This window comes from Meles meles, chromosome 2 (assembly GCF_922984935.1).
Source record: "Meles meles chromosome 2, mMelMel3.1 paternal haplotype, whole genome shotgun sequence".
Taxonomy (NCBI): domain Eukaryota; kingdom Metazoa; phylum Chordata; class Mammalia; order Carnivora; family Mustelidae; genus Meles; species Meles meles.
Window position 1 is genome coordinate 193,158,141 of NC_060067.1, and position 144,179 is coordinate 193,302,319.

Genomic DNA, 144,179 nt, shown 5'->3' on the forward strand with positions numbered 1-144,179 from the left:
CTACAACCTGTAGGAGCTTACCCAGATGAGCCCTACCCCATCTCCCACCTCACTCTTTGATCCCATCCTCGAAACGCTGAGCTCAGCACCACCCCTGCACCTATATACCCTGTCCCTTCAGCCTACAGTGCACTTCCCTCCTGTGCCACATGACACACTTCTTCCTAATAGGCAGACATCACCTCAGTGTCACCACCCCATAGACGCCCACCATGACTACTCTGAGTAGCAGCCCTCCTGCCTTGTCCCTCTCCCCCTTACCCTGCTTTGTTTTCTTGGTATCAGTACCACTCTTGGATATGTGATTTTCTTGTGTATTTATTTACAATTTTGTCCCCCCTCCCCTCAGTAAAATATAAATTCTGGACCTAACCAGTGTGTCCAAACACCCAGAAGGTTGTTGGCAGACTGGTTGCTCAAGAAACATTTGTTGAATGAGTATGAAATGAATACGCATAGATTGGCAAGGGAACACACTTGATGCCTTCTAGATTTGCACTGTCCAATCCAGCAGCCACTGGCCTCAAGTGGCTGTTTGGCACTTAAAATGGTGCTAGTCCACACTGTGCTATATAAATAGAAGATATGGACCAGATTTAGGGGCGCCTGGGTGGCTCAGTCGGTTAAGCATCCAACTCTTGATTTCAGCTGAGGTCATGATCTCAGGGTCATGGGATCGATCCCCACATTAGGCTTCGAGTTCAGCGTGGAGCCTGCTTGTCCCGCTCACCCCCTCCACTTGCACTTTCTAAAATAAACAAATGAAGTCTTTTTTAAGAAAGCTATATACCAGATGTAGAAAACTTACTAAAAAAAAGGAATAAGGAAATAGCTCATAAATAATTTTTGTATTGATTACAAGTTCAAATGACAATATTTTAGGTATGTCAATTAAATGAAATATATGATTAAAATAAATTGTACTTGCTTCTTTTTCCTCTACTTACTGTGACTACTAGAAAAATTTTAAATATATGCTTGTCTTAAACTGGGGGCTTACATAATATTTCTACTGGGCAGTGCTGCTTCAGACCACAGGCTGCTGGGTCCATGGGGTGAGGGTGCAGAGATGGGGATGAATGAGGGTCACAAAGGGTGAAGAAGGTCAAAAGGTACAGGCATCCAGTTATAAAATCAGTAAGTCTTGGCGATGTAATGCATGGTATGATGACTATAGTTAATAACACTGTATTGCATATCTGAAAGTTGCTACAAGAGTAAATCTTAAAAGTTCTTGGGGTAACTGGGTAGGTGACTCAGTCATGTAAGCATCTGCCTTTGATTCAGGTCATGATCCCGGGGTCCTGGGATCGAGCCCCGCATCAGGTTCCCTGCAGGGAGCCTGCTTCTCCCTCTGCCACTCCTCTGCTCATGCTCTCTCTCTCTCCCTCCCTCTCAAATAAATAAATAAAATCTTTTTTAAAAAACTAGTTCTTACCACAAAAAAATTTTTTGTATCATCTATGGTAAAGAATGTGAATAAGACTTACTGTAGGAATCATCTTGTAACACACACAAATATCACATCATTAAGTATATACCTAAAACTAATATAATACCATGTAGGCAATTATACTTCAATTTAAAAACGAGAGATTTAGTCCAGGAATAAATGTGGTTATGGAGGCTGAGAAGTCCTCCAATGCACGGTCTTCAAGCTGGGAAGCCATGAAAGCCAGAGAGAACCCTTAGTCCAGGCCCCAGGCCTGAGAACCAGGAGAACCAATGAGCCAACATCCTCACAGACACACCCAGAATTCCAGTTTTGACAGCTATCTAGGCACCCTTAGCCCAGTGAAATCGACACATAAAACTGACCAGGAATGACGCTGCCCTCCATAATAATGAAGACATGTAAGTCGGTACAATGCCTGCTTCATAGGAAGCAGTGTTAGCTAGCCCCATTGTGGGTTTGTTTGGGGGGTTTTCGCTACTATTATTTATCTTTGGCCAATCATCCAGAATATTATAAACTATTCAAGGGAGAGTATCGTGTTTCCATCTCCATTTATGACTTGCCAGGTCTAGAGGCCCCTACACATCCTTCACCAACTTTAAAAGGAAATGACTCTCATCCAGCAGCCCCGCTCTCCATCACAGTAGCTCCAGGACAAAGCCCAAGAGAATTGACTCAACCTTAAAATGTCAAATGAATCATGATGCCAAGATGATTTATATCCACCTCAGAATGCAGTTAATGTTGCCTACCTTGACCGGCTTGCCTCTGCCCCCCTCGGAGTCTGAAATTACACTTATTTAACCTGGGAAGGCAGAAGGATCTAGAAAGTGCTCAGTAACCTGTTGGGATGGAAGGGGCTTTGGGACTCTGTGTGAGGCTGCAGCCTCTCCCTGACAATGAGGCCCAGCCAAGAAACTTCCACAAATAGGTTTTTGGATATACACACCACCACTGGGGGATGGGGACAGGCTGAGGAGAGAATGACCTAAAGAACAGGAAGGTATATAAAACAGGCGATACTCATCCCAGCTCCTTAGACAGAGGTCCACATCCGGCTGGCAAGTTCAGTTAAAAAGGAGACTGGATCCTGCAGACCTGCCTTCATACGTCAGATTCACTCATATATTTTGTGCGTTAGCTTCCCCTGCCCATATACTTCTTTAATCCCTGACTTCTCATCCTTCCTTCTGCCTCGAGGGAGTGATGAGTCCTTGCTGGCTCACAGCCATTCCAACAAGGCTGCAATCTTCAGTGCATTTTCTAGAAGCAACTTTTAGATTCATCTTAGAGGACGAGGCATTTCTCACCGTCATTTATTTATCAATGTTGACATCTAAACTGGCTAAACCAGCTGAACTTGTTCCCTACAGCAAAGAGAAAATAAATCTCAGGGCTAGCAGTCCTCAAAATGTCCTGCTCTCTTGCCCCCAAAACTATGCTCACCCCACAGAGAGGTTTCTTGCCATAGTATTACGAAGTTAACCCTCTGGGATCTCAAAAGTTTTTGAATTCCTTAAACGATTTAAACGTTTTATTCTTTCAATTTTAAAAGGGCAGGTAGCAGGCCTGAGGCTGTCACAATTACAAGTGGCCATCTGGAAGTGAACATTCCAGATTCTTCCTTAGCAACAGGTCTGAAGTGCTCATTTTATTCCAGAAGGATGCGGAACTTCCTGGACTGATCATTTGGCTTAGAAGAATGGTTGCTTCAGCCAATATCTTTTTTTTTTTTTAATATACTAATAATATTTATTTTTTTTTCAGCGTAACAGTATTCATTCTTTTTGCACAACACCCAGTGCTCCATGCAAAACGTGCCCTCCCCATAACCCACCACCTGTTCCCCCAACCTCCCACCCCTGACCCTTCAAAACCCTCAGGTTGTTTTTCAGAGTCCATAGTCTCTTATGCTTCAGCCAATATCTTATATTTCATGTCTCTGCTCTTCACAAAGCAGGAGTTTCAAAAGGCAGAGTGTATGAGGTCCAACAGAGAAAATTTCCTTACCAATCAGGCTAAACTAAACCAGGTTTGCAATAAGGCTGCACTTCTATGCACCTTTCTTTCCCTAACTCCCTAACCTAAGAGAGAAGTCAACATATAAAACTCAACTAATTGGATTTGATTGGTCTGAAACTCTCATTAAAACGATAATTCCAATTGCATAATTTGTTGTGAAGAAACAAGCAAAAACTACATTCCAACAAATAACTGAAAAGAGAAAGGAAAAAAAACACAAATGAAAAAATGTTAATCCTCAATAGTAATCAAAGAACGCATATATGATATGTTTTTCCAAATTAGGAGGGTTTGAGAATACTCTGTTATAAAATATTTGCACTATCCTTGAAGCAGCAGTGTTATCCGAAAGAGGATGAGGATAAGTTGCAGATATTACAAACTCAGAGTCAACCACTTAAAGAAGCGTAACTGAAGTGCTGAGAGGAGAGAAAGCATGAAATGCTTAATAAAAAGGTGGCAGATTAAAAAAAAGAAGAAGCATAAGTAGAAAGGAAGGGAAGGGAAGGGAAGAAAGGAAGTAGCAAGCAGTAACAAATATGGTAGATATTAATCGAACTATAGCAATCATACTTTAAATATCAATTGTCCAAATATACTAGTTAAAAGACAGAAGCTGTCAGAATAAAAAAAAAGGCACAAATACATGAAATCTACATTAAATATAAATACACAAACAGATGAAAACTTAAGAGATGAAGAAAAGCATACTATATTAACAGTAATAAAAAGAGAAGTAGATGGGCCACCTGGGTGGCTCAGTGGGTTAAGCCTCTGCCTTCAGCTCAGGTCATGATCTCAGGGTCCTGGGATCCATCCCCACATCAGGCTCCCTGCTCAGCGGGGAGCCTGCTTCCTCCTCTCTCTCTGCCTGCCTCTCTGCCTACTTGTGATCTCTGTCTGTCAAATAAATAAATAAATAATCTTTTTAAAGAAAGAGAGAGATAAGTAGAAATAGCTAACAAAACAAAGTTCAGAGCAACAAAAATTAGAGATAAAGAGGAGCATTACATCATGATAAAGAGGTCAATTCTCCAATTAGACATCACAACCCTTAATGTAAGCACCTAACAATAAAGCCTCCCAATATGTAAGGTAAAACTAATAGAACTGCAAGGAGAAACAGATGAATCCCCTTTATATTTGGAGATTTCAACACCCCGCTATCAGTAATTGACAGATCCAGGAAGCAGAAAATGAGTAAGGATGTAACTGAAATGCACAATACCGTCAATCAGCTGGAGATAACTGACATCTACAGAACATTTCACCCAACAACAGCAGAACACGCATTCTCAGCTTCTCACAGACATTCACCAAGATAGGCTGCAGGACAGACCATAAAACAAACATGAATAAATTTAAAAGAATAAAAATCATACAAAGCATGCTTAGACCACAACAGAATTAAACTAAATCCCCCTGGCAATTAAACAACACACCTCTAAATAACACAGAGACAAAAAAAGAGTCTCAAGAGAAATTTACAGTATTTGAACTTAAAACTAAAAATACAACTTCTCAAAAATAAGGATGATGCAGCAAAAGCAAGGCTTAAGGGGAAATTCATAGCACTGAACTCATAAATTTAAAAGAAAAAAAGATCTAAAATCAATAACCTAAGCTTGTACCTTAAAACACCAGAAGAAGATGAGGAAATTAAATCCAAAGTAAATAGAAGGAAAGAAATTATAAAAATTAGAGTAGAAATTTAAAAAATTGAAAAACAATCAATAGAGAATATCAATGAAACCAGAATTTTTTTAAGTGATCAAGAGAATTAATGTCTCTAGCCAGGTTAACTAACTAAAAGAGAGAGAGAGAGAGAGAGAGAGAGAGAGAGAGAGAAGGCCCAAAATTGAAAGAGGACTCATGGCTACTGATCTCATCAACGTTAAAAAGATAATAAAGGACCACTTTTAACAATCCTATGCTGATATACTTGATGACCAAGATGAAATGAGCTAGTTTCTTACAAGATGTAATCTACAAAAACTCACATGAGGGTAAGTAGATAATTTGAATGGCTTATATCTATTGAAAATTGAATCAATAATTAATAACCTTCCAAAACAAAAACACAAGCCTGAGATGAGTTCACTGGCAAGTTCTACCAAATATATAAGAAAGAAATTATATTAATTCTCTGCCATCACTTCCAAAACATATAAAAGCAGAAGCAGTGTTTTCTAATTCAATCTACAAGGGCAACATTGCCCTAATACCAAAACCAAAGATATTATAAGAAAGGAAATCTATAGACCAATAAACATGATGTGAAAATTCTCAATAAAATATTAGCAAATCAAATTCAAATATACATAAAAATAGGCATACACCATTCCCAAATGGCATTTATCTTAGGTATCCAAAACTGGCTCACCATTCAAAAATCAATTAATGTAAAATAGAATATTATTAAGCCATAAAAAAGGAAATCCTGCCATTTGCAACTTTAGGGATGAACACTGACAGCATTCTGCTGAATGAAATAAGTCAGAGAAAAATACTATATGATCTCATGAATATGCAGAATTTGGAAAAAAACAAACAAACTGTAGAAACAGAACAGATTGGCGATTGCTGGGACAGTGGGTATGGAATAAGGAAAATGGGTCAAGGCAGTCAAAGAATACAAATTTCCAGTCATAAGATGAGTAAGTTCTAGGGATACAATATACAGCATGGTGACTATGTTAATACTGATTGTGTACTTGGTTGTTGCTAACAGAGTAACTTTTAAAAGTTCTCACCACAAAAAAAAACAAAACAAAACTGTAACTAGATGAGGTAATGGTTGTGTTAACTAACCTTACTGTGGTAATTATTCTGCATCATACACATATGTAAAATTACTATGTTGTAGGGGCACCTCAGTGGCTCAGTTGGTTAAGCAACTGCCTCTGGCTCAGGTTATGATCTCTGGGTCCTAAGATCGAGCCCCACATTGGGCTCCTTGCTCAGCAGGGAGTCTGCTTCTCTCTCTCTCTCCCTCTGCTTCTCCCCCCACTCATTCTCTCTCTCTGTATCTCTCTCTCAAATAAATACAATCTTTTTAAAAATAAAAATAAATAAATAAAATCGCTACTTTGTATACCTTAAACTTACACAATGTTACATGTCAATTATAAATCAATAAAGGAGGAAAAAGTCAACTTCTATAATCCATCACATCGGTTGGCTAAAGGAAAAAAATCGTATGATCAAATCAATATATGCTGAAAAATTATTTGACAAAACCCAACACCCATTCATGATAAGAACTCTCAGCCAACTAGGAACAGAGGAGGAACCTCCTTAACCTGATAAAAAACATCTATAAAAATCTGTAACTAAGAGCATACTACATGCTTTCCCAATAAGATCAGGAACAAGACAGGATGCCCACTGTTACTTGTTCAACATCATACTGGGGGTCTTAGCTAATGCAATAAGACTAGAAAAAAAAATAGAAGATACACAGATTTGGACGTAAGTAATAAAACTGCCTTTTTTTCCTGCAGATGACATGATTGTTTATGTGGAAAATCAAACAAAACAACAATAAGAAAACTCATGGAACTAATAATTGGTTAGAGAAAAGTTGCAAGATATAAGGTTAACATATAACAGTTAATGGCACTCTTATATACAACAATGAGCAAATGGAATTTAAAATATATAATTTAAAATTATAAAAAATAATATCATATTAGCACCAAAAAATGAAATACTTAGATACAAAGCTAACAAAATATGTACTATATGATCTTTGTGAGGAATACTACAAAACTGATGAACAAATTCAAAGAACAAATGGTGAAATAGTCCAGGTACATGGATGGGAAGACTCAATATTGCCAAGATGTCAGCTCTTTCCAAATTGATCTGTAGATTTGACACAATTTAAATCAAAATGGCAACAAGTTATTTTGTGGAGATTGACAAACTGATTCTAAAGTTTCTATGGAAAGGCAAGTAAGTCATAATAGCCAACACAGTATTGAAAGAGAAGAACAAAGTTGGAGGACTAATACTCTCCAACTTCAACAGTTACTATTAAAAGCTACAGTAATTAAGACAATGTGGAGTTGATGAAGGAATGTAAATTGATCTATAGAACAGAAAAGAGAGCCCAAGAATAGTCCTACACAAATAACAGTCAACCTCCAAAAGGAAGCAAAGATAGTCTTTTCAACAAATGATGATGGAAAAACTGGACATTCCCACAAAAAAATAGATAAGTCTAGACATGAACCTTATACCCATCACAAAACTTAACTTAAAATTGATCAGACCTAAATGCCAAGTGCAAAACTATCAAAATCCTAGAAGACAGCATAAAAGAAATCTAGATGGCTTTGGATTTGCTGATAGATTTTTACTCTTCACCACGAGCATGTTCCATGAAAGACACAAATCGGTGAGTTGATTTCATCAAAATTGAAAACTTCTGCTTTGCAAAAGACACTATTAAGAGAATAAATAGACAAGCGACAAACTTGGAGAAAATTGCTGCAAAACATATATCTGATAAAGAGCTCATCCAAAACACACAAAGAATTCTTAAAACTCAATCATAAGAAACAAGTGAGCCAATTTTAAAATAAGCAAAAGACCTAAACAGATGTGTTATCAGAGAAGACATATAGATAGCAAATAAACATATGAAAAGATGTTCAACATCATATTATCACTAGGGAAATTAAACTTCCAGATTAAAGCAATGATATATCTGTTAGATAAGCAACTATTAGGATGGTTAGAATCCAAAATACTGACCTCACCAAGTGCTGGCAGGGACGTGGAACAGAAACTCTCAGTCATTGTTGGTGAGAATGCAACATATTACAGCCACTTTGGAAAAGAACTTGGCAGTTCCTTCAAAATTAAACACACTTTTATCATATGACCCAGCAGTTGTGTTCCATGGTATTTACCCAAAGCAGCTGAAAACTTATCTCCATACAGAAATCTATACAAATATTTATAGTAGCTTTATTCATAATTGCCACAACTTGGAAGAAGCCAAGGTATCCTTCAGTAGGCGAATGGATATACATATTGTGGAACATCCCTATACTAATAATGGACTCCTATTCGGTGATAAAAAGAAATGAGCTATCAAGCTACAAAGAGACATGCAAAAAATTTAAACCTATTATTAGTAAGTGAGAGAAGCCAATGTAAGGAAAGGCTACATACTAAGTTAAGTCCATCTTTACGGCATTCTGGAAAAGGCAAAACTATGACAACAGGAAAATATCGGTGGTTGCGAAGGGTTTGGAGGAGAGAAAGAAGGATGATTGGTGTAGCACAGGGAATTTTTAGGGGAGTTAAATTATTGAAATTATTCTGCATGATACTTATAATGGTAGACGGTGTCATTATGCATTTGTCAAAACTCATAGAATAGATAACCAAGAGTGACTCCTAATGAAAATGGTCCCATAATACAATATATCAATACTGACTCATTAATTGTAACAAATGCCACACCAGTACAAACATTAAAAACAGAGAAGAGAGGGTAGTATAAGAAAACTGTCAGAATGGATTTATAAAGCAAAACCTGACTGTATACTATGTACAAGAGACACACTTTAAATATTAAAAATAGAAGGAAGTGGAAAATAAAAGTCTGAATGGGTGAAAACATGAGCAAACAGATGTGGCTATATTAATATCACACGAAGTAGACTTCAAGACCGGAAACATTATCGGAGGTAAAGATGGTTGTTTCTGAATGATAAAGAGTCAATTCATCAAGAAGACATAACTAACCCTAAATTATACACTCCCGATGACAGAGTTTCAAAATACATGACGTAAAACTGGCAGAACTGAAGAGAGAAATAACAGATTCACAGTCCTGGTTGGAGATTTTGACACTCCTGTGTCAGTAAATTGATAGAACTAGGTAAAATGCAACAAGAATTTAGATCAGGACAACTAGATCAAACCAAATGGCTTACTGACATTTATAGAACGCTCTACCAGACAAATGCAGAATACATATTCTTGCAAGCACACGGAACATTCACCCAGCTAGCCCATATCCTTGATCATAAAAAAATCTTAATCTAAAATACACAGAATATGTGCTTTAACCATACCCTGATCACTTTAAATTAGAAAATCATAACAAAACATAGCTAGAAAATCCCCTAACTATTTGTAGATTAAGCAGCACAATCCTTAAAATAAAAAAAAAAAAAAATTAAAATAAAAAAAAAAGCAGCACAATCCTAAATAATCCATGAGTCAAAGAAGAGGTCACGAATAATACTAGAAAAATATTCCAAACTAAATGATAATAATAAATCAGAGGGGTGGAGCTAAAGCAAGGCTTAGAGGGAAATTATAGTTTTAAAATGTTTCTATTAGAAAATAAAGAGTCTAAAAATCAGTTATCTAGATTTCCACTTCAAGAAGGTAAAAGGATAAAAATACACTCAAAAAAAGCTTAAAAAGGGAGAAATAACAAACTAAGAGCAGAAATCAATAAAATACATTACAAACAATAGCTGAGGGGAACATCTGAGAAACCGTCACGGTCTAGAAGAGCTGAAATAGGCATGACCACTAAATGTTATGTAGTATTCTGGATGGGATCCTGAAACAGAAAACAGGCAGTGGTTAAAAACTAAGGAAATGTGAACAAAGAATGAACAGTAGTTAACCCTAGTAATGTACCTATATTGGTTCATTAATTATGACAAATGTATCATAGTTATGTAAGTTGGTAACACTAGGGGAAACTGGGCGCAGAGTATATGGCGATTCTCTGTTATAACCTTGCAACTTTTTTATAAGTCTGAAACTATCCTTCCCAATTCATTTTATGAAGCCAGCAGAAGCCTGATCCCAAAACTAGAAAAGAACATTACTAGAAAAGAACATTACAGACTAATACAATTTATGATATATATAAAAAGGATAATAGAGATTGACAAAGTACAATTTATCCCAGAAATACAGGACTGGTTCAACAATTGAAAATCAATCTATTTAATTCACCACATTAACAGAATAAAGGGAAAAAATCATATTATCATCTCAATTGGTCCAGAAAAAGCATCTGACAAAATCTAACATTCATTCCTAATAAAAACTCTAAGCAAAACAGGAATAGATTTTCTTTCTTTTTTTTTTTTTAGATTTTATTTATTTATTACAGAGAGAAATAGTGAGAGAGGGAACACAGCACAGGAAAGTGGGAGAGAGAGAAGCAGTCTCCCTGCTGAGCAGGGAGCCCAATACGGGGCTCGATCCCAGGATGCTGGGATCATGACCTGAACCAAAAACAGACACTTAATGACTGAGCCACCCAGGTGCCCCAGAAATTTTCTTATTCTGATAAAAGTCATCTATGAAAAACCCACAGCTAACATAATTCTTACTGGTGAAATATTGAATTTCCTCCTAAGATTGGTAATATTTTCAGGATAAATTTTTAAAATCCATAAGCTATTTGTATTTTTTTTAAATATCTGAATATCCCAAATAAACTCTGAATTTAACTTAACATTTATTGAGTACTTCCTAGGTACAAAAAAGCTGCTGAGTGTTAGGGATTTTTTTTTTAAATGGTAAGAAGCAGACCATCTGTCAAGAAATTTCTAAATATATTAAAAAGTAAGACAGCTACTCATTAAAAGTAACTAAAGTCAAATTAATAGATGCTAGAGGACCAAATGAGGCAACAGAAGATAAACAGCTCAGGCTTTCAGAGTCCAGATTTTATAGGGCATGGACTGATATAGTAAATCATTTAAATTTTATTCTGTAGGCTATGGGACTTTCCTAGTGCCTGTCATAGGCCTTTGAGCAGAGGAAGGTATAATACAGTTTCTATCATCAGCATCTTTGAAAGTATATTTTGAAAATATGTCTGGGATCTGTGCCCTTCCTATCACTTTATTGCAAAACAACTAATGATCAGAGAGGTTAATTGATTTTCTCAAAGCTATAAAATGAGAAAAGGAGCATGGGAAATAGTGTGAAAATACAACAGAATCCTGATTTCCTTCCATTGTAGGACTTCTATTGTCCCAGCTAGTGGTTAGATATTTTAAAGAAGAATGGAAACAGAAGTCACTTTTTCTTTTTGACAGCTCAGTAAGCCAGAAACATCTAATATTGGAAGTCTGTCTCCAGACAATGGTAACCAGGAAAAGTATGCAAAGCCTGGAGGAAGGGGGGAAAGAGTTAAAATTGGCGACAAGGAACAGATGGTCTTCTCGACTGAATTCCCACCTTCCTTTCTCTCTTTCCTACACCCACTCATCCACTCATCCAAGTGCACACACGCACTCCATGAGCTCCCTGCTGCCTGTCAGTACTAACAACTAACCCACTGATAGAGAAATCTGTCTCCTTCCCATATTCAGTGGCTAATTGGAAGGCCGTCCCTTGGCATGAGTGTGAGCAGACGCAGAAATTAATAATTATTTGAGTAAAAACAGATGAGATGCTGATAGCACGCTGGTGATAACGAGCAACGATACAGGGAGCGCCTTCAAGGCTCCCAGGGGACAAGCTCTAGACCATGACACTCACCCTGAAACGTGAATCCTACGGCCATCAGGAGAAGGAAGTCAGACTAATTGAGGAAACAAAGCATCTGATTCTTAACAAGCACTCGGTACATGAATGGTTGTCCCTACCACATTAAAGGGACGGCAGAGAGAAGGCATGACAGACTGGAGAAACACAGAGGCAGAATCTTAGTCCCAGTGAAAAACACAGGGTCTTGCATGGTAACCCATAGTCTCAGTTTGCCTTGGTCTATACCATTTTTAGCAATGAAAGTCCCACCTCCTGGGAAACTTCTCAGTCCCAGGCAAACCAGAACACCTGGTCATCCTAGCTTAGGAAGCCTTTTAATACCAAACACTGGAAGTCAGTGGGTCCCACCTCAATAGTTACACACTGTAGAGTCCCAGAGCCCCAGTAATTGTCTACCTACACAAATAGGGAAATAGGAGACTCTACACCCTTCCTCCAGAGCCCACTGAATGGGAGAGCTCTGGAAGAATGCTGTTACTCGCCTACTCAGTGATGGATTGTTTCCTTCTAGGAGTCCAATAGTTCCCAGAGACTTACGGGTATTTGTCTCCCTTCCCCTCCTCTCCTGGCTCTTCTGTTTCATTTACCCTGGGACAGGATAGGACAGAGTGGAACAGGAGGAAGGAAGGTTACCTTCTTGGTTTGAGTTTCCAAAAGCTGCTACCCTGGAGGGAAAGGAGAGCAAGGCCCTATACTCTGCCTCTTGGTGAGTCTTGGGGAGGCTGCACGATACCAGAGAGAACATGACTATGTAAGTTATCGAGACTAACGAGAGCAGAGAAAGCCTGCTAGAGCCCCGTGCCCTCGCCTGGCACACATGTAGAGCCACCAAAGCTGAAGTGGCCACAGTTCCAGGGACCATCACGATAAACAGAAGACAAAGGACCAGACAGGAAGACAGACACCCCACTGGGCATCTATACAGACAAAAGACTCTAAGGGCCACAGCCCTACCTACTTAGATGTGTGCATCTAAGATACACAAGACTAAGATGCATATCTTGTGTGCTCTACCTTCTTAGCTGGTTCCCAAGCACTGGAAGTGGGTATAAGCCCCAAGATGAGAGCAACTCTTAAGTGGACTCAAATTAAGTTTCTGTCACTCTGTCACAAGGGGGATCTGAAAAGGTTGAGCATTCCTTACAAGTGTGAGTCTACAAGCTGAGACTCATCCCTGCCAGCACCCCACAATGGAAAGAACACAGGATTTAGAGTATGGGACCTGGCTCTGGGTCCTAACTCCACCACTGCAGAGTTGTGCTCGTTATACGGAAACTCCTCCTTACATCTCGCAAGACCTGTCTGCCCCGTTTGCTCCTTGAAGAGGAAGGACTGCTTATATCGTCCCACCTCCCACTCTCCCATAGCTAAGTCCTCCCCAACCTCCCGAAGACGAACAACGCTGCTCTTTAAAAACCATGCTTCCCAAGCCCAGCTTGCATTTGGCCACCGTTTTCAAGCCTGGCAGACTGACTGGGTGCTGGCATCCTGACCTACCCCTGACCAAGAGCCCCTTTCATAGCAGGGAAAGTGATTCTCATTCTAGAGAGCAGCCACCCTGGGCACAACCAACTACTGTATGCGACCTGGCCCCTGTGCCCTTGAATCACAAACATCTTTAAGCTCCGCTCCCTACACCATGCCGAGCCCTGCCTGGTGACCAGATGAAGGGATCATTTTCCTCTAGGTTTTCCCTCTAGGTGAGTACGTGCCTACTTGTGATGATGTAGCCTCGGTCTGGATTTCCTAAGTGATATTCACAAGCACGGTTCTGCTGGGATAGTACCTGTTACGTACAAATGAGCTGGGGCCTCCTGCAGTCCAGTAGGTTTGGAAAATTCTGGGATAAGGAAGGTGAAAAAGGTCTCTTTACTACAGGTCTTCCCAGAGCCTTGAAAATGCCCGGTGTGCACTAGGACTCCTCAAAGGAGGGACAGTGGAATGCAGAGTTTCCCAAGCTTTTATAACCCTAAGGGACACGGAGTCCGTGGCCTTCCAGACTGTCCCAAGCATGCAGAGCAGTGCCAACGGAATGTTCTGTGTTCCCCTCCCAGTAGTCAAATCTACTGTTTCTCCTTGATGTGCCACGCTAGCCCTTCCTCAGAGAATGAGGTTGCACAGGAAGGACTTTTTCCCTCAAACAACACCAATTCCCCAGGATGCCTTTCTGAGGACCGGCGGACTCTTGAGCATGGCTAAAGCTAACTGCTTCAAGATGCTGGCAAGAGCTGATACGGAGGACTTACTATGGGGCACGATCTAGAGCTATGAGCTATTAGCTATGAGTGACTCAGCATTGGCTGAGTGTTACAACAACACATACTTATTTCCCAAGGCTGTGATAACAAAGTATCCACAAACCGGATGGCTAAAAACAGAAACGTGTTGTCTCCCAATCTGGAGAACGGTGAGTCCAACATCACAGTGTCCTTCTGGAGGGCTGTGAGGGAAGGTCTGTTCCATGCTGTCCCCCTAGCTTCCGGCGGTTGTTGGCCATCCTTGGCATTTCTTGGCTTGTAGATGCGCCACGCCAACTCTCCTGTGTGATGTGCCATTTTCACTGTGTCTCTTCACATTGTTCTGTCTCTGCACACATCTGTCTCTGTGCCTCTTCTCTTCGTAGAAAGAAACCGGTCCCATCGGATGAAGTGCTCACCTTATGCCAATATAACCTCATCTTAACTAATCACTTCTGCAGAGACATTATTTACAACTAAGATCACAGCCTGAGGTTCCAGGAATGGCACCAATTTGGAAGGGGACAGAGTTCAACCCAGTACACCACCTAAGGACTTTATTATAATTCACACTAATGGCCAACTGTAATGATCCCAATCTCTGGAAATGGGACCCAAGCACCAATATTTTTTTATTATTATTATGATCATCGTTATTATTATGATGTTAAGTTTGTCACCATACAGTACATCATTAGTTTTCGATGCAGTGTTCCAAGATTCATTGTCTGCATATAACACTCAGTGTTCTGTGTAATGTGTGCCCTCCTTAATACCCATCACCAGTCTAACCCATTGCCCCAACCCCTTCTCCTCTAAAACCCACCAATATTCTTTAAACATGTCCAGGTAATTCCAATGTGCCACCAAGTTTGAGATCACTATTTTAAGGACTTTACATATTTTGTCTCTCTTTGTCTTCCTAATAAACCTGAGAGGTTCCATTATATGCCCATGTCACAGAGGAGATTCCTGAGACTTGGAGGGGTTAGAATAAGCTTGGCTAAGGTTACACAGTTAGTGAGGGATCAAGCTGAGACCAGATTCAGCCCCAGGCTTAAGCATCTAAGCCTAACAGACCCATAGCTGAGCTTTATAACACCAGCTAAGCCGGGCTAGAAGGCACCCCCCCCCCCCCCACCCCAGCGACTGAAGGGTTCTACTGACTTGCACGGGGCTTCTTGGGGAAACGTCCTCCTTCCTGGCTTTGATCTGAGCCCCCCTCTTCCCTCTCCACACCGACATAACTCCTCCATCTGGCTCCACTCGGGGAAGGGGAACGTGAATGTTTCTCTGAATCACCAGGTCCAGCCTGCCATGTGACTACAGCTTTTAATAGTAACTACAATGCTCAAACAGAAAAAAAGAGACTCTGGTTTTCACAATGGGAAGAGTGGCCCAAATCCCAGATACCACCATGGCCCTGAGTAATGGATGTGAAAGAGCCACGAGAGAGAGCCTCTCTTACAGCTCTCCCGCCAACGGGCTTGGTGGTGAGTTCTGGCCAGTGCCTGGAACCACAGCACCAGATGCCAGCCAGACCCACTCGCAGCCCTGCAGAGCCGGCAGCCTTGGCAGGGTGCCACATGTCACACTTGCTATTGACCCAGACCGGTGGCGTCTCCTAGAAGATGCCATCAAAATGCAACTTTATTTTTATCTCCCACCATCTCTTTAAAACACGATCTACAAGGATGCCTGGGTGGCTCAGTCAGTTCATATCTGGCTTCAGCTCCGGTCATGATCCTGGGATCCTTGGATCAAGCCCCGCATCAGGCTCCTTGTGCAGCAGGGAGCCTGCTTCTTCCTCTCCCTCTGCCTGCTGCTCCCCCTGCTTATGTGCTCACTCTCCCTCTCTGTGTGCCAAATAAATCAATAAAATCTTTTTAAAAAACATATTTACAGAGAAACTGGATCTTTCATCCACATACACAGATGGAAATGGGAAATAGTCAGCCACTCTGGAAAAGGTTTAGCAGTTTCTTAAAAAACTAAACATGCCACTACCATATGACCTAGGAATTACATTCCTGGGCATTTAACCCAGAGAAATGTAGAAAGGTTCACACAAAGGTTCACACAAAGGTTCATACCTTATCTGTAATAGCCCCCAAACAGACAACAGCTCAGACGTCCTTCAACGGGTGAGCAGTTTAAGCAAACTGTGGTATAGCCATACCATGGAACATATTCTCAGCAGTAAAAAGAAAGAACTTCTTATCTGTGCTAAGAAAAGGAGAACAGGGGGTGCCTGGGTGGCTCCACCATTAGGCATCTGCCTTCTGCTCAGGTCATGATCCCAGGGTTCTGGGATCAAGCCCCGCATCAGTCTTCCAGCTCCATGGGAAGCCTGCTTCTCCCTCTCCCACTCCCTCTGCTTATGTTCCCTCTCTCGCTGTCTCTCTCTGTCAAATAAGTAAATAAAATCTTTTTTTAAGATTTTATTTATTTATTTGACAGAGATCACAAGTGGGCAGAGAAGCAGGCAGAGAGAGAGGAGGAAGCAGGCTGACCCTGGGATCATGACCTGAACCAAAGGCAGAGGCTTTAACCCACTGAGCCACCCAGGCGCCCCAGTAAATAAAATCTTTAAAAGAAAAAGAAAAGGGGCACCTGGGTGGCTCAGTGGGTTAAGCCTCTGCCTTCAGCTCAGGTCATGATCTCAGGGTCCTGGGATCGAGCCCCGGAATCGGGCTCTCTGCTTGGCAGGGAGCCTGCTTCCTCCCCTCTCTGGCTGCTGCTCTGCCTACTTGTAATCTCTCTCTCTCTCTCTCTCTCTCTGTAAAAAAGAAAAAAAAATTAAAAAAAAAAAAAAGAAAAAGGAAAGGAGGACAGGAGGAATCCTTGTGCTGTTGCAAATGGTCTGCTTCGATGTCACAACCCTGTCCAATACTGTACTATCGTTCTACAAGATGCTATCTTTGGAAGGAACTAGGCAAAAAAGGTATAAAGAATCTCTCTGTATAATTTTTTTTTATTTCTTACAACTACATGTGAATCTACAATTACCTCAGAAAGTAAATTTTTTAAAAAATATTTTATTTATTTGACAGACAGAGATCACAGGTAGGCAGAGAGGCAGGCAGAGAGAGAGAGAGGGAGGCAGGCTCCCTGCTGAGCAGAGAGCCCGATGCGGGGCTTGATCTCAGGACCCTGGGACCATGACCTGAGCCGAAGGCAGAGGCTTTAATCCACTGAGCCACCCAGGCACCCCCAAAAGTAAATTTTTTAAGTTTTAAAACTCCTTTTAGGGAGGAAAGTGTCCCTCAACCGGATGAAAGCCCCAGTAGGCCCCAAGAATTTCCTGCTGACCTTCAGTCCTAAAGACATTATGTCAAGAAAACACAGTCTCCATTTCATAATCAGAATGCCCAACCCGATGTAATAGTCAAATCTCCCTCATTACTTTTAGGGGTAAATAGTCCCTCTTCCTCAGGTAGTGCCAGTTGAAAAAGGCCCCTGCCACGTGGCGGGGGCGGAGGAGGCGTGATCTGCTTCCCCTCTGACACTCACCTCTTCCTCACAGCTGGGAAGGAGGAAGAGGGAAGGGAGAGCAGAAGGTTCATATCTGAAAGCATGGTTTTGAGATGGTTCTTCTCTCTCAAGGGTACTTTCACTGGTTCTTTGTAGACGGCAACTCCCATAACATGGGCTTGTATGCATTCCTCCGTCAGCCCTGGTTGGCCATGGTGCCTTTCACAGATGGTAGTTTTCTGTCCTGTCAGACTCTGAGAGAGCAGGCCCATCTCAACCAGAAATAAGTCTCTCCCATTAAAGCTGTGAGCCTGTTTCTCAGCCTCTAGATGTCCCCAGGAGAGCCACCCACACAGGCCCACTCAGCCTTCACTGAAGGGGACCCCTAGGGAGCCCTCACTCTAAGCCCGAGTGACATGCCCTCACAGGCTTGAGATGAGAGTCAACACCCCTGGGCAGGAGTCAGCACAACCTTCCCTGAAGAAAACCTCTTCACAACATGCTCACACCATTCCCACATTCAACTTTCTGTCCCTTTTATGGATTTCAGAGTCAGCTGCCCAGCGACCAGTCACTTCCTTTGAGAGTCTACTATGGTGACTTGATTCAAACTTCCAAGATGGCATCCTGTCACCTCAGCCATACCGGAAGGGACAAGGACACAGACAGAGGAGAGGTTAGAAGAAAAGGAAATCCCTAAGAGTCAAAAGAGAAGATCGATAAATAAAGTCTAAATTTGATAAAAGAAAGAAGAGCAGTAGGTGACAATAAGTACCAGAAACAAAACAAAAACCTGACCGTAGATCTGAAAGTAACTGCAATGGGATTGGAGGTTGGGAGGGTGTGGTCGCGTCTGAGGTTTTGTTCATCCTAAGCCTTCTAGCTCTACAACTGTTTGCCTCCATGTGTGTCTGTGACTATGAGGTAAATAAAACTTTGCTTACTTCTAAAATTGGAGACAAAATTATATAACCCCAGGATGATGAAATGAGATCACATGTGTAAGAAGCATAGAACACTCCCAGTCAAAAATAGACACTCTTGTGAACCCATCACCCTCATGGCTCACAACGTTGCAGTCATTTTCCATTACTATCTTTCCTTTTCACAGACCCTCCATGAGGAGGTATCAGAGAAAAGAGCCAATATCTCCTAAACCCTTTCTTTTCTATTTCCCCTCTAATCCATACATATTAGCTTCTTGTGGCTACTGTAACAAATTACCACAAAGTAGGAGGCTTAAAACAATAGAAATGTAATATTGTCTTGCAGTTCCAGAACCTTGAAATCCAAAGTCTAGATGTCAGCGGGACCATGGTCCCTCCAGAGTCTCCCTCAGAGGATCTTTCCTTGCTCCTTCCAGCTACGGATAACTCCATGAAGGCCTGAGCTTGTGGCCAACATCATTCTGATCTCTCGGGGCCACGCTGTCTCCTCTTCTGTGTCAAAACTTTCTATACATCTCTTTAAGGGGAGTCTCTGTGACTACATATAGGGCTCACCCAGTTGTTCTAGAATAATCTCCCCATCTCATGATCCCACTTAATCCCATTTATAAAGTCCTATTTTGCCAGCTAAGGAAACAGTCACAGATTCCAGGGATGAAGACCTACGTATTCGTTTTGGGAGGCCACCATTCAGTCCATTACACTATGTCTACCTCACTGCACACCTGGCTCTCTGCTCCCCTGGGCTCCAATGGAGTCCACGACAGTGGCGGGAAGGACATGCCAACAACTTTGTCATTGCATTTCCCCACAGCTCGAATCCGAGATCAGGCTCCCTCTGTCACGGAGTGAGAGCTGGCTCCACTGGAAGGGACCTGAGAAACCCTCTGGTCCATCGTGCACCTGCCGCAGAACCCAGGCTGAAGGGGTTTGGGAGCTCACCCAAGGTCACGCAGCTCATCAGTACTGGTTTGGGGGAGGGGCGGAGTCTCCTCATTCCTCCACTTATCTTGTTCTCACAAACACCATTCCCTTCCCTGATCTCCCAGCCGCATCTAACTGGGAACTTCAGCACCCTTCACCGAATCCTTGTTTAGAGCCCTGCTTTTTTCTCTATATGTAAATAACTTTGCCTTCTAGTCTGAGCCCAAATTCACATCTCTTAGGAGTCTTTCTCTGGTGAAAAATGTCTAAATCTAATTACCTTTTTGTCCCCATTCCCTCTGAACTCCTAATTTGGGGCTGCATTAATCTCTCTCACCTATTTGTGGACTCATAAATATTTTAATTTTTATGTTCTGTTTGCAAGTTTAATCCTGGATTTTTTTTTTTATCTTTGATGTCCTTTCCCATACTACTCAATCCACAACTGCCCAATGTCTTCTCCCTCACCCTCCCTCCCTCACTCTCTCTCCCTCTGTTTCCCTCCTTCCCTCTCTATCCCTCCCTGTTCCTCTCACCCCTTCCCTTCCTGTCCCTCTACCTCCCCCTCCCTCCCTCTCTCACACACACACGCACACACACACGTGCTGCCATGTACAGATCGCTGCTGATGCTTCTACAATGCTATTGACTAGGGCTCCCCATTCTACGAACTAGAGTCAGATGAGCACGAAACCTCACCCAGTACTGCTGTAATGAAGGTGGAATTTTGTTTAAAATCATGCAGTTTTTTCTTCTGGATTTCTGAATATGTTGCCATCACTCTAGAATTATCAAAGGCACCCAGAGACTCCCGTCTACCTGTAAAGGCAGAATTTTTACAGAAAGAACACAAACAGAATGGCAAGAGTAATTATCAATTTATGGCATTCAGAAGCCAGGTTAAAGAGCAAAATACTAGCTTTAAGTCCAGGCTGTTGTCTTTAAAAGATTTTTCCCAATTCTCCCCCTATTCTCTTAACCCCTTTTTACCTCCTCCCTCCCCCCCCACCCCCACTTAAAATTATCAAGGACTCAGCCCTGGAGACACTAATGCTTAAAAATCCAGTGGTCGCTTAGGCTGTAGGCCTCCTCCCCATGACAGGAAGGCCAGAATGCCTGCCACCTCAGGGAAGAAGGAGACAATCATACAGGAGAGAAAAGGAGGGATCCATCCCTTTTCCAGGCTGGAGGTTGTTGGAAGAGAATGTGAGGAGAGCAAAGCCACGGGACCAGTGTCCCCCATTCCCCACTTTGAGCTTTGGCATTGAATAAGCAAACCTAACATAGTAGGCCTGGCCCCTGGCCCCATAGAGATTTCTGGTTAAAGAACAACTCCCAGGGGGTGCCTGGGTGGCTCAGTTGGTTGGGCGAATGCCTTCAGCGCAGGTCATGATCTCAGAATTACGGGATCGAGTCCCGCATCGGGCTCCCAGGTCCATGGGGAGTCTGCTTCTCCCTCTGACCTTCTCCCCTCTCATGCTCTCTCTCACTCTCTCTCTCAAATAAATAAATAAAATCTTAAAAAAAAAAAAAAGAACAACTCCCAGGCTGCCTGTGCCAACCTAAGGTCCCGCAACAGCAATGTGGCCATGAAACAAGGAGAAAACAAGGACAGCCCTCGGGGTTTCACTTTTCCAGACCATCTTCCCTCCAGCCTGGTGCAGATATAGAGGTGATGGCCAGGGGCCTGTCAGGGACCTATGTCTGATGACTACAGCAGTGGGGGGTCAGAAGTCAGCCAGAGGAGGGGCCCTTACCGGCCCAGGTAACACCAAGCACATTAGCTGCAGAATGCCCTAAGCAGGCAGAAACAGTACAAAGGGAAAGCAACCAGAGGCCACAGCCCCATAACTGAGAACCCCAGCTCCTCCCCTCTCTGCTGAGGTTAGAACCGCAGCCCCTCCCCCACCCACCGGATGCCTCCCGTACACCAGATGCCATTTTAGGAAGAGAAGCAGTAGGAGAATGGAGGCAATCTGAGATCCAAAGCATTTTTTCCTAGAAAGACTGAGCCTTCCTTGAAGGCTCTGTTTAAATACTCAAATCAGACATTCGCTCAAACCAAATTAGACATTTAGTTATTTTTTTCCACTGTGGGGTGGGGAAAGGGGGAATCATGAATTAAACTAAAACAGCTATAAACAAAATATAGAAATTACATTTCCTCATCATAGCCAAGCTGCAGTGAGTTAAATTTTTCAAAGCCATTACACCAGCCTGCCCTTCTTGGGAGGCTGACAGCTCTGGATAAATTTCTGAGTTCGCAAAATACCCCGGTAACAATGAGGACAGAAATTCTCCCCCTAACTATGGAGAAGTGAGCTACCTAGCACTGGGTCACTGATTTATCATACCAGCTGTATGTAAATTAAATTTTAAAACTCAAATTGATTTCATTTCCAGTCACTAAATGTCCAGGTGGCTTGCTGCATTAATTAGAATTGACATGGAGGTTAATAATCTCACCCTCTGACCTCCACCTCTTCAAACTCGGATGCCTTGCTTTTCCTGCTAATAACATTGAGGGGTGTGGGGTGGGGGGTAGGGGAAGGCGGGAGTGGATCGGGAAACAGGGGCTGATGAATCAGCCAGGAGATGAATTGTTCACACCATCCTTCCCTGGCACCCGAGCAGGCTATGTTATCACGCTGGCAGCTGGCAGCAGGTGCACTGGAGTGATACAGCTGGGCAAGGTGGAAATCAATAAAGCTCCATCACCTGCACGGAGCCTTCTCTCTCCTCAGCACCCAGTGACCTCCCAATGCAGGCTTTACCTTGGAAAAGAGCTAACAGCCGCCCATCCCCCAGAAGCCCAGGCAGAACGAAGCTCTAGGCACAGGCCAAAAGCTATCCAAGTCTGGGTTCGTAGCATTGCCATGGGGCAGGGGACAAAGGCAAGACTGGGTACCAATGACGTGAGGCCCTGCTGACTTCAGATGCTTGGGAGACAGATGCTGTCCCCCGGATGCTCTTCTGTAGAGAACATATGTGGTTGGAGCTTTTTTTTTTAGTTTCCCTGCAGGCAGACTGTGTTTGGCAAAGGGTTTGAAGGTGAGGTTGTGGAAACCATTTGTGGAAATTAGGTGATAAAGGATCTCCTTCCTTCATCAGCTGCTGGGTGCCGCTGAATCCTCTTCCAAATGGTCTTTTAACGGACTAAGTAGCGAACATTTGACTAAAGTCTCCTAATTCCAAAGACCGTAACTACTTTGCAGATACCTGCTTGGATATGGTTTCAAATGCTGCCAATGACGGGCGTCGCAATATGGTAGCTCCCTGAGATGCATGTCGGTTTCACGGTCCCCACGTAGCCTGACGTTCACTAAATGGTCTAAAAAAGTAATAATTACCCCAGGATTTATTTTTCCCTTGAAAGAATACCCTCTCTGGTGGTGAGTATCCCACATTATTCCGAGCGCCCATTGTGTTGAGGTGGCAACTGTGACTCGGCAGAAATTTCACTTTAGTGGGTGGACACCTGTGCTCCTTTCTGCTCAACCAGTTTCTAACTACACTACCCTGGATAAGTCACAGCGCTGAGCCTTAAAATAAGAATCATGTTAGTACCCGACAGGCCCACGTCAGTCCAAAGAGCCACGTGTCAAGAGCTACATGAGAAGTTCAGGGTTCAGAATGTGAGGTGTACCGATCACCAAGCTTTGGAACCCCACTGGCCTGGCTCTCCCACTCTACAGCTGGGCACCCTCAGCCACGTTTCTCCACCTTAAAGTCAGGAACCCAGCAGGCCGGACTCAGACTAATTTGGATAAATCCCAACTGTGCCACTTACTAGCTGTCGCCTTGCATAAGTTATTGGCCTTTCCTTATTGGTAAAACAAGGGAATCCTGGAGTGCCTGGGTGGCTCAGTCAGTTAAGAGTCTGCCTTCGGGTCGGGTTGCAATCTCAGGGTCCTGGGATCAAGCCCCGCATCGGGCTCTCTGTTCAACGGGGAGCCTGTTTCCCCCCTCTCTCTGCCTGCTTCTCTACCTTCTTGTGCTCTCTGTCTCTCTCTGTGTGTCAAATAAATAAATAAAATCTTAAAAAAAAAAAAAAGAGTCTGCCTTCGGCTCAGGTCATGATTCCAGGGTCTTGGAATCAAGCCCTACATTGGGCTCCCTGCCCAGCCACAAGTCTGCTTCTCTCTTTCCCACTGCCCCCGCCCCCCACCTTGTGCTCTCTCTCTTTCTCTCACATAAATAAAATCTTTAAAAAATAACAACAACAACAACAAAACACAAGGGAATCCTAATGGCAGTTTCATAAGTTTGCTGTGCATATGCAATGATAACAGGGAGCGTATCCCTTGGCATGCTGCCCAGAATGGAGGCTCAATTCAGGTAGTTCTGTTGGTGGTGGTGGTTGAAAAGCAGCTTATGGGGCCACCTGGGTGGCTCAGAGGGTTAAGCCTCTGCCTTCAGCTCAGGTCATGATCTCAGGGTCCTGGGATCAAGTCCTGAGTCGGCCTCTCTGCTCAGCGGGGAGCCTGCTTCCCCCTCTCTCTCTGCTTGCCTCTCTGCCTACTTGTGATCTCTGTCTGTGAAATAAATAAAATCTTTTCCAAAAAAAAAAAAAGCAGCTTATGGGGAGAATGGTTAGCTGGCATCAGGACCAATATTTAGTAGATGCTAAGTAATTACCTGTTTTCTTTCAACAGCAGGCAACTTCAAGGAGCAAAGGATACAACTCTTAAAGAGACATTAAAATCTGGTTAAGTATAAGGATAGGCTCAGGAAGTGCTCTGGGGCACAGAGAAAGGGTGACTCCATCTGGAAGAGACAATGAAGCTTTGAGAATGAGGTAACATTGGCCTGAGGAGTCTGACCAGGACCACAGAGAGTCTGAGAGGAAAAATTCTCCTCCACCTTCTATTTTCAGTAGGCTGTGAATTAAACTAATAAGACAGCTTAATAAGAAAAAGGTTTGTTTCCTATGCACATGGGGGGAGCCTCATGAAAAGCAGTGAGGCCCCTACAGGTGGTTAGGCCTGTAAGCTTATATACTGTTTTAACAAAGGACAATAAATTCTGGAGAAATGACAAGACGAGAAAAAGGGGGTCACGCTTCTAAGGGCAGTAAATTATGGGAAGGTAACTACATGAGAAAATCTAATGGAACATAAGGGTCATTTAGCAAGGTTTGTAAATAAGACTTAAGTCTGCCATAACAAACCTTACTAAATCTTAAATTAAATCTTAAAAATTAAATTTAAATGAAATATTACTAAATCTTATCTCCAGTGATATGAGTCTGGTCGTCTCTGGTGATTGAGTCATTCCCTTCTCCCTGACATGGGAAAGAGGAGGGAGGAACCTCTTCACAAGGGGGAAATTTCTGCTCTGCTTTTAGGCAGAGAGGGGGAAGGCAGAGAATTCCTTCCGTATCTGCTGTTTCTTCATAGCCTTCAGCCAAAATAATCTTTATGCCAAAGTGGCCTATTTTCAGGTGGCATATTCTGATCCCCTTCAAGAGCAAGGTCATTTCAGGCCAAGGCAGTTTGAACAAAGGCTCTGAGCTTGAGTTGTGTACAGCATGCATGGGGGGAAAAATGAAGAATCTGATATGGTTAGAACCCCAGGCATATGGGGGTGGCAGGTCTGAGCTAGGGTCATTAAGAGAAATGAAGTTTAAAAGGCAGAAATCAACTGATATCAAATTGTCGTGGGGTTTGGATGCCTTGCTAAGAATTTATGCTTCCTCTCTGGGCTGGTGTTTCTCCAGATGGGATTCTTCGATTGTCTACACCAGAATAACCTAGAGTGTTTGTTAGAAAACCAGGTCCTTGGCTCTACCCTGGGCTTTTATACACCCTGGACTCACCCTGGATCATCACTTCTGGGAGGGGTGCCCAGGGATCGCATATTTCACCGGCGATGCAAATGCACACTGATGTCTGAGGACATTGCTAGGGCCAAGGTGGCCCTTTGAAGGGAGATGGTAAAGACTCTGGTTTAGAAAGAGAGAGCTGTGTGGAGAATGTCTTGGAGAGGGCGGGGCCTGGAGGCAGGAAAGCAAGGTGAGGAGACCCGAAGGACAGCACTGTGCTGAGGACCTTGGGCCAATGCAAGAGGCACCTGTGTGGGGAGGAAGTGGTGGTTCTGGAGATTTTTAGACCTTTCTGAGAAACTAAAAGAGTGAATGAATACAGTTCGATATCAAACAGAGGTGTGTAATCAGTGGGCAGATTTGCAAGGGCAGTGAAGAAATCTTGTTAGAACTATTGCTTTCTGGGGAATTCAATGTGGGCAGGTGACAGATATGATCTTCTCTTGAGAGGTGGAAGCTGCCAGTGGCTGTAACTAACAAAGCCCCACTTCCTTCATTTGACCTACAGAGAATCCATAGAAATCCCACCAGCAGACCCATCAGGCTAAACAACAGAAGAAAATCAATGTGCCCCTCACTTTCTGAACCAGAAAAAAAAATGAGAGAAGAACCTGGCCCTAAGGCAGGAAAAGCCCATGTTAACCAGTAATACTTATTCCTGGGCCCTGGAACAGGCACCCATTAAAAATGGGTGGGTGAGGGGTGCCTGGGTGGCTCAGTGGGTTAAAGCCTCTGCCTTCAGCCCAGGTCATGATCTCAGGGTCCTGGGATTGAGCCCCACATCGGGCTCTCTGCTCAGCAGGGAGCCTGCTTCCTCCTCTCTCCCTGCCTGCCTCTCTGCCTACTTGTGATCTCTGTCTGTCAAATAAATAAATAAAATCTTTAAAAAAAAAAAAAAAGGGTGGGTGACGGGGAGAGAATCAGGGGAAAAAAAACAGAAATTAGAGAAAAGCATAAAGAAAATTAAAGATATGATTCCTAGGGTAAGGCAGTCTGAAGCTGAAGCCAGGGAGCAGAGGGTTTCAAAACAAAGCAGACTTTTCCTCTTTTCTCTTCCATTCTTCTTGCATTCTCCTGACCGCTTTTTCCAGCCACCCAGCTCTGTGCCTGTATTTCATTAGAATATGAATGAGAAGCCCTTTGGGAGAATTTTATGCTGTCATGGCAACAGTCGCTATGGCAACTGTTAATTAATTGGATGCTGATGAAGTGGAGGAAGAAAAAAAGCCAACCAGAACGGATACAACTCCAGAGGAAGTCATGGTGTGTAGTAATTATATGAATTTCATTCAGCAAAGGCATGCAGCAGGTCAGAAATGCAAATATCTCCCCCGCAGCCACCACCTACCTACTCGGAGAGGCCTGCTTTCAGATCAGGCGCCTGTGAAGGAGGGGCTCAGGCCTTGACAATTCAAAAAACCAAAAAACAAAACAAAAAAGAACACATATGGCTCCCCCAACATGGGCCGATTCTCCAGGGAGGGAAACTCGTTCTGATATGGGGAGTTGGTTGATTCTACGAAGAGTGGCCACGATGAGCAGCTGAAATGCGCAATAATGGTGGCCTTCGTGCAAAATGGAAAGTGACTTGTGAGCCTGCAGCGCTGTTCAACGATGAAGCGTCTTCTGGTTGAGGGGAGAGGAAGTTTGGTGTGCCACCACGGTCTCGAGATGGCCCTGGAGCGCCTACGCACACAGACGGTTCACGGTTCGAAAAGAACATTGGTCCGGGGGTGGGAGAGGAGGACCAAAGGAGGAGGGTCCTGAAAGAAACCCTCACAAGCCAGCTTTCTATTAAGAAAGCGAGGTGGACAGGGGAGGGGAGGCAAATGCTTGGGGATTTTCTTAGTCTTGTCCTCCTACTACCGTCCCACCTCGATAATTCAAATTACATTCAGACTCCAAGGAATGGACATTTTCTTAAAATTTCCATTTCGCCTGACTGTTGAGGTTAAACCAGTGCACGCAGGGAGGAACACGGAGTACTGAGCAGGGGTAGGAAGCCCTCCACCACGCCCTTCCCTCCCAGCTCAAAGCAAGCAACCTCGGCAAAGGGCACCCTAAGCCCGTGACCGGTCCACCTGCCGGCAAGCTCGGCTCCCCAACTCCCGACTCTGCTGAGCTTTCTACAACCTCTCCCTAATGACCAGGTTTTGTGAGTTTTGTGAGTAAACGTATTTGGAGTATTTGAGAATAGGACTCTGAGAGCGACTCCTAAAGCTACAAATTCGGCTGCACTTCACAGCTGGACACGGAATCCTACCTCATACAGCAACGTCATTGCCTCGCCTTGACAATCATCTGAAAGCCCCATGTCCTCTCCCACTCATGTGGTGCTGCGAAAGGGTGACCTATAACTGTTTTGATTCACAGTGTGTAGTTATTATCCAAAAGCGTTTCATCACACAGAGCACTAGACCGAGCCTATGTCCCTTACTTTTGCCTTCCGAAATTGCACAAAGACGAAAATGACCTGGTTAACAAATCCTTCCTATTCATAAAGATATTTTCAAGAGGAAAAAAAAAAAAAAGACACCTAACCTATCCGAGCCTGAGAGGCTTAACACAGAAATTCTAACCCACAAAAGTACATTCAAATCCTCTTCTCAGCTTAGCTTAGAACAAAGCACACACATGGTCATCTAAGGAAGGAGGGGCACGTTTTCATGTACTCAGGCAGCCATTCCAAGAAAGTCAATTTCCCTTTTTTTCCAGATAGCCAATTACTGTTTTTGCTGATAGAACTGAAGACAGAGTGGAGGAAGGGGAAAAGGAGAAAGGCATGCATGAATCAATGATCTGCTTCCAATAATAATCCATGCCATCTGGTCTGACTTTCCTGCCTTCCTGACTGATACCCAAAGCACCTAGAAGGAACACCAAAACCAGATTCCTATGTGATAATATATATAATGTATGCAATTTGTTGCTTAAATGATTAACTGAAAAAGTCAATTCAGTCTGTGATTAAGGAAACCATAAATGCCCCCTTGACCTCTACAGTATTTTAAATGGCTGTGAAGATTACCTCATTCGTGTTTCAGAAATCGTTAAGGGTTCACCGTACAATTTGCAGAATGTCAGGGTTTCTGAGTGGCAATAAAATCTCCAATAGATTCAGGGAGAGGATTGAATTGGAATTTGAGTGAACGCAGTAGCAAGTATCCTGCTCTATCAGCTTGTGAACCACTACACAAAATATTCAGAACCCCAAGGCAATGCGCTCTGGGGTCCTTGGAGGAAAAGATGTCATTGCCCTGAAAATCAAAGCCATGTATATAGGATGTGCTCAAAAGGGGGCACCTTACAGAATTTTTCTTTTTATTAATATCATAGTGATTAATTCAAATCGAGCCACTTTTGTATGTCAGAAAGTGGCAAAGTGGCCCTATTACTTTGTAATGACTGGACTATGGTTTAAGTGTTCCCATCAATTTACAGCAGCCTCGGGTCAGTAAATTTATGGTAGGTGAGGGGGAAACTGATTTCTCTCCCTTCCTCACAGTACAAATATCCATAGAGCTACCAAGAAGAGAAAAAAAATATGGGGTGATAAGGTTTAAGGTTTAATTGTGGGGTTTTCCCCCCCAACTTTCAAGCTACTTCAAAATACCTTGTAGTATAGTCTAAAAATTAACAAGGTCCTATCCCACGTAAAATAGAACCCACTAAAGCAATATATTTCTTCTGAATGTATGTAAGTCAACCTTTTATAGTGCTTTCATCCTGGTTGAATGAGAAGACCCAGGTTCAAATCCTAGTCCTACCACTCCCTCCAAACTCATCCATGATACTTAACCTAGCTAAGTCTCAGTTTCTGTACCACTAAAGAGGGGGTACAATACTCAGACAATTTATGTGAAGTTCAGAAATTTGAATGAGATGTGTATGATATGTGTATAATTGTGTACAAACATACATACATGCAGTCACATATGTGTATATACATATATAAGCGTGCACACACACACACACACACACACACACACACACACACACTGGCATTCATATGTGCACCCCAAGACCTGCCACGGACAAAGGGAGATAAAGCACGGTCCCTGCCTTCATGGAGCTTACAGCCTACTGTGACCTTCCTTGGGGTGCTGTTTTTCTTGCTCAATCTTCTGTGAACTGCCCCCAGCAGTTCTAGGACTTCTATTCTTAGAAGTCCAATGCCTTCTTCTGACGCCGGTGCCAGCATGATTACAGGAATTCTGGAGAATTCTCGGGGACAGGAATCATCTCAAGTGCAGCCTCTTCTTTCTTCCCGAATCTCTTCACACACGTGGTTAGCAATAGATTCTGCTTTATTCCTTCTCCCTACACCGCTTCAAGACTTTCCTCTTCTATCCACATGTAAAAAATACTCCCTCCTCCGGAACCCGTGCTTCCCGCTTCCAGCAGCCCCGAGCCTCTCTTGCACCCTCCTCCCCAGCCACCTGGTCACTAGCCCTAATTCCACCGGGAACATCAGCCTCCTTCACCTGGTCTTCCTCTCCTGTCCTGCTGCCGCCATCGACCTACTGGTCTTGGTGCCCAAGAGAACAGCCCTTACGATCAGTCACCCGTTATCACAGCCATACAGGACCTCATCATCGTGGGAAAAAAAAGGCCAAAATGTCCCTGTGTGAGCAAAATTCTTTTAGCCGCTCATCCCCTCGGGTCTGGCTCTCACCTCATTATTACAACCCATCGTGACCTTTGGTTTTTCCACTGCTCTCTTTTCTAGCAGTTCACCACCCATCTCACTACTTCTCATCCCTTCTTCTTACCCCATCTTGTTTCCAGAAATCACATCTTCAACTCCTTCTGCCAACATGGACAGCTTACTTGAACACCTCTCTGTGGGACCTTCAGCCACTGAGCTGTCCTTAAGGAGGGTATGGAGGATTGCCAGCTGATACCTTGGCAAGTGTACACTCTCACACCACAGGCTGTGGTGGAAGCCATGTACCAGTCTTACCCTCTCTCACCACCTTTCTCCCCCATTCCCATGGTGCGGTTCCAAAAGCTCAGTCCCCCACTTAACCCCTTGTCCATCCTACTTTGCAAATCAACTAGCATCTTACCTACTTCACCAAGAAAGCAGAAGCTGTCCATAGAAAACTCCCTCCACGCAGCAATACATAGAAAGCACATCTACATTAATTCTTATATTTTTTCCTAAATTAGGGTGGGAGGGGGTAACTTAAAAATCTTCCTATGGAGGGCATGTATTGTATGGAGCACTGGGTGTGGTGCATAAACAAGGAATTTTGGAACACTGGAAAGAAAAAAAAAATCTTCTCTTGTGGGGATGTCTGGGTGGCTCAGTTGGTCAAGCAGCTGCCTTCAGCTCAGGTCATGATCCCAGAGTCCTGGGACTGAGTCCTGCATTGGGTTCCCTGCTCAGCGGAGAGTCTGTTTCTCCCTTCCCTCTGCCCTTCTGCCTCATTGGTTCTTTCTCTCTCTCTTTCCCTCCCTCAAATAAACAAATAAAATCTTTTTTAAAATCTCTTCTTACTTGGGGATTGAATTCCTAAATTAATCCTCATCTCTCCTATATTTTTAACCGCTATTCTTGATTCTCTCTCTTACAAAAGCTCCCCCTTAACCTTGAGTTGCCCTCTTGCTCTGCCCTCTCTCCCACCTGAAAAGCCAAAAGAATAGTCTGCACTTTCCATCTGCATTTCCTTTTCTCCCTAGTTACTCCTCATTCAATCCTTACAATGGATCATCTGTTGGGGGTGTGAGTTCAATCTACCTAGGATTGAAGTTTCTGGATTAGAGTTCAATGTTCTTTTCAGTGAATAGTACTAAGCAGTTTTCCAAAACAATTTCCAAAATTACACTCTCAGGAACAGCGTATGAGAGCGCTAGCTGTTCTACCTCCTTAACAATTTTAAATATCTTTGTCTGTTTCATTTTAGCCATTTTGGTGTATTATTTCTAATGTACTAATATTTCATTGCGATTTTAATTGACTTTTCCCGATGACTGACATTGAGCAAATTTTCCCACATTTATTGGCCTTTTAGATATCTTCGATTGTGAATTCCCTATACAAGTACTCTGCAGATTTTCCTATTGCATTTCTGTCTTTTTTTTTCTTATTGGTTTATAAGACCTCTTTATAAATTCTGAATATGAGTCCTTAGGGGGATATATGTATGGCCAGTACCTTTTTCACCTACCTTTCACTCTCTACATGGTGTCTTTTGGTGAACAGAATTTCTTAATAGAATCCTTTTTTATCACTTTATCTATTCTTTTTCCTCTTTGTGTCCTGTTTTCAAAATCTTTGCATGGCAACCTGCATGGCACAGTTGGTTAAGCCTCCAACTCTCGGTTTCAGCTCAGGTTATGATCTCAAGGTCCTGGGATCAAGCCCCACATCAGGCTCCCCACTCAGTGTGGAGTCGGCTTGAGATTCTCTTTCCCACCCCCTCTGCCTCTCCTGCTCATGCTGTCAAACTCTCTTTCCGAAATAAATAGTTTTTTAAATATCTTTGCCTACTCTAGACAGTCTCTTCAACAAATCGTGTTGGGAAATTGGACAGCAACGTGCAGAAGAATGAAACTAGACCACTTTCTCACACCACACACAAAAATAAATTCAAAATGGATGAAAGACCTCACTGTGAGAGAGGAAACCGTCAAAATCCTAGAGGAGAACACAGGCAGCAATTTCTTTGACCTTGGCCATAGCAACTTCTTCCTAGACATGTCACCACAGGCAGCAGAGAAAAAGCAAAAATGAACTATTGGGACTTCATCAAGATAAAAACTTCTGGACAACAAACGAAACAATCGACAAAACTAAAAGGCAAACTACAGCATGGGAGAAGATATTTGCAAATGACCTATCAAATAAAGGGCCGGTATCCAAAATCTATAAAGATCTTATCAAACTCAACACCCAAAAGATAAATAATCTAGTTAAGAAACGGGCAGGAGACACGAACAGATATTTCTCCCAAGAAAACATACAAATGGCCAACAGACACATGAAAAAATGCTCAACATCACTCATCATCAGGAAAATACAAATCAAAACGACAAAGAGATACCAACTCACACCTGTCAGAATGACTAAAATGAACGACTCAGGAAACAACAGATGTTGGCAAGGATGTGGAGAAAGGGGAACCCTCCTACACTGTTGGTGGGAATGTAAACTGGTGCAGCCACTCTGGAAAACAGTATGGAGGTTCCTCATAAAGTTAAACATAGAACTACCCTATGACCCAGCAATTATACTAGTAGGTATTTATCCAAACGATATAAAATACTGATTCAAAGGGACACATGCACCCAGATGTTTATAGCAGCATTATCAACAACAGCCAAATTATAGGAAGAGCCTAAATGTCCAGTGATTGATGAATGGATAAAGATTCGGGGGCACCTGGGTAGCTCAGCCACTTAAGCGTCTGCTCAGGTCATGATCTCAGGGTCCTGGGATCAAGCCCCAAGTTGGGCTCCCTGCTCAGTGAGGAGTCTGCTTCTTCCTCTCCCTCTGCTCCTCCCCTGACTCATGTGCTCTCTCACTCTCTCTCTCTCTCAAATAAAAAAATAAAATCTTTTAAAAAAATGTGGTATATTCACACACACACACACACACACACACACACACACACACACACACGGTGGAATATTAGTCACCCATCAAAAAGAAGGAAATCTTGCCATTTGCAATGACAGGGTAGAGCTAGAGTGTATTACACTAAGCAAAATAAGTCAGTCAGGGAAAGACAGATACTGTATGATTTCACTCATATGTGGAATTTAAGAAACAAAACAGATGAACATAGGGGAAGGGAAGGAAAAATAAAATAAGATAAAAACAGAGAAGGAGGGGCACCTGGGTGGCTCAGTGGATTAAGCCGCTGCCTTCGGCTCAGGTCATGATCCCAATGTTCTGGGATCGAGCCCCACATTGGGCTCTCTGCTCAGCGGGGAGCCTGCTTCACCCTCTCTGCCTGCCTCTCTGCCTACTTGTGATCTCTGTCTGTCAAATAAATAAATAAAATCTTAAAAAAAAAAAAAAAAACAGAGAGGGAGGCAAACCATAAAAGACTCATAACTAATAGAGAACAAACTGAAGGCTACTGGAGGGGAGGTGGGTGGGGGATGGGCTAAATGGGTGACAGGCATTAAGGAGGGCACCTGTTGGGATGGATGTTGTATGTAAGTGATGAATCACTAACCCCTACTCCTGAAACTAATACTATACTACATGTTAACCAACTTGAATTTAGATAAAATCTTGGAAGAAAACAAACTCTTTCCCTACTCTAAGGTCACAAAATAGTTACCTATACCAGGAAAGTTGCATTATCTCTCATGACTAAATCTGCAATCCATCTGAAACTGATTTGTGTTCACAGGGTAAGGTAGGATTATTATTCAATTTTCAATCCCTAGCACCTAATAATACAGAATCCAGTGATCCTTAATAAACATTGTCAGAATTAATTAATGAGGTAGCATTTTGGAGACACGAATGGGGAAAGCAAGATTTGGTCCCAGGCTGGGGTGCCTGGGTGGCTCAGTCAGTTAAGCATCTGTCTTTGGCTCAGGTCATGATCTCAGGGTCCTAGGATGGAGCCCAGAGTCAGGCTTCCTACTCAGTGGGGAGTCTGCTTGTCCCTCTCCCTCCATCCCTCCCCCTGTTCCTCTCCCTCTCTCTCTCTATCTCAGTCTGTCTCAAATAAATTAATTAAATCTTTTTTAAAAATTGGGGCCAGGGGGGCGCCTGGGTGTCTCAGTGGGTTAAAGCTTCTGCCTTCTGCTCAGGTCATGATCCCAGGGTCGTGGGATCGAGCCCCGCATCAGGCTCTCTGCTTAGCAGGGAGCCTGCTTCCTCCTCTCCTTCTCTGTCTGCCTCTCTGCCTACTTGTGATTTCTCTCTGTCAAATAAATAAAATATTAAAAAAAAATTGGGGCCAGAGCTGTGTGGCATCCCAGACCTCCCCGAGTATATCGTGTGCTGTGTGTCCTCACCTCCAGCTGCTGCCCGCCCACCACGTGGCAAGCTACCAACAGCTCCATACCCACTCCTTCATCTTCAACCAGAAGCAAAACCTCAGAATTCCCATTTTGACCATTATAACTAAAGAAGTGTCATCTTGGGAAAGGCTTAGCCATTTCTCATTCCAACGTACATGTCTGGAGACTTAAAAAGCTTCCAGAAATCTAAAAGCATCTTCAGCCACCAAAAAAAACAGACTGCATGGAGAGTAAAGTGCTACTTCAAATCTTTTTAAAATAAGGCATTTTTTTATCAAAACAAAGATGATAAGGTACCATAAATAGAAAGCTAACTACTTTTCACTCTCTAAAGGTCCCTTTTAAGAAATGTCAAAAAAAAATACAGAATTATATTTCAGTCTTCTGGACTAGAAAAGAAATTCACCAGCCACTGTGGGTTGAGCCTGCTTTGATATTAACATGCCCACATTTTACTCCCTGTGAATCCCAAGTGTTTCCAGAGACTCATATTTCTAAGACTGAAATTCAATATAAAAGGTGACAAGAAAAGAAGAAGGGTGTGATAAAATCTTACACTTGACCCAAAAGGGAGTGCAAACACACATTCAAGCCTAATGAAAAAGATGCTACGGCCCCATCCATGGCAGAGAAGGTAATTTTATCTGTAGTGATAGAGGTTGCTTAGGAAATACTTCGTTTCTGATCTAAGGCAGCGGCCAAAGAAATAGAAGGAACGATATTTGGGATGCCGATGCCTAGTTTAAGAAGAATCTGAATTTAGCAGTGATTCCACATACAAAATAAAAGACAAACATGCCTGAAGGCTCCCTGGCTGAAGGTTGTGGGAAAGTGGTAGCTCTGATCACTCGTGGAGAAGCAACGTAAGCCCAGGTGAGAGTAGGGAGGGACGTCAGTTGCTCAGTTCTCCACGTCTGCTCTCTGAGCTGACAGCAGCTTCAAGCCCACTGGGTGCCCAGCAAGGCAGGGGCACATGAATCAAGTCAAATGAGTCAGCTGGGAGATGGAGAGCTTTCTCTGAGAACCAAGGGAACGCGGACCCAGTGTAGGGTCCTGCTGCACCCGAAAAGAGTAAAGGGCACAGGATGGTACATGGTATTGGCCGCTCTCCTACTGGCAACCCAAATGTTTGACAAGGTAACAAAGGGACTTAGATGACAAGGAAAACTGATGCACAGCCTGACGTATTTATTGAGGACTTCTACAGTCAGGTCTATCCATGGGCTAAGCACTCTGATTCATCAAATTGCCTCAAAACCCTTTAATAGTCAAAAGATGTGGGTTCAAGTTCAAACTCTGTCCCTTATTAGCTGGAAGGAGCTTCATCAGTCAGTTTGTTTTTTCCTCTGAGCCTCATTTTTCTCCGTTGTACAAATGAGCAGAGCTGGATTAAGTGTCTGAACTCTCTCCAGCTCTGAAACTCAGTGGTGCATTGTCTGAGATTTCCCTCCCAATGGGGCCCAAGCTAATCAGCTCACACCATCCATGGTTTCTCTGTCTGAGGGTTTATCTCCCTAATCAGATTTGGGTAAATTTTCATCCTGTCTCTGTCTCTTACTTCCAATCCAATAAAACCAGTATGGATTTGTTTTGTATTTCATCTCAAGTCATGATTCATTCTAACGGTCACTGCCCCAACATTTCCTTGCTTATAGAGTAATTACCCATTAAAAAGCTTTTGTGGCATGGTTTTCAAATTTGCATCCTCTTTTTCTGAGGTAGATTGATCCTAAACTGATTAAAATATCTCAGAATTTCAAATGCAATTTTTAAAATGCAACAGATTTTTCAAGACTCCCTCATGACTATGCCATGCCAAGGGAGTTGCCAACTCTTGCTGACTGCCAAGGAAGACAAATAAATAATCCCTGACAGTGATTTTGAAATGAGAAGTAAATGCCCAATTACTAGCATGGCAATGTCACCCTGATCCACTGACTACTAGGTCGTCCCTGAGGCCACACGGCGGATGCTTCAGATTTCCCCAGGACAGAGCAGCCCTGGGACCAGTCTTCTCATTCAGCAGGATGGGAACCACTGGCCATTTTCCTTTGCCTCACGTGGGTCCACCCTCTTGATAAAGATATTCCTTCTTTGTTCCATAACCCTGCTAATGCTCACCACTCTGTGAAGCCAGGGAAGGCTCTTTCTAGCTAACCACCCAAATTCTACCTCTTAACCTCCTAACCTAAGATCCTGGACCCCACACTTTGAGCATTTACACCCTCGGACTTTGATCTATCCTTGCAGATGTCTCCCCCTTGGATCAGGACCACCACCCCCTTGGATCAGGACAACCCCCTTGGATCAGGACCACCACCACCAGGTTAGGATAACCCAAACCTAAAACGGTCAGCATCGCCACCCATCATGCCTGCTGACATCCAGGTATCTAGCTCACCTATACCTACTCTTGGATATGCCCAATCCATGCCAATAAAATCAGCCAAGGGATTTCTGCAACACAATACCAATTTGAACCCATCACTGTGCTGTGATCCCTTTCATTTTCTGAAAACCAGGACTATGTGTGGAGTCTGAAAGCATCACAGGACCAAATGGAAATGGTCTCCGGCTGATGCTCTAGGTACCCAGACCCCACTGATTGAGTGACCGCCCGGTTCAGCCAACACCGAAGTGCAGGGCATCAAAGCTGGATGGAATTTTCAATAACTGGTTTTTGTTTGTTTTCATGCCTTTGAAATATGTACTTCCGTTTTTTTGTTTGTTTGTTGTCTTTTCCCCCTATGAAACTGTAATACTCTGAAGCTAAAAACCATGTGGAGCCTCACTACAATTTATCAAACATCATTACTATGCTAACTATGAAAATGCCAACTCAGAGGAAGGTAACCAAATCCCTGTGAGGTTACTAGATATCAGGGACTGGATGGCTCCGACAAAACACAATCAAGATCACAACAGGGCCTACAGGATGAAGGCTCCTGCCTCTATCGACTAAGTCTCAGGAGTAGAACCCCTCTTAGCTGAGAGAATGACCCTCACCCACTGCTGCACAGGTCAGTCTAGTGACAAGTGAATTCCAAGTCTATGCATGCAACTTTAGATCTGTGAGTCAAAACCCCTGTTTGGAGACGCTCTCCCTTGTCTCATTAGAGGCTTTTATTTTTTCTGGTATGGCATAAAATTAATTGGAACACTTATGTCCTAAAAAAATCAGAACACGGAAAGCAAGCTTTTTGATATCCCTTCAGGTCATGTCTCCAGACATTGAGATTTTATAATTAGGCTTGTAAATATTCCTCACTTTGAGGGTGATGAAATGCAAACTGTGAATCTCGGAGATTTCCTGCTAACAGCTCAGCCAGGAAACTCTGAATTGAATTTTCTCTCCTTGGTATCAAAGTGTTCTTCTTCTGTAAACAAGCGGTTACTGAAAATTGCATCGGGTGCGTTATGCTCCCCTGGGATGAAGGGGCCCTAGGGAGCTCACATTCCACTGTGGAGGCTCTGATGGACGTAAACACTGGAGCACAGTCCCCTGCTCTATGCTTCATAGCTCCACATGCTCCAGGGGCTCAGAGTAAAGTGGGCCTGGCCTTGAAGTACCTCAGATTTCTAAACAGAGCAACTGGGAGGAGGCATTCCAAGGGAGGAGAGGAGAGAACATGAGCAGAAGGAAGGCAGGGCAATGTGTATTTGGGGATAATGAGTAAATCCAATTCATTTGGAGTATACTATATAGAGGAGCATGGAGCGAATATTGGGGAACTGGAATTCCTGAAGACTCTTTCCATCACCCATTCGTGATTCACTTACCTTTGAGCACAGTAATTATGCAATGCCATGGACTGTAAGAATGGAGGAAACATGGTTGTTAGAAGGGCTCCTTATGTTCTTCAGAAGCTACTCGATCAATATAGACCTAATAGTAGTACCTTGTCCCTGTTTCTATTAGAAATCTTTGCATTGCCTTCTTTTTTTTCATGTGTCTCTCTTTCCTGCTAAACTGTGAGCTCCATGAGGGAGTGACTTTTTCCTATTCAACTTCTAGTTCTTAGTACTTGGCACAGCGCCTAGAACATAGTGGGTGCTCGGTAAATGTTGAGTGAATTAATTAATAAGTGATTAATGGATACAATTGTGCATCCCGCGTGGCCATTTGGATTGCGCAAAAGGTACTAGACACCAGTGACATTTCATATGGAGAGACGTGGTACCAATGGTCAACGTGGTGAAGGAACCAACAGTGGGGGAGGCTCCTTTCTAATATGAAGAACTGCTAGGGCTGAACATCAAAATCATGAAAAATGCAAGAGCCCCAGGAAAAGGCTTTTTGTCAAAGAGTGCTTGAGGCATAGCTTATCATTTGAGACTGCCTCTCAATGGCTTTGAAGCAAAACCCTGGGTTTTGTAAATTACCATTACAGGTAGACAAATTGATCATCTGGAATCTGTAGCTGGTTTGTTAGGCTGTATCCAGAGAAAGGAGTGGGTAGCAGGTTTGGCTCAGCAGTCTATAATTTTAAGCACTTAATGGGATAATAATTTGCTGTTCAGTTTGTTCGTTTTGAAAAACATCACTCATTCAGAGGGGAAAATGAATAAAACCAAGTTTTGCTCTCAATCTGTATGGAAACATCAATATCCTTCAATCAAAAAAACAGGTGGTTATGAAGACATGGAAGCATGGAAGAGACTGCCAGTATCCTGTAGAAAAATGTGCATCTTGTATGATTGGTTGTGTTAACATATCATGAGCAGCTCCCTATAATAAGAACTCAAAGTCCGGATGCTCTATACATTCCACCCCAGTCCATAGCAGTCTCCCCAGAGATTTCCTGGATCCCCACACAAAAAGGAAAGACACAACTGAACAGAGAGTGTGCGTTTGTGTGTGTGTGTATGCTTCCATATCTGTGCGCGTCGCGTTACTGGGGCTGCCATTTTCTGATAAGAGATTATGTGAAATGGTGGTCTAGAGCATTTTCCACTCAGCTTAAATGTAAATAGTTTCTCATGACATTAATCTAGTTGATTTCTTCCTTGATACATCACATGCCTTCACACAACTTCTTCTTTTCTCTCCTTTCCCTTTTACATCTGAAATTAATTCAAGGAAGTCAAGTCGGTTTTTATAGACATTGTAAGTTCCTCAGAGTAGATCATGCTTCTGTGTCACATATTACAGGACTCAAACATTATCTCTTTGTAAGGGCTAGAGGTATATGTAGGCTATTAGTCAACACAAAGGAGAAAGGAACATGAGAAAGCAGGAGAAATTATCCTCAGTAAGAGACCAAGATTTTTTTTTATTCTGCAACTCATCAAACATGTAGAGCCCTTATTAGGTCCAGTAAAGGATAAAATAATAAAAATAGTAACAATAATAATAATAAAAACACTCCCTGCCATTCATTCATTATTTCATTGTTTGATTAATTTTTATCTCTAGCTCACATTAGGCACTACTATTAGCTACAAATTCAAGATGAATAAGATATGGTGCTACCCCTAAGAATGCGCCTTCCAGAGACTCACATCTTAAAATGGTGAATCATTCTGTGCTGACCTCTGTCCAGAGAGAAGGGTAAGGGATGTGATGGAGAGGTAAAACTTTAGCTGTATCTTTAACGTTTTACTTCTTTATAAAACCTAATAAGAAGAATATTAACACTCGCTAAATCTGGATGAAAGGTACATGGGTATTTTCTATATTATTTCTCTGCTTTATTCTGTAAGAAATACTTCATAGTTAAATATTATCTTGAAAACTGAGACATGGGGACGATGATGACGATGACAATAAAAATGTGGTAAAAGCAATGTTAGGAATCTGCACATAGTAGTGCAGGGGTGCAAAGAAAGGGCATATGATATGTCTGAAAAGAAAGAAAGTCCAGAACTAAAATGTTCCCCCAGAAATCTGAGTCTGAGTCCTTGCCAAAAAACTCCCATGGGGTAGATCAGCAAGAGAGAGAGCCTGGGCCGAGAAATAGGGCAAGACCCCAAGCAAGCAATTGTAGGCCCACCACCCAGAGTTCCTGGGTGAGCCTCTATGAACACCAATTTGTCCTTCTACCAGATTAACCCCCTTCCAGATTAACTGACTCTACTTTTGTCAAGTTCTTGGGTTCTTACTGATTAACAATTCCCTGCTGGAAGTCAGGGTCTTTCTAAATCCAGACCATTTATCTGGGCTTTGATTTACAGCCTCACCCGTGACTGTAGAAACCTACTCCCTCCAGGACCCTGAATTTTGCTTCATCTAAATGTTCCCCTTCCCCATTTCCCACTCAATCAAGAAGCATGACTTGGGGGTGCCTGGCTGGCTCAGTCAGTAGAGCATGCAACTCTTGATCTCATAGTCACAAGTTCAAGCCCCACAGTGGATGTAGAGAAGAGAAGAGAAAGAAAGAGAGAGAGAGAGAGAGAGAGAGAGAGAAAGAAAGGAAGGAAGGAGAGAGGAAGGAAGGAAGAGGGAGAGAGGGAGGATGGATGGATGAGAGAGAGAGAGAAAAGGGAAGACATGACTTAGCATCTGCTCATTGATGAGTAATTTTACCCCACAGAACCCAGAATTTTTGTCTTCATCCACCAGAAGGTAGGTACTAACTCCAACCTGGGCTGGGACCTGCTTAGGACAGCCTCTGAACATTTTAACTTGACTATAAGAACCCTTTGGGGAGCCTGCTCTCAGTCTGGACTATATGTCTGTCCTGCTACCATAGGGTTCTAACAAAGTCTGTAGACTAGGACATGATAGGATCTCCAGACTATCAACAGATGAGTGACACACTTAGAAACAAAAACACTGTGAGCAGAATATACCATAGGGCAGTGTCTTCCAACCTTCCATTCTGGAGTCCACTTGTAAATTAACCATAGACTTTTCTGGAAAGAGCAGATTCTTGGACTTAGCCCAGAAGAACAGAGGAGGGCCAAATGTGGACCCACAAAGTTGGGGCAGAGTTCCTGTCCAACCTCACAGCTGCCATGTGGGTGGGAAGCAAGACACAAACCCACTGGCCAGAATGGAAGCCCTAAACCAATGGTTGCTTCAGAGCCAGTGACAGGTGTTGACCCAGACAGTAACCAGGTTGAAGGGCATCCCAGGCAATACAGCTGGAAATCGCTCAAGTTGGCACTCACCACCAAGTACGTGGAGCACAGAAACCCCGTCTTCATTGATATTTTCCCCTCATAGAGAATACATATGGAGCACATATGAAAGATACTAAAACCATTCAAGGACTTCAAGCACCCTGTGTAACCAAAAACTGGGAATGAACCGTACTTCAATAGTTCAGAAACTAAATTTTTAATTGAGTATACTAAATAATAAAATGAGCCAAAGTTTGTTTTTGAAGTTTTTTGTTTGTTGGCTGGCTGAGTGTGGGATCGTCAGAACCACTGTGAACTGGAACTGAACTTGAATATCAAAATGTTCTCAAAAGTTAGGCAACATTCTGCCAAGTTCAAGTCACAGATTTAAAAAAAAAAACCAACCAAGTTCAAGACAACACAGGATTGATTAAAGGGCTATTCTTAACAAGACAATAAAGGATTTGAAAGCCCACTAAGAATAAGAAAAAAAATTAAGTTTTACATGAAAAGAAATAATGAAGATAAAATTAAAAATAATACATTAGAGAACTATTTCTACCAATTGTGACTGATATGTAAAAAGCTTATTTAAATTAATCTGTAAAAATCAACACCACAATAGACCCCAGCAGGCACAGATATACACAAAAGAAGAAATATAGTCAATAAGTTATATATGGAAAATGGTTTCCTTTATTAGTAAAAAAAGAAAAGATAACCACACTGGAATTTTACTCTATATTCACCCTAACTAATACACAATCTGGCAATATTCTGGCAGAAATGACACCTGCATATTGTTTTTATAATTTATTCCAATGTAAATCCTTTAAGGACACAATTCGCAATAAACAACATAGGGATTAGGGGTGCGAAAGTTGAAAATACACACACTTCTGACTCCCCCCACAAAATTAACCACTAATAGGGCGCCTGGGTGGTTCAGTTGGTTGAGCAACTGCCTTTGGCTTGAGTCATGATCCTGGAGTCCCGGGATCAAGTCCCGCATCAGGCTCCCTGCTTGGCAGGAAGTCTGCTTCACCCGCTGACCCTCCCCCTTCTCATGCTCTCTCTCTCTCAAATAAATAAATAAATAAATAACTACTAACAGCCTACTGTTGACCAGAAGCCGTACTGAGAAATTAAGACATATTTTACTTGTGTATTATGTTACTGTATTCTTACAATAGAGTAAGTCAGAGCAAAGAACATGGTAATAAGAAAATCATAAAGAAGAGAAAATCCATTTCCAGGACAGTCCCGTATATTCGGAAGACATTTCCGTGTAACTGACCTGAGCAGTTCAGATCTGTGTTGTTCAAGGGTCAACTGCACATGGAGATATTAAAATATTCCCATCCCTTGACTCATTCTCTGGAATGGCTGAAGGAAGTTTTTCAAAAGAGGGGGGGAAAAGCTACACACAAAAAAGACATTCATTGTAGCTCTTTGTTACAACAAGTGCTAGAAATGTGTACCAACGAGGAACGGTCAGTACCCAGGGGTAAGTCAGCCCTGAAACCCCACAATACCACAGCCATAAAACAGTTCTGACGAAGAGCGGCGGTAAGAGCATGTTGACCGTAGAACGTTAAGGGAAAAAAACATACAATGCAAAACTCTATTCATCCACTGATTATAATTACAGTAGAGCATGTCTGCAGGTGGATAAAAATGAAGAAAACTCGAAACAGTTGTGCGTGGGCTGCGGACTGTGCAAGATGGTTATTTGATTCTTTTTCTGCCATGGTCTCCACGTGCTGGTACCAGGGGCATGGCAGGGGCAGGGGGAGCCCACCGCAGAAGCACCAGCAAAAATAGCCCCAGTCCCCACTCCGGGGACACGCGCTCCATGGTAAAGCTGCCGCACAAGGCAGCAGCGCGGGCGGACTTCAGGGCTGCCTCGGGGACGGGGGCACTGGCCTTGGCTCCCGCACTGCCGAGATCGTCCAGTCCCCCTTCAGTCACCTCATTCATGCTGAAGGAAGAAAGCGCAGCTACCAGACAGGGTGACAACAGATGTCCAGGCGCTGAGCCATCACGTAGCTGTTATTTTGTTATTTTTCATTCACGTGGGCATGTGCCGGATCTAGCAGATGAGAACCAGACCTACCCTCTTCCTCGTGGTTTTTTTTTTTTCCCCCTGCTGCCGCTGCTGCTGCAACAGCTAAGTGCCAATTATCTCCCGAGCGTGAAAGCAAATATTGTGATAGTCCAACAAGCTCTACAAATGTTAGAGGACACTGGTGGGGAGGATTGTCTTCCCTGGCCGGCTGCTCCTTTAGTAACTGGAACAATTCTCATTTTAAAGGAGGATCTAATAGGTGCAAAGCTCTGTGCTAACACACCTCCGGTACTTCCAGTTCTTTCTTTTCTCTTTAATCTCTTGGCATTTGTCTCTACCCCTCTTGAACCCAGAGGTACGTATGCTCTTATTTACCCAGAATGAAGTCCATCAGACCATCTCAGGACCCAATGTAATGTGGCACGACATGAAGGCCTTCTTCAAATATTTGAAGGTCTGACCTATTAGGTGTATTAGACAGAATTCGCTGGAGAAACAGACATATATAGAGAGAGATGTTTATATATATGTATACATAGTCTGTGTCCATATGCATGGAGACAGATATTTCAAGAGAATCATTGGCCACATACTATCCCTTCTTAAGGCTTATGTGATTGTGGAGGCTGACAAGTCCAAATTCTGCAGAGTATGTTAGGTTAGTGGGTCACAGCCTGAGAGAGATGTGATGTTGTAGCTTGAGTTTGAAGATAGTCTGGAGGCAGACGTGACCTCAGCCCACATTTTCTTTAGGCCTTCAACTGATTGGATGAGGCCCACCCACACTATGTTGCGCGGCGGGGTGGGGGGGGGTCATCTGCTTTACTCACAGTCTACTCATCTAAACGTTAATCTCACCTAAAAACAAACAAACAAACAAAAAAAAACTTCCCAGCAACATCCAGGCTGGTGTACCAAATATCTGTGTATCTGGGCTTAGCCAAGTTGACACATAAAATTAACTATCATAATGGAACTCCTAGAACAGTAAGAATTAGACTAATAAGTGACTATAACAAGGCTGCACATTTTGCATGTCATGGAGTTGCTAAAAAAAAAAATTGAGGAGCACTTGGGTGGCTCAGTCGGTTAAGCATTGGACTCTTGGTTTTGGCTCAGATCATAATTTCAGGATCATGAGATCAGCCCCCACATTGGGCTCCACACTAGGTGTGGAGCCTGCTTAAGATTCTCTCTCTCCCTCTTTTTCTGCCCTTCCCCCATACACATGTGCTCACTCACTCTCTCAAAAAAAAGAAAAAAATACATATATGTATAGAAATGCCTTGCTTGTGAGACAATGTGCTCCTGGTCCCAGAAACATTCAAACTGACCCTAGATGAGCACCTATTAGAGGGATATTACACAGAAGAGAACTTTCTTCACAGGAAGTTTGATTGTGGGATTTCCAATGATCTCTAAATATTCTCCTGATTTTAATATCCCACTATTGTGTGATTCATACAGCTGATTCATATGAACTACTTTTAAATGCAAGGAATCTTATATTCTAAATAATTTACCCTTCCCCCACCCCATTTTGTGAACAAAGAAACTGAGATTTAAGGAGGTAATACCCGGTTACAGTCCTAGGACTATAATCTAGGTCTTCCAGTCCAGGCTCTTTTTACTATAATGTGATCTGAGACGGTAAGGAGATGTTTCAAGATAATCACAGGTGACACACTATTCACTTCTAGAAGCCATTCCCTTGCCCTGCCCTCTCATCAATCCACCTTCAAGGAGAGCAAGCCCTATATGAGTAAAACACAAGTTGGACCCCAAGATCAAAGTGGGGCTCCTGTAAGATCCAGTTTATGCTGGACTAGCACAGAAGCTCCCCAGGATCAATGCTCTTTTTTGTGGCCTGGCATCAGGACCAACCTGAAAGACCCATAATGGAGTCCAAGGAAAAGGGACCTAAAGAGGAGAACCCCACATTACCAGAGAGGAGATTGTGGCAGAATCTGGGAATGAACCCCCGCCATTCCTAACACATGGCCTTGGCCGAAAGGAACCTGTGGGTCAGACAGGCATCTCTACCCCTCAGATTTTTCTGAATAAAACATCTACAAGACCAACTTGCTAATACCGGCTGCCTTTCATTTCAATGGGCAACCATCCTAACAAAGCCTCTCTCTTTCTTCTATCAGCGAGGAGGGGTGGGGGGAAAGAAGGTGGCAGTGAACAGGGAAGGAAGCCCACTCTGCCCCCCTCCCATTTATCCCAATCCCTTGGGCGCCCAGTATAGTAATAACATGGTAGTTGACAATGTGGGTATTTAGAATGTGGACCTCACTCCTTCCCAACGAATGTGACGAATAGCAATGACATCACCAGGGATCTGAATCAAGTCTCAGCCTGTGAACACTTTGGTCTCCTCCAACAGAGAAAATAAAAGCGAGGACTCTTTCTATAAGTGAAGGCTTCACTGAAAGGCACAAATACCATTATCCTACCCACAGCCCCACGTGCCCTCCTTTCTGACCTCTCCCTCCCGCCACAAGCACACCTCTGACAACCACAGCGCGGGTGACAGGCATTGGTACCTCAAGGTTGTCGGCAAAGACATTTTTTAGTAACTAATTTATTCACTGCTTCTTTTTTTTTTTTTGTCGGAAAGGATTTTTTTTTCCTTTTGCTTCATGGTGTCTTTAGCCAGTTGAAAGCACTTCTCATACATTTCTCTTTGTCGTCTTTAAAAAGAAATAATTATATAATGGCTGACTTCGTTTGGTTACGTGGGAGATCAACATCTCAGTAGCTTTTTCAGACATACTTAATAAGAAAGCCATTAGAAAAGCAAAAGAGAACCCTATCATTATTTTCTGGTTTCCTCCTTAATTATAGACAATCATTCTGAAGGAGGGGGGACAGCTTCTGTGACAAAAGTTGTCTGGCATTTAACAGAACAATATAGAACCAGATTGAATGGATCAACGTTATGTCAACTTGCAGATGCTTGACAAAGCTGTTTAAAGGATGTTTAGATGGAATGAGAAGCTAATTCAGCCTTTTCTCCTTTCCCTTCACTCTGAAAATAGAGGCTTTCTTTTTTTCTTTCTTTCTTCCCCCCACCCTCTTCTGCTCGGGAAGATTCAGGTAGATCTGTCTCAAAGACTCTTATTAAAGCATGATACATCCCCAAGTTCATACTCCTTTTTCCCCTAGATAACACAAATTCTACCACTGCCTAAAAGTCACTGACATTTTCCCCAATTCTGTACACTCTCCTTTGGCTACCGTCCTATCTCCAAAAAAACTAATTCTGAAGTTCTCTTACACTGCTTGAGTTGAGGCTGCTGTAGCAAAAAATACCATAGGATGAATGACTTATAAAACAAACCAAATTCATTTCTCATAGCTCTGACAGTTGGGAAGACCAGGATCAAGTTGCCAGAAGATTTGGGATCAGGTAAGGCGGTGCTTCCTGGTTCACGGACGGCCACCTTCTCAATACAACCTACACAGTGGACGGGCAAAGGAACTCCCTGGGTTCTTTTTTATAAGGACAGGAATCCTATTTATGACGGTTCCATCCTCAACACCGAACCACTTTCTAAGAGCCCTGCCTTCTAATCCCATCAAACTGGGGGTTAGGTTTCCGTGGAGAAATTTAGAGGGGACATAAACACCAGTGTAGAGCACTGCCCTTACATCCAAATTAGTCGATAACGCTAAGCCCAAGAAATGTGTCTGAGTCCCAGTGGACATCGGTGCGGGGGACGTGGTGGTTTTCACTCAACACAAATACAGTTGAATCAAATTGCCCCTCTGTTGGGGGAAGTTACAGAACGGGAAACTGAAACAGGATGCAAGATACTTACCTGTTCCCCATTCAAGGTGTGATTTCCCACAGTGCACAACGTGGAGGGGAAATCGGTAACGGCCTCTACAGGAGACCATCCCATCCATACTGGAGGAAGGCTCTGTGCTGGCATCTAACCACAACAAATTTCTCATTCTCTCTATTTAATGCTTCCCAGTAATGCTCTCTAGGCCTTGAGATGTACAGGAAAGGGTCCAAAATAGGAGTCAGGACTCTGCGATTTGCTGCGTTTGTTACCTCCATAACTCACACATGTCCCCTTCCCATATTCTGTTCTGGCCTGTAAAACAAGAAGGAGGAATACCTTCTCTACCTACCTCACTGGACTGTTCTGGGACTCAAATAAGATAATGCTAGTAAAAAACACCATGTTCTCTTGGTAAGTAATCCCTTCTTAGGAAACACGAGTGTTGATCAAAATATTTTATGAACTTAAATTTTGAAAAAATCAAACAGCAGAGACAGCTACAAAGTGGGAGTAGGTGGGAAGATTCTGCACTTTTCCAATCTACTCCCCCTACTCCCACCGCGAGGCCTCTCTGTTCACTGGTCTATACCGCCAAGGTAATTGCTGCGAATGGCTTCATGTCCTAGGAATATTCTGAATTTTTTTTAACACAAATAAGATCATTCTATACATACTATTCTGCAACTTGTTTTTTCATTTAATATATGTTAGACAGTGTCTCATATTAATACATCTCTCTCTACTTCATTTTGATAGCTGTGAACCATTGCATTAACGTTAATTAATACGCATAGCTCTACTTCATTTTAATGGCTACAAACCATTGTACTAACATACTGCAATGAATGCACACTGCCACCTTTTGATGGGCATTAGGCTATTTCTTACTCTCTATGTGTTTGTTGCTGTGATTATTAGAAAGCAGCAAGGAACATCCTGTACATGTAACTTTGCATGTTTCTGTCACTTTGTCTATGAAATAAATTAATAAAAGTAGAGATGGTGAGTCAAAGGAAGTGAGCATCCTAGGTTTTTATAGCTATTGCCAGCCAAATTCGTCTTCAAACACTTGTACCAATTTGTTCTCCCACAAACAACAGTGTATGAGGATATCTGTTTGCCTGGAGATCTTCACCAGCTGAGGAGATTATCGAATGTTTTAATCTTGCCAATCCAGTGGGGGTAAAATGAACATCTGTCCATTTGTGTTGTAGTTCATTTCCAGCAAGCATGAGTCTCTTTTCATCCTTTCTATGCGATCTCCCTCTTTATGGTGGATGCCCGTTTTTCTCTGAATTTTTGTGCTTTGTCTTTTCTGTTTTTAGGAGCTCTTTAGGGATTATGGAAAATGAGTCCTTTTGTTACAAGTGTTGCTGTTTTTTCTTTTCCAGGCTGTCTTTTGACTCTACTTACAGTATTTTTTTTTCAAGTAGAATTCTCTATTTTTATGTAGGTAAATCTTTTTCTTGTTCTTGCATTTCTACGTTGCATATCATGTTTAGAACAGCCATACCCACTCGTCTTTAAATTCATAAAAGCTGTATTCTAGCTTTTGTGTCAATCCCTATTTTTCCATTTCAACATTTGATCCTTCTTGAGTTTATTTTGGTGTGAGAACAGAAGCTTTACTAAGTAGAACAGTTACCCTTACCAAGAAACCTTAACACCAAGATCAAGTAACACAAAATTTATATTGTGCATATCTCACATATTGAGTGAGCCTGGGCCACTTCTACCTTTACCAGCTCTCTGCCTACATGATGACCTTGAATCATGCGCAGTTTGCTGAGTCTGGGCTCAGTTCATCTGCTGGCGTGGGACATAGTAACATTGGTCACCTACATACTTCTTTATTAATTTATTTTCCTGATTCAGGGATTCTTAACCTTTCTTTCTACCTCTTTGGTGGTATAGTGTTCTTAAAATACATAGGATTACAAAAGAAACCAATACATGGAAATAGAGTTCTATGCAAAGACCCCCTTGGTTCATGGACCCCAGTTTACTTGGGACTTCGTCGCTTCTCGTGATATTCTAGATGACACTGGGCACATTCGGGGTGGTATGGCCATAGACTTTCTCCTAACATTCCAACTACTCTTTGTGGAGGCAAATATAAAACCTTCTCCAATGGACAGGCTCTCTCTCTAGCCACAAGATGGTTTCTTAGAATCTCGTGTTTCCCTCTGCCTCAGTGCCTCCTTCCCACTGACATACACCCAGTTGACAATTCACTACTCCACATCAGATGACCATCACCAAGTTCCCAAGAAGCAGGCTAAGTTAAGTTAAGAAAAGTGAACTTATATAAAACAATACCGCCTGCCTGCCCTCTTCCTCTTTGTTTCTATCCTTACTCTAACTCTCTGCCCCTGCTCTGTGCCAATATCTCCTGCCTTATTGCTTCCTACAAAGTTATTTCTGGTTCCTCAGTCATCCACTTTACGTCCATGTGTTACAGACCTGTTATACCTATCCAAAAAAAAAAAAAAAAAAGAACATCATCATATATTCTTCCCAGTATGGGTTTATCATGAATTTGGTTGTTTGTTTTATTGGTCCCTAAACAAGTGGAATCTTCCCCCATGTCAGCATATTAGAAGTTCTCCTGATTCTTTCCCTGAGCAATAAGTTGAATCAGAAGATCTTCTGTGATGAACCATTAACTAAGAATATTTTGAGAACAGAAAAAAAAATGATAAGAGTGGATTTGTGTGATAAGAAGCCTTTGTGAATTGAGTCAGGCCTCACACAAGGGGAAAAAAATCTCACCTTGAAGACATGGGGAAATCCGAAGACTAATTCCATCTGGTTTGTCTGTGATGTCTAACAATACTAAATCACTAGCCTTTGTGCTTGCTCAAAGCCAAGTCTAGCAGCTGGATCAATGATATCAGGGACACCAGGGACATCACCATACCAAGAATTCTGTGGCCCGTGTGGAAGAACAGAGTGTAAAGCACATTTCACCTTTGACTTCGAAAGCCAAAAGAAAATCAATAAGCAACTCTTTGGCTCCTTAGTGATGAGAGAATACAGAAGGTCTAGTGCTCTCTCTCTCTGCTGAAAGACTGTAAATAACAATAATAATAATAATAATAAGTGATAAAGTGGTGAGTTCCTTAAAAAAAGCAAATGGATTGATAAAGAAATCCAACTTTTCTCTTAGATCAACTACTTAGACTATAAACACACAAACACAAAGAATTTTAACCCCTAGGCAACAAAATCTTCACAGAACTGCTTGCTACATTAAAAAGAGAATGTAGACATGAAAACATTTTTTTAAGATTTTATTTGTTTGAGATAGAGAGAGCCTGCACACGAGTGGAATGTGGGGAAGGAAAGAGGGAAAGTCTCAAGAAAGTTCCCCACTAAGCATGGAGCCCAACACAGGGCTCAATCTCATGACCTTGAGATCAGGACCTGATCCAAAATCAAGAGTTGGACATGCAACCAACTAAGCCACCCAGGCGCCCTAAAAATATTTTCTTTATTTTATAGACCAGTCAGGTAAAGGTATAATTATCATCAATAGCATTGGTAGTTTTTGTCACTGAACCTGGCTCAAAATCATGAAAGCCTCAAGTTCAAAAATCTCAAAAATTTATTTTAGACCTCTTTTTGTTTGATATAAGAATATTCATTCCCATACACACAACACAAGACCGGAAAGGGACCACAAAGGTCATCAGTTCTAATCCCCTCCTACAGATGAGAAAATAGAGATTCAGAAAGGTTAAGTGAAATATTCAAGGCCACTGAATACACGTCAGAGCAGAGCTGAGACGAAACCACACACCCACTATAACTCTGTGATCTTTCCAATGACCCCACGCCACCTACCCAAAATAATGTATAAAGTTATACTTTTTATTGTACTACATCCTAGTAGACTGGCTATCTTTTTTAGCCTCTCATATTTCCCATCCAGACTTCCCCACTCTGTTCTCTACCCCAGAAGGCTGACTTTATAGACTACCTAAACTAGTCCCTTTGCCTTCTGGCTTCCAGTTGAGTGCAGTCAAAGGGAGTCCCAGTAGGATGAAAGGATAGAAGAGACAGAGGTGAAGGTATTTATCTCTGGGGTCTATTCTGTGTGGGTGCAACCCTGAGTTTACAACTCTACACAGCTCTTTTCGTCTCCCTCCCTTGCTCCTTCAGGCTTAAGGGTATGTATTAGTTTCCTAGAGCTTCCATAACAAACTACCATAAATGGAGTGGATTAAAAAACAAAAATTTGTCTCACAGTCCCAGAGACTGAAAGTTTGAAATGAAGGGATTAGCTGGATCATGATCTCCCTGATGGGTCTATGAGGATATTTCCTTGTCTTATTCTAGCTCCTGGTGTTGGCTGGCAATCCTTGGCATTCCTTGGCTTATAGATATACATCTACCACTTCATTCTCCCCCTTTGTTGTCACATGGTGTTCTCCTGTGTCTCTTTCTGTCTCTTCTCTTTTTTTAATAAGAACACCAGTCGTATTGGATTAGGCCCACCTTAGTGACATCATCTTGTCACTTACACCTCTCAAATAAGATCACATTCATGAGAACCAAGGATTAGGATGGCAACATGTTTTTTGAGAGACACAATTCAACCTATAACGAGGTGCTAACAGAGCTGCAATTACTATCCCCAAGGCGCTACATTATCTCTTGTACTTTCATATATTCTGCATGCCTTCCTACACATATTGCCTGTACTCTCCTGTAGTTTCACTTCCACTTAGAATGGAAAGCCACAAGAAAACATTGATCTCACCCTAACAAGGAGGAAAAGCCAAATAATCTATATGATTATGACTTTCCTTGGGCCTATCCGAGAGCTAAGAATACAAAGCAACCAAGAGAATGAAATTCCAATGAGTAACAAACCCCTCCAAGGAGAGATAGAAGTCACAAACTGTTTCCCTTCTGGCAGAGCAAGAAAGGAAGAGACAGCTGCTATAAAGTTGGGGGGGGAGCTAAAATTTTAACAAATTCTTAAAGGTCAAGTGTGGATTAATGAAATAGAATTCCATACTATATACAAGCAGAATCTGTACCCTCTCACCAGTTCTTTTTCATGAACCCTTCCCAGGTACTCTTGAGGAAGATTTGGGGCAGAACAGGAAATTTGAGTGAGGGCCCTTCACTAGTGCCCATGTTCTGATTATGAACAAATCCTCACCGATTTACTTGATTCTTATTCCATGAGAAACAAACCCTAAAGCTGTTGGGAGAAAGGCAGGAAACCCTCCCACTCTCAGAACCCTGGCAAAGATCCCTGCTTCTCAAGAGAAAAGGAACTAAAAGCTCTCTGCTACTGTGGGAGGGATAAAAAACCCTCTTTAACCCAGGATCCTGCATTGATACAAAGCAGTGTTCTCTTACCACTGAAGGGGGGGGGGGAGGTAGAATATGTCTCATACAAGAGCTCTCACAGATACAAGGCAGAGTTTGGTTGCAATGGGAAAGGGGACAGGAATATTGAAAAAGGGCCACCATTCGGGCCCAAGGACACAGGGTCTGCCTAAGACTAAAACTGAATGAAGAAATGAAGAACCTTACCTGCTGCCACTTCCACAAGCCTCACACCAAATAACAAGTAACAGCGGTCTATATCTGAGGGGAAAAGGGCCAGAGTGTGAAAAAAGACCTTATCTGTGATGCAGATGTGCAGGGCCTACCAAAAGTTGAAAGTGAACCATAAACTAAAGAAAACCCTCGGTATGCCAAGCCCCATGTTAAGCACAAGGTAAAAGCAATCCATCACTGAATTTGAAGTCTACAGTTTACTGAAGTTAACTACAGTGACAACAAAGCTCAGCTTATCTACTGATGATACTAATTCAAGCCTCCAAACTAGCACCATGAAATAAGAAAAGCCTGGCTCATTTCAGAACATAAATACTATTTATCTCAGACTCGCTATTCTTCTCAGACATTGAATCAGACAATTCAGATTGTCTGGCAGTCAATCTGAATATGAGACACACAAAATAATAAGACAAAGCAAACCACTACCAAGGGATAAAATAATCAACAGAACAAGACCCATAGGTGTTCTGGATACTAGTGTCTTAAAAACAGCAAGGATTAATATGTTAGTTACTCTAGTAAGATAAGAAAAATGCATGAAAAGATGGAGAATCTCAGCAGAGCAATGAAAACTATAAAAAAGGGCCAAGTGGAAAAGCTAGAAATAAAAAGCATGATTTGAGTTGAGTTTAGACTTTGTTGTTGTAACCTTCAATAAATCTGAAATTTGAAATACCTGAAATAAAAATTTCAAAATAAATTTGAAAATAAAAAATTCTTAAAATTGGACATAGCTTAGGAAAGAATAAGCAAATTTGAAGATAAATCAAAAGAAATTAACCAAATTAAAACACAATAAAGGAGGGGCACCTGGGTGACTCAGTCAGTTAAGCATCAAACTCTTGATTTAGGTTAAGGTCATGATCCCAGGGTTGTGAAATCAAGTCCCATGTGGGCTCCGTGCTGAGTGTAGAGCCTGTTTACAATTTTCCCTCTCCCTCTCCTTCTGTCTTTCCCCACCCCCACTCTACAAACAACACACACACACACACACACACACAAACACACACACACAAAAAATAAAGGAAAGAACAGAGCAGAGCATTAAAAAACTGTGGTAGAATGACCCAGCAATCACACCACTGGGTATTTACTCTAAAGATACAAATGTAGTGATCCAAAGGGGCACATGAACCTGAATGTTTATAGCAGCAATGTCCAAAATAGCCAAACTATGGAAAGAACCTAGATGTCCATCAACAGATGAATGGATAAAGAAGATGTGGTATATATATACAAGGGAATACTATGCAGCCATCAAAAGAAATGAAATCATGCCATTTGCAAAATGTGGATGGAACTAGAGGGTATTATGTGAGCGAAATAAGTCAGAGAAAGATAATTATCATTTGATCTCCCTGATATGAGAAACTTGAGAGGCAGAGTAGGGGCTGGGGGGTAAGGGAAGGAAAAAATGAAACAAGATGGGATTGGGAGGGAAACAAACCATTAAAGACTCTTAATCTCATAAAACAAACTGAGAGTTGCTGTGAGGAGGGGGGTATGGAGAGGGTGGTTGGGTTATGGACATTGGGGAGGGTATGCAATATGGTGAGTGCCATGAAGTGTGTAAGCCTGATGATTCACAGACCTGTACCCCTGGGGCAAATAATACATTATATGTTAATAAAAATAATTAATAAAAAAAACTTTGGTAGAATATCAAATAGTCTAATATACATATATTTGAAATTCTAGAAGGAAAAGAGAAAGAACACTACATAAGAGTTATTTAAAGAGATTATGAGCAAATAATATTTCATAATTAATGAAAGACAACACCAGATCTAAGAAGCTCAGAGAAACACAGGCAGGATAAATACACACATACACACACACACACATCCTTAGGCCCATCATATTCAAACTGCTGAAATCAAAAATAAAGAGAAAATCTTGAAGGCAGCTAGAAGGAAAAGAAATGTTACATACAAAAATACAAAGATAAAAATAACAGTGGTCTTTTGATCAGATATCACATACGACAGGAGACAATGGAGTAACATCTTTAAAATGCCAAAAGAAAAATGTCAACCTGAGTTCAACACCCAATAAAAAATATCTTTTTAAAAATAAAGGCAAAATAGGGGCACCTGAGTGGCTCAGTGGGTTAAGCCTCTGCCTTCAGCTCAGGTCAATATCTCAGGATCCTGGGATTGAGCCCCGCATCCGACACTCTGCTTAGCGGGGAGCCTGCTTCCCCCTCTCTCTGCCTGCTTCTCTGCCTACTTGTTAACTCTCTCTCTGTCAAATAAATAAATAAAATATTTAAAAAAAGGAAAAAAAATACTTTGAAAAGCAAAAATCTGGAAGAATCCTTTAGAAGACTTACATTAAAATAAGAGTTAACTATGGTCAAATAATCTTTGACAAAACAGGAAAAAATATACAATGGAAAAAAGACAGTCTCTTCAATAAATGGTGCTGGGAAAACTGGACAGCTATATGTAGAAGAATGAAACTCGACCATTCTCTTACATCGTACACAAAGATAAACTCGAAATGGATAAAAGACCTCAACGTGAGACAACGTGATTCCATCAGAATCCTAGAGGTGAACATAGGCAATAACCTCTTCGATATCAGCCACAACAACTTCTTTCAAGATATGTCTCCAAAGGCAAAGGAAGCAAAAGCGAAAATGAACTTTTGGGACTTCATCAAGATCAAAAGCTTCTGCACAGCAAAGGAAACAGTCAACAAAACAAAGAGGCAACCCACGGAATGGAAGAAGATATTTGCAAATGACAGTGCAGACAAAAGGTTGATATCCAGGATCTATAAAGAACTCCTCAAACTCAAAACACACAAAACAGATAATCATATCAAAAAATGGGCAGAAGATATGAACAGACACTTCTCCAATGAAGACATACAAATGGCTATCAGACACATGAAAAAATGTTCATCATCACTAGCCATCAGGGAGATTCAAATTAAAACTACATTGAGATACCACCTGACACCAGTTAGAATGGCCAAAATTAGCAAGACAGGAAACAACGTGTGTTGGAGAGGATGTGGAGAAAGGGGAACCCTCTTACACTGTTGGTGGGAATGCAAGTTGGTGCAGCCACTTTGGAGAACAGTGTGGAGATTCCTCAAGAAATTAAAAATAGAGCTTCCTTATGACCCTGCAATTGCACTGCTGGGTATTTACCCCAAAGATACAGATATAGTGAAAAGAAGAGCCATCTGTACCCCAATGTTTATAGCAGCAATGGCCACGGTTGCCAAACTGTGGAAAGAACCAAGGTGCCCTTCAACGGATGAATGGATAAGGAAGATGTGGTCCATATACACAATGGAGTATTATGCCTCCATCAGAAAGGATGAATACCCAACTTTTGTAGCAACATGGACGGGACCGGAAGAGATTATGCTGAGTGAAGTAATTCAAGCAGAGAGAGTCAAGTATCATATGGTTTCACTTATTTGTGGAGCATAACAAAGAACACGGTGGACATGGGGAGATGGAGAGGAGAGGGAGTTGAGGGAAACTGGAAGGGGAGATGAACCATGAGAAACTGTGGACTCTGAAAAACAACCAGAGGGTTTTGAAGGGTCGGGGGTTGGGGGAGGTTGAGGAACCAGGTGGTGGGTAATAGGGAAGGCACGTACTGCATGGAGCACTGGGTGTGGTGCAAAAACAATGAACACTGTTATGCTGAAAATTTTAAAAAAAGTTAAAACGGCGTGACTGCGTGGCTCAGTTAAGCCATTCTTGATTTTAGCTCAGGTCATGATCTCAGGGTCATGGGACTGAGCTCCACATCAGGCTCTGTGCAGGACATGGAAGCTGCTTAAGATTCTGCCTCTCCCTCTGCCCCTCCCTCCACTCCCTGCTTGCATTCTCTCTCTCTCTCTCTTTCTCAAAAAAAAAAAAAAAAAGAGTTAAAGGAGTTTCTACAGAAATATGGAGGTTGAGCAAAGGCGGAAATGTAGATCCACTAAATGAAATGGAGAGCACTGAAACTGGTAAAACAGAAATATATGTAAAAGTGCTTATTTTCTTATTTTTATTCTTATCCAAATTGACTGTGCCAATGTACTGTAGAGTTCATAGCATATGTAGAAGTAAAATGTATGACAAAAATAACACAAAGGATAGGAGAGAAAAAACTAACGTATGCTGTTGTGAGGTTCTTATACTAAATGAGAAATGGCATAATGTTATTTAGAGGTAGATCATAATAACATTATAGGTGCTTTCAAAATTCCTCATCAACCACTAAAAAACAAAAAATAGGTGTAACTAAGAATTCAATAGTAGAATCATTAAAAAAAATTTTTAAAGTACTCAATCCAGGGACACCTGGGTGGCTCAGTCCATTAAGCCTCTGACTTCAGCTCAAGTTGTGATCTCAGGGTCCTGGAACCGAGCCCCATGTTGAGATAGGCTCCACACTCAGCAGGCAGCCTACTTCTCTCTTTCTGCCCCTACACCTCTGCTCGTGCACTCTCTCTCTCTCCCAAATAAATAAATACAACCTTTTAAAAAATTTTAATTAAAAAAAGAATATAAATCAATAAAATAGGAAAGATAAAACCAAACCATCTGCCTGGGGCATAACTGAAAGATAATATTTGTTCAGTTGCTAATTTATTGAGTATGAAGCTGAAGTCATGGCAGAACCATCGTTTGTACAGCTCAAGCCAATTTACAGAGGGTTTCCATATACATTTGCACATTTGATCACATAGCGATCCTACTAGGCAAGACTGGGGGCAATCTTCATTATTATTTACAAGTAGGTAATATTTACAAATGAGAGAGCCACATTAAATTAACTTGCCAAAGATTGAGCCAAGACATAATTTCAAAACTCCTGATCCCAAGTCCACTGTCTTCCCACTATCTTCTCCTGATTCCTTATACTAAACACTGTAGAACTTTTATAGGGAACCAAATCTTATTATTCCTGCTTATTATTTCCTGCTTTCTGGGTGAACCCAGAAGTGAAGTAAATCAGAAGCAAATTCAAAAAAGTTTAGCCATGGCTAAATTATTGAAACATCAGAAATTTTTCTTAACACTTGAAGAAATGCCTTTTCTTACCAAGTTCACACATTTCAAAGATGACAACCCAGATTCTTTGTAAGCATTCCAAAAATATTACTTGCTGGCTGCAATTGGCTATTTATAATAATTTTCACTTGACAGGAAGACCTTTCCAACAGATAGTTAGACTTGCCTCCTGTAGATTTAATAAATCCCAAATTATCCACCTAAGAAAGTCATAGTCGTTAAGTAATTTGGATGAACTTTCTGTTCTATTTTGGGTTAAGTGGAAGCCCGAGTTCTTGAAGACAACCAGGACTCTGAACTTATTTCAGTGCACTGTACTTTCAGAAAACAGTAATAATTAGAAAATCTCTGCTATGTTATACTCAGTCCAAATCTGCTTCCCTACATCTTACACCCACGGTAAATAGAGAAGCAGTTTAATGATAATAATCACGTAGGTTTATTTAATCAGGAAACTCACAGGCACCAGTCAAGATGTCCTTTTCAGCAGAAGCAAAGGCAGGTAACTCATTTCTGCTAACAGCCACTTGACTGAGCAGCAATCCTTGCCAAGTGAACAGTTGATTTCAACCATACAATTACTTATACGGATAGCTGCTAGACGGTACTATCTATGTAGGATGCAGAATTCAAGACTACTTCCTATGCCTCAATGCCAGCCCTTTGGGATGTCTAGAGAGAAATGAAACAAATATTTATTTAGCTCATAGTGTGAATTAGGCACCATACAAGCCACCTTATAGAGGCATTAGCATTTAATTCTTACAGTAATCCTGACCTTGCTGTTATTCCTCCCATTTTATGGACGAAGAAATAAAGGTTCAGAGAGGTTCATGATTTGGCAGAAGCCGTGAAGTCTATTAAATAAAAACTCAGGGCTTTGAACACATCTCCTAAGTTTCAAAGCAGATCTTAATCAGTGCATCATAATGCCCTGATGAACCAAAGGCAGAACCCAGGTTAGGCAACAACGAGAAATGGGCAAATGTACTACCAGTGTCTCCATTCTTTCTCCCCATCCACCGCACACCCCGCCAGCACCGTCCTATGGTCCATAACTATCCAAGCCCCCCAAACACCACCTGGTATGGGTCTGCTTTTCCCAGACTTGGCTCCCTGCTCCACACCGAGCCCTTATCCTTGGCCTCCTTGGCCTTTGCCTCACTTCTCCATGACCTGGTTGGCTAACCTCTAAAAATTTAACTCATACTTGCTCCAAATACTCCAACAGAGGTGTAAGGGTTGCATTTTAGGAAGAGGTTTTTTTTTTTTTTTTTTACTGTGATAGAATGAAGGGAAGTTTGATATCAAAGACCGTAGGACATTTCAATCCCAATGGTTAAAACACAGTGCTCTAACAGGACCACAATGGTGACCCAAACCAAGATCCTTTTCTGTGAAAACATTTCCATCACTTCACATCTGCTTCCCTGGGGTGCTCATTCCCATACAAGGTGAATATGGAGATTACACGAGACACTGCTGGCACCTTTAAGGCACAAGTCACATCTTGCTCATTTTTATATTCCAGATGCTAATACAATTCCTGGCACATAGCAGGGGCTCTAGATCTTTGTTGAGTGAATGAAAGAAGGACTGAGCAGAACCATGTGGGTTTGAGCGGATACGTCACTGACCCCCGCTCAGTCAAGTGAGCCCATTTATCTCTCTGGCCACTGTCCTAAGGAAGCAATGACATTAGCCATAACAAAAATATGCACCGCCATGTCTCCTTCATAGAAAAACAGTCTGAATAAACAGGATAGAAACTCCCGATAATAAGGAGACCTCATTCCAATGGGGGAAACAATCCAACCTTGTCTAAATGCTCAGGGATTCTGAGCATTCGGAACTTAAGGAAAAGTACATCTAGACGTCTGGGGTCATCAAATCTTCAAAACCATGTCCTTTTTTCATGGTTTTGTCTCAGGTTTGGAGGCTTTGGGACCCAGTACCGTATGACCCATTTGAATACAAACCCAGGATACAAAGCGATTTTACCTGTCATTTTCCCTACTTTACCTCAAACCCATTATCTGAATGTTGAGGTCCCTTCCATCCTCCTGGATTTATCCAGTGATGTGCTGGTGCTGGCTCTCATCAGTTCATGAGGGCTATTACGTTTTCAAGAATTTTTCAAGGCTGTTGTCAAATATAGCCATTATTCAAAATTAATTTATATGCATGAAGAAGTAAATGACAGTTGAGCCTGGAACAACATGGGTTTGAACTGCACAGATGTACTTCCATGTGGATTTTTTTCTAATAAATGCAGTACAGTCCTATAAATGTATTTTTTCTTCCTTAGGATATTCTTTTTTTTTTAAGATCTTTTAATTTATTTATTTGACAGACAGAGATCACAAGCAGGCAGAGAGGCAGGCAGAGAGAGAAGGAGGGGAAGCAGGTTCCCTGCTGAGCAGAGAGCCAGATTTGGGTCTCGATCCCAGGACCCTGGGATCATGACCCAAGCTGAAGGCAGAGACTTAACCCACTGAGCCACCCAGGCGCCCTTTCCTTATGATATTCTTAATAACATTTTCTTTCCTCTAACTTACCTGATTAGAAGAATACAGTACATAATATGTACAACATACAAAATGTGCGTTTATGAGCTGTTAATGTTATCAGTAAGGCTGCTGGTCAACAGTGGGCTACTGGTAATTAAGTTTTGGGGGATCCAAAAGTTACATGTGGATTTTCTTTTTTTTTAAGATTTTATTTATTTATCTGACAGAGAGATAGAGAGAGAGCTTAAGTAAGCAGAGCGGCAGGCAGAGGGAGAAGGAGAAGCAGGCTCTCCCCTGAGCAGGGAGCCTGATGCGGGGCTCGATCCCAGGACCCCAGAATCATGACCTGAGCCAAAGGCAGACACTTAACCCACTGAGTCACCGTACATGTGGATTTTCAACTGCATGGGGTGGGGGAAGGGCAATAGTGCCCCTTACCCCTGTACGGTCCAAGGGTCAACTGTATGCTAAAAACAAAGGTAATAAATATTCAAAAACTCATCACTTCCTAATTATCGTACTGCATTTCACTGTTACATAAATGCTTTTGAGGTCATTTCTGTCTACATACTACATAATGGTGGGCTGTGTCACATCCCTTCCTAACAGCATATTCTGTGACATCACCTTGGTACCTTGAAATCTGCCACGGTGGGAGTATTTATACCATGAAGACTGGCAATACTATAAATAAGGGCTTCCTCCTCCCACAGACCCAGTTGTTAAACACTTATCAGTACATCACTGGAATTATGCTGTCCCAAAACTTTTAGGGTCAGAGGAAATGGTCTAGCCACAGGGGCAGGCAAGAAAAGAATGGGCACAGTCCAATGAACTGACGCCATTACTTCTTGCTGTCACAGAGTCACAGCTGAAGACTGAGTCTTTGTGGTCACTGGGGATGCTAATCTACTTGGTGATGATTCCTGACTCTGATCCAAATCCCAGCATAAGGCACATGGCACAGCTCTTCAACAGAAAATAACCCCATAGTCTGAGGCCTGGATTGACCAGAGACCCCATCTTTGGACCACAGAGTTGTGGTTCTACATGCTCAGCTCTTGGGATCCACATCCACGCTGTCTTAGGGCGCTGGCTAATTCCAGAACCTCCATTTTCCAACTTGATTTCCAAGGATTTAACATAAGTATTGGGCAGGTTTTCTTTTTAATCTGCAAAATGCAAAGAGCTCTATTGCACTGCATTTCCCTCGATAGGAAGGTTATTTGTCATCCCCCTACCTTTAATAACTCTGGGGGAGGCCTCACCCACCCTTCTAAAAAAGACTACACTTGATGACCCCAAAATTGAATTGCTGTCCTAAGAGAAACATTAAGTATTTTTAATACTGTCCTCAGGCAGGGGTGGCATTAATATCAAGTATTCTAGAGTAATATGATTTCTTAGCTCTTCATTTACTAAGGAAGAAAAGGAGCCGAGAACAGAGAATTTTAATCTTTGCAAGCACTTAGCTGTCATCAGATACTCCAAGAAAATACCTGTCTTCAAACAAGACTCCGCGGCTCACTCGTTTTTTAAAAAGTAAGTCATTTTGTATACATTTTATTCTAGATATAAAACCTGAAGTTGAGAAAAATAAATCATGCATTATAACAGAGTTAGTTGCCAAAGGACTTTGCTCATATTTTAAACATTGTTTTCCACACATATCCTGTGAAGTATGTTCTATTATTTGTGTTTTACAGAAGAGAACATGGAGGCCCAGAGATAGCCAAGTGGTTTTCCAAGGTTACATAACCGATGAATCCAAAAATCTCTGCTCCTGTTCCAAATCAGAATTTCCTTTCTGACATCCTTTCTCAAGAGATGGGAATAGAACCAATAGAGTTCTCTCCTCAGCCTTCCTTATCCCTGCTTCTGCCATGCTTATTTCCACACCATGCCTTTGCCCATGATAATATCTTTACATGAGATACCATCTTTCCTTCTCTCTAGCCTTCCAAATCTGATCCGTCCTCAAGACTCAGCTGGGGCTCAGTCGCCCAATTATACACCAAACATGCATAAAAGAGGTGACTAGAGGGATTATTCATTTATGAACCCCTTTGACTGATTAAAATTACAGTCTTACATTCCACATGATGTATAATCAAAGTGTTTCTAGTATTTATGTGAAGTTAAATCTCTTCCAACTGGGGTTCAAGACCCCATAGCTCAGGTGATGTTTGAGTTAGGTCTAAGGTGAGAAGATGCATACAGAATATGGAGAAGAGAAAATTATATTAAGAATGGCATTTTTCTAAAAAAAAAAAAGAAAAAGAAAAAGAATGACGTTCTTCTGAATACATGAGCAGAGGTAGAAATTTAAAAACTTGTTGGCAAGGATGTGGAGAAAGGGGAACCCTCTTACACTGTTGGTGGGAATGCAAGCTCTGGTGGGAATACAGCCACTCTGGAAAACAATATGGGGTTCCTCAAGATGTTAAGAATAGGGACACTTGGGTAGCTCAGTTTATTAAGCACCTGCCTTCCGCTCAGGTCGTGATTGCAGGGTCCTGGGATCAAGTCCCGCATCAGGTTCCTTGCTCACCAGGGCATCTGTTTCTCCCTCTGTCTGTCACTCCTCCTGCTTGTGCCCTCACTCTCTCTCTCTGATTGATAGATAGACAGATAACATTAATAATAGAGCTACCCTACAATCCAGCAATTGCATTACTAGATATCTACCCCAAAGATACAGGCATAGTGAAAAGAAGAGGCATGTACACCCCAATGTTCATAGCAGCAATGTCCACAAAAGGCAAACTGTGGAAGGAGCTGAGATGTTCTTCAACAGATGAATGGATAAAGATGTGGTTCACATATATAATGGAATATTACCCAGCCATCAGAAAGGATGAATACCCACCACTCGCATCAACATGGATGGAACTGGAGGAGATTATGTTAAGTGAAATCAGTCAAGCAGAGAAAGACAATTATCATATGGTTTCACTCATATGTGGAACATAAGCAATAGCACGGAGGACCATAGGGGAAGGGATGGAAATCACAAGGGGGAGAAATCAGAAAGGCAGATAAATCATGAGAGACAATGGGCCCTCAGAAACAATCTGGGGGTTTCAGAGGGGAGGAGAGTGGGGGGAGGGGATATCAGGATGATGGGTATTGAGGAGGGCACGTGTTGTGATGAGCACTGGGTGTTATACTTAACTAATGAATCATTAAATACTACATCAAAAATTAATTATATCCCATACAGTGGCTAACTGAACATAATAAATAAAAAGAAATTTAAAAATATAATGTTCAATTATAAGATTTAATGGAAGACTAATAGGCAATAGACTTAAAAATAAAAAGATAAAAAGAATCTAAGTGCTTTAAATAACTAAAAGTATTGGGTGAGACCCTTCATTTTTATTTTTTTATTTCGAATTTAGACTTACCGAAAAGTTGCAAAAGTGGTACAGAACATTTCTGTCTACCTTCACCTAATGTCCCTGATGTTAACATCTTAAATAGCCATAGTATAATTCCCCAAACCAGAAAGTTAACATCAGAGCAATACAAGAAACAATGGTTTTCAAGACATTGGACATCAGGGGCACCTGGGTGGCTTAGTGGGTTACAGCCTCTGCCTTCGGCTCAGGTCGTGATCTCAGGGTCCTGGGATCGAGCCCCGCATCAGGGGTCTCTGCTCAGCAGGGAGCCTGCTTCCCCCTCTCTCTCTGCCTCTCTGACTACTTGTGATCTCTGTCTGTCAAATAAATAAATAAATAAAAATCTTAAAAAAAAGACACTGGACATCAGATGATGAATGACAGTGATCTCTAAGAAACGGGAAACAAATGAGGTGAGCCCTACAATTGCCTGGGCTTACTGCCTTGAGAGGATTTCCAGGTCATGGCACAGGAAGGGTGACTGAGGCAGAGCCAGAGGATGCTCTGAGTTGAGACAGAACTGAGAGTTTGGGGGATCAAAGCAGCTGGAGTTCATTGGATAGAATGCTAGAGCAGAGAGAGTTGTACAGACAGAAAATCCCAGAAGTCTGCAGAGGGTCCCCCCAAGCTGTTTGGCAGAGTAATGATCAGTGCATGCATAATGAACAACGAACCATCCAAGACAAGACAAAGGATCATCCAAAAGATCAGGAGAGGAAGCACTCATACAGAGCAGAGGGGTGAAACCATTCCCACCAGCCAAGCCAGACAAACTCCCTTAGGGACAAACTCTAGGGAAAGTCTAGCCTCAGTCATGGGAAACTAACCAGCCCTGCACTAAACACTGCTCCAGACCCACCTACCAAATTATAAAAGCAAGACTGGAAAGGATCGAAGTGTTCCTAAGCAACTTTAACTGCCTCCTAGCACAAAGCTGAAAGAGATGTATATAGGAATACAAAAATATCCATTGTTGCCTTGCTTTGTATGTTGGTTTTGAAAGTCTGTGCTAGTCTTAGGGTGCCTGCTTGGGTGGCTCAGTCGGTTGAGTGTCTGCCTACCGCTTAGCTCATGATCTCCAGGGTCCTGGGATCAAGCTCAAGCCCGATGCCAGAGCTCCCTGCTCAGTGGGGAGTCTGCGTCTCCCTTTTCCTCTGCCTCTCCCTCCCCTCCACCAGCTCCCCTCCCCACCGTTGTGCTCGCTCCTGCGCGCGCGCGCGCGCTCTCTCTCTCTGGTAAATAAATAAAATCTTTAGAAAAAAACAAAGTCTGATGCTACTCTAATTCTTTTGTCTTTTTAAGCAATTTGATCTTTTTGTCTAGAGAGAGACCTTGAGGATTTTATCTTTATTGCTGAGAACTATTATTGGACCAGGCTGTGTCTGAGAATTGATAGTTCCGGATAAATTTTGCCAGATGAGTCATTCCATGTGTTGATTTGGGTCTTTTTCTACTTCTGGAAGCTTTCTTGGATTACAATTTTAAATATTAGATCTGTTCCATTGTTTTATTTTTCTTCCTTGGGGTCTCAGATAACATGAATATTATTCTTTCTTTGCCTGTCTTCCATTTCTATGACTTTCTGAGTCTTTTTACTTTTTTCTTTACTCATTACTATTCCCTTGGTTGTTTTCCTGCCTTTAATTAAATGTTCATTTGGTCCATTTTCCCTTATGTATCTTGCAATTTATTTTTCATTTCTGAGATAATTTTTTTCTTCTATTTCTTTCCTGAGTTTAATTAACTCTTTTCTTTTTATCTCTCTTTCTTCCCTTTTTTTTTCCTTCTCTCTCTCTCTCTCTTTTTTTTTTTTTTTTTTTTTTGGCCCTTTTCTGCTATTGTTTTTACATTTCCGATTTGAAATGGTTTTTCATATCTGCCAATGCTTCTTTCAGTATATTTCATTCATTATAGGAGTGTAGACTTACAATTTTCTTTTGCTTCATGGCTATTTTTCAGGAGGGGAATTTTCCTCTGTTGATTTGCATGCAAATTCGTTTCCTGATTTTCTGAAATATTTCTCTGTAAACGTTCCTTTTGTTCATTTTTATGATATTGCAGCATTTTAGAAGATTCCGTTTAATTCCTTTTCAACTTAGAAATGTCCACATACTTTAGTAGGGTTTTGTCAGACTTTTAGTGGTGGGGGGAGGTTGCGAAGCTTCCAGGTTTTTTATTCTCTTTTCTTTTATAGGGTATGAAATTTCTCCCTTTTTCTTTTTTTTTAAGACTTTATTTATTTATGTGACAGACAGATCACAAGTGGGCAGAGAGGCAGGCAGAGAGAGGGGGGGAAGCAGGCTTCCTGCTGAGCAGAGGGGCCGGATCCCAGGACCCTGAGATCATGACCTGAGCCCAAGGCAGAGGCTTAACCTACTGAGCCACCCAAGTGCCCCTCCCTTTTTCATCTTTCCCCCTTTACCGCTTGATTTCCCAAGGGTAATTCTTCCTTCACTTTTGGCTTTTTTTTTAAGATTTTATTTATTTATTTGACAGATAGAGATCACAAGTAGGCAGAGAGGCAGGCATATAGAGAGGAGGAAGCAGGCTCCCTGCTGAGCATAGAGCCCAATTCGGGGCTCGGTCCCAGGACCCTGGGATCATGACTTGAGCCAAAAGCAGAGGCTTTAACCCACTGAGCCACCCAGGCACCCCAACTTTTGGCTTTTTTCTCCCCCCAGAAGATTTTTTCTCCCAGAAGACTATGCTTTGAAATCAGGTTTTTTAGGTTGTTGGCGGGTGTTTTTTTTTTGGTTTTTTATTTTGGGTTTTTTGGGTTGTTTTTTTTTTTAGATTTTATTTGTTTATTTGTCAGTAGAGAGAGAGAGAGAGAGCAGGGAGAGCAGTACTCAGAGGGAAAAGCGGCTCCCAGCTGAGCAAGGAGCCTGATGCGGGACTTGATCCCAAGACTCGGGATCAGGATCTGAGACTGAAGGCAGAAGCTTAACTGACTGAGCCACCCAGGCAGCCCAGGTTTTTCCTTTAAAACAGAGTCTGTCCAGGGACACCTGGGTGGCTCAGTTGGTTAAGCGCCTAACTTTCAGCATAGGTCATAGATCTCAGAGTCCTGAGACTGAGTGCCATGTCAGACTCCCCACTCAGGGAGGTGTCTGCTTCCCTCCCTCCCTCTGTCCCTCCCCTGCTACTTTCTCTCTCAAATAAATTTTTTTTTAAATCTTTCAAAAAAATAGAGTCTATCCCTTTAAATTGCCACAATTTATTTATCCCATCCTATGATTTACGGGTACAGAGGAGAATTAGAACAATATTATGGCATGAGGCTCAAAGAAGTAAAGTTTAAAGCTTTACACAAAAACCTCAGAGAAGCTAACGGTTGTGAGATCTGACAGAGAAGAAAAGTCTGCTGGGTATAACATGTGTGTTGTCCCAGGTGACTGTAGACAGAACAGTGTCAGGACCATGCTAGAGACGAAAGCCGTATCATAAGACCTTCAGAAATGAGTTGATAATCAGACAATACAAATCACAATACATTTTTTAAGATTTATTTAATTAAGGGCACCTGGGTGGCTCAGTGGGTTAAAGCCTCTGCCTTCGGCTCAGGTCATGATCCCAGGGTCCTGGGATTGAGTCCCGCATCGGGCTCTCTGCTCAGCGGGGAGACTGCTTCCCTTCCTCTCTCTCTCTCTCTCTGCCTGCCTCTCTGCCTACTTGTGATCTCTGTCTGTCAAACAAAATCTTAAAAAAAAAAAAAAGATTTTTTTAATTATTTGAGAGAGAAAGAATGAGCAGGGCAAGGGGAGGGAAGAAGGGGAGGACAGAGGGAGGGAGGGAGAGTCTTAAGCAGACGCCCCGCTGAGCATGGAGCCCAACACAGGGCTCTAGATCTCATGACCCCTAGATCATCGCCTAAGCCAAAACCAAGAGTCAGATCTTAACCAACAGCACCACCCAGGCACCTCGAATTACAATATATTCGTGGAACTCTATTAATGGCTTCAACTGTAAAAAGCAGAAAAGAATAATAGAAAAAGAAAAGGCAGCCAAGCGAAAGCTTTTTCCAAATGGAGGAGATCCATGCTTATTTCAAGGAGACATGCCCCCAAAAGAGACAATGTTAGAAAACAAGGGGTCAATTGCAGTCATGATGCTCAAAAGGTTAACAAGATTCAGAATGTCCCTTATGAGGAGAAGTAGTAAGGAATTAAGGATTTCTGCTTCTGAGGGGGAAAAAAATCCTGACAATCTTGCTTCTACAGTGCTGCATAAAATATTACAAGCATTCTTTAAAAGTGTGGGTGAGAGGGGTGCCTGGGTGGCTCAGTGGGTTAAAGCCTCTGCCTTCAGCTCAGTTCATGATCCCAGGGTCCTGGGATCGAGCCCCACATTGGGCTCTCTGCTTAGCGGGGAGCCTGCTTCCTCCTCTCTCTGCCTGCCTCTCTGCCTATTTGTAATCTCTGTCTGTCAAATAAATAAATAAATAATCCTTTTAAAAAAAAAGTGTGGGTGAGGGGGGCGGAGGGTTGGGTGAGCCTGGTAGTGGGTATTGTGGAGGGCACGTATTGCATGGAGCACTGGGTGTGGTGCATAAACAATGAATTCTGGAACACTGAAAAGAAATAAAATAAAATAAAATTTTAAAAAGAATATAAAAAAAAAAAATAAAAGTGTAGGTGAGTTTGCAAGAAAAAATATTCCCTGTTTCCAGAAACAAAGTTCCTGAAAACCAGAGAGGTAAGCCTCCCAGTTGCCATTACTCTGCAAGGCCAGAGGAAAGGGGGACACCATTGTTTTGGGTACCTTAGGGGTTTTGGTATTTTTGTCTCTGTTGGAAGTAGAATTCAGGCCTCTGTTTCAACCTAGGCAACCCCCCTTTTTTTAAAAGATTTTATTTATTTATTTGACAGAGAGAGAGATCACAAGTTGGCGGAGAGGCAGGCAGAGAGAGAGAGGAGGAAGCAGGCTCCTTGCTGAGCAAAGAGCCCGATGTGGGGCTCGATCCCAGAACCTTGGGATCATGACCTGAGCTGAAGGCAGAGGCTTTAACCCACTGAGCCACTCGGGTGCCCCAACCTAGGCCCCTTTAAAGATGCAGTCTCACAAGAGGTGGATTAGGAGAAAAATAAACCAACCTCAGAAAACACCTAAAAAAAAGTTGTCTTATTCAGGCCTCCTTGAATGGAAAAAATAGCCTCTCCTATAAATACATATATCTGGGTCTAGGCCATATACAGACACTTGGTTTGAGTTTATACTAGCCACATCATGTGCTAACTCCTCAATCCAACAAATCAACCTAAAAGTATGCCCCAGGTTATTAATATCCTAGAATACTAAGTTCAAACAACTCTGAAAGGCTATGTCCCCAATCCCAGCCACACTGGAGTCCTACAGATAAAGTACCAATGAAGATATGCTTGAGCCCACTAATTGGAAAATACATGAGCAATATTTTAAAAATACAAATCATTCCACAATGGGAACAATAACAATAAACTACGATTAGCTCTTCAATAAATTCAGATAATTAAACAATGTGAATAAGCCTAGAAAACAAATATGTTGAAAAATGGTTAAAGACAAAACAAATAAGTAAATTTTTATATGGTTAAAGACATAAAAGAAGATATGCAAAAAGCTTAAGAGCAGTATACTGTTTAAAAATTAAAATCAGGAAAGAAAACTCAGAAAGAAGACACATTGAATACAAATAAGTAAAATTTCTAGGAATAACAAAATATATATAGCCATTGAAATTATAAAATTCAGCAAATGCATTAAATAGCAGAGTCAATGTAGAAAAAGCCAGAATGGATGTACACAAAGATAGATCTGAGGAAATTGCTCAACATGAATCTCAAAGAGACAAAAAAAAAAGATGAAAATATCAGGCAGAGGTTAAGAGACAGAGGATAAAATAAGAAGGATGAACATACACCTAAATGGAATTCTAGAGGGGGATTCAACCAAAGGAAATATGGAATGGATTTTATTTTTTGAAGACCCAAATGAATCTAAAAAAGCTTGAATTTTAAATTGTTCAAGTTGGAACAACTGTATGCTAACTCGTCTCTGATTATCCCGATCTACATTCTTCTCTCTTTTCTCTGAAGTTCTTTGGTAATTACAATCCATACATCACAATGTACCATCTAATTACATACTGTCTTGCTGACAGCGACAATGGCTTCACCCATGCTAGTCATATCTCCCTAACTAAACTGGGGGATTCCAGACAAAGAGGCCACATCTTACATTTCTATTTCCTGCAATGCCTGGTATCACTGACTCTAAATTAGAATTTAATGAGGGAAGTAACAGAATTAAGGGTAAAAAAAAACCTATATTTTAATCCTTTAATATAGAATACTTTATTTTAATAAAGGCATATTCATTTATCTTTTTTGTAGACAAGAATATCCCACAACACACACACATTTCCACCAAGCCTGGCTAAGCAAGAGTTCAGCTTAAACTTTATCTTTAGTTAAAAATTCCTTTAAGTATTCATTCGTTTAGTATGCATCCAGCAAGTTTGCACGCTGAGCATATTTTGTAAATCAAACTATAAATAGCTATAATAAATGTCATATGTAAATTGATCTATTTTCAAGGTTTCTGAGTACAACAGAGGATCTGAATAATTTTTTGAATGGCTGACAAACACTTTTTCTGCTTTTGCATTTGGATATCTCCCAAAGAACTGAGCAAATTTTCCTAAAACTCCATCCACAATTCTCTGGAAGATTAAAAATGGACAGGAGAGAATTCTCTCCTTAAAATCATAATTAATTAAGAAGGTCAATAGCAATGAAAATTAATAGCTTGAGCTGGATATGTTCCTATATTCACATAGCTTTCTTCCAAGGACATGATAAAGAATGTGTGACTGTGACATAAAAGAATAACCGGTGGAAAATGTGCATAAGTCCACAATTCATAATGGCACATCACTGCTGACCATTTCAGCACAAAAATTCATTATTAGTACACAACCTGAGGAGCACCTGGGAGGCTCAGTTGGCTAAGCGTCTGCCTTTGGCTCAGGTCATGATCCCAGGGTCCTGGGTTAGAGCCCCATGTCGGTCCGGCTCCCTGCTCAATGGAGACTCTGCTTGCTCCTCTCCCTCTGCTCCTGCTCATGCTCTCTTTCTCACACTCTCTCAAATAAATAAAATCTTTAAAAAGCAGAACAAAAAAGGACACAACTTGAGGGTATCCCAAAAAAATAATGTACGTTTTCTTCACAACCTGTAAAATGACTTAACGAAAGCAAGTCTGGTCTTAAAAAAGGCTTCCACACCATTAAAATAACTGGATTCCTTCCTGACATGGCTTTATTCCCTGCATCATGTAAAGAGTAATTACTGAACAGGAATAATAAATGGCCAAGAAAAAATGGAGGTTGAAGCCAGCAAGCTCAGGAGAAAAACACAGAACAATCTCCTCTTAGTCTCCATCTCCCACCAATACCACACGTGCACGCACGCATGCACACACAACACACACACACACACACGTACACATACATACAGCATGCACACACATGATTTCAAGCCAAAAGAAAGAACTTCAGAGTCCAAGACAGGAAATGACAAAGCAGCAATGTCTCACCTAACCTTGGTTTAGGTTGCTTGCTCCTCTCAAAAAACAACAACAAAAAAAAACATAAAAACAAAGGAAAAAAACCCACAGCAGGAGATCTAAGGCTAAATCTCACAAGTCCTTTGCTTATCTAAGTAGTTAATTCTCTTTACTTAAAGGCATCCATTTTTTCAGGTAGAGCCATTGAATGGGGTAAAGTTATACTGAACCTACAAGTTGCCTTTGGCCAAAACCTAAAATAAAATCCTAAGTTCTACATGAAGCTACACTAACATGAAGACCCTCAGATATCCATGCACCCAGCTCCTCCTTGTTGCTCCTCGGGCAACCAAACTACATGTCAAGGAAAAGGTAAAAACACAAATCAAGCAGTGCATGTGAAATCAGTCTGCTCCCTGCTCTGTTCATCTAGAACAGACTGTCCTTACAGCCTCCCATTGAATAAGGATTTTTAGCCCTGAAATTTTCCAGCGGAAATCTGTCTAACTCCTGAGTAACAACCAAAGGCTCTCTCACCAAAACTCTTCCTTGGGGAACTGTGGGACCTTATTCCATCAAAGAGTTCAGTCTTCTCCATCTGCTCACCATCTTATTTGTGAAATGCCCAAACTTCTAACTCAAGAGAGGAAGTCTAATTAGTCAAGAGAGCAGCGGGACCTTGAACAAGTCAGCCTGGAGGCTGGGGGCCTTGAGTTCACCTTGAGTGGAAAAGCCCCAGCCCCACTGTGCCCTTCACAGGAAACTGAGAGTTATGTGCTCTGGATCCTTGGGGAAAGAAGCCTATGCACTCATTCTCTTTTGAAAAATATTCTCCTTTGAAAACCAAATCCCAGAAATGTCATCTTCAAAGCCAGCAGAAATTATAAGACGTCCCTTGGTGCTGTCAAGTCTTAGAGACGCTGAGGGAACTTGTTTAGAGCTACACCAGAGGCCTTTGGAGACACAGGAACACAGTTTCTTATCCCAAGAAACCTAAATATGTCCCACATAAGCAAACTTCCCATTAAGCTTAACTCTTCTCTGTGAAACCAAAACCCTGAAAGGTACTTGTGGAAAAATTCATCTTTTACATAAAATCATCCCTGGAACATTGAGTTTTTCCAACCTTATAATTTTAAAAAACAATCAAATACTGCATTCATGGTATCACAATCCAGATAAGACCCTAAACAGAAGATTTCTCTTCTGGTTTTTTATTAGTAGTATAAATTCCACTTTCATCACTTTGAAATGCAGTGGGATGGGAGAAACATCTCCACATCCAAAATTCATAGTCATTGTTCAGCATTGAAGTGTTCCCCAAATAAATGATTCTCAGATCTGATGGATTAAAGTGTGCATGCTAAATAAATAAAAAGAAAACCTGAGAATTGGAAAGCAACTTAAAAGTCAATAGTGAAACCCTCTTATTTTGGCCCAGAATCTCATGGTGAGGGACTGAGCCACCAAGAACCTGGAATTCAGATGTGAGTGACCAGCAGACCAGAATCCTTTCTAGGCACCATACTCCTTAACCCTGCAGAACTAAAGAACCTCGGGATTCATGTGATGTACCAATTGGGGAATTCAAAGTTACGTGCTATTCACTTTTGTCCAGAACTCCCTACATGTAATTTATGTTCACATGGTCGTTCAGTGCTCTTCCAGAGTTTATCATGATGCCCTAGGCCACGAACAGCCACTGCCCTAGATCATGGGAAAAGTAATGTCTCTTATGTCCACCTCTCCACTCCAGGTCTGTTTTCCTTTAAAGCCATCTGACTCAATGACTTCCAAAAATGTAACCCAAAATTTTTCTTCTGATCAAAGCTTGTCATGTTGCAATGAGTGAACATGGTTTGCATTAACTCCCTTGAGCTGCCTATGCTCTAAAAACTTCCTCCTATTTTTGGAACCTACCATTTCTCCAAAATAACACTTTCCAGTATAGTAGTGCTAGGCACATGAGCCATGTAAATGTAAGTTCTGATTACTTAAAATTAAATAAAATCGAAAATTCAGTTCCTCAGTTATGTTCGCCACATGTCTACGATGACTGCAATAGTGGACAGTGCGGATATAGAACATTTTTGGCATCACAGAAAGTTCCATTGCTCAGCAGTGCTCTAAGAGATGCAGCTTTCATCCCAACTAGAGAATAAATTCCTTAATCTTCTCAAACCCTGCAACTCCAAAACCCAACTGCTTATTATCATTAAGCCCAGCCAAAATGGGATGCCATTTGCATTTCACTTGTAGTGGAGTTGACAGCCTAACTCAGATCTTTCTTTTTTGTTTTTTGTGTTTTTTTTTTTTTTACACTTTGTTTTGAGATCATTGTAGAAGCCAGTGCAAGTCTAAGAAATGATACAGAGAGATCCCACATCCCCTCTGCCCGGATTTCCCAAAAGGTTGCATCTTAAATAGCTTTAGTAGAATATCACAGCCAGGAAATTGTTATTGATATAATCCACTGACTTTATTCAGATCTCATAGTTTTGCATGGACCCATTTTTGTTTATGTCTGTGCATGTGCAATTTTACCACATGTGTGGATTTGTGGACAACCATCATGGTCAAGATTCAGAAGAGTTCCAACACAAGCATCTCTTATGCTACCATCTTACAGTTACAACCACCATACCTCCTCCCCTCTCCCTAACTCCTGGCAACATGTACTCTGTTTTCCATCTCTACAACTGTGTCATTTTAAGGAATATCATCTAAATGGAATCATACAGTATGTAACATTTTGAGATTGGCTTCTTTTTACTCAGTATAATTCCCTTAAGATTTGTCCAAGTTGTCGACTGTATCAGTGATTAGTTCCTTTTTAGTGCTCGGTACCAACCCATGGTATGGATGTACCAGTTTGCCTAACTGTTCACCCATTTAAGGATACAAGAGTTGGTTCCAGTTTGGGGCTATTACAAATAAAGCTGCTATAAACACTTGTTTGTGTGTGAACATAAGTTTTCCTTTCTCTGGGATAAATATCCAAGAGTGCAATTGCTGGGCCATATGGTAAATGCATGTATAGTCTTGTGTGAAACTGCCATATGCTTTTCCAGAGTGGTGGTCCATTTTACATCCTTATCTGCAATGTATGAGTGAGGCAGTTTCTCTGCAGCCTTATCCACCTTTGGTTTTGGCACTCCTCTTTATTTTGCCATTCTCACAGGTGTGTGGTAGTATCTTCCTGTGGTTTTAATTTGCATTTCCTAATGACTGATGGAGTTAATCACATTTTTCATGTGCACATTTGCTAGGTGCTCTCCAGTGAAATGTGTGTCCATGTCTTTTGCCCATTTTCTATTGGATTGTGTTTTTGTTTTTTTTGGTTTTTTAATTTATTTTCAGCGTAACAGTATTCATTGTTTTTACACCACACCCAGTGCTCCATGCAGTACGTGCCCTCCTTATTACCCACCACCTGGTTCCGCAACCTCCCACCCCCTGCCCCTTCAAAACCGTCTGGTTGTTTTTCGGAGTCCATAGTCTCTCATGGTTCATCTCCCCTTCCAGTTTCCCTCAACTCCCTTCTCCTCTCCATCTCCCCGTGTCCTCCATGTTCTTTGTTATGCTCCATAAATAAGTGAGACCATATGATATTTGACTCTCTTTGCTTGACTTATTTCGCTCAGCATAATCTCTTCCAGTCCCGTCCATGTTGCTACAAAAGTTGGGTATTCATCCTTTCTGATGGAGGCATAATACTCCATTGTGTATATGGACCACATCTTCCTTATCCATTCATCCGTTGAAGGGCACCTTGGTTCTTTCCACAGTTTGGCGACCGTGGCCATTGCTGCAATAAACATTGGGGTACAGATGGCCCTTCTTTTCACTACATCTGTATCTTTGGGGTAAATACCTAGCAGTGCAATTGCAGGGTCATAGGGAAGCTCTATTTTTAACTTCTTGAAGAATCTCCACACTGTTCTCCAAAGTGGCTGCACCAACTTGCATTCCCACCAATAGTATAAGAGGGTTCCCCTTTCTCCACATCCTCTCCAACACACGTTGTTTCCTGTCTTGCTAATTTTGGCCATTCTAACTGGTGTCAGGTGGTATCTCAATGTGGTTTTAATTTGAATCTCCCTGATGGCTAGTGATGATGAACATTTTTTCATGTGTCTGATAGCCATTTGTATGTCTTCATTGGAGAAGTGTCTGTTCATATCTTCTGCCCATTTTTTGATATGATTATCTGTTTTGTGTGTGTTGAGTTTGAGGAGTTTATAGATCTTTATAGATCCTGGATATCAACCTTTTGTCTGTACTATCATTTGCAAATATCTTCTCCCATTCCGTGGGTTGCCTCTTTGTTTTGTTGACTGTTTCCTTTGCTGTGCAGAAGCTTTTGATCTTGATGAAGTCCCAAAAGTTCATTTTCACTTTTGTTTCCTTTGCCTTTGGAGACATATCTTGAAAGAAGTTGCTGTGGCTGATGTCGAAGAGGTTACTGCCTATGTTCTCCTCTAGGATTCTGATGGATTCCTGTCTCACGTTGAGGTCTTTTATCCATTTCGAGTTTATCTTTGTGTATGGTGTAAGAGAATGGTCGAGTTTCATTCTTCTATATATAGCTGTCCAGTTTTCCCAGCACCATTTATTGAAGAGATTGTCTTTTTTCCATTGTGTATTTTTTCCTGTTTTGTCAAAGATTATTTGACCATAGGGTTGAGGGTCCATATCTTGGCTCTCCACTCTGTTCCACTGGTCTATGTGTCTGTTTTTATGCCAGTACCACGCTGTCTTGGTGATCACAGCTTTGTAGTAAAGCTTGAAATCGGGTAACGTGATGCCACCAGTTTTGTTTTTGTTTTTCAACATTTCTTTAGCAATTCGGGGTCTCTTCTGATTCCATACAAATTTTAGGATTATTTGCTCCAGCTCTTTGAAAAATACCGGTGGAATTTTGATCGGAATGGCATTAAAAGTATAGATTGCTCTAGGCAGTATAGACATTTTAACAATGTTTATTCTTCCAATCCAAGAGCATGGAATGGTCTTCCATCTTTTTGTGTCTTCTTTAATTTCTTTCATGAGTGTTCTGTAGTTCCTCGAGTACAGGTCCTTTACCTCTTTGGTTAGGTTTATTCCCAGGTTTGTGTTTTTTACAGTTGACATTTGAGGGTCTTTATGTATATGCTACATAGTAATTTTTTGTGAGATATGCTATTAGCATATATTTCCCCAACCCGTAGCTTTTTTTTTTTTTAATTCTAGCTAGTTAACATACAATCTAATATTGGTTCTAGGAGGTAGAATTTAGTGATTCATCACTTACATACAACACCCAGTGTTCATCAAAAGTGCCCTCCTTAATACTCATCACCCTTTTAGCCCATCCCCCACACACCTCGTTCTCCACCAACCCTCAATTTGTTCTCTGTCCTTAAGAGTCTCTAATGGTTTGCCTCCCTCTCTTTTTTCCCCCCTTCCCCTATTTCATCTGTTTTGTTTCTTAAATTCCACATATGAGTGAAATCATCTGATATTTTCTTTCTCTGATTGACATATTTCACTTAGCATAATACACTCTAGCTCTATTCATGTCATTGCAAATGGCAAGATTTCCTTCCTTTTTAAGGCTGAGTGACTATTCCATCGTATGTGTACACCACTTCTTTATCCATTTATCAGTTGATGGATGTTTGGGCTCTCTCCATAGTTTGGTTATTGTTGATAATGTTGCTATAAACATCAGGGTTCATATCCCCCTTCAAATCAGTATTTTGCATCCTTTGGGTAAATACTTAGTAGGCAATTGCTGGGTTGTAGGGTAGTTCTATGTTTAACCTTTTGAGGAACCTCCATATTGTCTTCCAGAATGGCTGCACCCATTTGCATTCCCACCAACAATGTAAGAGGTTTCCCCTATCTCTGCCCTTGCCAACACCTATTCTTTCCTGTGTTGTTAATTTTACCCATTCTGACAGGTATGAGGTGATATCTCATTGTGGTTTTGATCTGTACTTCCCTGATGATGAGTGATGTTGAGCATCTTTTCATGTGTCTCTGAGTCATCTGGATGTCTTCTTTGGAAAAAAGTCTATTCATGTCTTCTGCCCCTTTCTTACCTGGATTATTTGTTTTTTTTGGGTGATGAGCTTGGTAAGTTCTTTATAGATTTTGAGTGCTAACTCTTTATTTGATGTCATATGCAAATATCTTCTCCCATTCTGTAGGTTGCCTTTTAGTTTTATTGATTGTTTCCTTTGCCATGCAGAAGCTTTTTGTCTTGATGGAGTCCCAATAGTTCCATTTTGCTTTTGTTTCCCTCTCTTCTGGAGACACGTCTAATAAGAATTTGCCAGGCTGTAGCTTTTAATTCTCTTCACAGTCTCTTTCAAAGTTCTTAATTCTTATGAGGTCAATTTATCAATTTATCCTTTTATAGATCATGATTTTGGGTGCTAAATATATGAAATCCTCACCCAATCTTACATTCTAAAGAGTTTCTCCTATTTTTTCTAACTGAAAATTTAATACTTTAATATTGCATTTAAGTCCATGATCCATTTTGAACTAATTATAAGATGTGAGGTTTAGGTTGAATTCATTTTTTTGCCTATGAATGTCCAATTGCTCTAGCACCATTGGTTGAAAAGGTTAACTTTCCTCCAATGAATTGTTTTTGCATCTTTGTCAAAAATTAGTTGGGCAGAAAGTTCTGGAGATCTGTTGTACAATATGAATCTACTTAACACTACTGGACTGTACACTTAAGAACAGTTAATGTGGTAAATCTTGTGTGTTTTTTACACAATTAAGAAGTGCTTTTAAAAATTTTTTAAATTAGTTGGGCATATCTGTATGGATCTAACTCTGGATTCTCTATTTCATTGATCCATATGTTTTTTTTTTTCACCAATATTACACTGCCTTGATTATAACAGATACTTAACATGTGTTAAAAATAGGTATAGTAAATTCTCCCACCTTATGCTTCTTTTCTGAATTTGTTTCAGCTATTCTAGGTCCTGTACAGACATTTGTGATTTTTACTCATCTTTCACAAAAAAAGAAATACAAAAGAACATTTCATATATGGAAAAACTGATGCATTGACCTCTATTTTTACTCACCAAAAATTTACCCATCAAATAAATTATCATTTATTGACCATTTTTTCTGTGTTGGCACATTACAGACAAGATTTCATTCAATTTTCATATAAACCCATGCAATATGTGCTATCCTCATTTCTATATACAAGGTAACTGAAGATCAGGTAAATTGAGTAATTTTCCTAAGAACACACAGATGATAAGTGATAGACCCAAGATTTAAACATGGATCTATTTTTTTTAAGATTTTATTTATTTATCTGACAGACAGAACACAAGTGGGCAGAGAGGCAGGCAGAGGAAAAGGAAGAAACAGGCTCTCCACTGAGCAGGGAGCCCAATGTAGTGCTCGATTCCAGGACCCTGGAATCATGATCTGAGCTGAAGGCAGCCACTTAACTGACCAAGCCACCCAGGCACCCCAACATGGATCTATTTGATCCAAAGCCCAAAACTTTCTACTGTACCCCTGCATCCATCTTTCACAATATCTATTATCTGCTTAATAAGCTCTGCTTAATCTCAGGGATACAAAGATGAGCAAAACATGGCCATGATTTTGAAAATCTCTTAGATTGTTTCCAGCAGTCTCAGAACTCAAAGTAACAGGCTAAGAATAGGTACAACCAAGCTGAGCTATAATGCCTTTCTCCATCTTCCTTTATCGAAATTGCTTCTCTCACCTCGGTCTTTTATTTTGTAACAATGACGAGCCATTAATCCACCCCAATTTCCCAATCTGAAAAATCCAAACCATTCTCCCCTACTAATCCTACCATCAAGTGTCAAGTCATAGTAATGCTCTATGACTCTACTCAGTTGGTAGAGGAGAGAGGAGATGGACACAGCTATTCCAAACCCAAATAAAATAAAAGTAATCCTTACTGGTTGGCGCAGGCCAACTAATAACTGGAATACCGCTTATACCGGTCCATTTCGTGTCTGTGTGGGGACTGCTCTGCGGTTACTGTGACTCTTCGTGACCTCCAACATTTAACCGTGTGCAGCGATCCAGCACAACAAAGAACCACTCTTCAGAAATACAATATTTGCATCTTAGTAATATCTGCTTTTAAGTATCAGTCACGACAGGGAAGAGCTCTATGCAACTGTCTATCTTTCCCATTGCAAACACATGATTTCATTAGTATTCCTCTGGGGTTCTCATACAAGCAGTGAAATAAATTCTTTGTTTTCTAAAAGGTTAAAGAAGGTAAAATCTGGCTTTTATTGTCTATCAAAAAGTAACTGTTAAAATGAGACCTCATATATATGGTACTCTCTTACACAATAAAGGAACGTTCCAGAATAAATTAATCACTAGGGGAAGGTCACATTAAGGAACTCTATGTCCAAACACCATGCAAAGCAACAGGCTTACAGAGATGAAAAAGGATTGTCCCCTGACCTTAAGGATCTCACAATAGCAAATAACCATAATGCATTCTAAAATAAAGGTCTGCATGAAGCTTCCTTCCCCTGAAGGAAGAAAATTATGGTCAAGCAGAAGAGGTCAGGAAAAACTTTGCAGAAAATTTGAGATTTGAGTTAGTTTTGAAAGTTCTAAAACCATAGATAGAAATGTAGAAAAGGGCTAGCTTGGAAAATTTAAAATAAAAAAATTTTTTCTTCAGTGAGAAGTTTGATTTTAGAAGTCTCCTTCGATATAAATATGTCAGCGACTTATCTGTAAAACAGGCTTGACATCACCTCTCCTCACATAGATATTGTGAGAAGTGATTGTGATGCTCCTGATTAAATGGAAATCATTACCGACCCAGGAGTGCAACTATGTCTCCACACTCCCTGCCTCCCTCCCACTCCCACAGGCTGCACTTGGCACAGAACGTCAGAGCACAGATTTCCACCAGACAACCAGCCCTCCTCTGATGACTACCCTGTCATCAGGGAGGATCCACTGACCACACTACCGGAGCCCCTAAAAGTGGTGAGGAAATATTTTAAGTAAGGAGCCTGTTTGACAACCAGATCCCCACAGATATGTCCCAAAGATAGAGAACATATATAATATTCCACCAAATGCAAGAGCAAGTTCATCAACATTGTCACAGAGGGGCAGTCTGTCTGAACATGAGAGACACTCAAATGGATGGAGGACTCTCTGTTGTTCAGACAACGTGGTCCTGTTTCATCATTGAACAAATCACTTATTTTTCACCCCAAAGCCTAAAACAGCAGAGAGAGGTTAAGCGCTTATCATATTAAGAGATGTATGTTTAAGTAATGCTGTGTCCAGTTAGACCAATGTGTCCACCCAGGGCAAACTCCAGGCTAGCCCAATTCTCATCAAAAGTTCATTTGGGAGGGGCGCCTGGGTGGCTCAGTGGGTTAAAGCCTCTGCTTTCGGCTCAGGTCATGATCCCAGGGTCCTGGGATTGAGCCCCACATCGGGCTCTCTGCTCTGTGGAGTGCCTGCTTCCTCCTCTCTCTCTGCCTGCCTCTCTGCCTGGTTGTGATTTCTCTCTGTCAAATAAATAAAAAATATAAAAAAAAAAAGTTCATTTGGGAAAAACCATATTTGTGGAAGATCACTTCAAAGATGAGGGGCCTTCCACTTACACAGTGAATGTGACCATCAGAGACCTGAACAGGCAACATTGGAAGATTCTTACTAAAAGATACAGTCCTAAAAAGTCCTCCCTGCCCATATAGCAGGCATCTCACGGACAGTGTTAATTGATTGATCATACAATACTCACCTTTTCCACAGAACATCCAGAGAAATTTTTCTTAGATCTTGGTAGGAGACAGATGAATCTCCTGGAAAGAACATGAAAAAATTTTATGGACACTGTGACTATCATGACTTCTCCTATTCATATTTTTGCTTTGGCTACCAGGAAGTGCACATACATTTGAAATGTCCTTGTAGTCGTTGCCCAGGACCTATGGCATGTATTCGGTGTTATTTTTTTACCATCATTTTTTTCTTCACCCTTATTTCATTGCTCATGTATTCCTTAGCCTCTTTTACTATTTCCATAGGATATAAAAAACAAAAACCCAGCCAAAGAGAATAAATGTTGAGGTATATCTGTCTATAATTTATGCAGGTCAGTAGATGGCATCACCATAAACTGGAAAACAAGTGAGAAAGAAATTCTATGACAGCACGCAGTGAGTCTAGTATCAGGATCCTTATGCTGGGGTCACCAACTGAATCTGAGTTTTTTGGTTTTTGTTTTTTAAAGATCTTATTTATTCATTTGAGAGATAGAGCAGAAGAGTGGGGAGGATCAGAGGGAGAAGCAGACTCCCTGCCAAGCAGGGATCCCGATGCGAGACCCGATCCCGGGCCTCCAGGATCATGACCCGAGCCAAAGGCAGTCACCCAACCAACTGAGCTACCCATGAAGCTGAGCTTTACCAAATGTCTTAAAGGTGTATCCTTAGAATGGTCTTAAAGACCAGGCATGGAAGAAAGAGCTAATGGATACAGCTTTGAAGCAGTTCTACTTCTTTGAAAGGAAATTTGTTAAATGTAAATATTAATTTAATTCAATGTGTATAGCTCTCTAAACTTATTTCAGAAATAAGCTCAGAATCATAAAATGACTATTGCTTTTATTGAGCCAAATTTTTTTTGTGAAATATGGTAACCAAAACTCTAACTTGGTCACTATCTTAGCATGGATTCCCCTGAAAGCAGAGCTGGAGACAAAGACTCATGTGTCAGTCCTTGAGGAAGATATATGAAACCAAGGAAAAGGTATGAGCAACAGTGTCAGCAACGCAGGCCAGGAGGAAGAGCCATTACAAATACCCATCACCAAGTTGGCCTCCAGTGTTGACAATCAACTTCTTGGTCCTAAAGGACCATCTGACAAACCATGTGAAATATGTTTTAGAACTGTCAGTAGAGAGGAGAAATGTGTGTCTACCCAAAGCCAATTGATCAAAGTTCATCCTACCAGTATTCATGCCCCAACATTTCCAACTGGATTTCCAAGGCAACCCATGCAGCACCACCTCAGAGAATCCCCAGGGTGGGGCACTAGAGAATGGGCCACAGGCATCAGCAGAAAGCAGGTCAGATCCCTTGCAGAACTGATTATTGTCCACAGTGTCACATTCTTGGAAACTCATGAAAAATAAACCAGTTCTCCTTTTTGATGGGGTCTTTGCCTGGTTTTGGGATCAAAGTAATGCTGGCCTCATAGAAAGAGTCTAGAAGTTTTCCTTCTGTTCCTTCTATTTCTTGAAACAGCTTCAGGAGAATAGGTATTATTTCTTTTTTGAATGTTTGGTAGAATTCCCCAGGGAATCCATCAGGTCCCAGACTCTTATTTTATGGGAGGTTTTTAATTATTGCTTCAATCTCGTTCCTAGTTGTTGGTCTATTCAGGCTGTCAATTTCTTCCTGTTTCAGTTTTGGAAGTTTATATGTTTCCAGGAATGCATCCATTTCTTCTAGGTTGCTTAACTTATTGGCATATAGTTGTTGATAATAATTTCTGATGATTGTTTCTATTTCATTGGTGTTAGTCATGATCTCTCCCCTTTCATTCATAATTTTATTAATTTGAGTCCTTTCTCTTTTCTCTTGGATAAGTCTGGCCAGTGATTTATTGATCTTATTAAGTCTTTCAAAGAACAAGCTTCTAGTTTCATTGATGTGTTCTACTGTATTTCTGGTTTCTAATTCATTGATCTCTGCTCTAATCTTAATTATTTCCCTTCTCATGCATGGTTTAGGCTTAATTTGTTGTTGATTCTCCAGTTCTTTAAGGTGTAAAGATAACTTGTGTATTTGTAATTTTTCTATTTTTTTGAGTGAGGCTTCGATGGCTATGTATTTCCTCCTTAGGCCCACATTTGCTGTATCCCATAGGTTTTGGACCAATGTGTTTTCATTCTTGTTAGTTTCCATAAATTGTTAAAGTTCTTCTTTGATTTCCTGGTTGACCCAAACATTCTTGAGCAGAATGGTCTTTAGTTTCCAAGTGTTTTAATTTCTTCCAATCTTTTTCTTGTGATTAAGTTCCAATATCAAAGCACTGTGGTTTGAAAATACGCAGGGAATAATTTCAATCATTTGGTATCAGTTGAGATCTGATTTGTGACCCTGCATGTGGTCTATTCCAGAGAAAGTCCCAAGTACAGTTGAGAAGAATGAGTATTCTGGTTTTTTAGGGTGGAATGTTCATATATATCTATGAGGTCCATCTGGTCCAGTGTAATTCTATGAGGTCCATCTGGTCCAGTGTAATTCAAAGCTCTCATTTCTTTGTTGATTTTCTGCTTAGATGATCTATCTATTGCTGAGAATGGAGTGTTAAAGTTTCCTACAATTAACATATTATTATCAATATCTCTCTTTATTTTGGTTAACAATTGGCTTATGTAGTTGGCTGCTCCCATGTTGGAGGCATTGATATTTACAATTGTTAGATCTTCTTATTGGATAGACCTTTTAAGAAAGAAATTGAAGAAGACACAAAAAGATGGAAGACCATTCCATGCTCTTGGATAGGAAGAATAAACATTGTTAAAATGTCTATACTGCCTAGAGCAATCTATACTTTTAATGCCATTCCGATCAAAATTCCACCGATATTTTTCAAAGAGCTGGAGCAAATAATCCTAAAATTTGTATGGAATCAGAAGAGACCCCGAATTGCTAAAGAAATGTTGAAAAACAAAAACAAAACTGGCGGCATCACGTTACCCGATTTCAAGCTTTACTACAAAGCTGTGATCACCAAGACAGCGTGGTACTGGCATAAAAACAGACACATAGACCAGTGGAACAGAGTGGAGAGCCAAGATATGGACCCTCAACCCTATGGTCAAATAATCTTTGACAAAACAGGAAAAAATACACAATGGAAAAAAGACAATCTCTTCAATAAATGGTGCTGGGAAAACTGGACAGCTATATATAGAAGAATGAAACTCGACCATTCTCTTACACCATACACAAAGATAAACTCGAAATGGATAAAAGACCTCAACGTGAGACAGGAATCCATCAGAATCCTAGAGGAGAACATAGGCAGTAACCTCTTCGACATCAGCCACAGCAACTTCTTTCAAGATATGTCTCCAAAGGCAAAGGAAACAAAAGTGAAAATGAACTTTTGGGACTTCATCAAGATCAAAAGCTTCTGCACAGCAAAGGAAACAGTCAACAAAACAAAGAGGCAACCCACGGAATGGGAGAAGATATTTGCAAATGATAGTACAGACAAAAGGTTGATATCCAGGATCTATAAAGATCTATAAACTCCTCAAACTCAACACACACAAAACAGATAATCATATCAAAAAATGGGCAGAAGATATGAACAGACACTTCTCCAATGAAGACATACAAATGGCTATCAGACACATGAAAAAATGTTCATCATCACTAGCCATCAGGGAGATTCAAATTAAAACCACATTGAGATACCACCTGACACCAGTTAGAATGGCCAAAATTAGCAAGACAGGAAACAATGTGTGTTGGAGAGGATGTGGAGAAAGGGGAACCCTCTTACACTGTTGGTGGGAATGCAAGTTGGTGCAGCCACTTTGGAGAACAGTGTGGAGATTCCTCAAGAAATTAAGAATAGAGCTTCCCTATGACCCTGCAATTGCACTGCTGGGTATTTACCCCAAAGATACAGATGTAGTGAAAAGAAGAGCCATCTGTACCCTAATGTTTATTGCAGCAATGGCCACGGTCGCCAAACTGTGGAAAGAACCAAGATGCCCTTCAACGGACGAATGGATAAGGAAGATGTGGTCCATATACACAATGGAGTATTATGCCTCCATCAGAAAGGATGAATACCCAACTTTTGTAGCAACATGGACGGGACTGGAAGAGATTATGCTGAGCGAAATAAGTCAAGCAGAGAGAGTTAAGTATCATACGGTCTCACTTATTTGTGGAGCATAACAAAGAACACGGTGGACATGGGGAGATGGAGAAGAGAGGGAGTTGAGGGAAAATGGAAGGGCCAGAGTCCTGGGATTGAGTCCTGCATCGGGCTCTCTGCTGAGCTTGCTCTTCTCTCTGCCTGCTTCTCTGCCTACTTGTGATCTCTGTCTGTCAAATAAATAAATAAAATCTTTTTAAAAAAAAGAATATATATATATATAAAGAATGAATAGTGTCCTTCTGTATCTCTGACTATATAGTCTTTAGCCTAAAATCTAATTTGTCTGATATGAGAATTGCTACCCCAGCTTTCTTTAGTGGTCTGTTGGCATGAAAGATGGTTCTTCATCCCTTCACTTTCAGTCTGGATGTATCTTTAGGTTCAAAATGAGTCTCTTGTAGACAGCACATAGGTGGGTACTGTCTTTTTATCCGATCTGCAACCCTGTGCCATTTTATGGGAGCATTTAGGCCATTCACAGTGACAGTGATTATTAAGATATGATTTTATTGTCATTATGTTGCCTGTGAGGTCTTTGTTCCTATAGATTGTCTCTGTAAATTTCTGCTCTATATCACTTTTGGGGTCTTTCCTCTTTTATAGAATGCTCCTTAATATTTCTTGCAGGGCGGGCTTAGTGGGCACATATTCTTTCAGTTTTGGCTGGTCTTGGAAGCTCTTTATCTCTCCATCTATCCTAAATGACAGCCTTGCCAGATAAAGCACTCTTGGCTTCAGGCAAAGACCCCATCAAAAAGGAGAATTTCAGACCAATATCCCTGATGAATATGGATGCCAAGATTCTCAACAAGATACCAGCTAATAGGATCCAACAGTACATTAAAAGGATTATCCACCACAACCAGCTGGGATTTATCCCTGGGATGCAAGGGTGGTTCAACATTCACAAATCAATCAATATGATAGAACAAATTAATAAAAGATGAGAGAAGAATGACATGGTCCTCTCAATTGATGCAGAAAAAGCATTTGATAAAATACAGCACCCTTTCGTGATTAAAACTCTTCAGAGTATAAGGATAGAGGGAACATTCCTCAATTTCATAAAATCCATCTATGAAAGACTCGCAGCAAATACCATTCTTAATGGGGAAAAGCTGAGAGCCTTTCCCTTAAGATCAGGAACGTGACAAGGATGCCCACTCTTGCTACTATTGGTCAACTTAGTACTAAAAGTCCTAGCAACAACAATCAGGCAACAAAAAGATATAAAATGTATTCAAATTGGCAAAGAAGAAGTCAAACTCTCTCTCTTCCCACATGACATGATACTTCATGTGGAAAACCCAACCCCAAATTACTAGAACTCATACAGCAATTCAGTAATGTGGCAGAATGCAAAGTCAATGTACAGAAATCAGTTGCTTTCTTATACACTAACAGTGTAGCTGTAAAAAGAGAAATTAGGGAATCCATTCCATTTACAATATCACCAAAAACCATCAGATAACTTGGAATAAACCTAACCAAAGAGGTAAAGGATCTATACTCTAGGAACTACAGAACACTCATGAAAGAAATTGAAGAAGATGCAAGAAGATGGAAAAACCTTCCATGCTCATGGATTGGAAGAATAAACATTTTAAAATGTCAATGCTGCCCAGAGCAATCTATACTTTCATCACCACTGGATCAAAATACCATCAGCATTTTCAAAGCACTGGAACAAATAAGCCTAAAATTTGTATGGAACCAGAAAAGACCCCAAATCACCAAGGAAATGCTGAAAAAGAAAAACAAAACTGGGGGCATTCCACTGCCTGATTGCAAGCTATATTACAAAGCTGTAATCACCAAGACAGCATGGTACTGGCACAAAAACAAACATAGATCAATAGAACAGAATAGAGAACCCAGATATGGATCTTCAACTCTATGGTCAAATAATGTTTGATAAAGCAGGAAAATAGATCTAATGGAAAAAAGACAGTGTCTTCAATAAATGGTGCTGGGAAAATTGGACAGCTATATACAGAAGAATGAAACTCGACCATTTGCTTACACCATACACAAAGATAAACTATAAATGATGAAAGACCTCAATGTGAGACAGAAATCCTTCAAAATCCTAGAGGAGAACCTGGGCAGTAACCTCCTTGACATTAGCTACAGCAACTTCTTTCAAGAAATGTCTCAAAAGTCAAGGGAAACAAAAGCAAAAATGAACTTATGGGACATCATCAAGATAAAAAGTCAACAAAATAAAGAGGCAACCCAAGAAATGGGAGAAGATATTTGCAAATGACACTACAGACAAAGGGCTGTTATCCAAGATCTCTAAAGAACTTCTCAAACTCAACACCCAAAAACAAATAATCAAGTCCAAAAATGGGCAGAAGACATGAACAAACACTTCTCCAAAGAAGACACATAAATAGCTAACAGACACAAGATAAACTGTTCATCATCATTAGCCATCAGGGAGATTCAAATCAAAACCCCCTGAGATACCACTTTACACCAGCTAGAATGGCAAAAATTGACAAGGCAAGAAACAACAAATGTTGGAAAGGATGTGGAGAAAGGGGAACCCTTTTACACTATTGGTGGGAATTCAAGTTGGTATAGCCACTTTAGGAAACATGTGGCTGTTCCTCAAAAGATTAAAAATAGAGCTACCCTATGACCCTGCAATTGCACTACTGGGTATTTACCCCAAAGATACAGATGTAGTGAAAAGAAGGGCCATCTGTACCCCAATGTTTATAGCAGCAATGGCCACAATAGCCAAACTATGGAAAGAACTGAGATACCCTTCAACAGATGAATGGATAAAAAAGATATGGTCCACATAGTATTCCATTGTGTATATATACCACAGCCATCAAAAGAAATGAAATCTTGCCATTTGCGACGACGTGGATGGAACTAGAGGGTATCATGCTTAGTGAAATAAGTCAATCGGAGAAAGCAACTATCATATGATCTCCCTGATATGAGGACATGGAGATGCAACATGTGGGGTTAGGGGGATAGGAGAAGAATAAATGAAACAAGATGGGATTGGGAGGGAGACAAACCATAAGTGACTCTTAATCTCACAAAACAAACTGGGGGTTGCTGAGGGGAGGTGGGGTTGGGAGAGGGGGAGGGGGTTATGGACATTGGGGAGGGTATGTGCTATGGTGCGTGCTGTGAAGTGTGTAAACCTGGCGATTCACAGACCTGTACCCCTGGGGATAAAAATACATTATATGTTAATTAAAAAAATTTAAAAAAAGATGTGGTCCATATATACAATGGAACATTACTCAGCCATCAGAAAGGATGAATAGCCAGCTTTTGCATCAACATGGATGGGAATGGTGGAGATTAGGCTGAGTGAAATAAGAGAAAAAGAAAGTCAATTTTCATATCAAAGTCAATTATCATATGTTTCACTTATCTGTGGAACATAAGGAATAGTATGGAGGACATTAGGAGAAGGAAGGGGAAAATGAAGGGGGGAACAGGAGGGGTACCATGAGAGACTATGGATTCTGAAAACTAAACCAAGGATTTTGCAGGGGAGAGGGGGAAGGAGGATGGGTTAGCCCAGTGAGAGGTATTAAGGAGGGCACGTATTGCATGGAGCACTGGGTGTTATACGTAAACAAAGAATCCTGAAGCACTACACCAAAAACTAATGATGTATTGTATGGTGACTAACATATCATAATTTAAAAAAATAATATAAAGAAATAAATAAACCAAAACACTTGTTTGGTTTTTCCTGATACTTGTTTTTCCTGATCTGTCTATAATCCTTTTAAAACTTGAGAGAGGAAAATGAAAAGGCAGTCTGTGCACAAAGCACTGGTGAGATTAAAAATCAAACGCTAAAGTTGACATCAGCACCTGAAAACAGCTGGAGCAGAAGCATCTCATTGCGTTTGATGTAAGCATGAAATGAAATTAATGAGTAATATCACTGCAGGTATGACAAGGGTTCTGGTGACTAAGAATCTTCTATCTGAAAGAGATCATCATGAGGAACCCACCCCACAGCCAATCGAAACACTGTGTGCTCAGAACTCTCTACCTTCTAAATTAATGTCAAGTTGAAGGAAATAAACAGCAGCTCTTTGAACGGAAAATCAGTTCCCATACATCCAAAAAATATTCAGAAAGTTTGGCAGCTTAAGAGTATCAAAACATAAGGTCAGAATCTTTTACTATTGCCATTAGAATCCGCAGCAGAGATTTAACTCAAGCAATAGAACACAGTGGCAAGAATAAGTCAGGAGATGTGAATGAGGCTTAGGGCGTTTTTACACCTTGAACAAATGAGTGGCAGTTAAACATTTCTCCTGAAGGCAAAATACAATTTTAAATACATTATTAAAATACGTAATACAAAATTAAGGTAGTGACAATAAATAGTTTTAATGTAATGAGAAATATATCACAGTATTTCTATAAAGGCTATATTCCTTTAAATACAAATTTTATATTAATATTAATCATTTATGATTGCCAAAGTTTTGTAGAAAACACAAGTGAATAGACTTTATGGGGTTCTAGCTCTGTTTCACATTAGGGGATCATTTTAGACAACATGGATTGTCTCATGGATTATAATCTCAAAGTGGATTACATAGATATAAAAAGCCTCTGTGAGAAAAGAGTTTCCTGGTAAGATGTGATTACATCTTAAAAATAAAATCTTATACCACCTCACACCAGTCGGAATGGCTAAAATTAACAAGTCAGGAAATGACATGCAAGGATGCGGAGAAAGGGGAACCCTCCTACACTGTTGGTGGGAATGCAAGCTGGTGCAGCCACTCTGGAAAACAGCATGGAGGTTCCTCAAAAAGTTGAAAATAGAGCTACCCTACGACCCAGCAATCACACTACTGGATATTTACCCTAAAGATACAAATGTAGTGATCCGAAGAGGCATGTGCACCAAATGTTTACAGCAGCAATGTCCACAATAGCCAAACTATGGAAAGAACCTAGTGTCCATCAACAGATGAATGGATAAAGAAGTGGTATATATACACAATGGAATACTATGCAGCCATCACAAGAAACAAAATCTTGCCATTTGCGACAACGTGGATGGACCTAGAGGGTATTATGCTGAGTGAAATAAGTCAATCAGAGAAAGACAATTATCATATGATCTCCCTGATATGAGGAATTTGAGAGGAAGGACAGGGGTTGTGGGGAGTCGGGAAAAAAAAAATGAAAGAAGATGGGATCGGGAGGGAGACAAACCTTAAGAGACTCAATCTCACAGAACAAACTGAGGGTTACTGGGGATTGGGGAGGGTAGGGATAGGGTGGCTGGGTTCTGGACACTGGGGAGGGTATGTGCTATGGTGAGTGCTGTGAAGTGTATAAGCCTGATGATTCACAGACCGGTACCCTTGGGGCTAATAATACATTACATGTTAATTAAAAAAATAAAAAATAAATAAAATCTTAAAAACTCCGGATGAAACAAGATAAATCACTGGGGATCACATAGAGATGGAGCAGGGCATGGGTTTTACAGCAACCAGCATTCAAATCATGGTAGACCACGTTCTTGCTTGAAGCAGCGCCCAAGCAAAGACTGGCCAGTGGTTCTGCCCAGCTGTGAGCCAGCGGCCCCATCTAGCCACAGAGCTGGGCTGTCATTTCTGCCAGATTTGAGTCACAAACCAACAGGCCCTGCCTGAGCAGGAGAAAAAATTCCCTGCTTCGCCCAAATCAGATAGGATGTAAAATTGTCTCTCTCTCTTTTTTAAAGATTTTATTTATTTATTTGACAGAGATAGAGAGAGACAGCAAGAGAGGGAACATAAGCAGGAGAGTGAGAGAGGGAGAAGCAGGCTTTCTGCTGAGCGGGGAGGCCGATGCAGGGTTCAAGCCCAGGACCCTGGGATCATGACCTGAGCTGAAGGCAGACGCTTAACCAATTGAGCCACCCAGGCACCCCAAAATTGTCTCTTTTACAGATGACATATTATATACAGAAAGCCCGAAAGACTCCATCCAAAAAAGCTGGTAGAACTAATAAATGAATTTAGTAAAGTTGTAGGATGCAAAATCAACATGCACAAATCAGTTGTGGGGCTTCTGCATGGCTCAGTCAGTTAAGCATCCAACTCTTGATTGAAGCTCAGATCATGATGTCAGGGATGTGAGATCGAGCCCCACACTGAACCCCACAGTGGGCTCCAGGCTGATGATGGAGCCTCCTTAAGGTTCTCTCTCTCTCTCCCTTTTCCTCTCCCCCTTCTCCCCCTCCCCCTCTCTAAGAAACAAAGTCATTTTTTCACACTAATAGTGAACTATCAGAAAAAGAAATTGAGGAAACAACCCCTTTTTCAATACAATCAAAGAGAATAAAATACCTGGGAATATATTTAACCAAAGAGGTGAAAGCTCTCTACACTGAAAACTATAAGATTTTGATGAAAGAAACTGAGAAGACACAAATGAACAGAAAGATATCCTGTGTTCATGAATCAGAAAAATTAATGTTGTTAAAATGTCCCTACAACTCAAAGCCATCTGTAGATTCAATGCAATCTGTATCAAATTCCAATAGCATTTTTCATAGAAATAAAAACAAAAATCCTAAAATTTGTATGGAAGCACAGAAGTCCCCAAATAGCCAAAGCAATCCTAACAAAAAAGAACAAAGTAGAGACATCATCACACTTCCTGAATTCAAGGTATACTAAATGCTATAGCAGTCAAAATAGTATGATACTGGCATAAAATAAAAACACAGACCAAGGGAACATAATTAGAAGCAAAGAAATAAACCCACTAATATTCAGCCAACTAATATTTGACAAGAGATCCAAGAATATTCATGGGGAAAAGATGGTCTCCAATTAATAGTGTAGGGAAAATTGGATATTTGCACTCAAAAGACAAAACTGGACCACCACCTTACACCATTTACAAAAATTAACTCAAATTGAATGACTTATAAATATAAGGCCTGAAACAGTAAAACCCCTACAAGAAAACATAGGGAGTAAGCAACTTGACATTGGTCTTGACAATGATTTTTTTTTTAAGATTTTATTTACTTATTTGACAGAGAAAGAGAACATGAGATGGGAGAAGGTCAGAGGGAGAAGCAGACCCCCTGCTGAGCAGGGAGCCTGATGCGGGACTCAATCCTGGGACTCTGGGATCATGACCTGAGCTGAAGGCAGAGGCTTAACCCACTGAGCCATCCAGGTGCCCGACAATGATTTTTTAATTTGATACCGTAAGTATAAGCAACAAAAGCAAAAATGAACAGGTGGGACCACATAAAACTAAAAAACTTCTGCATTAGAAAAGAAGCAATCAACAAAATGAAGAGGAAACAAGACATAATGTGTTGGTGAGGATATGGGAGAAAGGAAACTTTGTACACAGTTGGTGAGAATGTAAGTTGGTACAGTCACTATGAAAAATAGTATGGAATTTCCTCAAAAAATTAAAAATAGATTTACCATACATTCCAGCAATCTCACTTCTGGGTATACAACCAAAGGAAATAAAATCATTATCTCAAAGAGATATCTGCTATATAACTATAAAACTATTCACAATAGCCAATAGTATCTGTTGATGGACGAATAGATAGACAAAAGGGATAAATAAAATACATACAGGTATATTTGAAAGTTGCTGAGCAAGTGAATCTTAAGAGTTCTCATTCAAAAAAGATAATTATGTGAAGTGACAGATGTGTTAACTAACCTTATTGTGGTCATTTTGCAATATATACATTTATCATGGAATATTATGGATTTTAATCCATAATCCATAATTCCATGGAATTTATCATGGAATATTTTAAAAAGGAAGGAAATCTTGCCATTTGTGATAACATGAATGAACCTTGAGGGCATTATGCTAAATGAAATAAGTCAGACAATGACAGATCTTCTTATATCTGGAATCTAAAAAAAAAAACAACACCACCAAATTCTTAGAAACAGAGAGTAGACTGATGGTTGCCAGGGGCAGTGGGGTGGGAGACATGGGTTAAGGTGGTCAAAGGGTACAAACTCCACTTACACGATGAATAATTTCTGAAGATCCAAATCACAGCATGGTGACTATAGTTAGCAATACTGTATGGTATACTTGGAAGTTGCCAAGAGAGTAGATCTTAAAAGTTCCCACCACACAAACACACACCAACAGATAACTATGTGAGGTGATGGATATGGTAACTGACATCACTGTGGCCATCATGTCACAATATATATGCAGACCAAAGCTTCATCTCATACACCTGACACGTGCACAATGTTATATCCCAACAAGCTGGGGAGGGGAAAAGAAATTTCATGTTCCTGTGCACTGTGACTGCCAAAGAGGGCTAACAGTGCCTTTCTTTTCCCAAACTTGTTTGATTATGTAGTAGTGTTTCAAGGTAGGTTCACAGAACGTAAGCATGCCCAACACCACTGTTCAGAAGCCATAATTTTTAGACGGTGTCTGCCTGTGAAATCCTGGAGTTCCAAAGCCATGCCTCAAGGCACCCTGAGGGAGGGAAAAGAGGGGGATGGAAGTTCCTGAGTCAACAGAGATCTGAGTTTTTATTCTTGTTACAGCCAGAATAATCCTACATCTCTATATTTGTATGTTGAGGTTCCAGATAGAACTTCATTTATCTAAAAATTCCGTTTAATTTCTCGATTTTCTATTTTTAAAAAAAATTGCGAACACTTTGTTTAGAGTCAGTGAGGCCATACAGACATAACCCTAAGGGGGTAGCACTATAAATACAATTGTGGAACCAAGCTCACCCCTAATTATTTATAGAGCTTTGGCCAAGAGTACACGTGAAAGCCCACATATACCATACATGTAAGTGTTTAAAAATACATCAGGGGCAACCCGGGTGGTTCAGTCAGTTAAGCATCTGACTCTTGATTTTGGCTCAGATCATGGTCTCAGGTTGTGGGACTAAGCCCCGTGCTGGGCTCTGCACTCAGCATCGAGTCTGTTTGAAAATTCTCTCCCTCTCCCTTTGCCCCTCCCCTCTGCATGCTCTCTCCCTCAAATAAATAAATAAAATCTTTTTTTTAAGTTAAATATCAAACCAACATCAACAGTGAAAACATCTATACTTCCAAATTAACAAATATACTTAAATTCAGAATTCTCGGGTTCCCAGAAATCCATGCCTGAAAGTGGCCCTCTCCTCCTTCTCTTTCCACCCCTGGTCCCTTCCTGCACCACCAACAGCTTAGAGCACACACATAGAGATAACCCAGGCACATGTGAAACCTCCGCCTAGCCTTGAAATAGCCAACACTTAGCCATCCTTGACCCAAGCATGCACACGAAGTCCACCCTAGTGAGAAAACACCCAGGAAAGGACCCACCCAACCTAGAAGTTGACTTGTGACTACTTGGGTAGGAAATTCTGAAGTCTCATGTACCAAAAGTATGTGCTGGAAAAATATTTCTTATATTTCTTATTACAGGTGGTTATATCCTCTTGATCCCAAGGACTCATTACTCCTTGGAGAAGGACCAAAGGAGGACAAGAGTGGAGCCCTCTAAGCACAAAAGCCAGAGCAAGAGTCCCACTTGCCAGAGATTCAGGGCAGCACTCCTGGGAACTCAATGCAAGGCATGAGGCAGAAAGGAAAAGATGGAACTGGCCCGTGGGGGCAGCTTGCAAAACCCAGTTGTGACAGTGGTAGCAAACGCCACAGGGCCAGTCTTGGCATACCTGAGCTTTTTTTTTTTCTGATGAGGAGACCCAAACAGTTGCATTTAACTTGCTACAAAAAGAAAATCCCAGCCTCAGTTTATAGAATTTTTTATTTAGGAGAAAATTTCTAAATGGAGAAATTTGAGACAACATTTATAAGCAAGACATGTAAATATTAAACCACTCTGTGGGTGATGAAATATGATTCACCATAAAGATAGGCTTCATTCAATTATTTATTCATTCATTCAACAAATATTTAATTGCATCTCTGTTATAGGTACTGGGGATATGATACAAAATGGACAATTCAGACAAAATTCTTGCTCTCAAGAAACTTATTCTTAGAATACCTGAGTGACTCAGTCAGTTAAGTGGCTGACTCTTGGTTTCGGCTTAGGTTGTGATCTCAGGGTCGTGAGACTGAACTCTACGTCGGGATCCGTGCAGGAATCACGCTCAGCACAGAGTCTATTTGAGATTCTCTCTGTCCCTCTCCTTCCCCTGGTGTCCCTCCTGCCCTCAAAATAAACAAATATATAAAATCTTTAAAAAGAAAGAAAGAAGCATAGTCTTTTAGGGTCAGGACACACAGAGACCCATTGTCGAATAATGAAAAATTTTATGACAAAATCTAAATGGGGAGGGAGTTGTAAATTTCAAGGTAGTGATATGTATGCAGAGACATAAATGCAGTAAGGAAAGGAGCACCATACACTTTTTTAAATTATTTTTTTATTTTTTTATAAACATATAATGTATTATTAGCCCCAGGAGTACAGGTCTGTGAATCTCCAGGTTTACACACTTCACAGCACTCACCATAGCACATACCCTCCCTGATATCCATAACCCCACCACCCTCTCCTTATCCCCCTCCCCCTGGCAAACGTCATTTTTTTGTGAGATTAAGAGTCACTTATGGTTTGTCTCCCTCCCAAACCCACCTTGTTTCATTTATTCTTTTCCTACCCCCCAAACTCCCCATGTTTCATCTCCACTTCCTCATATCAGGGAGATCATTTCTCAGGGAGTCTTTCTCAGATTGACTTATTTCACTCAGCATAATACCCTCTGGTTCCATCCACGTCGTCACAAATGGCAAGATTTCATTTCTTCTGATGGCTGCATAGTATTCCATTGTGTATATATACCACCTCTTCTTTATCCATTCATGTGTTGATGAACATGTAGGCTCTTTCCATAGTTTGTCTATTGTGAACATTGCTGCTATAAACACTCAGGTGCACGTGCCCTTTCGGACCACTACGTTTGTATCTTTAGGGTAAATACCCAGTAGTGCAATTGCTGGGTCATAGGGTAGCTCTATTTTCAACTTTTTGAGGAACCTCCATGCTGTTTTCCAGAGTGGTTGTACCAGCTTGCATTCCCACCAACAGTGTAGGAGGGTTCCCCTTTCTCTGTATCCTCGCTAGCATCTGTCATTTCCTGACTTGTTAATTTTAGCCATTCCGACTGGTATGAGGTGGTATCTCATTGTGGTTTTGATTTGTATTTCCCTGATGCCGAGTGATATGGAGCACTTTTTCATGTGTCTGTTGGCCATCTGGATGTCTTCTTTGCAGAAATGTCTGTTCATGTCCTCTGCCCATTTCTTGATTGGATTATTTGTTCTTTGAGTGTTGAGTTTGCTAAGCTCTTTATAGATTTTGGATACTAGCCCTTTATCTGATATGTCATTTGCAAGTATCTTCTCCCATTCTGTCAGTTGTCTTTTGGTTTTTGTGTTTTGGGGGGCGGTTTTTGTGAGGTTAAGAGTCACTTATGGTTTGTCTCCCTCTCAACGGTTGTCTCCCAGTCAACAGTTGTTGACTATTTCCTTTGCTGTGCAAAAGCTTTTGATCTTGATGAAGTCCCAATAGTTCATTTTTGCACTTACTTCCCTTGCCTTTGGCGATGTTCCAAGGAAGAAGTTGCTGAGGCTGAGGTCGAAGAGGTTGCTGCGCGTGTTCTCCTCAAGGATTTTGATGGATTCCTTTCTCACATTGAGGTCCTTCATCCATTTTGAGTCTATTTTCATGTGTGGCGTAAGGAAATGGCCCAGTTTCATTTTTCTGCATGTGGCTGTCCAATTTTCCCAACACCATTTGTTGAAGAGGCTGTCTTTTTTCATTGGACATTCTTTCCTGCTTTGTCGAAGATTAGTTGACCATAGAGTTGAGGGTCTATTTCTGGGCTCAGCACTGTACCCTTTTAAGGGAATAGTTTTCTAGGCAGAATGGACAACAAGTGCAAGGGCCCTGAGGTGGGAATAAGCTTAGTATGATCAAAGAACAGATAGAAGGAAAGTATAGATAAATCAGAGTGAGCAAAGGGGAGAGCAGTAGTAACATGAGAGTAGAAAAGTAAGTATTGAGCAGGTTGTGCAAGAATCTGTACACCATATTAAGGAACTTGATTTTGTTCTGCATATGTTAGCTCATGGAAGATGTCTGAACAAAGAAGTGTTATGAGCCAGCCGACAAAAAAAAAAAAAAAAAAATTCCTCTGGCTGCTCTATGAAGAACAGTCTCTAGAGAAACCAGTGACAAGACTACTGCATGTTCTACATGAGACATAGTATTGCTTTAGGCAAGCGTAGTAGTGTGGAAATGGGGGAAGTGTTCAAAGTATAATGTATATATTTAATCAATTCTAAGATGCTTATTTTTTCATATTTTATACCCAAGCAATTGAGATGCATTCTACAGTCAGTGGCATGCCATAGTTTCATTAGCAGCATTTTCTCTTAGTAATATAATACCATAGTAGACATATAGCATATACAATATTAATATATAATATATAATCTGCCGTAGTGTGTGTATATATATATATATATATATATATATAATATCTTGCAGCATAATACTATGTCTTATAATCAACATCTTCCTAGATTCAGTGAAAAAGGTTATTTGGAAGTTAGAGCCAACAGGACTTGCTCATGGTGAATATCAAGTGTGAGAGGAAGGAAAAATCCAAGGATGACCTTAGTTACTACACACAACAATATCTGAAGAAAGTACCTTTAGTACTGCTATTCTTCACCTATTATATACATGGTTAGGGGCTAATAATTAGAAGATTGATTCACTGATTTGACAAATATTTACTGAACTCCATAAAATGTTAGGCACAGAGATATGAAAGTGAATAAGACATAGTCCCTGATTTCACAGAGCTTATAAAATATGAAAAGAGAGACCATGTAAAGAAGTCATTGAACCCAGTGAGAGGGAGCCATCTTTGAGGTGTGTGTGAAAGACACGGAAATATGGAGGAGGGGAGCATTAACTCTGCTCCAAGGAACAGAGAAGACCTCACCGAAGAGTGCGATTCAAGCCAATTCTTAGAGGATAAGAAAAAATACACCTGGGCAGAAAAAAGGAAGGGAAGAACACTATAGGCAGAGGGAACCAAGTGTGTAAGACACAGATGTCTTATTCAACAGGGCATATTCAAGGAATATGATACTGTCTGATTTCTCTACCAGAAACAAAGCTATTTACAGAGGGTGAGAAAGTTGAGGACTTGAGGTCTTGAGAGGATGAAATGCCCCTTGAAGGAATAAGAAGAAGGGAATCCAGGACTAGTAAACATGAAGGAAGTCCCACAGCTCACCATGTCAACGTGGTTACAATGAAACTGCTCTGTCTCCAAAACAAAGCCAGGAGGAAAGCATGGTTACCTAATCAGCTCACAGTTATGACTACAACCAACACTCAAGATTCCTCTGGAGTAGACTCTTCAAGAAAGAGCAAGGACTAAGAAACCATGCTGGCATCCTGGGATCGAGCCCCGCATGGGGCTCTCTGCTCAACGGGAAGCCTGCTTCTTCCTCTCCCACTCCCCCTGCTTGTGTTCCCTCTCTCGCTGCGTGTGTCTCTTTCTCTGTGTCAAATAAATAAATAAATAAAATCTTAAAAAAAAAAAAAAAGGACTCAGAAACCTGGATTTATATCCTAGGTCTGCCTGATAAAGATTATGGCATGTGGTCATAGGCAGCTGCTGACATGGCCTTCAGTGGCTCTGCCTACTGATTTTCACTGCCTTGTGTAACTCCTTCCTCTTGTGTGGGGGCTGGACTTAATGACTCACTTCCAATAAATAGAACCCAGCAAAAGTAATGGGATGTCACTTCTGAAATTAGGTTCTGAAAGACTGTAACTGCTGCCTGGTTCACACTCTCTAATTCTTCCCACATGCCTGCTCTGAGGAAGCAAGCTGTAGAGGCACACGTGACCAAGAACAGAGGTGACCCCCTCCTGCCCGATGGCCAACAAGAAACTGAGGCCAACAAGATGGCCAACAAGAAACTGATGGCCAACAAGAAACTCAATCCAACAACCTTCCAGGAGCCTATTCATGTCATTAACCACAGTGGTGGGCTTGAAAAAGATTCCTTCCCAATCAACCTTTCAGATTAGAATCAACACCTTGACTGCTGCCCCATAAGAAATCCTAAAGCAGAGGACCCAGGTAAGCTATGTTTCAGTCCTGACCCACAGAAACTATGGGAGGAAAATAAAAGTGTCTCATTTGAAGCTAACTTTGGGGGTAATTGGTAATACAACAATAAATAAGATTCCCAAGGTATGAAAATTGGCTAATAAGACTAGTAGGAGCTGATGGATGGTGGTTCCGTGGCAGCAAGAGAGGGCTCTTTAATGGAATATCATAGTTTCCTGTCCTTGCCTGTGTCTGTCCAAACAGAAGATAAGGAAGTGCGACAGAAGTAAAGACAACTAATGCATAGCAAGTGCCTCCTATCTACCAGGCACTGTAATAAGTACATAATTTTTTAAATTATGTAAGTTAAATAAATAAATTATCTCATTTTTTTCTCCAAAACACCTTGAGATGAGAATTTTCATTCTTGTTATATTATGATCATATATGGTTATCATGAGGATTAAGTAATAAAATATACATAATGTACCAGGCATAGTACCTGGCCAATAATAGATAGTAAGTAAATGTTAGTCAGTTCCTGCTCTTTCCTCTTACAGAGAAGCATAGCCGGGTTGAAAAATTAAGAAATCAGAAGGCTGCATACTACATCTGCCATTACTGCCACACTAGAAGAAAGAGCTGGAAGAATAAATGAGTCAAGAGTCAAAATTAATCCTAACAGTCAAAAGTCCTGGGCCCAAACCACCAAGATGAAATGAAACAGGGTTAATGTAAAAACCTACATTTAGGTTTGAAAAATTAATCCTGCTTGATTAATTTAAACTTAAGAGAAAACTTCACTAGACAGTAAGTAATAGCAAACAGATCTGGGGTTAACCACAAGCCTAAGATGAGCCAAAATGAGGCATGGATCCTGGAAAAATAATTATCTTGTTCTTGGTCTTCATTAACTCAAGAATAGTTTGCCAGCAGTGATCTAAGAATAATGACATCCCATTGTACACCGCAATGGTCAAAGCACACTTGAAGAATCAGGACTAGATCTGGGCTCCATGTTTGAAGAGGAAACTGACATCCAGGTGACCATAATGGTAAGAAATGTGTACTGTGTACTAAGACATACATGACTGAAGGAATGGAGATATCCCCCAAACATTGATCCAGCCCATCTCCACTGCTCACTCACCAATGTCTACTCCACTGGCTGAATCACAGTGTTCCCCTACAATCCACCACATCTACTGAGGCAGTAGGGTCGGCTCTGAGAATCAGAGGACTGAGGTGCTAATGTCAGCTAGATACTAAGTAGGGTATAACCCCAAACAAGCTCCTTAACCTCTCTGGGCCTCAGTTCCTTGACTTATAAAATGACCTTAGTCCTTGGACCAAGATCTCTATAGATTATCTGGGTTGAAATCTGAAACGATTCTGTGCCTGATAACGCCCAGTTTCACAGATTAGATTTTTGATAGTGTGGTCACATAGCCTCTGCATGCGCATTACAACATAGCCTGCAACTTCTGTATCACCTGGATCAGTGTGACCCAAGGGTTTTCCCTAGGACATTCTTTTTGTGAGATGCTCGCTTAGCAACAGGTCTTAGAATCAAAGTTTGGGAATGTTCTCTTAAAGACTCACAGTGTCACCATATCAAGGACCCTGAAAAGTCCTGCAACTAAGAGACTAATATCACTTTGTTCAGATAAACATTTTTTTTAAACTTGCCGTAAACCCTTGTGTTAAGTATCTGTCAACAGATATTTGTCCAACAATGACTTGAATTAATGATAATAACTTCACTGAGGTTTCCCTTTTTTACAAGCCCCAAAGCACCATCAGCATAGAATAGTAGCCATCAGACAGGCAATGCTGAGGTTATGCATGTTTTCAATGACAGACTTTCAGAGTTACCCCATCCACTACCCGCAATTCTAGACAGATAGGGGCATCAACCACTTAAAACTTCAAGTTTAGGCACACAGCCGAGTCAGATTTCAGATTTCAGCCCTATCTGACATACACAGCTACTCTCAGGCTATCAGTCTCTAAAAATCAGTTCTTTAAGAACTCTGACCAGTGGGAAAAATAGCCAATTTTTTAAATGGTATTTCCAAAAGTAATTCCTTACATTTCAAAAAGTTAGCCAAAGCCTCAGCATCAGTATTTAAAGCCAAAAAATAGAACCATAGACACAAATGAAACAATGTATGAAAAAAATGTTTTTATTTTCTAAAAGATTTTATTCATTTGTCCAAGAGACAGGAAAAGAGAGATTTTTTGCATCAGCAGGGGGAGAAGCAGAGAGAGAAGGAGAAGCAGGCAGCCCAATGTGGGACTCAATTCCACAACCCTGGGATTATGAGCTGAGCCAAAGGCAGATGCTTAACCAACTGAGCCACCCAAGCATCCCCCAAAAAGTATTTTTAAGTCAGCAATTCATATCAGCACTCCTCTGTTGTCCATTTTAGGAAGAAATTAATGGCAAGGGCAAACTTCAGGATATCCTACAGCAATAATCTACACTGTCTCTATAACATTTAAAATGGCTTACTAAAGACAAATTTAAGTCTTGAAAGGTTTCATTACTCTTAAAGGAGTGGCCCATTCCCAGTCTCTTTCATATTGGTGACGTGGTCTCCCTAGCACACACATAAAACTTAACTACTGAGAGACATAATAGATTGCCTAGGGACCCACCTCAGATGGGAAATTGATAGAACCACCATGTCTTTTCTCCTGTTGCCAACCTCCACTCATGACTTCTTGTTTATCTTTAAATCCAAGTTCTGGCTCTGTCTCTTTTGCTTGAAATACTTCTGTCTTTCAATGATTTCCTTTTTCATGATTGAACTCCTAGTGATTCAGATGAGCCTAGAAGCGTTAAGTCAGACTAGTATGAATGAGGAGGGGATGTAAGAAGGCCAGACTAAATGCAGGGGAAATGTTGGATAGATGGGTAAGGGGAGGATTAAAGGAACCCTAAAAACCAACTAAGTAAGTTAGCTTGGAACATACAATACAGCGGTGCCCTTATACCAAATATTCACCGAGGCTATTACATAAATGTAAAGCACTAGCTTCAACTCTTTGCCTTGTACCAGACATTGTACTTTGGGCAAGTTACATAATCTTTCTGAGCCTTAATATTTAGTTAGGATTAGATTTGACTGCATATTTTAGGAAGAAATTTTTTTTACTAAATAGTAATAGACCTTAACAGGATAGAAGTGTATTCTCCTCTAGCACAAGAGCTCCAGAAATATGCAGTCCAAGGCTGGTATGAAGGTCTGGCCAAAGAGTCCTCAAGGGCATAACTCTGTCCCTTCCCAATTTGTTTGAGAGTATAGCCTCACCTTTGTGGTCCTAAGCGGTATATACATCCTAAGTAGCAGGAGGGAAGAACAGGTAAGTAGCAGAAGTAAAAGGTATACACCAGCTGTCTCTTAGGAAGTTTGCCATAAGCTGCCACTTGATGCCCACTCTAAATCCCACTGGTCAGAACTTAGTGATGGCCACACTTAATTACAGGGGAGGATAGAAAATGTCATCTTTAGGCCAAGCACTAAGGTGTCCAGCAACATTACCTATTGTTATTGAAGAATAGAAAGAAAAAAAAAAAGGGAGACAACCAAAGTACAGTTTACTTTAAAATAAAAATAATATCTACTACATGGAATTTATTTGGAAGGGGATCAGAATTAAATGAGAACATATATACAAAGCACCTTAAACAGAGCTTCATGAATGAGAGTCCCAATCTTCCTTCTCTTCTTTATACACAAAAATCAGCTTATCCACATATACCAGCTGCCTACCTTGCATCTTCAGACCCAGATACAATCATTAACCTTTCCAAGTAAAAAATTAATATACCACGATTTCTCCCTATGTTGACTTGCAGATATCAGCAACCAAATACAAAACACTGCTACTGCATTTCTCAACCTTGCACAACTGTTTAACACTATACATTGCCAAGGTGCCCTTAGAACAGTGGGATACTAGTTATGAGGTCCTGAGCTTACACTCTCCTCTGGGACGTGAGCACCACAAGGGTGGTAATCTTGTCTGATGCATTCACACTGAAGCCCTAAGAGTGTACCCAGCACATTGGCCAAGACAAATCAGTACTTGTTGAAGGAACAGGAACTATCAAATATGCACTAAAAAATAAAAATGTTCAATATTTAAAAGAGAGAAAGAGAAGGAGGTAGTGAGTGGAATATATCCCATTGTTGCAAAACAACATTGGAGACTTAAGTGACAACACTGTGGATCAAGTGTTTAGGGAAAACTCTCCCAGCACAATATACTAACAATGGTTGAATCCATTAAAAAAAATAATAATAATAATAACAAAAAATAATTTTTTTAAGATTTTGTTTGTTTATTTATTTGCCCGAGGGGAGAGAGTGTACACACAAGCAGGGGGAGCAGCAGACAGAGAAAGCAGCAGAGCAAAGAGCCCAATGCAGGGCTCAGTCCCAGGACCCTGAGATCACGACCTGACTCAAAAGCAGATTAACCAACTGAGCCATCCAGTCATCCCAATAAAAATGTTTAAAACACATGAATGAGCTAGCAAGAAATTTAATACTATCTCTGGAGGCCAGAAACATAAGGAAACTCAAATAAGAAAAACAAATAGTTGTGAAGTTAGGGACTGCTTTTTAGATCTAAGAAAATAAAGCCCCTGGCCTCATCAGAGTGCGAGATTGAATTAAAGATGTTCATATTTCAAAGCAGGAATCCATGAGGGCAAACATCTTTTTCTAAGTGGATGTCCTACAAAGAACCACCCCAAGGTAGGTGTCAGTAGGATAATTATCTCAATCTTGGGTCTAGGTGAAGCTGAAGAAAGAAGGAAAAGAAGTAAGGAAGGAGGGAAAGAAGGAAGTAAGGGAGGGAGAGGGAGGGAGAGAGGGGAAAGGAGAGGAAATGAGAAAAGAAAAGGGAGAATTCACCCCTAAGAATTCCTAACCATAAATCTATATTTAAGGGAGTTTGAGGTCAGAATTCAAAGAACTTGTATTACTCAGAAAACCTCAAGCCAAAAATGGAATTTAAAGCAGTCTCAGGGAGATAAGTGTCCTCAGCCACTTAGCAGACCAAAATGCACATCTTATCTGAAGGAATGAATTTTTAAACCAGGCCTCAAATAAGTCTTAAAAATAAAACAATCAAAAGTCACTAAAAGCAACAGGAGAGAAACCACGATTATTAAGAGTTGGCAGAAACAACAAGCCATAAAGATGGCAAAGATAACATTATCAGAATGATAATGTTGGAATTATCAAATATAGACTATAAAATAAGAATGTTCAATTTTAAAAAGAGATGGATAAAGAGAAATTGAAAGATTAATAGAGAATCAGAGACTATCAAATTTGGCCAAGCAAATTTATAAAGAAACCAAAAAAAAAACTTCTAGAAATGAAAATAAAATAATTGAAATTAGAAATTTAATGAAAAGTTAAGTGGCAGATTAGACCTGCTAAAGAGTGAATTAGTGAACTGGAAGACATATCTTAGAGTTCCCGTTGAAGTCGACCTTGAAAGGCAAGGATTTTTGAGTGCAAATAGTTAACTGAAGAGGTGAAAGAAACACCGGGGTAAAGACATAAGTAAATGAAACAGGGAAGGCAAAGCAGGCAATTATCATCAAGTCAGTTACCAGGTTACCATTGTGGACAAATGGAGCTAACTACCACCAGAAGCCAATCTAGAACACATACCTCAGAGATATTCCACCCAATGACAAGGGAGCTAGGATTCACTCATCAACCATCATTCCCATGAAGACACTGTCAGACACATCTCACCTGCCACATGGATATGTTCAGTCTAGTAGTAAAGCCTAACAATTGTGAAAAGACTAGCAATAGAGAGCCATAATTAAATGAGAGAGAGAGCTGGAGAGAGATGTAGCAAAATGTTTGCTCATGCTTAGACGGCAAACTGTGTGTGAGTTTCCCCTCTTCCTTTTTAAGATCATGGACACACCCTAGAGTTAGACAGACATGAGTTTGAATTGATTATCTGTAATTTACTGGTTGCAAAACCTTAGAAAATTTATTTAATCTCTCTGAGCCTTAATTTCCAGCCATTTAAAATGAGGGTAATAATACCTCAAAAGTGTTTGTGAAGTTTTAATGAAATAATACATGAAAGTAGCACACAGCACCTAGCTTGCAGTAACACCAAGAAAAGTTGTTATCACTGTTTGTAGGGAACATTGACCACATTAGTTGCTTTCCCCTCTTTTTTTTTTAAGATTTATTTTAGAGAGAGCAAACACGGAGGAGGAATAGAAGAAGAGGGAGAGAGAGAGAATCTCAAGCAGACTCTCCACTGAGCACAAAGCCCCACACGAGGCTTGATCCCAGGACCCTGAGATCATGACCTGAACTGAAAACAGGAGTTGGTCACTCAACCGACTAAGCCACCCAGGTGACCCATGCCTTCCCCCTCACTTTTTAATTTTGGAGCACCCTCTCTTGATCAGGAGGAGTTGACCCACTCCCCTCTTGAAAGAGCCTATAACCCAGGCTGGGATCATGAGAATCATCGCTATGCCTTCGGATGGTGTTACAGAGAAAGAAGTGCAGCACTCGCTCTAAAGTTGTAAACCTACAGGTCCTAGAGCCTAGGTGGTGGCTGTCCTTTGAATCACAGAGTTGGAGGTTGCCTGTAAATACAGTTAACTGAAGGGAAATAATGAAGAGAGAGACAGAGACTGACAGAGACAGAGAAGATTGAGTCTAGATGGCAACACTGAAGCCCCCTGAACTCAGCTACATGTAGCTACATGTACAGGCAGATCCATACTCTGAACTTTTCTGTTAAGTGAACCAACAAATTCCTTTGCTTAATTTGAGTGGGGGTGTCTTGGCGGCTCAGTCAGTTAAGCGTCCAACCCTTGATTTCGGTCCAGGTCAGGGGATTGAGCCCTTCATCAGGCTCTATGCTCAGCGCACCGTCTGCTTGTCCCTCTCCCTCTGCTCCTCTCCCAGCTCATGCACTCCCTCTCTAAGATAAGCAAATAAGTAAAATCTTAAAAGAATTTTAATTTGAGTTGTTTCTGTCACTTACAATCCAAAAATCCTAATAAATTGATACATAAAAAACAGCTCAAGCAATGTAAATCAGCTATTATTCCATCCATACATCATTTCTTTGTTTTTCCTCTACTTCCCAAGTTCAGTTAGCATGTATTTTTGTTACTTATTTTCCCATTATATAAACTTCATCGTTTTTATGTTCTTAACCATGTGGATTATTTCATTCAAAGGTATTTTTGAATTATTGTTTACATTTATTGTCTATATATGTTTAACTTTTTCCATGCTTACCTGTAAGATTTTTGCCAGTATGTTTTTAACTTATTTATCAATTTATAACTTTAATTGGTAATTTAATTTTCAATTTAATTATCAATTTAGAACTTTATCTGCAGATGACTACTGCCCCAACACACAGCTTGACTAATTCTAGAATCAACCAATCACTCCCAAAGTCCTGACCTTAAGAAACTAAGAGAGACAAAGAATGTTTGTTGTTTTAGGCTGTTAAAAACAGGAGTAATATGTTATACAGCAACAGATAAGTAATAGAATCTCTTGTCATAAATTCTGTTGCATTTTTAAACAAACTTTTCATTGGATAAACATATTTTTCTACTTTATTTTGGATTGTGCTGTTGTCTTTTTGTTGTTGGTTTTTTCCCTTCAGTAACAATTATTATTCAAAGAATTTGGATCTCTAGGACAAGCCATCCAACTTTTAGCTTTCCATCTGTAATCTTTTATTCTTTGAGGCTATGTTTTTGAACTCGTTCTCAAATTTGTCCTCTATTGGAAGAAGTCTGTTTTCCACGACTCCAGGTATTGAACTCACTCACTCCTCCTTGTCATCATTTAGATGTTATATTTAATTTTACAGCAGTATTTTCTTGCTGTGAATTTTTCACATTATCTTTCCATAATAGGCTACTCTTGATTCTCAGAGGCAACGTTCCCTTATATATTTTTGTGCAAACGGAGCAGTTATTTTCTAAAATTGTCCTCTGTTTCTTATAGTAAATCTATTTCAGAGGCAGGGAATTTTCCTGAATCATCAGGACAGAACAACATCATAGTTAAAAGTGTGAATCTGAAATTAGTCTGCCTGGATTCAAATCCCAACTCTGTCACCTATCAGCTCAAGGACCTCAGATAAGTTTCTTTAAATCTCTGTGTCAAGTGTACCTGAAAAATTGAAGCAAAGTAGTACCTGCCTCACAGAGTTACTAAGCTAACATGTGAAGTGCTTAGAATCACCTCAACAGGGGCACCTGGGTGGTTCAATGGGTTAAGGCCTCTGCCTTTGGCTCAGGTCGTGATCCAAGGGTCCTGGGATTGACCCCTTCATAGGACTCTCCGTTCAGCAGGGAGCCTGCTTCTTTGTCTCTCTCTGTCTGCCTCTCTGCCTACTTGTGATCTCTGTCTGTCAAATAAATAAATAAAATCTTAAAAATAAATAAATAAATAAAATCTTTAAAAAAAAAAAAAAAAGAACCACTTCAACACATGGTATGTGCTCACAATTTTTAGCTATGGGGAGACCTGGGTGGCACTGTGGATTACGCGTCTGCCTTCAGCTCAGGTCATGATCTCAGGATCCTGGGATCAAGTCCCACAACGGGCTCCTTGCGCAGCAGCAAGCCTGTTTCTCCTTTTGCCTCTGCCCTCCCCCTGCTTGTGTGTGCATGCTCGCTCTCTCTCTCTCTCTCTCTCTGACAAATAAATAAAATCTTTTTAAAAAATTACTAGCTATGCTTACCAGGACAACACTCAACTTCTGTGCCAGAAGACATGACTGGCTCCCCAACCACCTCCCCTTAGAGTATTCTCTGGTTACTCATCTCCTCACAAACCTAATTCAGAAAGAAAAATAAAGATACAGAGTTTACCTTGGACTCAGTAAGAGACTGATGAGACCCTATCCAAAACTTGATGAAAAACTAAGATTGTTATACACCTGTAGGTAGGATAATGCTGGATATTTAACTATACTGGAATTAAATTTTTAAAAAAGAAATATTTCATAATAATCTGTTTTTTAAACTAAGTTTGTCACTTCTTGGTTGAGACTGAAATTTTTTCAATTTAACAATTTTTTTTTTAATCAGCAAATTACCTGTTTGGGCATCAGGGAACTATAGATGGGGGACAGTATTACTATTACAATTCTTTCCCAGAACAGACTCCAGAAGGGTGAGGCTTTAGGAATAGGATCCCTTGTGTGTTCACATAATAGAAAAAATACACGCAAGATAGATGCAGTTTTCCGCAATGCTAAATAGTACATTTTACCCAAACTTCTTTTTCTTTTTTATTAAACAATGTGATGGCTTTAATGACTAATTAAATAATATGTGTACATGTATTCATATGTGTGCACAGAATAAAAGTGACTCTGTAAACTAATGTTTTTTTTATCTTTTAAATACAATTTTTAAAAAAAAATTTTTTTTCAGCGTAACAGTATTTTTTGTTTTTGCACGACACCCAGTGCTCCATGCAATACGTGCCCTCTCTATTATCCACCACCTGGTTCCCCCAACCTCCCACCCCCCGCCCCTTCAAAACCCTCTGGTTGGTTTTCAGAGTCCATAGTCTCTCATGGTTCACCTCTCCTTCCAATTTCCCTCAACTTCCTTCTCCTCTCCATCTCCCAATGTCCTCCATGTTATTTGTTATGCTCCACAAATAAGTGAGACCATATGATACTTGACTCTCTCTGCTTGAATTATTTCACTCAGCATAATCTCTTCCAGTCCCGTCCATGTTGCTACAAAAGTTGGGTATTCATCCTTTCTGATGGAGGCATAATACTCCATCGTGTATACGGACCACATCTTCCTTATCCATTCATCCATTGAAGGGCATCTTGGTTCTTTCCATCCACAGTTTGGTGACTGTGGCCATTGCTGCAATAAACATTGGGGTACAGATGGCCCTTCTTTTCACTACATCTGTATCTTTGGGGTAAATACCCAGCAGTGCAATTGCAGGGTCATAGGGAAGCTCTATTTTTAATTTCTTGAGGAATCTCCACACTGTTCTCCAAAGTGGCTGCACCAACTTGCATTCCCACCAGCAGTGTAAGAGGGTTCCCCTTTCTCCACATCCTCTCCAACACATGTTGTTTCCTGTCTTGCTTATTTGGGCCATTCTAACTGGTGTCAGGTGGTATCTCAATGTGGTTTTAATTTGAATCTCCCTGATGGCTAGTGATGATGAACATTTTTTCATGTGTCTGATAGCCATTTGTATGTCTTCATTGGAGAAGTGTCTGTTCATATCTTCTGCCCATTTTTTGATATGATTATCTGTTTTGTGTGTGTTGAGTTTAAGGAGTTTCTTTATAGATCCTGGATATCAACCTTTTGTCTGTACTGTCATTTGCAAATATCTTCTCCCATTCCGTGGGTTGCCTCTTTGTTTTGTTGACTGTTTCCTTTGCTGTGCAGAAGCTTTTGATCTTGATGAAGTCCCAAAAGTTCATTTTTGCTTTTGTTTCCTTTGCCTTTGGAGACATATCTTGAAAGAAGTTGCTGTAAGCTAATGTTTAAACACTGACCATGTTCAATGTCTGGAAAAACTACATATTCCATAAAAGTTTAGTCATAATTATCCAGATACAATTCAATAAAATCAGCAAATAATAACAAGAGGATACATGGAATTATCTATTTGAAAAATTAATAAAGTCTTGTGAAAATTATTACACTCTGTCTAAATGTAAAAGTACATCTACATAGAGGGAGGGGAATAGAACATAAATTCATCAAACTTCTTTTTCTCATCTCAAGAACCTCAAAATCTCATCCCACCATGGCTTCAGGCTTGAAGTCTAAAATCTTATGATCTATCTCAAGGTTGGATGTGACTCCTTTTGTTTTGGAAACTTATGGACTAAAAAATTATATTATCTACCTTACTAATCCAAGCATACAATGGTGAACCAGGGTAACTGCCATTCACTTTTCCTTCTGAAATAGTGAGGAACTGTAGGCAGACAGCAGTCACATTAAAATCCTCTTGTCAAATGTTACTGGGTCTTCCCTATTCTGGGAATGTTCCTTCTTCATCCTAGTTCTGCTCCCTGATGTAACTCCTCATCAGATAAGCTCCATGTCTGTTGGTTTTGCCCTCTGCAATGTCCTTCCTTTTCCCATCATTTGGTGGACACTTTTGAAGAGGTCATTGGAAAATACATCACTTTTGGTGACTCAGCAAATTTCTCAGCCTATCTCCTGTCCATGAAATGTTGAGATACAGGTGAGCATATCTTGCATGTGGAGGAATGGGAATAATTGTAGCCAAGAGGACACGCTAGTAGGTTCTGTGATCAGTCTCATTTCATCCCTCCCAGAATCCACACCCTTTGCCAAGTAACTCCAAAAACAGAAACTACTTTTCCATACCTTGACTTTGGACTTGGCCACAAGATTTGCTTTGGCCAATGGGATGTTAGTATTTGACTTTTATGCAGAGCTTGAGCCTTGTGCAGTGATGACTCTGCCTTCACCCCAAGCATAACAAGCCTGCGCTAACCTGCTAGCTCCAGGAGAAGGATGGGGGGTGGGCATCTGGACTTGAGCTTCCCCAGCTGCCTCAGTCTGAAGCAGACTGTGGAGCAGACCAGCTGAACCCCAGCTGATGCAGACACATGATAGCTAACAACTTATTATTGTTTTAAGCCACTAAGTTTGGGAATAGTTATTATGCAACAATAGTAAGCCATTGTGTCTGGTAAAAGAAATTACAAACATATAAGGCAGTCTACATTTGGGAGGCTTAGGTAGTGTTATGAACTAAATTGTGTCCCCAGCTTTCATATGTTGAAGCTCTAACTCCCTATGTGACTGGGTTTGGAGATAAGAGTGGAGCTCTAATCTGAGAGGACTGGCATCCTCCTGAGAGGAGGAAGAGACACCAGAGACTGCTCTCTCATCAGTGCACAGTGAGAAGACACCCATCTGCAAGCCAGGAAAAGAGGTTCACTATAAAACTAACTCTGCCAGCACCTTGATCTTGGACTTCCAGCCAATACATGTCCATTAGTGAAGCCATACAATCCATGATATTTTGTTAGGGTAGCCCGAGGAGACTAATACAGGTAGGTTGAAAACAGCAGATAGCATATTAATCCTACATCTAAGGAGAGATGCTGGTGTTTGCTCTGAAGTGCTTCCAGTTCTACTGAACTTCTCATTTATAGGAGCAAGGACCAATTCAGGTCATGCTGAGAGAATCTGGGTACAAACTGGGAGAATGGCAAATAAAAGCAGGTAATAATGTCTTCAGCTGGCAATTGGTGGGAAAGGAAAGTTAATTTATTGACAAAACCCAAGGGTAGAGCACATCTTCTGTGTGCAAATCTAGAGATAGAATCCCTTAGTCAGCAAGTTTAGATGGGGATCCAAATTTGAACTTGAGCTATTTGCCCACATTTCTTTTAGTCTATTACACACAAGGTCCCTAAGTGAATTAAGTTCAGCTACTTTAGGTAATTACAGTAACGGTTTTCCTCTTAGCCAGAAAGGTCAGGGAGAAGGAGAGAAGATTATGCCATGTCCCTTCTATATGAAGCCATCCTTCTTCCCTTTGATCTCGTTTGTCTGATAAACAGCTGCATTAAATTTAATCTTGAGCTGGTCTGCCACAGCTTTTCTTCTGAAAAAGATCCTCTGGGACTTTTCACTCATTAAGAGAGTAGCCAACAGGAAGGAAGGAGGTGATTTCGCCCTCACTGGTCGAACTTACGTCAACCCAGAGATAAGACCAGTAATCAAACAGCAACATTTGTTGAGTGTGTGTCATGGGTCATGCACTGTGCTAAGAATTTTACACACATCGATCTCTACTGTCTTTGGGCAAGTCCTCTCCCCCGTGATAGTGACATCTCCTTCCTATATTTGGGGGTAGAATGTGCACATCCGTTTCCACGTAGGTGATTCTCAGCCCTGATGAGAGTAAGAGATAGGTGTGGAGTGCAGAGTGGGAAGCATGCTGTATGCTTTGTCCCCTCAGACCTAACAGTGCCATATTAATGTTAATAGCAGCTTGGAAGACAGAGGATGCAAGATGAGATGCTAAAAATAAAGGAAGTATTAGTGTTTTGCAGGCACGCTAGTGGCAGTGGGATAAGGCGAATAAACATGTAGGTCTAACAGGGTCTCTGAAATGGTGTATATCCAATAAATATACCCAATAAATATTTGTAACCTGCATGCATGAGCAAATATTTTTAAATTTAAAAATAAAAGTCTTTCAACATAAGATAATATCTCCCCTTTGCTACAGAGTCAGAGCCACTAGAACCCAAAATTTCAGTACTATAACCCAGAAATAATTTTTACTAAGGGAATTTCCAATTTTTTTAATTCTATTAAGTGTGTTTCAGAGTCTATATGTCTGCCACTGAATCTGACTTTACCAGCTGGAATTCAAAAAACTTGATTATGTTACCTATGTCTGATATTAAGAGGATCTACCACACACTAAGTTTGAATCTGGCCAATTATTTTTCCTCCCAGACGACATGCTGGAATGACTCCAATATTCTAAGTACTACAATCACCAGGTTGTTCTAACTCTTGACCAAAAGTGGGGCTGTCTTAGAGAAGACCATCAGAAGGTGATCACCATGTTTCACTGACAGCTCAGAGAAACCAAATGGCCAGTGTGATGCCTTGAGGTACTACACAGGTGTCTTCCATGGACTCAAGTCCTGGGTCAGCATTCGAGATAAGATGCATGAGCTTCTCAACGGCCCTAGCTGACAACTGGCCAAATGCATCCCAGGCAGGCAGACATTTCTCAATTTAGAAATACCAACACCCAGAACTGCCATGCAAAAATTTGCTATTTGTAGAAAACCATTTACACAAAGGACTTAACCTCTTCCAGGGGACCCCAGAGGGTGTAATGATCCCAGCACTACAATAGTCTTCTCCTCTATTCTGGGAAAGATGTTAAGAGCCCGTCAATTCATGCAGAAAGAGAAAAGAAGCAGGACTTGATGTGGATTTCAATCCCCTTGGGGAAGGGACCTGGGTGGTGAAACCCCATAGGAGCCTTCATTGTAGTAACAAACAAACATACCATAAAAGAGACAAGAAAATGCCATTTGAACACATTATGATGTACCCATACAAAATAATTGCAAACCCAGGCACCTGAATGGATCAGTAGGTTTAGTGTCCGACTTCAGCTCAGGTCATGATCACAAGGTCCTGGGACTGTACCCATTCTCCTCCCACCCCCCAGGTCAGGCTCCATGATCAGCATTCTCCCTCTCCCTCTGCCCTTCTCCCCAGTCACACACATATGCACGCACCCTCTCTCTCAAAATAAATAAATAATAAAATCTTTAAGAAATAGTAATAATTGCAAGCAAAGAATCAAAAGAATGAGTCTGGTTTATATGCAGTGACATGGAACTATGTCTGAAATATACAATTAAATAAAAAACAGCCAAAATTCAGAAAGGTTGACTATTGACACTATGAGTATTTTTTTTTTTTTGGTGCAAAATGTTGGTTTATTAAAACACAGACACTGTAAGCTGGAGGCAGAAAGAGAGACTGCCCCCACTATGAGTATTTTTGCAAAGAATAGACAAATGGCATACTATCTTACTAGTGGTATGATCTTTGCTCCCAAAATTTCCTCTTACTCTGTGACCTTTCCACTGTTTCGGCAGCACATAGAATCCCCTACATAGAAAAAGGATGTCAATTCCTCACTTTTGAGTTTTTAAATAGGCTTTTGATACTCCTGGCAGAAATAATAGCTTTGAGGGGTTCAAAAGTGAAGGCTTTTGAGTTTGAAGAAGCTGGGCCTGTGAGATGCACATCGTTTTATACCACAAACCACAGATTTGGAAGAACGTATGCTCAGTTGGCACCATTTTTGCTTACTCTCAGACTAAAAGAGGATTCCAGGGACTAGTTGAGAACAGTGAGTTAAATGCGGTTGGGTCTCTATAAAAAGGGTGAGCTAGGCCTCACCGCAAGGAAGGGGACACCCAGGAAGATGGCAAGCATGCCAGAGTCCTCCATGACTTGGAGGCCGAAGAGCAGAGATAGCCAAGTGGGGTAGCCCTGAGACACGGCAAATTTCCCCTTGCGTAACACCCATGAAGGAATGGGAAGAATCGCATATTTTCTGAATTACTCAAAAGGGACCCAGAAGTAGCTGAGAGGCCCAGCCTCAGACACTTGGAAGCCAGAATGAGAAAGGCTGCCACAGCAGTCTGTACTGGCCAGTGACTAGATACTGAACAGAAACAAGAGCTGCAAGATGCAGGGTGGCAGGTGACACCAAGGAAAGGGACACACGCTTCATCCACTCAGTACTGTGGCTCTCCACCATCCTCCATCCACCAAACCCGCAAAGCACAACTCCAGAAAAGGGAAGGGTAAGCCCTGAAATGTCTCTACCTTAAGTTCATACCTCCCAATGATAGCTTAAAAATAGAATTAGCTTCTGTTATAGAAAAAAACTATTCATTATATTTCCTACCACCTGTTTTGTTCTGAAGTTTGTCACCGTTTATACTCGTCTCTATGTAGACATACGTGTTAAAATTTTCTGAAATGGCTAACAGTAATGGAATGGAACCAGAAAAGAGAGGATGGAGAATTGCATTTTGGCTTTTCCTCCCTCTCTATAATTAGTCTTTCAACCACGTGCAATAACATAAATGCCTCCTTTTTCTTGGCAGAGGTAATGGGGCTGGGGACCACATCTGGGCAATGTGGAACATTGACTCTTTTAATAGCTCACTAGGTTGTAGTGGCATCACCTGGGTTAGGATGTGTTCCCAGAATTGTCCACTGGCAGTCATAGATTATTGCCTTCAAATCCTCTAAAGTCAAAACAGGCCTTTCTCCAACTCGACTAGTTTCTCTTGACTTCCATTCATTCAACTGCCACCCATCATTCTCAAGTCGTCATCATTTTTATGATGTCATTCCTAATGTCAAAGGATGCCCACTGATCCCTAACTGTTGACGGAACTTACCCCTGCTTCCTCAGTGCTGTGCTTGAATAAACTCCAGGCACCACCGAACTCAAACTTTAACATCTGCCATGACACTCTCATTTGGTTCCTGGCAGGCCAGCACTAGCACGAATACCCTTTTGACAACTGTTACGGGTCAAGACGATTCACCAGAGTATAAAATAATTGGCAGAAAGAGAGACCAAGTAAACAACATTAAAAAATACACTCAACTCAATATCGAGTGATAGACCAGCCACTGGCTGAAAATATTTGCAGAGCAGTGCATGCATGACCATTGGGCTAAAACATAAAAACTGATAGATAGAGAGAACAAAGTAGAGTCTGAAGAGTTGGCTTTCATTGGCTGAGAGCATTCTGCGTCAGAATGAAACTCTGCCCATGTTTGGGTCAAAATTCATGGGAGGCACCCATTATTCCAAACAGGCCTACAGGGAGAAAACTAGATTACAATCAGTTGCTTTCTGACTAACAAGAGATACACACAGTATAGCTAGCGGAAAGTCAATTAACTTAAAGCTGGTGAAGTCATTACAAGAGTGGTGAGTTAATTAACATAGGATTGAGGAGTTCATATACAGCTTAAGGAGGCAAATTCAATTTCCTATACAATTGATGGCTTAAGTAAATGACTACAGTTTTCCACAACGAACACATTTTTAAACATTTTTGGTTATCCTAAGCTTTCTGGTTAAAACATAACTTTCCCATGAAATGAAATTTTTTAAGTATATAATTTAAAAACTAGAACGACTTAGAAGACACTTTGCTGCTTCTTGAATGTCAGCAAGCATGAAGAAAGGGACCACAACTCTGATAACAAGAAACAAGGCACATCTAGTTTTGGGGGAGGGAGGATTTAAGTTTGTTTTTTGGGTATTTTTTTTTAAAGATTTTATTTATTTGACAGAGATCACAAGTAGACAGAGGCAGGCAGAGAGAGAGAGAGAGGAGGAAGCAGGCTCCCCGTTGAGCAGAGAGCCCGATGTGGGTCTCGATCCCAGGACCCTGGGATCATGACCTGAGCTGAAGGCAGAGGCTTTAACCCACTGAGCCACCCAGGCGCCCTTTTTGGTTTTTTTTAAGATTTATTTATTTGAGAGAGAGAGCACATGCAGAGTGGGTAGTGAGGCGCTACAGAGGGAGAAGGAGAAGCAGACTCCCCACCAAGCACGGGAGCCCTTCATCAGGCTTGATCCCAGGACCCCAAGATCATGACCTAAGCCAAAGGCAGATGTTTAACCAACGGAGCCACCCAGGTGTCCCAAAGCACATTTGGTTTTAAAATTGAACAGGACCCTTGCTCTGCCGGGCTTGTATCTAACAAGGTCTTTGTTCACTGTGCTCTGTGGTTAACAAAATGTAAGATACTCCAACCTTCTCTAGTTTACCCACCAAGGTAGGTACCCACCAAGACACAAAATAGAGCAATCTACTTAAATTTTCAAAGGACTTCTCTCAACAAGATACACCTGACCAAGGTTTCCCATAAATTAGAATTGGTACTCAAAATTTTTCCTTATTTTATGTAAGGTTGATTCAAAGTTATATTTTTTAGCTTCCTTCAAAGCTTATAATGTTGCTTCCATCATTCAATAACACTCAGAGAATGGAACTTTTATATTAAAATATATATATTATATGGTGTTTTCTTTGATTATTTTACATATTCACACACACACATATCTATTTTAAAGAAAAATGTTCCAGAGACACACAGCACTAAAACAAATCAGACTGCAGGGAGCAGCATTAAACTGTTATCCGGGGGCCCCTGGGGGGCTCAGTGGATTAAGTCTCTGCCTTCGGCTCAGGTCATGATCTCAGGGTCCTGGGATCGAGTCTTGTACCAGGCTCCTTGCTCGGTTGGGAGCCTGCTTCTCCCTCTGTCTAGAGCTCCCCCTGTTCATGTTCTTTCTCTCGAATAAATAAAATCTTTAAAAAAAAAAAATGTTATCTATATATTACTTTCCTAATTTTAAAAAAAGGCACCCAATAAATGCAAAAATATTTTTTCTAAAAGAGAAGGCCATTTTCAACATCACTGAAAAGGTTTTCAATAACACAGCATCTCTTCAACAGCCCTTCATGTTTGTCCCGCCCCTTTGTTCTCCTGTGATAGGGTGAGGCCCTACCACAGGGGCAAAGGCACCTTTCAGCTGTGACATGGCAGGATTTCTCTTATCTACTCTCTCCTGAGGACCCCAGGGAAAGGTGTTAGGTCGCCGTGCAGAGAGAGCAGAGGGCAAAATGGCTCCCACGGCCTACACTCTCTGGGATCCTAATTACCCACAACGCTCCAGAGAAACGTTCGCAGGGACCTGAGAGCGCTGGGCCCGGGAAGATATCAGCTCGGGCTGCTAAACCGAGGAATGGGAACGAGTGGTTCAGGGAAGGCCTCAGAGGGAGCGTTCCCACCCTGTGAGGCCCACACACTGCCATTTCCACCAAACACTCAGAATAGTTGCTCAAGCCCTCGCTACCAGCCCTCCTCCACACGACGGACCCCTAAGACTAATGCTATAGTAAATGAAAACCCACAGCCGGCGCTGGGTGCTCTTTAAGAACCCCTGCAGTGTGGGGGTGCCTGGGAGGCTCAGTGGGTTCAAGCCTCTGCCTTCAGCTCAGGTCATGATCCCAGGGTCGTGAATCGAGTCCCGCATCAGGCTCTCTGCTCAATGGGGAGCCTGCTTCCTCCTCTCTCTCTCTGCCTGCCTACTTGTGATCTCTCTCTGTCAAATGAATAAATAAAATCTTTTAAAAAATAAATAAATAAAATCCAAAAAAAAAAAAAGAACCCTTGCAGTGTGGTCTCAGAGAAAACCTCACCACAAGCCTCCAGCAGGGAAGCTAAACGTCTACCTCAACTCACACTTCCCCTCACAGGAGCTGTGGAGTCACGACTACTGCTCAGCCAAAACTACTTCCAGCTTCCTCATGTGCGGTGGGGCCCAGTGCCCAGTCTCCGGGAAGGTGGAGCGGGAGCAGCCCTGGTGTGTGCCTCCTCCACACTTCCCTCCTCCTTCGCTGGCTTGAGGGAGCCCTGCACGGGCCCCAGGGCAGCTGCTTGTTAAATCTGGCGGGGCCTTAAAGGAGGAACCTGCTCCCTTAGTCACTGCCTGGAAGAAAGCTTCCCGCTGACCAGGATCCCCTGTTTGGGACCACAGAGAGGAAGAAAGAAACTTCTACTGTGTTGAGTCATTATACATCTTGAAGTTTGTAATAGCAGCTCATCTACCCTAATGATACGCTAGCCTACATGCAAAACCTGCTCCAGTGTTCTGGAAAGGGCCTCTTTCGGGTCCATAGCATCTCCCCCCATCTTTCAGACAATCCACGTTCTCTAACCATTTTGCCCAGGGCTCCAACATAGTAAGTCCCAATTCTTGCCTAGGTTCTTTGTTTTCAGCTATATCAAGGTATAATTGACAAATAATTGTAATGGAAAGTGTACAGCATGATTTTTTTTGATGTACATGATGAAAGGATCCCCATGATAGAGTTAATTAACATACCTATCATCTCAAAAATTTACTTTTTTTTTTTTTGGTGACAACACTTAAGTTCTACTGTCTTAGCAAATTTCAATCAGATGATATTGTATTATCAGCTATACTCACCATGTTATCCATTAGATCCTCAGATCTTATTCACCTTCTAATTCAAAGTCTATACCCTTTTACCAACCTCTCCCTATTTCCCCCACCCCCTAGTGCCTGGGAACCACCATTCTACTCTCGGCTTCTCTAAGCTTGACTTCCCTTTTTTTTTTTTTCCCCAGATCCCACATATTAGTGATACCATGCACCATTTGTCTTTCTCTGTCTGGCTTATCTCACTTAGTATAAAGTTCTCCAGTTTCATCCATGTTGTCATAAATGCCAGGGATTCCTTTTTACAGCCAAATAGTATTCCATTATATATCAAATAGATAGATCACATTTTCTTTATCCACTCATCTTTTGATGAAACAACTAAGGCTGTTTCCATACCTTGGCTATCATAAATAATGCTACATTGAACACAGTAGTATAAATATCTCTTCAAGATAGTGATTCAATCTCCTTTGGCTATATACCCAAAGGTGGAATTTCTGGCTCATATCGTAGTTCTAGTTTTAATTTTTCGAGGAACCTCCATACTGTTTTCCGTAGTGATTGTATCAGTATACGTTCTCACCAATAGTGCACCAGGCTTCTCTTTTGGCCACAAACTTGCCAGCACTGATTCTCATGTCTTCTGATAATAGCCCTCCTAATAGGTGTGAGGTGGTATCCCATTGTGGTTTTTTTAAATTTTTTTTAAGATTCCATTTATTTATTTGACAGAGAGAGAGATCACAAGTAGGCAGAGAAGCAGGCAGAGGGGGAGGGGACGCAGTCCCCCCGCTGAGCAGAGATCCCGATGCAGAGTTCCATCCCAAGACCCTGGGATCATGACCTGAGCCAAAGGCAGAGGCTTAACCCACTGAGCCACCCAGGTGCCCCTCTCGTTGCGTTTTTGATTTGCCTTTCCCTGATGATTAGTGATGTTGAGCACCTTTTCATGTACTTTTGGCCATTTGTATATGTTTTTTGGGAAAATGTGCATTTAGGTCCTTTGCTCGTTTTTTAATTAGATTATTTGGCTCTTAGCTAATGTGTTGTATATTTTGGTTCCTTGTATGTTTTTTATATTAACCCCAATCAGATATATGGTTTGCAAATATTTTCTCCCATTCTATAGGTTACATTTTCCTTTTGTTGATTATTTCCTTTGGTGTAAAGAAGAAGCTTTTTAGTTTAATGCAGTCCCATTTATTTATTTTTTGTTTTTATTGCTTGTACTTTTGGTGTCAAGTCCAAAAAATCATTACCAAGACCAATGTCAAGGAGTTTATCCCTGATGTCTTCTCCTAGAAGTTTCATAGTTTCCAAAATGATATTCCAGCCTTTAATCCATTTTGAGTTGATTTTCATGTATGGTGTGAGGTAGGGGTCCAGAATTCACACCCAGTGTGGGGCTTGAACACAGGCCCCAAGATCAAGAGTGGCATGCTCTACAGACCAAGCCAGGCAGGCATCCCTTTGGGGTCCAGAATTCAAAGAAGATCTCTAGGCCAACAGATTTTCAGAGATGATCCTTGAGTGGATGCTATTCATGGTGTTTTCATAAAAGAATAAGTTAATTTTGTAATATGGTGGTTTTTATTACTGGAATGAATTAATCTTATGTATGACATCACACTGATTGACACAATGTGTACTCACTCATGAATTTTAGTAAAAGGGGTTCAAGAATTTTTTAATGTTTGCATTAGTGAGGGGAGGGGAGCAAGGTGAGAGAGTAGCTTTGACTTTTGCATTGCATGCTGGTGAGCTGAAGACCTACTTTCTCTACAGACCACAGAAGTTCACACCAGTTCAGTCTGAAAATAATTTAGTCCAACTATCTATGGCACTTCTTCTCTTCTGAAAGATTTATCTAACAAGTTGATACTATTTTTTTTAAAAAATAAGAAGGAAAAAGAGAAATTTACTGTACATAGAATATATATTGTTATCATGCATAAATATAATTTAAGAGGCAGGGGCACCTGGATGGCTCAGTTGATTAAGCGTCCAACTCCTGATTTTGGCTCAGGTCATGATCTCAGGGTCATGAGATTGAGCCCCGAGTTGAACTCTGTGCTGAACGTGGAGCCTGCTTAAGACTCTCTGTCTCCCTCTCCCTCTGCCCCTCCCTCACCCCACTCACGCATGTGTACTCTCTCTTTAATAAAAGAAAAAGAAAAAAAAAAACTTTAAAAATAAGCAATTTAAGAGGCCATGTTATCCAGAGGTTAAGTCAAACAATCTAGATCTAAACCCGGGTTGCCTTTTTTGTCAGCTTGTGCAGGTCCTTGTCACCTTGGACAGGTGAGACAGTTAAGTTACAAAGAAGTAAAGTCCCATAATTTCAGAATAGAAACTAGAGGCCTCATGGACAGAACCAGCTGGACACTCAGCCTGGGAGAATGGTGTTGACCTTGGCTTCTAATCTAGATGGACTCTGAACTTTGACCTGCCATTTAGCCATGCTCTTGGCGGTTCCCTTTTTCAAGAAGCACTCAAACTTCCTTCCACCTTGGATTCCTGGTCCCCACTCTGTATGAACAGCTGGGTGTTCAGATGGAAGGAAGACGGCTGGCCCCATCTATGGGGATGCTGGTCTGCTCTCTCAGCCAATCCCAAATGAACCTTCCATTTGTTCTACTGCCGTCTCTCTTGCCAATGACAGCTGCCAGATGTCAAAGCTCTCTCTCAACCTGTTCTCCACCAAACATCCTGGTCACCATCCTACCAACCCTCCAGAGTATACCATGAAAGGCATCTTGCTGCTGCTGTACCATGAATCATCGTGCATTGGTCTAAACCAAGTTGATTAAGAAATGCTGGACTTGTGGAGTGAAAAGAGGTCAAATCTGGGTGGAAAATGCTTCCTTGGCCGGTGAACTGTTGGTCAGATGATCTCATTTCTGATGCTCACAAACCTTGTTTGCCATTGTTCCCCATGTAGGGAAGGCACATTTGATCATGTTTGAATGTAAAGGAGATCTGTTTTCAGATTGAGATTTGTGGCCCTGAGATGAGAGTATTTACACTAACTACAAACCCTGGTTGTGTGATCCGAGTGCAATCTCTTTGTTATTTCACAGGAACAGGGTGCTTTGAGACGTTGGGCCCTTAAGACTCATTGTTGGTTCCCGCAGAGCTTCTAGAAACAGTGGTTTGCCAGCCCCCTCTGTCTCCCAGTGCTCAGATCTACAATGATCTACAAAGGACCCGATCCCTGTAGGTCCAGTGGCCAGCACGCCACTGCCCCTGCTGCCCTGTGACTTGCTTTGAAGTTTTACAGTCATTCACCAACAAACACAGCCCGAAGAGGGACAGCAGCCAGGTCTGCTGGCTTCCAACCAGTGAAGCGCTCACAGAAAATCATTGTCTTCGGGGCTTTGTCAAAATAGAATGGGTGTATAAAGAATGCACCGGGACAGGATAAACATCTCACGCCTTTCTTTATCTGTAAAGTGAAGACAATACTACCTGATAGGTTCATATAAAGATTAGAGGAGTTAAGACGTGTAAAACACTTCACGTAGACCCAAGAGCATAGAAGATCCTGGCTTCTTTTTTTGTTCTTTTTTCTACCCGGGGAACATAAAATGCCTATTGAGAAAGCTCAGGCCACAAATTCAAAATCCGTAGAATAACCACACCACCCTGTCCTCCCCCATTCATATATCTCTAATGTGGCAGTAAACTTGTTCTCCTTCCTCCGTTGATTCTGTCTTCTCATACTGACAGCCATCTCCAGGAGACCTCTCTCCCTTTGCAGCCTCGGCCCTCCAAGCCATAGCTACCAAGTCATGGGCTTCTCTTTTTGACCACCAGCCTGTCCTCTAACCTCACTAACGCTCATAGGAGCTAAGAAATAAGTAACATGATATGAGTTGATTACAAAGTGATTGTGGGAGTTTGGGCACAAGTGCTGAGGTTGAATTATGAGAATCTGGTTGATTAGGTGGTTCGTGTTAGAAGGACTGGTAAGTGGTTGTGCACGTGTACCCGGTCCTCCCCTAGATGATCCTGGACGCTCCCAGGTTAATCCCATGAAAGGAGGGTCTTCTAGCCTCTCAGCCAGTGCGCCGGGAAAGGTCCGCTCTCTGCTCTGTCCGCTCTCTGCTCTGTGTCGCTGCTGTTACCTCTGCTGGAACCCACAGTCTGAGCCCTCCCCTGAGCAGAGGAAGCTGGCACAGCAGTCACCTGCCCTCTCTGTGCCCTCTGTCCCCAGCTCGCGGTAAGAGCTGTGACCCTTGCCTTCCCATAGCTGGGATGCAGGGTAACACAAAGGGATACAGTACACTGAATCTGTGCTCTCCAGGTCAGAAGGAAAGAACCCGACCTCTGGCCTAGGAATTCAACCTTTCCCTAGAGGTGATACAAATCAGCTGTTTACGGGTTTACATTCCAGAGGAAAGGTGCCCAGAGACAAGGCAGAGTACATGTGGGTCTGGATTGGCTCTTAGGATGAGCTTGGCTCCCAGGAAGCAAAATGTGGTCTTCCATCCCTGAGGCTAGTAGACAGCTCCTGACTGTGCCTGCTGCGGGTGGAGAGAGGGTTGGGATGGCACCGGCTTTGCCTACATGCATCAGATGACTGCCGTCCTTTCAGTAACCAGTCTTAAATTATGACAGTTGACAACTTTAAATAATTTACTTTTGTATCTAGGTCATATAAACAATCTCAGGGATGCGCGTGCAGAGGACACATTTCCTTTTCCCTTTGGGCACTCTTTACCTCTGGCGGTTGTCAAGAACAAAGTCTTGGTTTCACAAATCAGAACACTCACTGGCAGAAGCTGGCCCTAATATGGAGGCAGGGCTCTGGGGAATCTTCTAGCCCAGGGGCAACTGAAAAGAAAAGCAGGACTTCCTGAGGCCTGAGGCCTGCCATCTTCGTCTATTTGCAATTCCAAACAAGGCACCATAGGGATGGCAGTCCTCAAGGAGACTTCCACACCTCCAGGTTGAGACGCCTGCAACTGCCTTCCTCAGAAATAAATGCTCGTTCCAAGGCCAGTTACCGAATATCCACCAGAACCCCTACCATAGCCACTATTTTGTAGTCATCTAGAAGAAAGTGGTCCAACTCATTTATAAAAATCATTTTCCCCAAATGTGCCAGATTGCCAAGCAGGCAAAGGCATACCACAATCATCATAGGAAGGGTTAACTTCTCAGCCACCTTTCTTTCCAGCCTCAACTCCCAGAAACCAGTCCTCAAGCGCAGGAAGTCTGAGGCGCTGAAACTAAATTTGACTCTGAGATCTGCCTAGGCGTTTTGTTGATCTGTGCATCTCTGGAAAGCACCAGGAGGAAGCAGTAAGAATCCCTCACCCGGCCATTGTCCCCCGTACATCCTCTCACTCCCACAAAGGCAAACCACCCTCTGCGGCCTGCAAACACACCCTTCCCAGACAGTGGGAAACCTACACCTTGCATCGTACACATAGGTCTATATGAACTGCGAATTCTGAATGGGAGGTGAAGCACGGGGCTGGGAAGAAAGGAAGAACTCCTTCAGGTTAAATAAAACATCAGCCCTCAACTTTGCAAGTGTCTTTCGCTCTCCTTTCAGAAGGGAAGGGATCTTCTTCCTCTCCTTCATTCACACACATTCCTTTTGAGCATAAAGTCACTCAACCAGAGATGATTTCCACAGCTCAAGAGTCCTCTCTCAGCCATATGAGACACTGTGGTGTTATCCAAATAACACACACATCCTAAGCGTTCAGGCTTACAAAAAAGCTGGCTACTCCAAGAGCTGTGATTGTTGAGGTCCAAATCACATCAAGAAAATATCACTGTGTGGGCGCCTGGGTGGCTCAGTGGGTTAAAGCCTCTGCCTTCGGCTCAGGTCATGATCTCAGGGTCCTGGGATCGAGCCCCGCATCGGGCTCTCTGCTCCTTGGGGAGCCTGCTTCCCCCTCTCTCTCTGCCTGCCTCTCTGCTTACTTGTGATCTCTGTCGGTCAAATAAATAAATAAAATCTTTAAAAAAGAAAGAAAATCTCGCTGTGAAGGCCCTACTTCTTAAGCTGTCAAAGACCGAAAATAAAAATGAGTTCTGGCACTTACTGAAACTCAGGATGATATAACTTGTAGAGAAAAAAATTTGTTATGTCAAATTCAGCGGCAGGAATATAACTAATATAATACAGATTGGGACACCTTGGATACTAGAACTACCAAAACATTTGTTCATACTTCGTTATAGCACTTTGTAAATTCTGTCTGCATCAGCCTCTTGTGGTGCTGTAACAAATTACCACAAATTCGGTGGTTTCAAACAACAAAAATGCATTCTTGAAGTTCTGGAGGCCAGACGTCCAAAATAAAGGAGCTGTCAGGGGCTCAGTTGGGTAAGGGTCTGCCTTCAGCTCAGGTCATGATCTCAGGGTCCTGGGATCGAGTCCCACATGGGGCTCCCTGCTCAGTAGGGAGCCTGCTTCTACCTCTGCCCCTCCTCCTCCTCCTGCTCATGCTCTCCCCGCCCCCATAAATAAATAAATAAAATATTTTTTAAAAAATAAAAAATAAAGGAGCTTTCAGGGCCATGTGCCTTCCCAAGGCTCTAGGGAAGATTCATTCCTGCCTCTTCCAGCTGCCACATCTCTCCGATCTCATTCACATCTGTGGCCTTGTCTCTGTGTTTGTTACAAATATCTGCCTTTCTCTTACAAGGATGCTTATCTCTGGGTTTAGGGCCAGCCTGGATAATCCGGGATGACTGCCTCATCTTAAGATCTTTAACTATATATATAAATTCATTTTGCCTCATAAGGTGAGGAACTGACAGGTTCCAGGCTTATGTGGACATATCTTTGAGGGAACTACCATTCAGTCCATTCCATTGCCTTATTAACATGACTTGTTTTTTGTCTTACAATAGGTTAAAGCAGAGACTTGGCTTGTACACACTGGCATCGCCCACAGTGCCCAGGATAGGACATTGTCCAGTAGGCCACTGAACTTTTGTTTAGTAAATTCATCTGAAAGTCTAAGATTGGACCAGTAGGAAAACAAAGCCACTTCCCATAACACTGCCTAACGCTGTCTCCTGCTTTCCCTCCTTTCTCCAAAAGTCACTTTCAGAGGAGACCTGAGACCACTGGGGGATGGAGGGATAAAAGTGTGGTCATATAATATATAATATTATATAATAATAATGAGCTCTGTGATGGACAAATACTCTGAATTATGTGTGACAAGTAAGAGGAACGAGGGCAAACTTGCGGAGAAGTGACTTTTAGAAACATGGTATTTAGAGCAACTCCTCCCAGTAGGAAAACCCACCCACCCTCCATTATAACAGAGGTGTCAAGAGAGACAAGCGTCGGGAATTTATAGCTGACAGCCAGTGATGAACCAGATGCGAGGTACACAGAGCACGTGGCCATAAAGAGAGGGGAGCATTTAACAACAGTGCCCGAGGCCATGTCCAAGGCCAGGGGAAGCTATGACAGGTCTAAGACTGGGAAACCCTTGAAAGTCAGTCCCTAAGCTGAAAAGATTTATGATCTTAAAAGTATCAGAAGGTGAAGCCCCACCGGAATGAGCAAAGACACAGTGACAAGGCAACCTGGGTCTTAGGGAGCTGACTGTCCCCACCCAGCTGTGAGAGGGGTGGAGGAGGCCGGTCAGTCACAGGCTGAGTGGGAACTGAGCTCTGCAGCTAGAGGGCAACTTGGTGTTAGAAAGGACAACATCCTCAGCCCACCAACAGGAAAGAATTTACCAAAGCGGCTCCAAGCCTCTAATTCATACTGTTATCCCCCTAGTAAAAGTATCAGAATCCCCAGCTTCGGACCAGCTCTCCTCTCTGAATACCTCACGCTCTCTCACAACACCGAGGCTTTGCTCATGCCTCTCCTCTCCGTGATGGGAATAACATCAATTCACCAATTCCAGCCCCTCTTGCTTCAGGACCCCCAAGCCTGCCTTCTCGATGGGGAGGATCCCATGAGAGACCCACCCACACCCACCTCCCCCTGATCTAAGTTACGTGAGTGGTGTGTGTCTGCACCCCTCATTTTCTCTCATTATCTACTGCACAGCGGAGATAAAGTCTTCTATTCCGTTTGAATTCCTGCTTGACTTCTAACAAGGCGCTTTTCATGCAGCAAGGTGCTCTGTAAACACCTGTTGAGTTAAAGGCATCGTCCTGAAAGCTCGATTGAATCCAAGATTGCTGGCGACTCAGGAACCCAAAAAAAGTGTCAAAAGTTGGTCTGAGGGAAATTTCTGACCAACTTATCTTTCAAGATGCAGCTCCTTGTCACTTCTGTTGATCTTGATTCAATTTCCCTATTACACAGAATTGAGTATATCCTCCTTTGTACCCCAATGATCCCTGGGCTTATTTCCATCACAACACCCATCACTGTTATTTAAATGAATAACAGTTATTCATTTATATAAAATGTTATATAAAATGAATCCCACCTCCCCCCATTGGATTCATAAGACTCTTGAGGGCAGGCACCATTTTGCTCATGTCTGCATCGCTAGCATTTAGAGCAATAGTTAGGAGCTCCGAGTTTGGGACCAGATAGGATGATGGTCCAACTCTCCCACTTACGAGCTATGTGACCTTGGAAACCCTTCATTACTTAATCTCTCTAAGTTGATTTGGTTGATGGGGGAGGTTATGGAGAAGCAATATTCTCAAAAAATATTGAGATCATCATAATTGGTATTATTAATGCAAGTAGAGCATTTAATTCAGCATCTAATGCCATCAATCATAGCTCAATAAATGGTTGAAAGTTCATAAACACTGATGGTTCACCCTCTTCCTGCCTGTGCTACTGCTTTTCTAGGAAACTGTTCCCAAAAAATGACATGTATACTACTGCTAATTCCAAAATTCTCTCTCCCTGCCTTCAGAGCCCCGATATGGACATTCCAAGTTCCAGTGCTCTGAATAAACAAGTCCTTGATTACAGAATGTCTCTGGCTTCTCCTGCCCATGGCAACACCCTCTGTGATGATGGTGGGTTGTCAGCAACCTCTGAGGCACCGATTGGCTCACTGACCCAGCGTCAGCACCGGCGTGACGTCACCCATCCCCTTACCCCTTACATATATGTCATTTATGTCGGGGTCTCCTCTCTTTCTCTGATCAAAACCAGAAGAAACCATTTTAGAAGATACTGAAAGTATAGAAATCAAACTAGGAGATTTGAAAGTGAAATTTCAAGTCTGAGAAATAACGGCAGTAGTCCAGACTTTGAAAGATCACTCAAGCCGCCATGGAAAAAAAATAAATAACCCACTCCAAAAATAGAAAATACGAGAAAACTTGTAAAGTTGTGTTTTACCAATGTGCAGAGTCCAGAGTTAGACACACACACACATACACATGCAAACACACACACACACAGGGGCGCCTGGGTGGCTCAGAGGGTTAAAGCCTCTACCTTTGGCTCAGGTCATGATCTCAGGGTCCTGGGATCGAGCCCCGCATCGGGTTCTCTGCTCAGCAGGGAGCCTGCTTCCTCCTCTCTCTCTCTGCCTGCCTCTCTGCCTACTTGAAATCTCTGTCTGTCAAATAAATAAATAAAATCTTTAAAACACACACACACACACACACACACACACACACAGAATAAGGTCAATTTTCCAGGAAAAAAAAATGTATATATATATAATTTCCTATCAAGAGATAAAATCAAGGCAATACATAAGGAAAGTAGTGAACTGATGAAAAGATTCAAAAATAACATTTTTAAATAACCAGAATAACATACAAAAGAGAAAAGTCAAACCACAAAGTTGAAAAGGAAAAATGTTTAGATCAGCATTTAGTAATTCAGCCAAGGAAATAAGGTCATTAACAGTCTGTAAATCTGTGTGTGTGTGTGTGTGTGTGTGTGTGTGTGTGTGTGTGTGTGCGCGCTGCACGCTAGAGTCAATGCCATCACAGCAGTCAGGGCAGCCACAACCCCCCAAAACTCTGCTTTATCCATCCAGTGACCCAGGCGAGCTAACCGTGCATCAGCACTCCCTTCCCCTACCTGATCCCAAGCGGGCGCTTGCCAACTTCACGCCCCCAGAGGTGCCGCTCACTCACTGACTCTCAGACCTGGCTACTTCACTCTCTTTGCTGCCTACTTCCCACCCCTGTTGGGTACTTGGGGGCCCCAAGACTCCCCACTGCACGTGAACGCAGCTAATGATCTCAGTTATTGGGGACGTTTATCACTGCAAATACTAAAGGCCATTCGAATATGGTTCAGTTTTGACTGCTACCAATGCAGGGTCTGATTTCTGCCTTCAAAGACCACACACTGTGGTAATGACAAATGTCAACATTCTGCAGATGGTAAAAGCGCCGTGTCAGGTTCTGAGTCATTTAACATTCTTATTAGGGATCCAGGACAGTGTAAATGGCACGTTAATAGCATCTGCGAATGGCACCGTATGGGGCGATGAGCACAGAACAGGGTAACGTGGCACACGGTCTGGGGGCTCGAACAAAGGAAGAAAACCGAAAGTCAACTTGGCGAAAAGAGATGCGCTAATAGGCTTTGGGACGATGAGACAAACCACGGATAAGGGATGGGCCGGCTGGCCTCACAGATGATGGAAACCCTGAGAGTGAGTCACAGGGACTGTCACGCTCCTCACGGCTCCGAGACAAACCCGTCACCGTGGGACCACAGCATCTCTCGGAAGCTCAAGCCACCGTCTGGGAGGAGCGTGTGCTCTCGGAGTAAAAATAACTAGAATGATGAGTCTGAGCGGATGGGCAATGAAGACAGGAGACTCTGGGGAGTTAAGGGAAGAAAAAGTCAAGTCCTTCTGCAAAGGTCGCGGGTAGAGAACAAACATTCCCTCCCCCTCCTGGCTGCGCCTTCTTCTCAGCTGCAAGGTGAATGGAACCTCAAACTCTCACTCTCGAGATGGTACGTGGAAAGCATGATTTGGGGGGCACAGCCATTCAACCAAGGCAAAGCATTAATACAGCTTCTCTACCTGGTTCTCAATGTCTCAGTTATAGGCTCTCCCACAGAGGGAAGCCCCCTAAACGAAGAAATACATCTCCGGGATTACCCAGAAGTCTCTTTGCCCTTGATAATGACCCTCTAGAGAATCCAGAGCTTTCTTCTCTTGGGGGGCCTGTGAGGAAAATGGCAACACTACTGTAAAAACTCTACAGAGAGAATGGGGCGGGGTGAGTTGCCGCGAGGGGCAGAGCAGGTCCCCTCTTATCTGTTTAATCTGAGGGTCTACCAATTGCACTGATAATTTACTATTTAACAGTTTTTTGAAATGCCCTGGTGTTGACGGTTTCCTGCCTTTATTCTTCCTCCTTTGTCAGCAAGCCCATCCTTAAGCAATTAATGGTTCATTACCACCTTCAAGGGAGACAAAAGGAATGGAACTGGAAGGGGTAGGAGTGAAATTCTAGGTCTCTAGAAATTCAGGTCTCTGACCTGAGACCGAGCAATGGTTGACCTGATGTCTTGGGCATCATCTAAGAAGACCTATAAAATAAGAATGCTGTAGTTCTAACTATAGAATCCTCCCTAGAAATAAGGTCAGAAGTGACGTGTCTTACTTTTTGCTTTTCTTTCCATTTTCTTTCTCTTATTTCTTAAATGTTTGTGTTATGACCCTTGATACTCAGAATCTTAGGATACCATGTATCTTTTCTTTTTTTTTGACAGACAGAGATCACAAGTAGGCAGAGAGGCAGGCAGAGAGAAAGGAAGGGAAGCAGGCTTCCCGCTGAGCGGAGAGCCCGATGCGGGGCTCGATCCCAGGACCTTGGGATCATGACCGGAGCCGAAGGCAGAGGCTTTAACCCACTGAGCCACCCAGGCACCCAGGATACCACGTATCTTAATCAGAATCCATTCCCGAATTTACAGAAAGGAACACGAACGGGATAGATCTTCGCTTCTTGAGACTTTGGGTTGGTTTAAAGAGGTCTTTCTATGGGAAACCTGCAGTGTTCGGCTTTTTGTGGGCAATGGAAATGGGTGGAGAGATGGCGCGGGGCGGGGGGCGGGGGGGGACACTCTACTGAGTCACCACAGGGAACATGGGGAAGTGGTTACTTCTGGAAAGATACTCAGCCCGTGGTATCTTAGTCATCTCCATTCGGCAAAATGTGGTAGAGGCTGAGTCCCCCTCCACGGGGAAACAAGAACTGAGCAAAAGCTCCAGTTCTGAGTTAGGGAAAAGCTCCAAAGTCTTCCATCGGTCATCCAATTGGCCCAGCCTATGTCAGGAATGCCTGTGACAGAAACTAGTTCATGAAAATCACAGTCGAAGAAAGTCCGGCTTCTCCAAAGGGAAGACCAGCTTTAGCAAGTAGTAAATGAGGGTATTTCACAAAATGAATGAGACAGAGTGAATAGACAAGGTCAAGGTCAGAGCTCAGGTCCTGGGGAAATGGAGACATGTATGTTTAGTTTTGAAGCACCCTTTTTCGAAACTCTTTTCTTGACATAGAAAATAGAATGGTTTCTATTTTCCAAACAGCTTCCTGACTCATTTGGGTATTGAAAAGTCCTCTCAAACTTAACATGTCCACAATCAAATTCATGGCCACCACGCCCAGGCCTTCCCTTCTCAACAAATGGCAACCCTGCCATTCCAGTTGCCCAGATGAAAAATCTTGGAGTCTCTCTGTGGACTCCCACCTCTCCCCACTCCACACACACACACACACACACACACACACACACACACACACACCCTACATCTAACTCAACAGCACCTCCTGTTAGCTGACCTTCCGAGTTGCCTGACATTCCCAATCTGAGTAGTTTCACCACCTCGTCACCGCCCCCCAACACAGCTGGTCTCCCTTCTCCCACACGAAGCCCAATACAGTCTATTGACTCCACAGCCGTCAGATGATCCTTTAAAAACCTAAGTCCTAGATCATGTTATTTCTCTATTCAAAGACTCTCTAATGGTTTCTCATTTCATTCAGTAAAATCCAAAGTCTCTACCATAGACCACAAGGCCTAGCATGCCCCTGCCCCCCGCTGCCTCTTCTATCTCATCTCCCACCAAGTTAGTCACCTTCTCTTTCCCAAGCCTCCTAGATGCTCCTAGCCCTCATGCTCCTGCCTCAAGGCCTTTGCTCTCCCCCAACACTCCTTCACATCCTCCATATCCCTGCTTACGTATTAGCTTAGTAGAGAGACCATTCTTTAACACGTGATATAAAAGAGTAATCCCCACCTGCCATCCCTATCCCCTTTACCAGACTTTATTTTTCTTCAAAGCATTTTCACCACCTAATATCTTTTGATGTGTTTCTTCTCTGTCTCCCCCACTGTAGAATAGTGAGCTTCATGAGGACAAGTACTTTGTTTTCCTGCTGTGTCCTCAGGACTAGGAACAATGATCGATGCACCATAAAAACCCAACAAATCCTTGATGAGTAGATAGTATCTCCCATTTCTCTGTGTATATAGTTTCCTTGTTATTTTCTTAGGATTATTTGTTTTTATCCATCAGAAAAGTCATCTTGAAAAATGTCTTCCCAATCCAGGCTAGTCTATCGGAAAAGGTGATCTGTCCATACTCGGCATGAGAGCAGGGAAATTCTGCCCTGCGCAGACGAGGTGGTGATAGCAGGGGTCACACCAGACTGAGATTCTAGAAGGAATGATTGGAACAGGGGGCAGATCCAAAGTGAAAAACAGGAGAGGATTCAGATTAGCTAAGAGCACTAATCTCTCTTCTCTGTGGTTTTCCTCTTAAAGTTAGACCCAGAAAGGGTAACTTGCCCCAGGTCACAGATAATATGCGTTAGCAGAGCTGGAAATACAAAATGAAATCTCCTCCCTGTGTCTCGGTGTTATTCCCCTCTAAAATGCATTTGTGAAGGGGAAAAAAATTGTTGTTAAAAAAAATAAGCTTATTTTTTTTCTGGGTGTTAATTGATGAATCCATTTCAACCCTAATACTTTTACGTTGAATATGTCTTTCAAAAACCTGCATGAAGAAAAAGAAGGCAAGCTTATCTAATTTGCATGTGACACAAATCTGGGGGAACATAGCTAATACCGTGAATAACAGAACCATGATCAAAAAGATGTTGATGAGCAAGAGCAATGAGCCAAAACTGACAAGATAAAATTGAGCAAAAAATTTAGCTACAAAAACATAGGAAGGAAATATGACGTCGCAGCAATGCTTATGAAAGCTATGTCCATGCTTCAGGCCACAGCAGAGGTTTAACCAGAGGAACCCAGCGGAATAAACAATACTGAGCCCCAACCTCTCATTCAGGAGATTCTGATTCTGTAGACCCAGATATCTGTACACTTTTTAAATGTCTCAAGTGATTCGGAAATGCACCCCAGTTTGAGGACCATGGTCTATAGCAAGACCAGGGTCAGTCACACAAGTAATGTGGCACCCACAAACATCGGTGTAGTCTTAGGCTGCATTAATAGAGATATAGATTCTAAAATAAAGATGATCATACTTTCTATTGTACATAGATTCAACTCCTTGTCCACTCATTCATTCATCAAATTTTGACCAAGTGTCTACTAAGAGTCAGGCATTGGGTTTACTAAAATTAAAAGACAGATGTAGCCTGTCCTAGGATTGGGCTGATTTTCCTAGGAATCCTTGCCGTAGATATTTCCATGTCTCCAGAAGTGTTTATAATTGTCCGCAGTTCACTCTGATTCCTTCTCACTTCTTGGCAGGAAAATGGGAACTTATACTTAGCCTAAGAAGCCAGACTATACAGCCAATGGCTTTAGCACTAATTGCGAAGGAAATTTCCACCACAGCCAGTCTCTCATCTTTATGGTGCTATGTTGCCTTTTTTTTTTTTTTTTTTTTTTTTTTTTCAGTGAAACAGAGAATGCTCCTTCCCTCTGCATAGGGTACCCCCACAGTAAAGCTCACAGTAAAGCTGCCTGTGCCTGGAGATACTACCACTCCTGGACCTCTCATCTATATACCCAGAACCACCAGCTCCCACACCCTAACCACCCACCCGAACCTGGCTAAGTCAGGACGCATTCCTTATCTCGTATTATCAAAATGCCCCAGGTATCAGACAGAGACCAGCTGAACTAGATAAGGTACAATGAAAACAACAACAACAAAAAGAATTTGATTAAAGAGATATTACAGAAATAGGATTCTGAACACCCAGCAACTGAATGGATGGGGGAAGGGAACCAGGAAGAGGAAGGAGTCCGACAAGACCTGCTACTTCAATTCCAGGTCTGTGGGCGCAAAGTAATGTCATCATGAGAAATTTCAAAATCAGATTTAGGTTGGGGAAGGAGAGAAGGGAGGGACTGAGACAGGTAAATAAAGAATGCTAATTCCATTTTGGACATTCTGAGATTGAGGTCCTGGTAAACCCCCAGCTGAAAATGTCTAGCAGTTGGTAAAGAAGGTAGAAGGGATCTCCATTGGAGTAGGTTAAAGTTGGGGGTTGGGGGGCAAAACCACTAAATAAATAATCAGACAATCACTGTGACCTTGAAGAGAACAACTTCAGGAAAGATAAGGGCATAAAAGGTGAAACTCAAGCATTAGTTAAGGTAGTCAGAGGAAGTGGGGAAAACACTCTTTCTGATTATAAAAATTAATGCCATTTTTTAAAATTTTAAGAATGTATAAAGAAGAAAATTTAAATTCCCCATACTCTCAGTCCAGAGATAACCACCACCATCATTAACATCTTGGGCCAGTTCCCTCCAGACATTTTTCTATGCCTCTATTAGGGAGGTTTGTATTTTTTATTTGGAATCATACCTTATATGCAAGTTTTGTACACCGGATTGTTTCATTTACATTATATCTGAGGCTTTTTCCTATGTAATTAAATAGCTTTCAAATTCTGGGGGCACCTGGGTGGCTCAGTGGGTTAAAGCCTCTGCCTTCGGCTCAGGTCATGATCTCAGGGTCCTGGGATCGAGCCCCACGTCAGGCTCTCTGCTCCGCGGGGAGCCTGCTTCCTCCTCTCTCTCTCTCTCTGCCTGCCTCTCTGCCTACTTATGATCTCTGTCAAATAAATAAAATCTTAAAAAAAAACCAGTTTTCAAATTCTGTTTTTAATTTTGGGGATAAAAATCCACCTTTTGCCTAAACCAAAGTGTATGTCGACAGCTAAGATAGTTGGGGTGGTTTCAAATCTCTTACTGTTGTAAAGATCCATCTTTCTTGATGAAGGAAAGAAAAATAAAGACAGGAAGTTTGCTCCAGGGAAGGAAGAGTGATTGGAGGGGTTTTGTTTGTTTTTAACATAGGAGAAACCTGAATTTGTTTGAAGCCTTATCCAAGAAAACTTGAGACCAAAGGCTTTAAGAGGAAGTCTCTGGAGATGGCCTGAGTTTATGGGAAGGTGGTGCTCATGAGCCTTTCCCCAGCCCATGGATGACTGCCCAGGAAGACCCACAGAAGCACGGTCACCAGGCTACAGAGGAAGGAAACACAGCCCTGCTTCCCTCCAGCCTCATGGCTCTTCCCTCTTGAGGACGTGATATCCTGCTCAGGAAACCAGGTAGCACTGGGGGGAGTTATCCTCACATAGCTGCCCTTAGGGCTAATGAAATCACACCTTTTGAGCTCCCCAGAGAAAGAAACTACCTAGATTCAGGGGGAAAAAAAAAAAAAAAATCTGTTCTAATTGTTTCGATAGAAGCCATGTTGCTTCCTCACTTCCTGTAGGAGGATCAGTCCAGGCTCCAGGGACTCGAGGCTATTTTCCTTTTCCCTCAGTTTCCATCCCTCCCAGGAGCCCTGCGTCTGTTCCTTCTCCCCTGCCTGGCCTTCCTTTAGTCCCCTCCCAGTCCAGTTCCCACCCCATTTCAAAACACCGATTAAGACCTCTGAATGCCGGCTTCTGAGTTCAACTCAGGCACCAGAGCAACCCTTGCTGTGTGGTTCGAGGCCCAGATCCCTCTGGCAGAGGTTCTGTATGAGCAAAGCGCACCTAGGGTTTCATCTGAGCATCAGCCTATCCTCTGCCAAAAACTCTCGATGTCTCTCTGTTCTTAGAACCAACCAAGCAGTGCGTTACCAGAAGAAAAGGCAAACAAATCTCCAAAGGGTAATCATCCCTTTGCATATCTGGTTGTCTGAGACTGTCATGCCAGGGGTAAATGAGGCAGCATTTATGAGACCATGTGCCCTGGTGCCCTTGCCAGTTTCCCTGGAGACAATGCTGAAGAAAATGAATGTTGGAAGGTTAGGCAGAGCCATTCGGCAGCCACGAGCGCCCTCTAGTGTTCCTTCGGAGGTCTTAACTACCACCCCCACAACAACCTGACAAGAGGAACAAAAACAGTTAAGAAGCTACAACTGAAACTCCTGTAATCCTGTGTGTCCATAGATACTACCACAATTTTTAAAAACCCAGGAAGCTACTTATCGCTGCACAGTATCTCACAATATCTTAATTGTGTGTTGTGTTACTGTAACCAGTCTAGATCACTCAGGGAAATGCTGTGTGTTCTTTCGACAGATTATTCAAAATGAATGTAAGATTTTTTTTTTTTAAAGGAACCGTGGATCTGGGGAGCCTGGGTGGGTCAGTCGGTCGGGAGTCTGCCTTTGGCTCAGATCAAGTTCCCCGGGGTACTGGGATCCAGCCCCAGGACAAGCTCCTTGCTCAGCGGGGAACCTGCTTCTCCCACCTCCTCTGCCCCACTCCTCATCCACCATCCCCAACTGCTTACTTGTACCACACACACTCTCTCTCTCTCTCTCAAATAAACGAAATCTTAAAAAAAAAAAAAAAAAAAAAGGAAATGTGGGTCATTTACTTCACTATCCAATAGCAGTAGTTACCATGTTTAAACCCTGAGGAATCATTCTACATAAACCCAGAAAATGTTTCTATGGTAACACCCAGTACCATCAAAATGGTAGAAAACCATAAACTCACCCTTTGCTGGCATCACTGTATACTGGGAAACAAGGTGACAATAACTTTAAGCATCATGAAATATATTACCTTTTGATACTGACTCCAGGAAATAACGCAACAGGATTCTTTTAGTTCTAGAGACGGCAAGGTAGACCACAAGTTTATCTGCAATAGCTTTTCACTATTGCATCGCCCACTTCAAATAATGACTTTAAAACCTCTATCTGGGGCACCTGGGTGGCTCAATGGGTTAAAGCCTCTGCCTCTGCTCAGGTCATCATTCCAGGGTTCTGGGATCGAGCCCCGCATTGGGCTCTCTGCCCAGCAGGGAGCCTGCTTCCCTCCCTCTCTCTCTCTGCCTGCCTCTCTGCCTACTTGTGATCTCTCACTGTCAAATAAATACATAAAATCTAAAAAAAATTAAAAATTAAAAAACCTCTATCTGTGTTGGATGTGAAATGAAGAGTTGATCATAAATTGCACGTACAGGATAATTACAAGATGTAAACTGTGGCTAGTGTGTGATATGTGCTATTCCTGGATTAGACTATGAAGGCATGAAACTTGAACACAGTCACATTGATGTAAGGAATGCTTGCTAGGGTTTTTTTATGTTTTGTTGCTTGTTTTTAATTTTTTAAACAGTTTTTTTAGCTGCTTGTTAACAGATATCGGGCTTAGAATAAATTTTTCAGACCTACAATATCCTTCTCCAAGCAAGGCTAAGTTGTTAACAAACTCTCAGCTTGTAGCCTGAGACCAAATGATCATTTCAAGGCTTTTGTTTCTAACGGCCAAGAGGCCTATGAATTGAAAATAAAAACAATACACAATAAAAAAAACTAAAAACAAAATGGCTTATCAAAAAGGCCACATTATAGGAATTATATGAACGTCACAATGAATGTAAGGTTGATACAAATAAATTGGAATAAGAATATTCAGAAAACTATTAGAACACAAAATTGTATATTCACATCTCTTAACAGTTTCATCACCGGTGCAGGTACACGGATCAGAAGTCAATCTGAAGGGCTTCGTGTTGAGGAAATTGTTAATTCTTACTATAAATTTCTTGTGGTTTAGAGGCACCTGGCTGTTTTGGTGACAGAAGCATGTGACTCTTGATCTCAGGGTTGTGAGTTCAAGCCCCATGTTGGGTATGGAGATTACTTAAATAAATAAAACTTTAAAAAAAAAAAAGTTCCTGAGGTTCAGAATTTTTTACAACAACTAAGCTTAGAGATTAAAAACACTGGGGTCAAGCAGACATGAGCTTAGTCCAGGCTCACCACTCAGTAGAAATTCCTGTGCCCTCAGCAATTTCCTGCATGACCCAGAAGTATTTTCAGAAGCAAGGAAGCAGTAGCCAAAGCAAGGCTGTTGTCTAAAAGGCAGCTTTGTGATGGGCCTTTTGGAGAACAGTGGTAACATCCAGTTCAGGATTTGTGACAAAGATAAAAATCACAGACAAGATTTCGTCTTTCCCTGAAGTTTCAGTTCAAGCCACAGGAATGGTCATAGGATAGATATGAAATCAAGTCATGCTCGGGGTCATACAATCTAAAACAAATGATACAGCTACCCAAATATCTCTAGAAACATGATACGGGGATAGAGATCCAGCCCAGGGAATGCTTCAGAAACAGCCAAACCATTTTAGGCAGAACAAAATATGTAAGGTATGTCCTTAAAGCTGGTCAGACTACGGTTCAGGGACAAAGAAATCAACCTTAGCACATAAAATTAATGCTCTTCTAGATGTTTTCCTGGCTGAAACTCATGTGCAAGTCAATTTAAGAGTAGAAAGATAAGGGGGAAAAAACAGAAATTGTTCACAATCAAAGTAAACAAAAGCCTTCACAAAGATAAACTTATTATACTAACAAAGTAAGCCCAGAAGGAACATGAATGGTTCAGCATGTAAGAATATGCTTTCCACCCGTCACCCTTGTGGCAAATGCAATATGCAGCTATCATTGCAGAGTGGGTTAATATCTGAGCTGGAGTCCCCCTTATTTCCAAATTCCATGGGAGTTAGACATAGGGGGAAATAGAGCTTTATTTTTGTTGGCTGGAATAAATCCCACTATTCTACTTCAGAACCACTATCCAGAGTTCTAGGCTGTTTCTCATACCTTCCAACTCCAGCTTCCTCTTCTTGACCTCTCTCCTCCTCCTGGCATCTCAACCTTTAAAAGTAGGGAGCAGCAGATGAGGGTGTTTCTGGGCATACCCCGGTATTATGCAAGAGCCTATATCTTTTCTTTTCAGAGCTGTTTTCATGGCCCTTAAATACACCACTGAAAGCTCACTGGGATCCTAAAGCTCACTTTAAATGGCTTACCTAGAAAGTGGATAGCAACAGGGGAGAAGCAGGTAAATGAGGGAGCAGGTGGCCCCATGCTGAAACATGAGTGTTAATCAGAGGGAAAGTTTAAAAGGGAATCTTTTTTTCATAGGAAAAGAAAAAGGCATCAAGGTAGGCGGCAGAAATAAATTGGGTTAAATTAAAATTTAGGAGAAATCAAACAGAACAGCAGGACCTTGTAGCCAGAGACAGGGAGTAGGGTAAAGGAAAAGATAAAAAAAAGCAGAACTGTGGGATACTTTGCATCTGTGACTTCAAAAGTCAGAATAACATCCAACCAAGTCTGAGGCACATAATAGCCTACTAATTCTGAGCCACATATGCCCACTGCTAATTGATCTGGTGGTGCATCCCCCTTGCCTTTGGAAGTGGCTTTATGGTGAAGAAAAAATACACTGAAAACAGGAAAACAGTAATGTAAGTCTACATGCAGACTCTATGCTGATTAACCGGCTATGTGCAGACAATTAGCTCCATCTTGGAGCAGAGGGGTCAAAAGAGAACTTTGGGGGAACTTATAATTTGGGCAAGGAATGAACATGAAGACTGATTTGTGAACTAAAAGCAGAAGTGAGACTTCTGGGGCTGTTGACTTGTTGCTTCTCCTACTGGTCAACCGGGGAATAAATCGTGTAATTATGCACCCACATCCTCTCCCTGGTCTACACACCACGGTCAGCCTAGAAGGAACCATATTCTGGGAAATGGTGGAAGATCATTCTCCCAGGGTACTTTGTAATTGGCCAGGGTTAGAAGCATATCTATATAGGCTGTTGTCAGATTGCGCTCTATTTGTTAGAAATTAGCTTAGAGTAATCAACAAAGAAATCAACAATTTTTTTAAAAATGTGAACAGAAGCTGCAACAAATCCAGGCAAACAACCAGATTTCATAAAGTTGCTTCACAGGGACAGGAAGTCAGGCTCCTTCTACCTTGTTGCTCTAGCAGGTAGAGCCTTAACCCCATGATCCAAGATGATAGCCTCTTCCTCCCAAGCAAGAAGATGAGCTTGAGATTTCTCAAAGTCTACTGCACAGTATTTCCTTTGGCTAGAATTTAGTCACAAGGCCATCCCCAAAGCCAAATGCAGTGTTTATTCCAGAACACCATATGCTGAACTAAAAATCAGGAGTTCTACTACAGAAGAAGGAAAAAAAAAAAACAAATAATGTGAGAAAATTAGCCATCAGGGCCTTCCTGTCCTTGACTCTACCATTATCCAGATGGAAGAGGGAAGGGAGACCAGAAATGAATGTACAGCAGCATATGTGTTAACTTTAGAAACATCCGTGCCCAAACAGATGCTTCAAGGTTTCATCCAATGTATATTGTGATTTTAATGGCTAAGTAGACCAAGAAGAGCCTTTTACAAGAAAAGTGTCTCTTGGTTAGCTGCTACCATAGCAGCAGGAGAGGGGTGAGGGGAAGGGTAAATAGTAAGGGAACAGCAGTGAGATGCTGGAACCTGAAAAGACAGGCTTCCAGAAGATAGAGAAGAGCAAGGAAGGGGACGTTAGCAGATGTCAAAAGCAAACACCATCTCCACGTCTGTGCCACCATAAAACCTCTCCAAGTGTCTCGGGTTGCTGATACCCTCATCCATTTTAAGCTCCACCTGTGGCATCCCAGAAGCTGCGTCCTGCAAGACCTTATGGCTCCCGCAACGCACCTTGTGGATGAGCACCACGCGGCGGGAGGGACAGAGGGCACCAACTCGGCTCGGCTGTCGCCTGCGCCAGCTCCTCCGCCAGGCCCAGCCGTGTGGCCGCCTCGGGTTGTTTGTCTCGCCCACCCTGCGGGCCCGTGACCAGGCGGAGCAATGCAATCCCCGAAGGCGGCCGTCGCGGCCTCGGACTGCACCGCACTAGCAGGCCCCCGAGACCCTCCTGGCGGGTTCCCGCCTCGCCGTGGCCCCGAGCGCGCATGCGCCACGGACCGGCTGCACACCCCTCCCCTCCCGCCGCCCCCCAGGCCGCCAGTGCCCCAGAGCCCTGCCCGGCTCGCCTGTCCAGCTGTCCGGTCTCCCTCACCCGGAGGTCCCCACCGCCTCCGGCGGCTCACGCCACTTCCTCGGCCACGGGCAGAGCGGAGGACCTACCCCAGAGCGCGACAGCCTCTCGACAAGTGTGTGCACAGGGCAGTCGCTCCGTGCCTTTCCCCGCAGGCTGGGGCTCCTCCGCACCCGCGTTTTCCCGCCTCCTCGGCCTCCTGACCTCCGCGGGGTCCCGGAGCTCACCTTCAGCCGCGTCACCGCTTAGTTGAGCGCACACTGGTCAGCTGCCCGGGGACTTGATGGAGAAGGTCACGAAGAGGACGTGACCTCCGGCTGACCCGCAGGCTGGCCCCGGGAAGCTAGGGCTTCCTCCCTGCCCCGAGTCCCTGGAATGGGGCCGCCATCCCCGCAGCCTGAGCCGTGTTTCGGGGTCCAGCCCTGACCGGACAGTTTGTTGTTGAGATCGTCTGATGGTGTGGCCGTGACTGACCGCAGGGAAGGCGTCCTCATAGACTCAAGAGGCTGGCGGTCCCGTGCGGACAGGACAACTACTCGGCTTGCAGTAGCCTGCACAAGTCCCCCAGGTAAGTTCCCTTGCTGACAGTCTCTGCCACCGACCGGTCTGGAGCTGTCTTCCCCTTTCTTGCGTCTCCCCTTGCCTGCCCTGTGCGGGGAGCCGGGTTTCCCCTGGGAAACCTCCAAGCCAAGAGGGCTGCAGGGTCCAGCATTTCCACCCCAGCCCTCTCCACACTCACATGCCCCCAGAATTTAGTCCTCAAAGACCCTTTATCTGGTGCCAAAACACCTATGACCCACAGTTCCAGGAAAGGCGGAATCTCTTGTGCCAGAAGCTTTCCAGGAAAGGAAGGAGAATGTGCAGATCGCTCTAGAGCAGTCAAGCCTGACCTCCCCTTCCGCTCATCCTGTCCTTCTTCCCAGAACCAGCAGCTGCTCCCCAAATCCCTGAGTGTGCCAAATCTTTGGGTCACAAATTACAGAGTTCGACTTAAATCTCGCAGATGAATGGACAAATATGTGCTAAGCACTACATAAAAAGAAAGCGCCTTCTAGAAATCTTACCCTCAAGTTAAAGAGGCAAGAGTAGCACACGTAACATCAAGAAAGAATGAACAGCGTAATAACGTATAACAGGGCAGAACTGCCCTGGTCTGTCTGGTCTGCCAATCAGAGTTTCTTAAGTACACATCAGAGCACCTGAAAAAACTTATTTAAAAATTTATTAAAACTTTCATTTACACTTCATTTACATTTCATTTACACTTACACTTACATTTCATAAAATAAAAGGCAAATCCATGGGGCACCTGGGTGGCTCAGTGGGTTAGGCATCTGCCTTCCGCTCAGGTCATGATTTCAGGATCCTGGGATGGAGTCCAGCATGGGGCTCCCTGCTCAGTGGGGGGTCTGCTTCTCCTTCTCCCTCTGCCCTCTGCGCTCCCCCATGCTATCTCTATTTGAAATAAATAAAAAATATATTTTAAAGAAGTAAATACAAGTTAAAAAGTAAAAAATAAATATAAGCTACTAAAAAATTTTCTATTTAGTAGATCTGGAGTTGGTTTATGTTCTTTAAACAAAGAAAGAAAAAAAAAAACCTCAGTTGATTTTGATGTTAGGAGGCCAAAGATACAGCACAGAGTTATACCACAATAGGTATCACAGATTACTTAGGGTTTTCCCTGCCATAATCAAATTACAACTAAAATGATATAAAACTACCTGTTTTCTATACTAGCCAGTTCCATCACTGCACCAATCTCTACTCTTAGCAAAACCAACTACTCTATTTCAAAAAGGAAAATCAAAAACTAGAGAAGCTCCTGTCTGCAAAATCACAAACATGCTCCTTGACTTAAAAATAAACAAACAAGAAACCTATTGTGTACGTCTGTGAACATGAAGCAAAAAATATATTCCCCTTTTCTGTTGAGAGATTACTAAATTCTGTTGCTGTGGGTTGAATCGGGTATTGTGGGAAGCTACTATAGTTGGTACTGTGGAAACTCAAATATTTTGAACTTATTCAAGCCTTTGAACCTGAAAGCCTCAGGATCACGCCACCAAACCACCACGACCATGCCTGCCCTTCAACCCTTCAACCCTTCACCAGCAGGGTCCAGCTCAGCATCACTAGGAGGAAAAATTGGTTTTTTGTTTTCTGTCTGTATTTCCAGCTCAAAACAGGTTCTCAGTAAATGGTTTTTTTTTTTTTTTACTATAATTATGGGAAAAAACAAACAAACAAGCCTCTAAGTTGCCCAAATTATTTTTCTGGAACTGAAAGACCTCTGAAAAGGAAAGGAAATAATGAGCCATTTTAGGGGGATTTATATGAATTTTTCAGTTGACCCAGATTTAGAGGATACTTCAGCCTTTTGATCAATAACCTCTGCCTTCAGGGCCAGAACACTCATTCCCCAGGCCACACCTGCTCCTTCCACACCCACAGTGGCACACTTGGTGACCTCTCCTAAGTCGTGGATAGCTACTTGTGAGCTCTTGCCAGTCCTACCTGCAAGGAGAGGGCCATGCAGTTCTAAAATGGAAGAGATTACGGTCATTCTTCCACCTTTTACAAACCTCTTCGTATTACAAGTAGAGAAACAGACACTCAGAGATTTAAGGTCACAGAGCTAAGGCCACCCCTTCTGGAAATCAGACAGGAGAAGCCCCCATGCCCGCTGCAGCCCCAACTCGGTCATTCCAGTTTTCCTTTGTTTGGAAAGCAGCTTACAGAAATGAGACTGAACCCCCCAGCCTTGTTATGACACCAT